General features: G+C 34.7%; 8 protein-coding genes, 1 long non-coding RNA gene and 2 pseudogenes across 14 annotated transcripts in view; 7 read left to right on the top strand and 4 right to left on the bottom strand.

Annotated features, from left to right (window-relative positions):
- The window catches only part of LOC128158748 (ataxin-7-like), an 11609-nt gene extending 2862 nt beyond the window's left edge, over window positions 1–8747 (top strand). Inside the window, exons 5-11 of the mRNA XM_052821707.1 lie at window positions 80–162; window positions 1255–1589; window positions 1881–2049; window positions 3473–3603; window positions 4052–4898; window positions 5242–5302; window positions 6102–8747. Coding sequence (XP_052677667.1) covers window positions 80–162; window positions 1255–1589; window positions 1881–2049; window positions 3473–3603; window positions 4052–4898; window positions 5242–5302; window positions 6102–6433 — 1958 coding nt within the window. The 3' untranslated portion in view covers window positions 6434–8747. The remainder of the gene's footprint in view (window positions 1–79; window positions 163–1254; window positions 1590–1880; window positions 2050–3472; window positions 3604–4051; window positions 4899–5241; window positions 5303–6101) is intronic.
- A 12384-nt stretch (window positions 8748–21131) lies between these two features.
- On the top strand, window positions 21132–43076 carry LOC128158747 (ubiquitin-like modifier-activating enzyme 1). Of its 6 annotated transcripts, none has more exons than XM_052821700.1 (27): window positions 21132–21351; window positions 21778–21879; window positions 23934–23969; window positions 28085–28155; window positions 28524–28692; window positions 29327–29461; window positions 29745–29851; window positions 30274–30364; window positions 30685–30817; window positions 31021–31118; window positions 31299–31445; window positions 31673–31843; window positions 32111–32218; window positions 33315–33395; window positions 33631–33786; window positions 36746–36911; window positions 37203–37399; window positions 38065–38178; window positions 38450–38596; window positions 39495–39569; window positions 39699–39888; window positions 40530–40711; window positions 41093–41179; window positions 41639–41743; window positions 41842–41925; window positions 42123–42223; window positions 42572–43076. In XM_052821700.1, exons 2-27 carry the CDS (start codon window positions 21778–21780, stop codon window positions 42711–42713), a joined length of 3195 nt encoding a protein of 1064 aa, XP_052677660.1. In that variant the 5' UTR covers window positions 21132–21351; the 3' UTR covers window positions 42714–43076. The 6 variants fall into 6 exon arrangements, with proteins under 6 accessions (XP_052677660.1, XP_052677662.1, XP_052677661.1 ...); XM_052821701.1 differs by lacking the exon at window positions 21132–21351 and adding an exon at window positions 21503–21653; XM_052821702.1 differs by lacking the exon at window positions 23934–23969.
- An 818-nt stretch (window positions 43077–43894) lies between these two features.
- LOC128158758 (uncharacterized) lies at window positions 43895–45857 on the bottom strand. The gene has a single exon (XM_052821717.1). It carries the CDS (start codon window positions 45850–45852, stop codon window positions 44188–44190), a length of 1665 nt encoding a protein of 554 aa, XP_052677677.1. The 5' UTR covers window positions 45853–45857; the 3' UTR covers window positions 43895–44187.
- An 8364-nt stretch (window positions 45858–54221) lies between these two features.
- LOC128158793 (uncharacterized) lies at window positions 54222–68368 on the top strand. Its single transcript, XR_008240043.1, has 3 exons — window positions 54222–54335; window positions 59247–59312; window positions 67935–68368. It is a non-coding gene; the product is annotated as an uncharacterized LOC128158793 (long non-coding RNA).
- Window positions 61062–64745, top strand: LOC128158780 (myb/SANT-like DNA-binding domain-containing protein 4). Its single transcript, XM_052821739.1, has 3 exons — window positions 61062–61584; window positions 63723–63967; window positions 64139–64745. Exons 1-3 carry the CDS (start codon window positions 61162–61164, stop codon window positions 64356–64358), a joined length of 888 nt encoding a protein of 295 aa, XP_052677699.1. The 5' UTR covers window positions 61062–61161; the 3' UTR covers window positions 64359–64745.
- LOC128158779 (putative nuclease HARBI1) lies at window positions 64498–67164 on the bottom strand. Its single transcript, XM_052821738.1, has 4 exons — window positions 66455–67164; window positions 65135–65702; window positions 64789–64988; window positions 64498–64633 (listed from the first exon to the last, which is right to left on the bottom strand). Exons 1-3 carry the CDS (start codon window positions 66719–66721, stop codon window positions 64789–64791), a joined length of 1035 nt encoding a protein of 344 aa, XP_052677698.1. The 5' UTR covers window positions 66722–67164; the 3' UTR covers window positions 64498–64633.
- Window positions 68369–68417: 49 nt separating the features above from the next.
- LOC128158789 (ubiquitin-like modifier-activating enzyme 1) lies at window positions 68418–81313 on the top strand (annotated as a pseudogene).
- A 1829-nt stretch (window positions 81314–83142) lies between these two features.
- LOC128158757 (uncharacterized) lies at window positions 83143–85502 on the bottom strand. The gene is made up of 2 exons (XM_052821716.1): window positions 85418–85502; window positions 83143–84966 (listed from the first exon to the last, which is right to left on the bottom strand). Exon 2 carries the CDS (start codon window positions 84953–84955, stop codon window positions 83291–83293), a length of 1665 nt encoding a protein of 554 aa, XP_052677676.1. The 5' UTR covers window positions 84956–84966; window positions 85418–85502; the 3' UTR covers window positions 83143–83290.
- A 9440-nt stretch (window positions 85503–94942) lies between these two features.
- LOC128158752 (ubiquitin-like modifier-activating enzyme 1) lies at window positions 94943–105830 on the top strand. The gene is made up of 19 exons (XM_052821710.1): window positions 94943–94958; window positions 95187–95284; window positions 95460–95606; window positions 95831–96001; window positions 96383–96490; window positions 98126–98206; window positions 98442–98597; window positions 99490–99655; window positions 99922–100118; window positions 100784–100897; window positions 101170–101316; window positions 102217–102291; window positions 102421–102610; window positions 103252–103433; window positions 103811–103897; window positions 104352–104456; window positions 104555–104638; window positions 104836–104936; window positions 105321–105830. Exons 3-19 carry the CDS (start codon window positions 95478–95480, stop codon window positions 105460–105462), a joined length of 2235 nt encoding a protein of 744 aa, XP_052677670.1. The 5' UTR covers window positions 94943–94958; window positions 95187–95284; window positions 95460–95477; the 3' UTR covers window positions 105463–105830.
- An 818-nt stretch (window positions 105831–106648) lies between these two features.
- Window positions 106649–126072, bottom strand: LOC128158786 (uncharacterized). The gene is made up of 4 exons (XM_052821745.1): window positions 125984–126072; window positions 117013–118647; window positions 109627–109631; window positions 106649–108617 (listed from the first exon to the last, which is right to left on the bottom strand). The coding sequence occupies exons 2-4, from the start codon at window positions 118632–118634 to the stop codon at window positions 106951–106953; spliced, it is 3294 nt and encodes a 1097-aa protein (XP_052677705.1). The 5' UTR covers window positions 118635–118647; window positions 125984–126072; the 3' UTR covers window positions 106649–106950.
- A 2166-nt stretch (window positions 126073–128238) lies between these two features.
- On the top strand, window positions 128239–134130 carry LOC128158783 (ubiquitin-like modifier-activating enzyme 1; annotated as a pseudogene).
- Window positions 134131–135247: the final 1117 nt, after the last annotated feature.

The following is a 135247-nucleotide window of genomic DNA, read 5'->3' as shown; positions in this document are numbered from 1 at the left end:
AAATATCTACAAATGTTAAACATTGATTATGTTGTAAATATCGTGCATCCAGCTGAATTTTTTTTTTTTTTTTTTTGAGATCGTGAATATGACTGTAACAAACATTGTGGGGTCATTGTTGAAGAGACAGGAAAAGCATGTACAAGGTCACTCACCTGCAAGGTATGTAACCTGTTAATTACTTAAAGGTGACAGCATTGATTAAACAGGGACTTCCAGAACATTGCTGATCATTGATTTCTTGAGATCGATGGCCGGAATCTGTGATCAGCAGAATCAGCGAGACAGTTCAGATCCCCTGCTGTAAAGCTACATCAGGCTAAGCAGTACTTAAACTTAGGGATGATTAAGAAATCTATTCTTTGTCAAACTCATAATATTTTAGAAGCCCAGATTATGTGTGTACTTTTGAACACTTCGTAAGGAAATAGAGAGATGAATGTGATGCTGACAGATGATGACTGTTGATCTCGCCTGTAACATGAATACTTAAGCTCTATAAGGTTGTTAGCCTTTCAATGTCTTTAAGCTCCATACATGTCAGCTTGCATGTTAGCATCTTACCTTCTATGTAGGTTGTTTTATTAAGCAATGTCAGGGCTATTTTTTTACAACTTGATAAAGGTACTGTTCCTTTGTCAAAAGAAATGTCAAAATTCCCTGTTTTGAAATATTAGATTCCGCTATCAAGAACATCAAATTTTATTTTGTTATATTTCCTCTCCAAAATATCTGGTTGGCATTGATAACAGATCTAAAAGTTCTAAAAAAAAAAAAAAAACGATATATGCCTCAGGACCCCCACCCCAAATATATTCCCTCTTACATGTCCTATGGTGTGCCCAATTCTGGCCTATGGCTCTCAGACTAACATGTAAAATTTGCCAGATGAATTCCACTGGAATACTTGTAATGCTATGACAACATAGGACACCAGGGACATATGTTATCTATATACACTCTTGAATTTCAATGCCATAGGTCATGTCAGGAATTTTTCCTAATGTTTTGCTTGATGTGAAACAGTTTTTCTTGAAGTTGCAAGCTGATACATAGATCTGATGTATTGTTTTGCTGTTACCATTTAAACGTGTAATAGGATACACTTTTTGCAAAGGATAGGTGTTATGTCTTTTTTTTCTGTCTTTGTTATCAGGTTATTTAGTGTACATTTTACATGAATTGTCTTCCAAACTCGAGACTTTAGATATTTGAAAAAAAAATTCAATTTTTTTGTTTATTTTTTCTTCTTAGACCCATGCCCTATCTCTGAGGAGGAAAGTCCCAGGTAGGCGTAAACCTTTTGATGATCTACTAAAAGACCACAGAGAGGCCAAAGAGATTCTCCTGAAACAAAAAGCTGAACAAAAGGCGGCCCTGCAAGCAGCTGCTGAAAAGAAGGCTCAGCAGAGCAAGAACCCCCCAGTTATCCCCCCTGGGAGCTCCCAACTGGCCGCCCATCTACTCCGCCCCACCCCACTTCAGTCCTATAACGATCAGCACCGAGATAAGGCATCGCACCCTCCTCAACTCTCTCCAAAGAAAACTGCCAAACCTCCTCAGAAACTCAACACTTCACTATCACACAGGTATGTGAACCGGTTTACTCCACTCTGTACAGTATTAAACACTTTTAAGTGCATGAAACGATAAGTCAAAGTGCTAACAATAACTTGGGATTTGTGAAATTTTACTTTAAAAAAAGAATTAATTTACCTGGAAATCAAAATTTTAGATTTGCAATTGTATTAATGAAGCGATAAAGTTACAATAATTTTAAAGAAGTTAATGCTGGGGAAATTGATTTCTACATTATTGAACAGGTTCAATGTCATTATTTTGTTTTATCAGTATATCACTTTTATCAAACTTTTTACTAGACCAAGTCTCACAAGCCTTCAGTCCCCGCTGCTGTCCCCCACTAAAGATGACCTCGGCAATGGCCCCTCACTGGACGGTCATGATCGTCTGAGTGATGGGGAGGGGGAGGAAGAAGAGGGGGACAAGTCGGACAGTTCATTTATACCCTACCAGCCACGCCCAGCTGCTGTATGTACACAGTCTTAATAACTTCAGAAATTAGTATTTAGAATTATCAGTATGGTATATTTACTTTCCAGTTTCCACTTATCTTTTTTGGTGTGGAAAGCTATTGTAGATATAACAGTATAATACAGACAGGGTACCCAACGGTTATACTCTGTCCCGAATTTTTGCTTCCACCACTTTTTGCTTGATATAAGGAATAAGGAGGTGATAATTTTGGTCGGGGCGTGATCAAATCCAATAAAGCCCGAAGGGCTTTATGATAGATTTGATCACACCCCGACCGAAATTATCATCTCATAATATTCAAAGAATGATTACTTATTACTTATATTTATATAATTTTAAGCCATCGTACGATTATATATTTAAATATTAATAAGCAAACCCTGCTGACGCCTCGATTTGGCGTCATTTGTATTATGGGTTATATAGTACAAAATCGATACGTAGTGTTATCACAGGCAAAGACAATGAAAAATGTAAATATATTTCAATAATAGTAAATACCTTTGTGCTCAAACTACGTTCATCCACTAATATGAAAAATGTCCAGATTATCTGTTTTGAAACGCCCCCTCTACCGCTTCAGGTTTCAATACACATCCCAAAATTGAAAGTCTACGGAGATTTTGCATTGCATCAGCCATTAATAAGCCTGAATGATAACGTTAAAAAATTGCGCGAGGTATCCCGAGTATTTCCGAATGGAGAAAAGATGTTAACATTTCCCATTATAAATCTCTGTAAGAAAATTGTTTTCGTTCCTATGAAATTTAAGGAGTGAAAAGGGATAATTGTTCAATGACAATATCTTGGATATGTTCCCTTTCATCGATTTCAATTGTATTTCTTTCACAGGTATGTGTATTTTTATTAAGAATTATCAAAAATTGATGGAAGCAATAACTTGGGACAGACTATAAATGATGTTTTAATGTGATGTCACAAATGTTAAGCGCTGTTAACGTGCAATATCATGAGCAAAGATCAAAGTTCATGCTTGTGGAAAGTGTGTGGAAAGCTACCGGTACTGCAGATATAACACAAACAGGGTACTCAAAGGTTAAATGAGGAGTTTAATTATGGTGTCACATTTTCAGACAAGGCAAGAAGTTCAAAAACTGTAAATATAAGCATTAAATCATTACCGGTATTTTCTATTAAAAGATGTAGTCTCATAATTGAAAGGGTAGGTGCAAACAAATTTTCATAATAAGCTAACGCACATCACTGACTTTGTATGCACACTCTGTTGCAGTTATGAGACAATATCTTTCAAATATAATGATTCAATGCTTAAATATTTGTGGAATGTTAATAATGTTGTATGCATAGCCAATACACATATGGTTAGTCAGCATTATACTTGTTTGTTTTATATGCTGTATATGTACACTGTATTTTTACAATTAACTCTTTGTAGATGTGTACATTCGGAGGTCGTCTGCACACAATTGGTGGCCGCCGAAGTTACGTGTTTGGGCGTAAAACAGACATTCTCAGGGCAGCATTCCTCAATGTGTTGGAAAAGCAGCTCAACCCCCCACCACCCAAGTAAGGGATCTCGTGTTTTGCAATCTTAGGAAATATTGTTGCATCATTCAGTGTTATATACGAGAGCAGATATCATAGATTATCAAAATTTTACAAGTTTTTAGAAAGAAAAGTTCTGCAGAATTATTTTTTTGTTTGGTTATTTTTTTTCTTTTGGTCATTGATGTAATTTTAGGACACTTTTGGGATGAAATGGTCCACTAATTCTGAAACTGACCACGACTCTTGTAATATCTAATGAATTTTCAGTATTTTCACCATGCCAAGTAATGTACATGTACATGAGAGGGCAGGCTCTCAAAATCAAATTAATCTTGGATACATGATTTTTTGTGTACCAGGAATGAGAGAAAAAATAAAATGCAAAATTATGGAGAAAATAAGGTAGGAAAGAAATGTCCATTGGTTTGTAATAATATAAATGCTGAATGATTTAACTTTTTTACAGAAAATTGTGTGTGGAATCCAACCTCCCAAAGGATCCCCAATTGCTAGGAGATTCTAAAGATCCATACGACTTCACTGCCATAGACCCCCGAACACAGCAGAGACAGAATCCAGTATTAAATTCCAGTCACAAGTCAGGATCCAAATCAAAGTCCAAATCATCATCAAATCTGAATCGCAGCAAATCAAAAGACAGTTTACCCGGGTCCAAGAGCCCGGCTCAAATAAACAGTGCTATCCCAGCAAGCAGTGCTGGTGTGCCGCCACTGAAGCGCAAGCGCAGTGGGGGTGCGCTGACCAATTCTAGTCCTTCATCCCTCCCTGCTGCTGCCGCGCCCGTTTTTACTACCGTCAGTATAAACAACACCTCGACCGGTCTGACTGCAATAGCCATTCCCAGTGTGAATCTCAGCAACGCTACACTCGGACATTTTAATGCCAACCTGTCGGCTGCCTCAGCTGGCGGCGGTGGGAAAAATGCCAAGAACAATGTGTACAAAGACCTCGGCTTCGTGGTGACCAATTTAGACTCGGCTCTCATGAACGGACAGTACATGATAACTAATGCTCACCAGACCCAGAGTCTGGACGAAAAGTCGCTGCAACAAGCGCATGTGATAAACAGTAAAAACAGTCCAAAGATTCTGAACCTGGAGACTCTACAGGGGCTCCAGAAGGGGCCGCACAATCTCATCAGCATGCCTCCCCTGTTACTGGACGGATCTATGCAGCCGGTTACTGCTGTTTTGACCCCTGTTTCCTTGACAACGACCCTCAGCAATCAGATTGTGTCGGTGGGAAGTTCTACCTCTTTAACAGCGTCCCATCAGAATAACAGCATTAGGGCAGTAAGTAGCTATGTGTGTCGTCTTGTGTAAGTTTAAGTGTTTGCACTTTATATATATATGAAAGAAGCACAGTTGGAAACTGACCAGATTTTTTTTATTTTTTCTTATTATATTCATTTGGAAGATTGTTAGAGTTCTGGGGGTGATAATCCATTATTAATATCTCCAACACCCCCACTTCCCAAAAAAAAAATTATCATTAGATATTAGAAATACTGTAAAGTTTTTAAACATAGGTTTACTACAAATTCAGTTTTAATTTTTACTTTATTATATCAAAGATTTTAGTCCCATGTTATCATTGTTATTGGAGATCAATTTTTCTTGCCCTGTTCTTTTACAGGGAGCAGCGAGTCCACAGGTTGTCACATCTCTCCACAACGGATTGATGCAGTCTTCCTCAGGTAACTAATTTGATGCACTCTCTCTCTCTCTTCTTTCTCCATCTCTTTCTTCATCTCTTCCTTTCTCAATTTTTCTTGGATGCACACCAACAGTTTCTATATTGGGCAGTCAGAGTGGTCTACCCTTTCATTTGTAAAAGCATAACCTGCAACTAACAGTGTATGACGTACTGTGGAATCATTTTTCATTCGTGGGGGGTCAATGTTCGTTGGTAGCCAAAATTCTCTTGGTTTGTGGGGACATAATTTCGTTGGTAGCAGGTTCTACTTCGTAAATAAATATTAAACATATTCTTGCATATACAATCGTGAGGATGTAAATTTGTGGGCAATGGTTACCCAAGAAAGTCATGAACGTTGGTCCCCCACGAACAATTATCATTCCACAGTAATTTGTTGTCTGAAAAAGTATTCTAAACATTGTATTTAATTACATTCTTGTGTACTTTGCATGTATTTTCTCGAAGCAAAATCAAGTAAGCTAAATAGATTTCTGTTCATTAGCACCTTGTTGTCTTTCGATATATTTCTTGGAGAACAACAGCTTATGCATAATGTTGAAAATGAATTAGATAATCATAAATCCAATATGTTTGACTTTATGCTATAGATGTGTTCTCCAGAAAAATATTTTTTCATATAATGAGCATCTTTAAAAAACGACCTTCATGTACACACAGGTGATTTATACATGTAAATGTTGTGCCAAAAATGGGCTATCAATTCAAGAGAAAAAAATTGGACAACCTCATTCTTTTTATTACACATACATTAAGAATCTGTATTTCACGTTCTGTAGATAAGCTGGTCAACAATCGACACAACTTGCTCCACCACAAGAAGCCTGTACATTCCCAGGCAGCTGCTGGCCATGGAGTGATTGGCAGCACCGTTATAGCCACAAGCACCAACCCCCAGGTCAGCCAGATCTATGCCACCCATCTCCTCAAACCTGGCAACCTCCTCATCGGCAAACCCTCCAATAAGTTTGCCGTGCCCCAGGGTTCTCTGACCTTGAACGTTGCCAGCCTGGGGATGTCGGGGGTGGGGCAGCAGCCCACCCTGTACATAGCCAGCAACGAGGACATGTCACAACAGCAAGTGGTCAGTTCTCCCAGTCACATGACGTAGCATTAACCATTGGTGGGAAAGTGTCTCGATATATTCCGCCCTGCTCTGTGGCATGTGACCAATGGCTACAGGTTTTCAGTGTTAGTGTCAACGCCTGATTGGACAGGCTGGTGCATCAATCATTCATTTAACCCGTCCCATGAATGGAGATTAACTCAAGTCACCCTCACTGCAATTCATCTCCTAGACTTATCTCTTTACAGTGAAGATATCCAGAATTGGCAACATCTTCTGACAACAACTGTTATACCAAAGGTTAATCGTATACGAATTTTCAGGGTTGTTTGGACTTTAGATTTTTTCTCGTTTTCTTACTGAAGATGTGTGAAAGTGAGAATTAGTCTTTAACAAATGGAATCATGGTTAGATGTTTACTTGAGTCTACGCATATATACAATAATATCCCCTGCTTCTTGCAGTTTCTCATGCACCATTCCTGTTTTCCTGTAGAAAATGTTAATACCTGTACCATGCTAAATTTGATTTAGATTATAAAGTCAGAAGTGTTTTTTTCTACTTAAAAATTCAGTCACTGTGGAAATTTCGGAGGTTTTTGGCCAATTGAAAGCAGAGTTGTTTTGTTGGGGTTTTTTTGTATTTTGCAATAGAGAGGTACATGTACAATATGCTTCAGTTTTATCTAAAATTCAAGAATGAAATATATCTATAATACTTTTTATGAGGTCTATTTTAAATCTTATATTTACAGAATCTGACATTTAGATCTTCAGAGGTAAATGTATTGACAATCACACAATGAAGATATACATTTTTGTTTTTTAGTCTGAGATGTTGCACAACTGTATAACTAGGTATTTTCTCGGCATGGTATTAACATTTTTGAAAAAGGTATAGATAATGCATGTATTAATGCAATGTGGCTAAATTCACCTATTTACCGTTATGATCCAAATTTTTGGGGTGGGGTGGTTCTTAACAAATAGGGGTATTTATTGTTAAATTATTCTTTAGCAGTTATTGTGTACTCAAAGAAATGAATTGACTTGTGAACTTTCTAATACAATTGACAGTGTTTAATACATATATTTGGTCTGGTCAGTAATACTGTACGAAGTTTTCTATGTGTTACTAAAAACTACAGCATTTTCAGCCATGAAGACATTTATATACACACTTTTGTAAAATTTTACATTGTGCGAGTGTTAAGGTATTTTGATTCTTTCATGATCGAGTGCTTTCATCTATTGAAGTTCTCATACAGATTTTTTTTTCCTGCCAATATTTTTATCATTTCATATCAAAAAAGCCAGGTACATGATTCATTTTTCTTCTCTCTATCATTTATTTCTCTCTATCATCCACTTCCCATCCACACCAAACAATTAAAAAGGAAAATTGTAAGATTTGCAAGCAATTTGGGGTGAGTTATTTTTTTCACAGCCTAGTTAGTAGGAAACTGAATTAAATTTGTTTTTTGGTCCAAACTCATTGATTTAACACTAAGTTTAATTTTCTTTAAAATAGAGTTTGGTGATTTTAAGTACTTAAAGTATTTTACCTATATGATGAATTACCATCAATGATGCATGTATGTGGTAATTTTGAGAACGTGTATATATAATGAATTGCCATCAATGATAATACATGATCATGTGATAACAGTTCACTTCAACCTATAAAAAGAATTAAGTTTCTTTTCAGGCGATAGTGCTATAGTGTTTAATGAATGCTGGTGTATCCATTTCAAGGGGGATGGGGTACTCTAATATCTGCTCCCCCCAACCCCCAACCCCCCAAAAACAAATGTCTGTGATATAAATTTTATTCCATGTCCCCGCTGATGTTAATATGAAATAATGAATGCAACAGTTTAGAAATGACAGGAATATGGACAGTGATATATCTAATGTACATACATGTAAAAAGCAATTTTATTTATGAAGCACAAGCATCCTAATGATATTACATGTATTAAGATTGTTAATATATAGTTATTAAAAATGTATGAATCGATTAAGACTAGTGGTGAAATTTTTTTCTCTCTTTTTTGGTTCCTCCGTTTTTCTCATGTTGATTCTATGCTGATCTTGGAAACTTTTGATAAAGGCTTGAAATGTGCAACGAGTTACTCCTTTGTGACGTAGTTTAAGGGATATATTTGTACAGATTAAAAGGAGACAAAACTGTAGTTTAATATTAAAAATAACTTTAGAATGTTATACATGTATATGCATCAAGAAACAAATAATGCAGAAGATATAGGGCATGTGAATTAATGGGGTCTTGCAATTCCTCACCATTTAACGGTATTGTTACAGTAGGTATGTTTTGGTTTTCTGCCTTTCTTGGGGGGAGGGGGGGGGGGGGGGGGTTGTATTATTTAATTAAAACAATGTGTCATTTGATAACATGTGTAAGTCCTCACTTTATGCATGTACCTCAGTTTTGGATATATATTAACTACAGTTTTCTCCAGTTTTTGCAATTGATGTCCTTGTTCACTCAAAATATAACTGCAGATCTCAGGAAATTTTTCATGACAAAATAATTTGCAGCATTAAAGGAAAAGATTATTGCCTTTCAGCTTGCTAACCAATGAATGAAAATTTTGAACATGCAAATTTTAATATTATTCCGAAAAATTAAATATTTCAGTCAATAGTCATAAAACATTTATGCAATCTAATGGTTTTCAATATCTTTTTCGTTTTTCATGGCTTCAAATCTTCAGGGGTTTTCTTTATTACTTTGCAAAAAAAGATATATTTTTTGTTCTAGAAACCAAGGATATTCAATTCACTGCATATTCAAGCTGCTGATTGTCTTAATTTTAGGGAACTAGAATTCAATTGAAATTTTTGTGCATACTATGCATGGTTTTAACGAAAGTTGTGTATGTAATGCTTTAATTAATTTATGATTTTCAGGTTCAACAGTCAAATCTCTAAATTTTGTTCGTAAACTGCCTTTAATTACCTTAATATCAAGCCAAGATTAATAGCTGCCCATTGCCCGATAAGGCTATGGAGAATGCATAAAAGGGGAGGGGTTGTTTTCCAAGCCCATGAAACCTTTTAAACCCCATATTGGAAGTTTAGAGACATATGGGTTTTCTCTTTTCTATACTTTTTTTAAACAAGAAAGGGTAATGTGTGTAAGATCAGCATGTTTCATCTTTGCTTTATAAAAAAAGAACTGGTTGTTTTGTAAAATCATAAATGTTATTTCCTGTATTTAAATTCTTTGGGTTTAGTTTTTATTTGGATCATTTAAAAATACAAACATAACCCAACACCCCAACCCTCACTCACTTTTATTTTTCCTAATAAAAAGTAAGTTAAACTTTCTTCTGATCTCGGATGCATAATTTTGAATGTTCTCACCCTAAGGCGGGTAATTGTGACCATTTTTAATATCATCTGCACATTGTTTCTGGAAATTGTATGACCAGATGAACTCCTATCGATATTATTGTAAAATCTGCATAATAAATTTTTCACAAACATTTATCGCATTCGGAATTGAATTTCATGTTGGGTTACCCAAACGGTATTGGATTTGTTTTGAACCTGTGGATAGGAAAGTGATATACCGGTACGTTTATTCCCCTTGATCTGGTTTTTTTTTTTTTTTTTTTTTAATGAACTTTGAATTTGACAAAATTTGGTTAACCTTAACATTGACAGTTTATGAATGCCTTTCATAATATGACTATTTATGAAATTCCTGTTGATAATTTAATTCACAGTCATTCAATGCAGAATTTTGAATCTAAAGAAATTAAACTGAATATGTTGTCCATTGTTTGATCTTGCCTTTTCTTCTTAAGGGTGAATTAAAAATTCTCTGAACAGCCTTACATATTAATTCATACAAATTAGTTCTGTAATTCATCCTAATTAAAACCAGCACCTCCTAGCTGTTTCTAATGTTTCAGATGACGTTCACAATCCAATGAATTCCTGAATTTTTTTTTGAAAATTGTATGTTTCCTGGTTAATTTTGTTTTAATACAGATGATTATCGTACTTGGCTTAAGGTTTTCTTTTCTTTTTTTGACCAGATATGAATTTGATGGGGGGAAAATTGGCTTGAATTTCGTGTTATTGCAGTATTTCAGGACAAACTAAAATTATGCATAGATGCGATTAATTGTTTTTTTCTGAACACAATTTACAACCAAACCTTGATATATATATGTATGTAATTTGATAATTGTACTAAAGTACTGTAACAGTAACTGTTATGGCATTAATAAAGTCATTTAATGCTTTGTTTCAGTCACATATCATCATCATCTCATTTTTCAAAGCAATTCAATATTAAGTCATTTCAGACAAAATAAAGCTTAATTATAGCATTTTATTAATAAATGAATTCATGCATCTTTTGCCATTCTAGAGCAAAGCTCTTGAATCAAGAGACAAAGGATGGCTCTTTTTTTACCATGTCATGTGGCAATTAATACCAATTGTTTCATTGTTGACTATTGTACGATATGTATTCCATTTTGTTGGACTTTTGATAATCCTTGTTACTTCTGTCGATAAATGTGTCATTTGTACATATAAATTATTTTTCATTTTTGATAACTGAATGTTTCTGTTACAGACTTGTTTTCTTTTTTCTTAACATAATAATATATGCTGAGAGGAATTTTGAAAGAGGCCAAATTGTGTGTGTTTGTTCGGATGTTTTACATGTGAAAGAGAACGAGATTGATATGAATTGGTATGAGAGCTGTTCTGTTCACTGTACATAATGTACATGCTATGGAGCAATAAAGGTGTATTACCAATATAAAATGAAGAAAGAAAAACTAAGCTCTTGTTTTCTATTGTTACTCTTAAGAAGGCTCGATCGTTGTTGCCATTTTTAGACTATATTAGTGTTCTTAAACATAGCTCTTGCTGAAAATATAGGAAAATATCAATTTTTTATGGATTTTTTCTTTTCTAAATAAAAGGTTATATCTTAAAATTTTAGGTAGATCTGATGGTTAATTTGTTGAGTCAGACCATCTAGTATTCTTAAGGAGACTGGTATCATCTCTAGCCAAGGGTCTATTATCCACTATTTTCCTCTCTAGTTTTGGAGGGGAGGGGATCTTAAACCCATGGCTAGTGAAGATTGGAGGCTGGGTAATCAATAAGTTGACCATCTGATCGCTTGATCCTCTTAATCATGACCTTTTGCCATACTTATTGTGATAACATTAAGTTAAATCCTACACATATGAACTTTTATCAAACTTTTTGTGGTACATGTACTGTGGTATCATTGAATACTCATTTTGATATTAATTTAAATTAAGGGTTTAGTGAAAATCACAGTTTCCAGAGGCGTGTTCAGCAGAGCAAGCGCTCGCCAAAATTTGTGTTGCTGGTATAGGGAATTTTGACGAGCGCTCGCTCTGCTGAACACGGCTCTGATATCTGTGTGCCGGATGATCCTACCAGTATGATATGTTATTATCTTTCATGGACCAACTAAATAACGAAATCCGCGAAAATTGGTTTGTCAACAAATTTTGATTAATCCACTGCAGTACCATAATTGTATGCTCTGTAATTGAATAGTATGAGAGCTGGTACAACAAAATTGCAATATAGATTTAATGTACATGTATTTGTAATTAAAGGACCACTGATTTCTTATAGCAATTTGTAAAGGACCATTAGATATATATTACCTAATGAGCACACTTTGAATGAAACAAAAATCGGAATGGACAAAATTGAAGAAACATACTCATAACAAAGATCTGACCTTTAATTTAAGTCTCTAAGTTGACCCAATGTTTTGGAACTTGCATAAGACAAGGATTTTGTACAGAGAGATATGGTTTTTGTCCTTGAACTCTGAACCAGAAAATTTGTTACCCGGTCAGCACAGGAAGTCTGTGGGTGAAGTATGGGCTAAAGAAAACCAATGGCAGCTGGGAGAATAAGCTGTGCAGTGAAGGATTTCCCCTTGCTCTCTGGACCATTAAATTCTTTACCAACAAGTATACGCTATGTATAATTGATTGACCATGTATTAGATCAAGGAATGCAAAAATAAAAGTGATAAATTAAAAAGGTAAACTTTGACTCTCTCGTTAACCCACGACAAGTATATTTGGGACCAAGTATATTTGGAGCCAAGAATAAGCCAGATAGGAGAGGAACAATGGAAGAGACAGGACAAAAATGTAAAAGGCAATGATAAACTATGACCTAGATCTCTGACCTCAAATTCTGGCATTAAATAACATTTAACTGAAAGAACACTATATGGGAATAGTACTGGTGTTGTATAGCGAGATTTCCTCCTTAGTGAGACTGGTTCTATAGTGAGATCCCCCAGTCTCCGAAAGGCTGGCTATATAGTGTGATCCCCCACCTCCGAAAGGCTGGCTATATATAATGGGATCCCCCCCCCCCACTCCCGGAAGGCTGGCTATATAGTGAGATCCCCCACTCCCGGAAGGATGGCTATATAGTGAGATCCCCCACCTACGGAAAGCTGGCTATATAGTGAGTCCAGGTGGTAATTAACAATTAATTTGTTGCGGACTAAAGACAATTTCTGACCCTCCATAACATAGTGGTATTATAGCAATACAGGTATTATCATTAATCGTTAATTCTTCTTTTTGAAGTATTAGTAATTATTTTGTAAAATTGTAGTGGAAAAGGCACTAATATAAGATGTAAAAGTTTTATTTGAAATATTTTATGACAACCATATTATGATATGCATGTAAAAATGTTAACATGTTACATCTTTTTTTCTTCATTTTTCCAATCCCGATGGCATTTTTTTTAGCTATGTAATTTACTACTTATTATCAGATAATTTCAACAATTCTAGTAGTTTTAAATGGAAATTACAATTTCGCCTTAAAAAATTTTTTTAAACCTGTATTTCACAGTAATAAGGCAAAATGGGAACATGCCGTCCTGCAATATAATTAGACTTTCCCCCGGGAAAGTCTCACTATAAAGCCATTCGACTTACTGTACATGCATATCCATGCATCCACCCTCCTCTTCATAGCGAGACATTTCCCCTTCAGATAGTTGGGGGGGGGGGGGGTGTTTGTATGATCGAAAATTTATCCGTCGTCTAAATTAATTAATTTGAATCACTTTTTAAAATATTTCAGGATAAAAAAAAATATGTTAGCCTTACATGATTTTAGAATTTTTGAAACATGTAAGCGATCGAGATCAATGAAAGAGAAAAATGACCGTACGATACATTAACAGTTTTGATGTAATTATTAATACTATTGAATTTTCCTTGTAAATAAGGTACACGTAAACTCCAAATGTAATGACCTCTTTTAATTGCCAAGTTCTTTTTAAAGGGGGGGGGGGGGGGGGGATCAACGCAGAATCCGTTTGGGAATTTCAATCTATACAATTGTTTGTTGCACGCAAATGAGTTTGAAAATGCGCGAGTTCACATTATATTTTATTATAGAATATGTAATTTCTTGGAAAACAGCCTTATTTGTTTTATTCGCCTCTATGTGTTATAACACGCGCCGTACGAATGCTCGCAAAAATGATTTAGACATCCGTCTGAATGAGCAAATTATTTCTCCAATTTGTATAAGATGGTATTTTTAATATACTTATACAGTTGCTAACGCACATAGTTATGCATCATCGAGTTTATAAAACTCAAACCGAACACAAGCTTACTAACTGTATACATCGTCCATGCAGTTACTCAGTAATTAAAACCCAAACAGAATTAACACCCTGGTCGGGGGGGGGGGGGGGGGGCAATGGTTGATCAAACATTTATTTGCAAAAAATCATCTATTTCTCTTTAATTTTTATTCAAATTTTGTTGCCGTGGTTTTGTTTTTTTTTGTGTTTTGGTTTTGGGGTTTTTTTTTGGTCTTGTTTTTGTTTCTTGCTATATGTTTTCTTATATTAAGGAAATGAATCAACGATTCTTTATACAATACATATAGCGAACTTCCTTCTTCAAATAAAAGGAACCACGGGAATAAGGAAGAAGATTTCAATGTCTGAAGATATTACCGCTGTATAAAGAGGTTATAACTTGAAGCTAGAGCTCGACACTTGGATCATAATGATAACCTATAATTAAACCCCCAACAACAATCTATCGAAATACTATGGAGGCGAGTTTTCAATATGACATGCAAAGGTAATAAGGTTATAAAACAGAGAGGGGTAGCTGAAAGTGATGATACCAAAGGTAATGTCATGAGATACAGAGCCGATTACAAAAAATGCAAGACGGAAGTAAAACCAACAGATTTTTTTTGTTTTGGTGGCGTGTAGAAAAAACGAAGATTTAATAAAATGTTGCATGATCAAGACACAGAACAGAAGTTATATTGAAATAATGGTGCCAAAAACTATCGCAATGAAGTGTTTTGAATTGTTTTAAGAATTTTGAAGCAAAACAGGTAAATATAAATTGCCTCACTAAGGCATGACGTACAGACAGAAGTCAAAAGCATGCAGATAATATTCAAATAAAATTGCACAAATACAGTATGTCAAATTTTGTTAATTCATGTAATATGTTGATGCAAGCAGAAAATGTGAAAATACATCAAATTCTATGCAACGTCACAATTAAGTTTGATATTATACAGATAACAGAGAGAATTTTTGTATAGGTAACACACAAAAACCTAGCTGTAAATGAAACACAACGACCTACTGTGTATAGGTTTACACAGTGATAAACTGTACAGGTGGCACAGTGATTAACTGTACAGGTGGCACAGTGATAAACTGTACAGGTGACACAGTGATAAACTGTACATGTGACATAGTGATAAACTGTACAGGTGGCACAGTGATTAACTGTACAGGTGGCACAGTGATAAAATGTACAGGTGACACAGTGATTAACTGTACAGGTGACACAGTGATGAATTTTACAGATAACAAATAATAAACTATTCAGGTGACACAGTGATAAACTGTACAGGTGGCACAGTGATAAAATGTACAGGTGACACAGTGATTAACTGTACAGGTGACACAGTGATGAATTGTACAGATAACAAATAATAAACTATTCAGGTGACAAAGTGATTAACTGTACAGGTGACACAGTGATGAATTGTACAGGTGACACGGTGATAAACTGTACAGGTGACACGGTGATAAACTGTACAGGTGACAAAGTGATAAACTGTACAGGTGACACAGTGATAAACTGTACAGGTGACACAGTGATAAACTGTACATGTGACATAGTGATAAACTGTACAGGTGGCACAGTGATTAACTGTACAGGTGGCACAGTGATAAAATGTACAGGTGACACAGTGATTAACTGTACAGGTGACACAGTGATGAATTTTACAGATAACAAATAATAAACTATTCAGGTGACACAGTGATAAACTGTACAGGTGGCACAGTGATAAAATGTACAGGTGACACAGTGATTAACTGTACAGGTGACACAGTGATGAATTTTACAGATAACAAATAATAAACTATTCAGGTGACACAGTGATAAACTGTACAGGTGACACAGTGATTAACTGTACAGGTGACACAGTGATAAACTGTACAGGTGACACAGTGATTAACTGTACAGATGACACAGTGATCAACTGTACAGGTGACACAGTGATTAACTGTACAGGTGACACAGTGATGAATTGTACAGATAACAAATAATAAACTATTCAGGTGACAAAGTGATTAACTGTACAGGTGACACAGTGATGAATTGTACAGGTGACACGGTGATAAACTGTACAGGTGACACGGTGATAAACTGTACAGGTGACACAGTGATAAACTGTACAGGTGACAAAGTGATAAACTGTACAGGTGACACAGTGATAAACTGTACAGGTGACACGGTGATAAACTGTACAGGTGACACAGTGATAAACTGTACATGTGACATAGTGATTAACTGTACAGGTGACATAGTGATAAACTGTACAGGTGACACAGTGATAAACTGTACAGGTGACACGGTGATAAACTGTACAGGTGACACAGTGATAAACTGTACATGTGACATAGTGATTAACTGTACAGGTGACATAGTGATAAACTGTACAGGTGACACGGTGATAAACTGTACAGGTGACACGGTGATAAACTGTACAGGTGACACAGTGATAAACTGTACAGGTGACACAGTGATAAACTGTACAGGTGACACGGTGATAAACTGTACAGGTGACAAAGTGATAAACTGTACAGGTGACACAGTGATAAACTGTTAAGATGACATAGTGATTAACTGTACAGGTGACACACTGATAAACTATAGAGGTGACACAGTGATTAACTGTTAAGATGACATAGTGATTAACTGTACAGGTGGCACAGTGATTAACTGTTCAGATAACACAGTGATTAACTGTAGAGATGACACAGTGATAAACTGTACAGGTGACACAGTGATAAACTGTACAGGTGACAAAGTGATAAACTGTACAGGTGAGAGATTGATTACCTGTACAGGTAACACAGTGATTAACTGTACAGGTGACACTGTGATAAACTGTACAGGTGACATAGTGATTAACTGTACAGGTGACATAATGATAAACTGTACAGGTGATACAGTTATATATTGTACAGGTGACACAGTGATTAACAGTTCAGGTGACACAGTGATACATTGTACAGGTGACACAGTGATAAATCATACAGGTGACACATGTGTCTTCATGTACAGGTGACAAAGTGATTAACTGTTGAGGTAACACAGTGATTATTTGTAAAGTTGACACAGTGATTAACTGTACAGGTGACACAGTGATTAACTGTACTGGTGATACAGTGATAAACTGTACAGGTGACAAAGTGATAAAAGGAACAGATGACACAGTGATAAATATTACAGGTGACACTGTGACACTGTACATATGACACCGTGTTTAACTGTACATGTGACACAGTGATAAAATGAAAAGATGACACAGTGATTAACTGTACAGATGAGACAGTGATAAACTGTACATGTGACACAGTGACTTAATGTTCAGGTGACACAGTGACCCACAGTACATGTGACACAGTAATTAACTGTAGATGTGACACAGTGATAAACTGTACAGGTGTCAGAGTGATAAAATGAACAGGTGACACAGTGATAAACTGTACAGGTGACACAGTGATCAACTGTACAGGTGACCCAGTGATTAACTGTACATGTGACACAGTGATAAATTGTACAGATAACACATGATTAACTATACAGGTGACACAGTGATAACTGTACAGGTGACACAGTGATTAACTTACAGATGACACAGTGATTAACTGTACAGATGACACAGTGATCAACTGTACAGGTGACTCAGTGATTAACTGTACAGGTGACACGGTGATTAACTGTACAGGTGACTCAGTGATTGACTGTACATGTGACACAGTGATAAACTGTAGAGGTGACACAGTGATTAACTGTACAGGTAACACAGGGATTAACTGAACATGTACGGGTGACTCAGTGATAAACTGTACTGGTGACACAGTGATAAACTGTACAGATAACACATGATTAACTATACAGGTGACAGAGTTGTCTTCATGTATATATGTTATAGTGATTAAATGATCAGGTAACACAATGATTAACTGTACGGGTGACACAGTGATTTACTGTACAGGTGACACAGTGTTAAATTGTGCAGATAACACATGCTAAACTATACAGGTGACACAGTTGTCTTCATGTAAAGGTGACATAGTGATTAACTGTTCAGGTAACACAGTGATTAACTGTACAGGTGACACAGTGAATAACTGTACAGGTGACACAGTGATTGACTGTACAAGTGACACGGTGATTAACCTTACAGATAAACTGTACAAGTGACACAGTGATTAACTGTACAGGTGACACAGTGATTAACTGTACAGGTGACACAGTGAAAAAATGTACAGGTGACACAGTTGCTAAATGTACAGGTGACACAGTGACCCACTGTATATGTTACACAGTTGCTATCTGTGCATGTGACGCAGTTATTAACTGCATATGTACATGTGATACATTGACCTAATGTACATATGACACAGTGACTAACTGTACAGGTGACAAATTGGCCTTATACATAGGTGACACAGTGATTAACTGCATAGGTGACATATTAACTTGCTGTACAGGTGACACAATAATTTATTGAACAGGTAACACAGTAACTTACTGTAAAGGTGAAACAGTGATTTACTATGTATGTGACACATATCTGACTAACTAGTTTACTGTGCAGATAACACAGTGACTTACTGTACAGGTAAAACAGTGATTTACTGTACAGGTGATACATCGATTAACTGAACGGGTGACACAGTGGCTTACTTTACAGGAAACATACTGATTACCTGTACAGGTGATACAGTGGGTTACAGTACAAGTGAAAAGGAGACTTACGTACAAGTAGTCCCGACCAATCGATAAAAGGGGCGTATATCCATCTAAGTACACGTTCGTTTCTATAGAGCTATGAATGAACAATATGTTTCCATCAGAAATAGATTGAATCATCCTCGATAGATGTAAATATGGTTTTGAGAAAAAGATGAATTTAATTAAAATTGAATAATCTAATAACGAAACAATTATGACGTACGATCGAGAAAAATATCATGCTGTCGTAACTACGAGATCTTTCCTCGTACTAGCGACAATTTGGTCTAAACAAAATGTTTCATTTCTGCAAATGTAAAACAAAGGTTATAAGACCAATTTATATCCGAAAATGGTCTTGTGAAATTTCTGACTCGTCAAAAGGGCAAATCAATATACAAGATTTTAAAGAAAAAATTTAGTTATGAAAATTACATTAATATATTATTGCCACATAAACTCAGAAATAAATTTAGAACCGTAAGCCACCATATCCCAATGGAGACTGGGAGATGGTACATTTATTATTATTATACTTTCATGTTTAATAATGAAATCTGATTGGTTTAGACGCAGTTGATAATCCGTTCTATTACCATCAGCGTTAGCAACACACTTAGCAACGGGTAACACAACGAATTGTTACATGCGCGTAAATCATGCGCGTATGGTTCGCCGTAGAAATCATGTCATTTCTATATAAAAGTAGTAAAAAATTCTCTAAAATTAAGACATTTAGTATAATAAAATAAATAGTGCCTGTTTGGGAGGATAACAGTTGAAATTGACACCCCTCCAAAACCATTGTCAACCTCCGCTTCGCGTCGGTTGACAATGGTTTCCTCGGGGTGCCAATTTCAACTGTTACCCTCCCAAACAGGCACTATTTATATAATATTCCTCTAAACCAAAGAGTATGTAAACTCTGTAATTCAGGTCAAATTGCTGACGAATTTCATTATATTCTTAAAAGTAAAAAGTTATTGACGTTTTAATAGACATAATTAAATATCTTGATGATAAATATAATTTAATTCTGGTTGTAAAGCGGTGTATTTGATTAGATTGAAAAAATTAGCTAAAGTTGTATAACCCGGTTTTGATCGTCACAAGACACCTTACAATTCACCAACGTCCAAAACGTATTAATCCGCTTGACGTTACGTTTGAATTTTCTTTTTTTAAAAGCCATTGAAATGTATAGTAAATTACAGAAAATTAAGAAGAGGGGGGAACAAGATAGCGCAAATGCCCATTTGGTTTCGTTGTGAAAAACAATTTCAAATTCAATTTTTTCCAACTAAATACACTTGATAATGTAATACACAATGAATTACAAGTTTACAAAAGCACACAGTCAAACTATATTAATATTTTAACCAACGATAAGAAAAAAAAATTAATTTTGAAGTTATAGTGGTATTGAACCCACAATCTAAAAACCCTATCTATTGATGTTACGTATTGTCTGGTTCTCTAACCACTGAGCAATTTCAGTACAAACCTTATTGTTAAATGCTATATATGCGACTTCAACCACGAATTTAGGCACTTGTAGTATTTTTCTAAAACGATACAAAATGACATCTTTAAAGTATAGTGGGTCATCTCTCCACGTTTTTATTGATTGAAATTGGTTTGATTTCCTTTAAACCTTATATAAACATGACAAAAATATGGACCCAAGAACCACACTGTAAAAGAAAAAGCATTGAAGTTCTAAAAATGACACTATTTGGAGGTTTTGACACGCATACGCCAGTTTAAATCAACCTAGTATTCCAAATATTTAACATATATAAATGTTATAAAACGATGTTATGGCAAATATAGTATTACATTGTTTTCAATAATTTAGGAAGAAATTATGAGATTTGTTAATATTTTAATTTAATAGCATCTAAGTATCTATCCTCAAATAGCTAGGCAGTTTACACGCCTTATTCACCCATCTTCTTGCATGTATAAGGAATGAACTCAATATCTACCCAAGTTATATTCGTATAACCTGGGTTGGAGCAATTTAGCTTCTTTATAATCTATTTTAATACGTGACACGTCTTTCGTACTTTCTCGTGCAAACCGAAAAAAGCTTACTATATATAATTAGATTAACACTGACCATTATATCTCAAACAAAGTTTGGGCAAAAAAAATGGTTGATCGACTTTCTTTTTTTATAGTGTACATGTATTTTAAGACATGCTTTGTTGTTGTTGTTAAAGTTCTGGTGAATTTTGTTGTGTTAAAACCTTGTGAACACGCGTACGTGTACAAAGAAAGAAATCGAACATTCTATAAATAGAATTCGTTCGCACATGACGTCATTGAATTTTACCCACAATCCCATCATTATAATGACATAGAAACAGGAAGTTCATTTATCAAAGATCAGAAAATAAGTTGGGAAACACCGTGTTAGTCAACGCTATAAACGAAACGTTTGTAGGAACAATTACTTACAGTGATCGCAACATTCTCACCACATTTTGTTCGAGAACATTCGTTCACCTTACTATATTAAAGTTAACCGTTGACATCAGGATACAACAACACTTTCATGTGTATTGGATTAATCTTTGGTAAGACAGGGCGTTCTAAATTTTATTAATTTCTTCTAATGATAATATTTAAATAATAACATTTATTACATATTTATCCTGATTTTAATTTGTGTTGAAAATGTTTGATCAAGGTGAATATTCGGTGCAAGAATATACAAGTCGGCGGAACGATTCTGTGTATTCCACGAATACACTCGTCATTGTTATTTTTGGATTCTCCCCCTTTCTCGCACGTGTAGTAGTCGTTCCTAGTAGCCGCCATATTTTTAGACCGATCGTACGCCTGTGATTTTTACTGGCGATTTAATAACTCATTTCAGGTTGTATTCCGAATCATTTGTAGAAATAACTTCGAGGTCTAAACGCTTGTTAATCTTACTGAGATTTTAATCGATGATTTGTCTCTTGAAGCGTGTAACACACTTTTCCTTTGTGCTTTTATAGATGTCCAATTGTACTGATTCTGAAAGTCCCCCAGCCAAGAAAGCGAGAACAGAAGCCAACGGTACACACTGTACTTCTAATTCAAGTGAAACTGAAAATTTGGTAAGTGAAGAGTAAATCTGCCGATGCATTCCAGAATTTGCAGTCTTTCACGCAGTTTTCATGAATGTTATTTTTGCCTATACCCCACTTGTCTGAAATATTTGGCAAAATGACAGGTTATCACTATAGAATCATTTGCCATTTTCACGTAAGGAAAGCAAGTGACAATTGTTACTGTGATAATTTATTCGATATTGTTGTTGCTCAAATAATGCTTACTGTACATGCAGATTTCTGACATGTGCATGCCAAATTTAATAGGGGTGCTCACAATAATGTCATGATTATTATATTTTCTTGATTTTTTGGGGGCAAAGATGCCCCTGCTATTTCAATATTTAGTAGGCCACTGTATGTGGCACAGAGTAAAATGAATGACCCTTTTAATCAAATCTGGAAGTCCAATATAAAGTATTTTAAAACTAACTCTGTGTATTAAAGTACTTTAAGTTAGTTTAAAATATGTTTCTTCATTACCCAAAATGATAAAATTTTACTAATGATAACAATAAAAGGAACTGAATTTCAGATAAACGATATCCCTCTTGCAGTTATGAATATATCAAAATTGGGATTTATTTGACAAGCAATTATGGAAAATGTTGTATATCTACCAGTATTATAAGAAGCGTTCCTTTGTTGGACCAGAATCAGGGGGAGTGTAACATTGTAATAACCCAGCATAAAATTGTCACAGCAAATTTGTTCCCCTCCCTCCAAAAAAAAAAAAATGAAAAATCCTCTCTTGAAGATTCTCCAGTAAAATAATACATCTTAATTTAGCATTTATTTATATTACTACATGCATATAAACTGTATAAATTTAGTGAAAAAAAATCCATCCATTTTAAATAAATTTTTCTAGCTCCATACAGAGCTGTTTAAAAATGTCTCAAGGAGTTTAATGTGACCATTCCGCCATATAGAGTCCAGTGGGACTTTGAATTTGTCATTGACCATGTTGACTATAAAATTTTAGTTGAAAGTCCAAGTGACCAACAAAAAAAATAAATCTTGTCCTGGAGAAACATGTATGATTTAAAAAATATTTAAAATCAAACATTTAGATTATTGTTACATTACTCGGTCTCAAGTTATCCTATTTTGCTTTCTTTTTCCCATATCCTTAAATTTTATACCTTTAGTTTTAAACATTCAGTACCATGAAAAAATCCCAATATCCCCCCCCCCCCCCCCCCTCCAGTTTGTTATGTTTCAATACACAACCGAAGAGTTTAAGACAATAAGTCTTTGGGGATTTTGCATCGCAGAGGTCTGAAACATGAAACATGTGAGAGTACCTGGATGATAACATCAAAAAATTGTGTGAGGTATATATTCCAAGTTACTTCTGAATGATTAGCAATGTAAGAAGGAAAAATGGAAACATCATAAATCTCTATTATTATGAAATCTGTTTTTGTTCTTGTGAATTTTTCCACGTGAAAAATGGTAACATGTCAATTAAAAATCTTGAATATTTTTCCCTTTCATCAATTTTGGTTGCACTTCTCTGACAGTCAGATATGTGTATTTTTGTCAAAAATTGTCAAAATGTATTTAAAAAATATTATTACTACATACCAACTATAGAAAATTGTTGTTAGTTTGAATATTTTATAGTATGTGTAATTCAGAAATAGATCTGCTTGAATTTTTTTTTTAACATCAAGTTTAAACCTGATCAACCAATTAAAACAACGGCAAATATGAACATCTGAGTGAATCATTTCTTCATTGCATGCATGGAGTCTTCCTGTGTAGGACTCGATGGAGACTGGAAATGGCAACTGGTGAATAAGAAATCAATACACTTAACATGATCAACTAACTTCTCAATGTATTAAATTCATTAAATTACTTATAGGAAGAGAGATGAGGTCTGATGTTTAATGGTCGTTAAATTCATCAGCAGTAGTTTATGGCCCAGCATCGACGACAGGCAATTTCATTTCAGTATCAACACTGAAATGAGGTGGCCTGGTTTTTGAAACTTGTGTGATATTGAATCAGGCGTTCTTCTTTTTTTATTTTCTTGTTGGATTTCAATTAAGATGGGAAACAAAGCTGACAAACCCGCCTCACAGAAGGTAATGAATTCCAGTCTGTGCTAAAAACATTGAAATTTACTCCCATCCACATTTGGATGAATTCGTTGAAAGCCATCGTCATATCTCATTGGCTGAGGATAGTAGAAGCATTTTAACAAGACCTTGGACTTTCGGTTGGACGTAGCTATCTATTTCCTGCACCAAAACAAGTAAAAAATGACGCAATTTCAAGCAAAATATACACTAATTGCATAGTCTTAACTCAAAAGCAAGACAAATCTTGTTGATTTCAAAGAGCCATGGCTGAGTGGCCAGCAATGAAATAGACAGGCCTTCGTCACATTGCTGTTTGACACAACTACCCAAAGTCCAAGCTCTTGTTAAAATGTTTCTAAAGTGACAGCAGATAAAAACATTACAATCGTAGAGTCATTATCATCAAATTTAAATATTTGATGACAACTACTGCATAGCAAGTTATCTTTGGCTGGGTATTTAAGTGCTGATTTTGGCAGGAAACATAAAGTTGCTAATAAAAGAAAAATTTGGTAAAGTACAGCTTCACATTACATGCATAAGCCTTAATTGGAGACTTATGAAGTAGAAATGATTGAAATTGTTGAAACAGCAAGTGTTCAAGTAATGATGTAACTCAATTAAAAAATAATTTACCAAATTTTAAACCCCACCAAAGTAACGAGCTATACCGTAAAATAAAATCTTTATGTGACTAAGAAATCTACAGGAACAATTTTTTTTTTTTTATATATTCCTAGAATTTAGAGGTATATATCATTTTAAGAGTTGATAAACATTTGATCAAATCTGTCACAGTTGATCAGAATCTGCTTGCTTTTTGGTACAGACTGAACTGTTTTCGGCTGTTTGGTATAATAATTATGTTTTATGTCCGAGTCTGCCGTTAAAATGTTGAAGTGTTAGCGAATCTTGGATGTCAGAACTAGCTGGACTGTCTGACCACATTCTGATTATATATATTGGAAGTAGAATTCTCCAGAGTGAGAGAACAAAGAACCAATTTAAGGAAGCTCTTCTGCCAAAGAAGATCAATATAGTCTATAAATGGCAACAACCATCCAGCCCCCTTAAAAGATATGTCCAGTATGGTCTGACAATGTGTATAGGTTTCGCTTTTATTACGATAACCTTCTTCTGTACATAACAAGCTTTTTTGGTGATTTGTCTTTTATATCTTTTATTGTACTTGGATTGCTTAAAATTTCTTTTTTACTGAACTAAAAAAAAAAAAATGAAAATTAGTGCATTAGATCGTGAAATTTTGAGTTTATACAAAATAAAAAAAAATGATACTTCCTCATTTTCCTGAAAGTAATTAAAACATGCTTTTAACATTTATTTGTATCAGTGATTAAGCATTGAGATATTTCATACGGATATTTATTCATATTCTTATGGATATTGAGATATTTCATATTGAATGGAAGCAATTGAATTTCTTGATATGCATTAAAAATCAACATGGTCGTCAAAATGATCTGTTTATTAATTTAAATTTCTTTTTTTTTGGGTGGTGGTTGCAATGAACTATGAGTCAAGTTTAACCAACCTGCACTCCTCCTTTTTGTCTTGATTACTGCATGAAGCTGTTTATCCAAGACATCATACTTTCACCGATGATCAGTGGTCGCCATTAATTTCAATAACAAAGTTGTTGCTTTGGGCACTGGGTTTGGTGTCATTCATTGATTCACCCGTGTCTGTGTTACACACCTGGTCTGCGTTTTACAAAAGATCTTACGACTTGCGACCAAATTAATGAGTGCTTATTAATCACAAACTTATCATTATTTAAATTTAATGACTGTATAAAATAATTATAGAAATTGAAATAAAGGTAAATAAATGGTTTGATATAAATTTTGTTACCCAAAGGGCATTCCATGAGACTAAAAATATTTACGACTTTGTCGTAAATTCTTTTGTAAAACGCAGCCCAGGTCTAGACAAGACACGGAGACGCACTTCTACAATTAACACACATCAGTAACAGGATCGGGGCTTGCCAATTTATCTTTATTGGCCTAATTGCAAGCATTCAGCAGTTGATCATCTTTCTTGTAGTGTTAATTAAGGGAATTTTTAAGGGTCATTTGAACTATCTCTGATTGAAATTGGATTCGTCATAAGATCAATATAAGATTTTTCTAATGTTAAGGAAATTAATAATTTTGCTGATGAGGGTTATAGGGACCCAAAGGGCAAGCATTATGCTTACTAGTTGAGGTGTGTATTAAAAAAATGAATGGAATTTGGATGTATATTGATGAGTTTTAATTAATGGTATAAATGATGTCACAACTCTCTCTCTCTATTAAACATAGATCAGTCAAATACTTTCCACTCTGCATTAAGCCAGTCATTGATCAAGATTATCTTTTAAGTTATAGGACACCAAGACTGATGAATGTGCTGAATATCTATCATGTTAACAATATTATGACATGTATAGATATGATATCACAGCTGATATTTTGTTGACATTTGATAATCTTTCTTTGAAATAGGGATGGTTTTAAACTTCCGAAAGTCCTATTTTCACTTTCACTTTGTTTCTGATTCTTGGAAATTAAAATAATTGTGGTAGTGGACTACAAGCATCACATTTCTCGGTAAAATATACACCTTCTTTGACAAACTTGCTTATTAAAAAAAAAAAAGTCTGATTATTTGGATGTTTATAGCAACTTTTTCAGTAAATTGATTTATTTTCTGTTTGCTCCTATAATATCTTTATTATATGTTTTCGTGTAATACTTTCTGTGGCGACAGCTAGAATTACATTGAAAAATGAACAGTATTTATTTTGCTCTGCATGTACACATATTCTTTTTGAAAAAAATCAATATTTCAAGTTCACTTTACCTTTCTTTAGTGTATGGCCACAAGCTTTGTTTGAGTCAACAAGCCTGTTTATTTAAAACACAATGCCATTCTTTTATTTTGGTCTCGCTTCCAACAAAATGTTGCATTGGATTTATTTTTAAGATATATCTATACCACACACGTTCATCTATTTATAGTTACATTTTGCTGTGAATATTTCTTAATATTCAGTCTTTTCTTGCTTAAATTAGTGTTTGGATTGACAAGCCTGTTTGATCAGATTTATTTTTAGATGTATTCAAGAGCATGCCTATATTTAGTTATGTTGAGTGGAGACATTTTAACATTTCCAAATATTGCTCTTATTAATCTTGTTTCCAGTTATGAATGACTGAAATCTAATCTGGTTGAGTGTTTTGATTTATAATCCTGATGTGAACATAGAATATAAAAAAAAAAAAACCCCTCAATTTAATGTATTTCAATCTTTAGAAACCAAAAATATTGTAATTACTTATTAATAATCTACATGCTCTAGCTTGTTAATGAACATTCAAGTAATCAGAAGTGTAAATGTCTTATTTTTCACTTCTAAGTATAGTTTTCCTTGCTGCATCAACATAATGCAATTATTTGATGGTATTTCACTGTGCAGTAAAATATTTTGATAGTATATATATATATATATCATTATAATCAATCATGTAATAAGATTATTTGATGATATTTATCCTTTATCAGTGCAATACAACCATTTGATGCTACATGTATCAACATATAAAACCATTTGATATGGCATAATTGATAATATTTGTATTAAGCTGGAAAGTGTTGGAGAAGGGGGGGGGGGGGGTCGATGATTATTAATAAGACCTTCTATTCTTCATGCATGTTTTGTGTTATTATGTTCTCATTTTAAATTTGTAAACCTGTCTACACATCTGCATTGGTGAAAAAAAGAATTAAATGAGGTGTAAGGAAATGAAACATGGGGTGTTCATGGTGTTGTTTCAAACTTGATGTGAAACCTAGCGTGACTGAATTATAAAAAAGAGAATTGAAAAAGTATGAAGTCATGCAGATCAAATGCCTCTGGCGTCCAAGTTATTGATGCAACACTGAAATAGGATATATACTGTAGGCATAGGATGTCAATGAGGAAGGAATTATATTTTTTCCCTCGTTGAGCTATCTCATGGTATTTAATATAGTTATATATATTTGTGTGCCACTTAACCATCATTCTCTTCTTGTTTGTATGCTGAAGTCAAATTTTTGAATTCTTTCAGATTAGTATGGCTCAAAATGGGACGCTGGACGGAAAAGGTGAAATTGACGAGAGTCTGTACTCCAGACAGCTGTAAGTATTTTTGTCATGGTAACGTTAGTACATAAATTATGTATTAATTAATAAATTAATGAAACTGTGGAATAATTCCTGAGTTCCCCAGTGTATTGTGTGCATCTGATTATGTGTGTGTCTGTGAAACAATCAATTTCATCATTCTGTGCATCTAGATCTAGTTATGTTATATGGATTATGTGTGTGTGAAACGATCAATTTCATCATTCTGTGAATTGCAATCTGTATTCCTGTTATGAAAAAACATTAAAGAAAAATATTAAATATTGAATTTATTTATTTACTTTAACATTGTGAATAAATAGAGTCTGAAATACTTTAAAAGAATTGCTTGATTTACATGATTTTTTTTTTTTTATATATAGATATGTGCTTGGACATGAAGCGATGCGAAGAATGGCCAACTCCAATGTCCTGATTGCCGGAATGAAAGGCCTGGGGGTGGAAGTGGCCAAAAATGTGGTGCTCGGAGGGGTCAAGTCGGTCACCATTCAGGACACTGAGAATGCTGGCTGGGGAGACCTTAGCTCACAGGTATGTGACGTACATGTACATTAGTTTTCCAATTTTTATACCAAGTTATGGCTTAGAAGGCTTGGAAGATTATAATAAGGTGTATTGGAAAGGACTCATTGCAAGAATTGTGTCAGTGAAATTTCCATAGATTCCTAATTAAATGAGAGGAATAAATATCTGCGTAAAATAGAGAGAAGCACCCCCTCATGGATTTTAAAATCCCACTTTTATGTTCTGAGAGTAAAGAATTTGAAGAGATAAGGATAAAAGTTCTGCATGTTCTTGTGATTTGATACAGAAAAGCGGGATCACATAACTATTACTCCTGTAAAATACAGTAAGCCTTTTGTTAGCTTAATATTGATTGGCAATTTTCTACCTACAGCATAAAAAAATTTGCTTGTACGACATAGAACAATGAGTTTGTGTAGAAGTAAGAGCTTGATATTCCATATAAGAAATGGTGTCTTAAAGAAATTTCATTCAAAAATGGCAAAGCGTGTCTTGAGAATTTGGCACCATTTACCATTAAATGAATAGGTTATTTCTGTAGTAATTACTCAATTTCCTTCTCTGAATCAATTTCCTGGATGTAAGCCCACATACTAGTCATTTTTCCTGGATGACAGCAAGCTATTTTTGGTACTTGCAGTTTTTTCTTCAAGAGAGCGACATAGGAAAGAATCGGGCAACTGTAACCGCCCCTAAACTTGGTGAGCTGAACACCTACGTACCTGTTAATGAGAGCACAGACCCCCTCAATGAGGCGTTCATCAAGGGATTTCAGGTAAGAAGTAGACACATGGCTTTCCATCCAATTATAGTATCTCCCAAGTAAAAGACCTAGAGAAAAAAAAAAGGTCTCTCGTCACAATCTACTGCATACATGTGTATAACATTGTAAATATTGGATTTTTTAAAATTTAAATGCTGTTTTAGAAACCATTTTCCGTAAAATGTCTTTGAATTTCTTAATTGTTTTTATTGAGATGTGAATTGAGGATATATTTTAATTACTCAGTTATTTTTAGCTTGAAATAATTTACTAGTCTTTATGATTTCATTTGTAGGTAGTTGTCCTGACTAACTCAAATTTGGAGGAGAAAATCCGAATTGGAGAGATCTGCCACAAGAACAACATTAAATTCATTTCTGTTGATTCCAGAGGACTGTTTGCGTAAGTTTCAATTTTGTTGGACTTTATAAGCTGATATTCGTTTATTGAATGAAATGGTTTGCCTTATTTATGTTAACCATATTTTCTGCAAGCTTTATCTCCAAGCGAATAGTTAAGATAAAAGTGCACTTAAACAATTCAAGTTCATTTTATGAAATTTACATTTCTATCAGTAAACTTCATTGAAAGAGCTCAGTTCTTTTCTTGAAAATTGTCAGGTTTTCCATAGTAAAAATTTCCATGATATTGAATTTAAAAAGGCATTCTGTATGTGATGAAAATTCAGGCAAATAATGAATACCATTGGTGTATGAAGCTCCTTGTTGGTTGTTCCTTATCAGTCATAGTCGCTATAGAAACTAGGACTGAGGCTCATTGTCTGGTTATAGTAATGTTAATGTGGGGGTTTTGATTTTTGGCAGGGAGCTGTTTTGCGACTTTGGAGATAATTTCGTGGTGAATGATGTGGATGGGGAGGAGCCCATCTCAAACATGGTGGCATCCATCACTAAGGTAAGGCAGACCCAGACAGATTAAAAAAAGACCCTATTCCTGGCTGCATGGTGGTGCAGCTGGGTTTGACATACAGTAAAAGACATTCTGATCAGGGTGAATGTTAAACACTAAATAAGTTAAAAATAATTTAAGTTAAAATTTATTGTTCCTTATTCAAACTTGACATTTTTTTTCTCATGGTGTCTGTGGAGAATGAAATAAAAATAAAAAAAAAATAAAAAAAATTCACAGCACTCTATTATGTAAAGATGAAAAAAACAACAACAAAACCGAAATTGTTCAAATGTTGCGGGCTGAACAATTTGATCTATTTTTAGGATAAAGAGGGCGTGGTCACTTGTTTGGACGAAGCCCGCCATGGATACGAGGACGGGGATCACGTCACTTTCACTGAGATACAGGGAATGACTGAGCTTAATGGGTGTAAACCAATCAAAATCAAAGTGCTAGGTAATTCTCCCTCGGTTTATTTCCTTTAAAACATTTGAATCAATTTACTTCAGAATATATGGATTTCCTACTTCACCTACACATGTATGTCGAAAAGAACAGTTTTTGATTTACTTTTGGGCTGTGCCCATTTAATATTTGGAGATACTGTAAAAAAGAAGATACATGTACGTATTAAAGAAAAAATGCTTTGTTAATTGCAGGACCGTACACGTTTAGCATTGGAGATACAAGCAAATTTTCCAACTATGAACGAGGGGGTGTTGTTTCCCAAGTCAAGACGCATAAAACAATTCACTTTGTAAGTTTATACAACTGGATAATGTGTCAGTTTATTTTCTTCCAGCTTTTTTCTATTGATTTTTTTTTTAATGTTGTTTCAAAAGTAGGGTTCATTGTTGTAACTAAGGAATTGAATTAAAAAAAAAAAATTGTCTTCCTTACAACTCATTACTGATTTTTTATTTCTTTGTGCTTTCAGAAATCCATCAAGGCTGCTATGGATGCCCCCGAGTTCCTCATGACAGACTTTGCTAAGTTTGACCGCCCCGGTCAGTTACACATTGGTTTCCAGGCTCTGTATGAATTCCAGAAACAGAAAGGACAGCTGCCTCGTAGTCGATGCAAGGTCAGTTTTAATTATATTCATAGAAACAATACTTTTATACTTCCAAATTCCAATTTTTTCTTTAAGAAACAATAACTTAAAACTTTCAAAGTCCCAATTTTTTGGGGGGTGAGTAATCAAAACTAAAAAAAATTTGCTTGTTGTTTATAGAACAGAAACCTTAGATGTTTAAGAAAGTGAATCAGTAAAATTTTGATTTTGAAGCTTTTTTCTCTCTTCTTTTTAAGGCTGATGCTGATGAATTCCTTAAAGTTGTGAAGGCCTTGAATGAGAAGTCACCAGCTAAAGCGGATGAACTGGACGAGAATGTAATGAGAGAGATGGCTTACACCTGCCGTGGAGACTTGTGTCCATTGGCAGCCATTATGGGAGGGGTGGCAGCTCAGGAGGTCATGAAGGTAAGGTCAAATGTCATATGATGATTAAAACTTTTTTTTTGTCTTGTTAATATGCATTTGATTGAAGCTATGTTCTACTATTAAAATTATTTTACATGAATCAAGAATTAGTTTAGTTTATTGAAAAAATAATACATTTAGCACATATTGGAAAAGATATTTATATAGATTCCCATTTTCTCTGCCATGTGACTGTTTAAATCCATATAAAAAATTATGATAATGAGGTGTACAGGTAATAAGATGAGTTGATGTTGTTGTTTTCAGGCCTGCTCGGGGAAGTTCCACCCAGTGTGTCAGTACATGTACTTTGATGCTTTGGAGTGTTTACCAGAAGACAAGGACACCTCTCTGACAGAGGAAAACTGTAAACCAGTAAGTAACAGTTAACTGTAGTAACCCTAAATCATTGAGTACTTGAAGTAACTAGTAAACCAGTAAGTTACTGTTGTAACCGTAAATCATTGAGTTTTTGTACAGTACCGATCAGACCCATCCTAACACCAGAGTAAATCCCAACTAAACCCTGGGTTTACTTTCAGGGCTTACTTTGGGTTTACTCTGAATTTGCTTTTTGGGTCAACTGTAGCACTGAAGTGTAAAGCAAACCCTTCATTTAACTTACAATCTTACTGTCTGTAATTCTTGCCTCTTGTATATTCCAAATACACATGTAACGTCTAATTTCAGAGTATGCTTCTGATCAGGGTTTACTATTTGTGTCCACTCTGGGTTTACCCTGGTTCCACTGTAGTAAACCCAGAGTAAACCCCGAAAGTAAACCCAGGGTTGAGTTAGGGTTTACAGTACCGATCAGACCCAACCTAACAGAAAGTAAACCCCAACTAAACCCTGGGTTTACTTTCTGGGTTTACTCTGGGTTTACTAGAGTGGACCCAGAGTAAACCCAGAGTGGACACAGAGAGTAAACCCCGATCAGAAGAATACCCTGAAAGCAGACGCTACATGTGTATTCGGAATTTACAAAGGGCAGGAATTACAGGCAGTAGGATGATAAGATAAAATACAAGTTTGTTTCACACTTCAGTGCGTATAGTTAACTCCAAAAGCAATTCTCGAGTAAACCCCGAGTACACCCAAAGTAAACCCCGAGTGGACCCAAATTTTCAAAAAGTAAACCCAGGGTTTAGTTGGGGTTTACTCTGGTGTTAGGTTGGGTCTGCTCGGTACTGTAGTAATGAGTAAACCAGTAACTGTCGTAACCATAGACCAAATATTACATGTAGTAACTAGTAAATTAGAGAGTAACTGTAAAACAGTAACTAGTAATGTAAACCACTGATTTCTAACAGTAAGTGTAAACCAGTAAGTTACTGTAAACCATTTAGCACGCCAATGGTTCAAAGAAGTTGAACATAGAATAAACAGCTCAAATTGATGCAAAATTGTCACTTTATAAGTATTTATCTATTGTCAGATTTAAAATCAAAACAATTTTTTTGACTTTCAGACCAATAGTCGATATGATGGACAGGTAGCTGTATTTGGGTCAGATTTCCAGGAGAAGATGGGAAACCTCAAATATTTCTTGGTAAGTGCTGTTGATTTCTTTTGAATAACAGATTACAGTAATTGGATGATATTATATAAGTTATTGATATAATGCATACAATGTAAATGTATATTTACAATTGTTACATCTTTGAGCAATGTGGAAACAGTTTATGATAAGACTGGTAACTTAGTTAAAGATTTTTACACATGAAGTATTCGAAGTGCTTGAATGAAGATATTTGAAGTGTAGTAATGTTAGAATTGTTTTGTAGGTGGGAGCTGGTGCCATTGGATGTGAAATGTTAAAGAACTGGGCCTTGATGGGTCTGTCTGCAGGAGAGAATGGACATATATATGTGACAGACATGGACATCATTGAGAAGTCCAACCTTAACAGACAGTTCCTGTTTAGGCCCTGGGACGTACAGGTCAGTATATATACATGCTCTGAGAGAGAGAGAGAGAGAGAGAGAGAGAGAGAGAGAGAGAGAGAGATTGTTTACAGTATGAATATAAGCTTAAAAATAAGATATCGTTGGAGTTTCATATAAGAGGCCCAGGGGCTGACAAATACATTTTTTAAGCACTTGCCCTCGGGCAAGTGGCAAGGCAAAATTTACTTGCCCTACCTCAATATCTACCAGCCCAACCAAATTCTTCATTGTGATTAAAAATAAACAATACACATACCGTACGATGGTTTTGCCCTTCACTTTAAATTTTTCCACTTTTAATACTCAGTACTCTTCATAAAATATATAGTTCTTCCTCTTGGTTTTCTCGAGAGTTTGTTAAAAAATGAACACATAACATGTTGATATTTTGTTGGATTTGTTTTAAAGGTAAAAAAACCAAACATTTTATTAACAGTTTTGGATGTTTTGATAATTTCTGTCACCTTAGGTGAATGTCCGAGATAATAGGTCACAAGCGCACACGTCTTCACGGCCATGATTTCACTTAGGCCTCTGAGGTGTTAAAAATAAAGGAAAAAAACCACGTCAAAATCCTATTGTGGTGTATAATTTTAACACCCTTAGATCATGAAGAATTTTCTAGAAAAAAGTGTGTATTATGTTCGGCAAAATACGGTACTTTCATTTTCAGTACATATGCGAAAGTTTAAAAAGTCACTTGCCCACGGGCAAGTCCCTACCGATTTTTAGCTCACCGAGACGAAGTCAAGGAGAGCTTATGCTATACCCTCGGCGTCGGCGTCAGCGTCCGGACCTGGTTAAAGTTTTTGTTGCAGGTCCTGTATCTAAGCTATTACTTGTCCTATCTTCACCAAACTTGCATGGATGATGCATCTGGACCTACTTATGGACTTGAAAGACTTGGATGCTGAATCTGGGTCCTAAATTTCAGATGCTGAAGGAGGTTAAGGTTGTTGGACCAGGTTAAAGTTTTTGTTGCAGGTGCCCTTTGATAGCAGTATCTTAGTTACTGCTGGTCTGTACTTCACCAAACTTGCATGGATGGTGTGCCTTATGATACTGATGCACCAGACAGGCTTGAGTGCTGAATCTGAGCTATAGGTTTCGGATGCTGGAGGAGGTTAAGGTTTTTGGAGCAGGTTAAAGTTTTTGTTGCAGGTGCCCATTGATAGCAATATCTAAGTTACTACTGGTCCTAACTTCACCAAACTTGTATGGATGGTGCGTCTTATGATACTGATGCACCTGACAAGCTTGAATGCTGAATCTGAGCAATAGGTTTCGGATGCTGGAGGAGGTTAAGGTTTTAAGAGCTGGTTAGATAAAGTTTTTGAAACAGGTGCCCTCTGATGATGATATCTTAGTTATTACTTGTCCTTACTTCACCAGACTTCCATGGATGGTGTGTCTTATGATACAAATGCACCTGATGGGCTTGAATGCTGAATCTGAGCCATAGGTTTCGGATGCTGGATGAGGTTTAGTTTTTTGGAACAGGTCACATGTTTTATAGATGATAGCTTGCATAGTTGATTTAACTTTATTATAAATTAAATGCAGAGGTTGCTTCAGAAGCAGAGCCTGATCTCCATTATCAAGGATGCTAAAGAAATCTCCTACCTCACTCAAACCAGCTCGATAGATAGATGTGTTTGTTGATAAATGATATAACATGATTCCTATGATAAAGTATTGTATGATATGAAACAATATTGTTTGATATGATACAATATGATATCATATGTTATATTATAAAAAGTTATACAATAGTATATAATATTGTATCAATTTTTTTGATATTTTATGATGTGCTTATGTATCATGATATTGTTATGTATAGTATTGTATATTATGATACAATATTGTATAATATTATATTGTATTCTTAATTTATTATTTTATCACATGATACAATTACATAAGATATTGCAAAATATTATATTGTATCCTATGATACAATATTGTATATTCTATAATATTGTATCATACAATATTGTATAATATGATATTGGTTTCAGTAATATAGAATTATATCACATGAAATTGTATTATATGATATTGTAATATTATATAATATTGTATCATACGATATTGTATGATATGATATTGGTTTATATGATATATTATCATATCACATGAAATTGTATTATATGATATTGTAATATATTTTATTGTGTCATATGATGTAATAATATGTATAATATAATAATGTATTTTATAATATTTTACCATATCACATAATATTGTATCATTTGATAAGATACAATGTTGGAATCAAATTATATTGTATTATATGATATAATATCATATAATGTATTAAATATGTTTCAGTGTCATTCAATACAATATCATTCTATATTATACAATATAATATCATGTTTCAGTGTTATGATGTATTATGTAATATCATATTGTAATATGATACTATATTGTATTATATTTTATGATATTGTATTATGTGATCAAATACAATAAGGTATAACACAATACAATGTCATATCATACGTTACAATATCAAATCTCATTATTGTTTATTGCGGTATTTTATTTATTATATGATATGTATTATATTAGAAATATGACATGATGCAATATTTAATTTTATATCATTGTATTGATTAACATATGAACATATGATTATCATAAAAATTTTTATCAGATAATATACGATATTTTGTCAAAACAGAATCCATGAATATCCAAGATCATAAAGTATGATTTTCATATAAAATAATAAAGGTGGTCTTATGAAGGTGATGTCTCATAAGGGTGATGCTCCGTCTCGGTGAGCTTAGTAATCTATGATTACCTATGTTTTACTTGCCCGATCGGAAAAACCACGGGTGTCGGGCAATCGGATTTTTCAGCCCCTGAGGCCCATACCAATAGGAGATGTATTACTATTAGATTGCTCATTATACTTTTATTTATCCACGAAATTTTGTTTTAGAAACCTAAATCCTCAACAGCAGCCTGTGCTGCCAAACACATGAATCCCTACATAAACATCACCTCCCAGGAAAACAGGGTGGGGCCCGATACAGAGAACATCTACACTGACGATTTCTTTGAGAAGCTGGATGGTGTGGCTAATGCCCTCGACAATGTGGATGCAAGTGAGTTTCTTGTTTTAAATTTTTATTTTAAACAAAATTGTTTACAAAGAACATAAATGGTACGATAATATTTCAGCAAACACCTGGTACTGTAATATTTCAGCAAACACCGTTGATTTAAGAATTTTAAAAAGAATTTAGATGATTTAATATTCATGCATCAACAGTACATGTGTATATGAAAAAAATATTAAAATGCTTATGAACATTTAATAAAAACTGCATAATGCATAATTTAGTACAGTATGTTGTATTGAATAATAATCAATATGGGCTTGTTTTATTGCCCAGGATTGTACATGGACAGGAGATGTGTGTATTACAACAAGCCCCTGCTGGAATCAGGGACCCTGGGCACCAAGGGCAACGTACAGGTGGTCATTCCCAAACTGACCGAGTCTTACTCCTCCTCACAGGACCCTCCCGAGAAATCCATTCCTATCTGTACCCTCAAGAACTTCCCCAACGCCATCGAACACACACTACAGGTAGGGAATTCCTTTAGAGATCCCCAGACCTGTCAAGTTTCTGTTGGAAGTCTAAGGATTGTGTGTAGAGTGCTTAGTTCAAGGTTGAGAGAACTTGATAAAAGGAAAAACCTATAAATATTAGATTTTTTAGAAGAAAAAAAATTTGTTGTGCTAAAATTATGAGAAAATGAGACTAAAAAGGTTATTTTTTATTTTGTAACTTGATGAAGCTCCTCAATGTCATTGAAACTACATTATTTTTGTAATAATTTTTTTTTTTAAAAGAGTGAATGTTCATGTGTGTATTTACCACAATGCATGTACAAATTTGATATTTTGAAGCATGAAGTTGTGAAAGATCAAAACCTTCTAAACATGCAAAAATCTACAAATTGTTCCGCTGCTAATGCAATGCTATTCAAACAAGGTCTTTCAATTAATTCTGTGAGTCAATTCACAATAACGGTAATTACATATTTTCAATGCAGTGTACATACAGTACTCGCAATGATGATGTCACTCAAGTTGGGAACCACATCAGGATAATATACACCAATATACCAAATTTGGCCAATCTATACTTTTTTCAAAAATTTCCATAGAATATGGCTTAATTGCTGCCCTATTAGTTAAACTCTTAGATATATTATCCCTTTAATACTGTATAATTTGTGTTTTTGCAGTGGGCCAGAGACCAGTTTGAGGGACTGTTCATCCAGCCAGTAGAGGGCGCCCTTCAATATGCCACAGATCCTAAATTCCTGGAGAGGACTGCCAAACTCCCAGGCACACAGCCAGTAAGTCAAAACCAGGGGCATTTGTGATTTTCGTCCATTGAACATTAAAATTATCTTCATGTGCACAAGCCAATGTTGCATGAATATGCAAATAATCTCAGTTTCTTCCAACAGAAAATGGGGATACATTGAAGAATTTGTGCCCTTTTTTCTTCCATAAAGGGTATCAATCGCCCTATTCATAATGAAATTTCTCCATGTTGTAATAAATATCCAATATAGTAGTATTTTTTTGTGTGATTAACGTTTGGTTTGCCTTGTGTACATATAGGTGGAGACACTACAAGGAATTAAGAAGGCCATCGTTGACGAGAGACCAACCAGTTTCCAGGACTGCGTGACTTTTGCCAGGAATCTGTTCCAGGAGAACTATAATAACAACATTCGTCAGCTTCTGTTCAACTTCCCTCCTGATCAGGTCTGTGTTGTTGATAGTGATTTATACACAGCTATTTCTTTTTATTGAATTGTCTTTATGCATGTACATGTACACTTATGAAAATCCATTGTCAGCTTATAATCTGATGGAAACTAAATTGCATAACAATCCTTCATAATAAAACTTAGGAAAAATTAGCATAATTGAAGAATGGGAGGGGGACAGAAAAGTTCCTGAAATTGTCATCTTAAGGTCAGACAACACGTTCCTCGAGAATCTTTTTTGTATCTCCTCGTAATAAAGAGTTCCAATAAAAAAATTTAATTTTATAATTACTTTAAAAACGATCAAAATTTATTAATAATTGGTTATATGTCCAGATGGTCGAGTGGTTAGAACCGTGGACGCTCACTGCCAGAAGCTGGTTCTAAAGGTCGTGAGTTCAAAGCCCCGCCCCGGCGGAGATATAGTTCTATTATAGTGAATTTTGCTGTGCTGTAGATGTATTTATTTTTATATCAGCAATTCAAGTGTATTTTCAAGAAGATTATATAGAAAAATGCATACTCTAGTATTTTGCAGAAATGCCTGGTAAGGTACCCTAATTTTTTGCAAGAAAGCTTGTCAAAGTAGTTGTAAACCATTAACAAATTCCTAGAAAAAGTTATCTAAAATTGAGCAACGTGTCGTCTGACCTTAAGGATATGTCATGTGGAAATGGCATTAGAGAGCGTTTGTGTAACCTTGATGTTAATAACAGGAAAGATTTGTGTGAATTTTAAGAGCTAAAATAAACAAATTAAGTATAGTACATAATGATGTATGGTTATTTTTTTATTATCAAATCCTCTACAAACTTAATAGAATAGTGTTAAGAGTTTTGTCATAAATAATAGAAAGGTAGAATAACTTGTGTTTGGTTGATTTTTTTGATCAGGTCACAAGTTCCGGAGCTCCATTTTGGTCTGGTCCAAAAAGATGTCCGCATCCACTGGAGTTTGATGTAAATAATGTAAGTTCAGTCTGTGATCTTCCTCTAACTATTATTTTGTATCTTAATTGAATTGTCAGTAATGTTTACCCTGCAATTCGATTCTCTGCAGGAAATAATCTTTGTCTTATTTTGTCCTCTTTATTGCAGACCACCCATTTCGACTATGTTATGTCTGTAGCTAATCTCAGGGCTCAAATGTATGGCATCAAACAAGTTCGGGATCCAAAGGCTATCTGTGATATGGTGTCAAAGGTCAAAGTGCCCGAGTTTAAACCTAGGTCAGGGATAAAGATTGAAGTGACTGATGCTGAAATGGAAAGAAACCAAGGAAACCTAGGTTTGTTGACAAAATCTGTTGTGTGTGTTGCAAACTCCTTGTGATAGATAAAGGATTTTTTAAAAATATTTTTTCCCCACGTTTACACGAACATGCCTGTATTTTTGGAATTTAAAGAAAAAAGATATTGCTTAAAATGATTTGATCTATTGTTTCTATGATGAAATAGATTTATTTCAGTCATTTTAACCCAAATACAGTAAAACACAGTTATAGCGAACACACTTATAATGAATTGAGACTTACAGCGAAGTGATTTTCACTCCCCGGGACTATATTACATGTTGTTAACTTGACGGATATGACGAATTACGCTTATAACGAAGCAAAATCGCCCGTCCCTGGTACTTCGTTATAACTGTGTTTTACTGTACATAATGGACAGCATCTTTTCACATTTATGCCCCCAGAGATGTAACAATAGGGTGTATTTTTTTAAACCTCCTCTTTGCATGCTTTTGAAAAAACCCAACAAACCAGGTCTTAAATTGAACATCAAGGTCAAAGATGAATGGTCGAATTTAAGATCATTCATCTAGTTAATGGTCAAATTTTTCACATTTGCTTACTATAGAAGGGATACTTTTTCATGAATTTTAAAGAGGCTTGGAGAAATTGTATAATTCATTTTCCAAATGCAGATGTTGATGCTGTGGAAAATCTACAAAAGGACTTGCCCCCTGTGGAGAAAGTAAAGGCCATGAAATTAGTTCCTATCGAGTTTGAGAAAGATGATGATACTAATTTCCACATGGACTTTATCGTGGCTGCTTCCAATTTGAGAGCCGAGAACTATGACATTCCACCAGCAGATCGACACAAGGTATACTGAGGGGAATTAATGAGTTAAAAGTAGATATGGTTGATTCATATGTATATATACACACAGTTAATGCAAAGTGTACATGTTAGTCAGTTCTTTAGATACTTGACATTAATGAAATGTCTGAAGCATATGTAAGCATCCAACTGTATGTGACAAATGTATTAAGTCTATATATACATGTACATATCATTAGGCTGTTTTGATTGGGTCTTGTTGCATGTGGATTTTGGGGTTGGACCGATCTTAAGATTTTTATATACCACTTACTAAAGAAAGATATATGCTGTTTATCAAATGATCAAGAATGATATGTACAACAGCCTAATTTCAAAAACAAAATTTAAAGAAAACTAATTTGTTTTCCATTCAATGTTTCAGAGTAAGTTGATTGCTGGAAAGATCATCCCAGCCATTGCTACCACCACAGCACTCATCACAGGCCTAGTGGCTGTAGAACTCATCAAGGTATGTCTGGTCGTGAAGGGATCATAGCCACTTGTGCTTTGAGTGCAGGTTATGTTTTATGGCATAAATTGTTCATGTACCTGTTCATTTTGATTTTGTTTGAGCTATGTTAGCTAGGGAAAGGTTTGTGTCATTTTCCAAGGGAACACAATTCCAAGGATATTCATGCTCAGATCTGGAGGGAGACTAAATATAAAAAATAAACATTTGATAATAAAAAGGAGGGGGCCCGGCTTTAACTTTTGAGCATTTTGATAAATGTAAAAATTTTATTTAGTAAAATTTTCTTTTGTTGGGGGGGGGGGGGGGGGGGGGGGAATAAGTAAATCCACCATCTCCCCTGGAAAAAATCCTGGATCCACACCTGATCAAAAATATTTCGGCATGCATATGTTGTAAAACTTGTCATTCGATGTATGGTTATTACCACTTTTACAATATTAAAGTTCTCTTTTACAGCTTGTACAAGGACATAATAAATTAGAAAGCTACAAGAATGGATTTGTAAATCTGGCCTTGCCCTTCTTTGCTTTCTCAGAACCAATAGCAGCACCCAAGAACAAGGTAATGAATTCAATCAGAACTTTAAAAATTGTGATATGCCTCTGTGTGCTCTTTCTCAAATGCATGTGTATGTATATGTTTGTACTTTATTATTTTAGTATTATGACACTTACTTCACATTATGGGACCGATTTGAAGTTCAAGGAGAGATGACCCTACAGGAATTTTTAGATTATTTCCAGGTAAACAAGTCTGTTATTATTAGATAAATATATGGACCCGTGATTGTCTGTCAAAGCTGGAATTAATTTCATATATCCAGAAATGAGCGTTCTTTAAACATTTTGTTGGCTGTCAATAGATAGTATTGGACTCTGTGACTCTGGGTCAGAAATTTTGATGTCACCTTGATAATAATGATGTGTGTATACCTTTGTAGAAAGAATACAAGCTGGAGATCACCATGTTATCACAGGGCGTGTCCATGTTGTACTCATTCTTCATGCCCCCTGCCAAACGACAGGAGCGACTGGGACTACCGTAAGTTAATCATGTTTTTGTGTTCTGAATTATTCACACAAATATTCTCAAGACAAAAATAATGAACTTATAGAGATTTCGGTGAAACTGGATGTTTATAGCTCAGAGTAGATGGGGGTATTCTTGTATCATGACTAGTTTTAAGAAATTTTGTTTAGTAAAATGAACTATTTTAACAAACATTCAATTCATTATACATTATACTACAGTTCTGGGCTTGTGTCAGAAGAATCAATTGACATGCAATAATATCTCAAGCAATGATAGTAAGATAAACTTTATTTTTACTTCATATATGAACATTTTTATGCATTCTTACTTTTATCAAAATGATGTTTTGAATTGCAGATTATCAGAAGTAGTTAAAAGAGTCTCCAAGAAGAAGATTCCTAGTCACGTGAAAGCTTTAGTGCTGGAGCTGTGCTGTAATGATACGGAGGGAGAGGATGTAGAAGTTCCGTACGTTAAATATAATCTACCACAGTCGTAATGTAAACACTGCCCTAGAGACCGCAATAGGTATCCCCACGAGTGGTGACCAGACACTGGACATTCTCATATTGAGAGACTTATCAACAAACAAACAGTCGGACAAACGGATGACTGATGCACAGTCAGTGAAGTGCAATGAACATAATTACAAAGATTTTTCTTCTTTTTGACTGTTGTATATTTGTATTTCTCAATGATGTAATATTAACTTGTGTAAAGGAAAACAAAGCAAACAATAATTTGATTGTCTTACTATAGTATTCTCTGTACACAGACAGGTTTGGTAGTGTGCATAATAATTTATTCTGTCTTTATGAAACTTTAAAAAAAATAAATGAATAGAATCATAAAAGTTTAACAAGTTGTTTATTCTTGAATAACTTTGTTTTTAACAAGTATTCTAATATGGACTGTGAATCTTACCATTAAGAAGGTGGATTGGGGTTTTTAGCTGACATTAACTTAAAGTTCAAATGAGAATTTCTGATCACCTATTATCCGTCCATCCATCCGTAAACTTTTCAAAGAGATGGTTAAATTATAATGCAGAGTTTGTAATATGATTGATCGGAACATTTCTACAATCTGATTAAAATTGGATCCTTGATCCGCTCCTCGTGTTGCGACAGTAGAAAAACAAGGAGTGGATCGAGGATCTGATTTTAATCAGGTTGAACATTTCTTATGGGTTTTTTTTCGAATGAGTTTATTATGATACCCACTTTTTAAACTGATTTTAAAAATTGATTTCATTATCATAATGGTACCTACTGCAATATTAAATGAAAATACAATAATACATGTATGCATACATACAAGAGTTGAAGTACAGCAAAGAATTTTCCTATGACCAGTTAACACAATAAAAGAAATGCCCCAAATTACATAACCTCTGCTCGAAACATACAAAGCAATGTTTTTCTTGTACTTTTAACAGCTATTAAAACAGTTATATATGTTTCAGAAGTGTTCTATCAATACTTATAAACGGTCCCTGTCAATTTAAGCCCTTAAAATATTTTTTATTTATAATTTATAAATAATTAATATATTATGATAATATATAACTTATACATATACATGTACATGTATGTACATGTAATACCAGCATATTGTTTGTATAGGACTGAGCAACATGCGAAATCTACTTCTATCTTGGTAATTGACATGACACTGATGATCATGACACTTGTCAATTTATTTGATAAGGTACAACAGGTGTATATAACATGCAAACAATGCTCAAATGCTACTTACTTCAACTAATGGAATTGGATTAGAGATTTTTTTTTTTTATTGAAAATAGAATTAATAATATAATGAACGAATAGAATTTATGAATCCATCAGTATATAAAGGAAAGCAAAATATAAAACTATTTCATAGAAAATGCTAACAATGAAATTCAATATACACGTCAGAAAAAGGCCACTTTTGTTTGATTTTCATCACATTTTTATAATTGATGATGTCTACTTTAGATATTTGACTTTCTTTACATTGCCTTTGAAGAACTCGCACATAAACAGATTGTCATTATTGTCCACACATAAACCATTAGGATTCTTCAGATCGCAGTTATCAATGAAACGGAGAAACTGTCCATTCTGATCCAGAATGTGGATACAAAGGTTGCTCCAGTCTGCTGTTAGGATACGACACTGACTGTCTGTTGTGATACCCCAGGGTGTAAATGGTTTGTTCCTGGTAACTGAGGGATGACCAGTGTACCTCCATCTGAGTTTCCCGTCCTGATTAACCACCACTACTGCACCAGCCTCATAGTCAGCTACACAGATGTCATGGTTTCTGTTCTCAGTGATGTATTTAATATTGTTATTCCCTGAGTACAAAGGTTTATCTTCATCATCAAATTGAATGGTTTGTTTCTCTGTAGATCCTGAGTAACGGACAACTTTGGATTGAGTTTCATCAACACTATGCATGGTAACCAGGAGATCACCAGTAGAGGTGAAACACAGGTTAACAGGCTTCCATCCCTGTAATCTGATCAACTCTTCTATCTGTCCATTCTTTACTATGTTTACTGTCCTTTTTGGCCCGTCAGCGTACAATAGATCCCCATTACTGTCTACAGCTATATCATTAGGCCAATTTCCTGATTTTGTTTTGATTGTTTGGAGGAGTGAACCTTTAATGTTGAAGCATTTGATATCATTGGTCTGTCCACTCGTCCAAATCCTGTCCTCATTAAGACAGGTAACACTGCGTAGTTTTTCATGCCCAGTCTGTATTGTGGCAACAAGCTCTGGTTCATCCATTAGTTCTCTGACTGAAGTTTTGGGTTGGTTTAGTGACAAAACATTTTCTTCTGTAGCAGTAGATAATGGGGTGATCTGTCCAAACAAACTATACAGCTTCTCACGGTCTATTGGTTTTGGAATGAATGTTGGCAGTGATACCTGAACCTTGGGTGGAAGCTTGCTGAACTCTCTAATCTTAGAGCAGTATTCAATGGTTGAAGATACTTCAGTGGATTTCTCGATTTTCCTGATGGTCTGTAATGTTTCTTTTATGAGAGACTGTATTTGTTTGATTTCATTTAAGTGTTTCTGTAAAATGTCTCTGTGTTTCTCTTTTATCTCGCTGATTTCAGTTTTCATTTTCTTGATGACGATGTCGATTTCTCTGTGCCATTGCTCTCCTTGTTTGGACATTGTTGTTGTAAGTTTCTCATATCCTCCATCCAGGTTGGCAAGCTGATTTTCCAAGTCGAGTGCAATTTCTTCATACTTAGGGGAAATATGATTCTCAAAGTCTTTTGTGTCTCTTTTAATAACTCCTTTCTTTGTCTTGTAAACTTCTGTAACTTCTACAAAGCTATGTCCCTTGTGCTGCTTAGATGCAGTACAGGAAGAACAAACAAAAATGTTTCCGCAATCCTCACACTGAAAATCACAATTCTTGTTTGGATGTATTTCACATGTTGGATAAATGAGGGTTGATCTTCGTTCCTTAAAAGGGACTATTTTATGTTTGTCGTATCCATCTGAGATGTGTTTGCCTATACATGGCGTGCAGAGGTTGAAATGACAAAAGTCACAGTAGCTGTGTACTATGGCGGTCTCACAAAGGTCACATCGGGGTACATCCTGGGCACTGGAATGAGGATCCATGGTTGTTAAATTTCTATAAAAAAAATATGTAATACTTATATTTTTTTTGTTCAGTTATAAAAAGAAAAGGATTTTAATGTTTTCTAAATTCTCAGACACTGTCACAGCGAAGAACTGATTTTGTATATGTAACATTATTTCAATTTAGATTTCTCTATAAAATTCACACATTTAAATGACTAAAATTACCCCCACCCCTTCTGAATATTTTTTCAGCTGGAAATTATTGGACAGTTTTCAAAACTTTTTAAATCATTTAAAAATAACTCAAACTGATATTGTTGCGTTTGATTATCTATACCTAATTTAGGGAGTTTGATAAAATTCAGAACATTTAGATTCAAAACGAAAGTAGCTTTATAGTTTTGATATTTCTATTCATAATTTCAGATCTAATTAAAATAATATGTTTTAATCACCGTAGCTTGCAATTTAATTGTTGTCAAGTGATAAGAATACAAACCTTGTTTACAAAAAGCTATATATTCTTTAACTGTCAGTGTCTGGTATGCGTGCCCGAAACATGGCTGATCTTCCTCCGAACGTGATCACCTGATTAGAATTTTATAAAAAGAACACAAGAGTTACTCCTCGTTCCTCGCTTTCAACGTTGCCTGGCTGAGGTGGCAGGGGATAGTTTGGAAGGAATTTTGAAATAAAGGGAGAACCTGGGGTTTGGCTGGTTATTTGAGGGGTATAAATTGCTAGAATATTTATTGCATTCATTTTGTGGATAGAGGAGCTCATGTCAATTTCATTGATATATGACACTTTAATACTGGTAGCACTTTTCATCCGATATGGAATGAAAATGCGGGGACGTACTAAAGACCTGAAATACTAATGACCTGAAAGACCTGAAAGACCTGAAATTTTATATAAATGATACTTTTCTAAGATTTTTATCAAATAAAATTACTTGTGGGGGTTTAAATCATATTTGCAGGTATAATTTTGTTTAAAAAATATCATAATGACCAGTTATTCATGCAGAAATATGAAAGACCTGAGAATTTGAATTGACCTGAAATTTTCAAATGACCTGAAATTTTAAATGATTGATACATTTCTATGTTCTGTGTCAATATTAATGTCTATTTGTAAGTTTTTATCATATTTCCAGGTATATAAGTGTTAAAATATATCATATTGATCAATTATTTATGCAGGAGTACGAAAGACCTTAAAATTTGAATTAACCTGAAAATTTGAGCTGACCTGAAATTGTATATAATTAATACATTTCTATGTTCTGTGTCAATATTAATGTCTATATGTAAGTTTTTATCATATTTCCAGGTATATAAGTGTTAAAATATATCATATTGATCAATTATTTATGCAGGAGTACGAAAGACTTGAAAATTTGAATTGACCTGAAAATTTCAAATGACCTGAAATTTTATATAATTGATACATTTCTATGTTCTGTGTCAATATTAATGTCTACTTGTAAGTTTTTATCATATTTCCAGGTATATAAGTGTTAAAATATATCATACTGATCAATTATTTATGCAGGAGTACGAAAGACTTTAAAATTTGAATTGACCTGAAAATTTGAGCTGACCTGAAATTATATATAATTGAAACATTTCTAAGTTCTGTGTCAGTTTTAATGTCTATTTGTGAGTTTTTATTATATTTCCAGGTATATAAGTGTTAAAATATATTATTTACACAGGAATATGAAAAACCTGAATATTTGAATTGACCTGAAAATTTGGGCTGACCTGAAATTTTGTGATGGTGTAGTTGTGTAGGTCATCTAAAATTTCAGGTCTTTCAGGTCATTAGTATTTCAGGTCTTTAGTATGTTCCGAAAATGCGAAACTGTGGCCAAAATTTTCACTTTCGGTTTTGTGCTTGAAAAGTAGGGTGGGTTCAGAACACGAAATGTCACTCGAAAAGAAGGTGATTGACCCCCCATCAATTGGTGATTATTTGCATGGGTATACATTAAGCTACAAATCCTATGGTAGTTTATGGCAGTTGCTCGGGACTGGAGCGTGGTTCTGGACCCGTGAAAATGTGAAAAAGGGCAATTTTTCAGAAAATTTTGAGACCGTCCCTGGCTGTTCTTTATTGTGCTATATGTAAGTTGTACTTGTTTTATTCTAAAATGTTTAAAAATTCTCAAGAGTCAGGACCATGTGTCCCCTGCATGCAAACCAATTTTAGTAAATTTAAAAATCCACTGAAAAATTAAATCTCATATATGAGCACTATCTGCCTCACATTTCCTCGACCAAAAAAACTATCCCCTGCCACCTGAAGTCTAAATATTTTTTGTCCTTGAAAGTATAAGTATATATTTTTTTCTTCTTCTAAAATTAAACTTTATTTTATTAAAAAAAAAATGAACTATTTTGGTGAATTAATATTTTAAAAGCTCGGTATGTCATATATATAATGCACTAAGTATTATTAACGTTACTTTATATGTATAAAAACAACTAGCTGTACTCCTCTAAGGCGGGCTATGTTCTTTTTATGTAATGCTCTATTAACTGTTGGCATAAAAGGTCACTTTTTTAAAGTTCATCAGCTATATAATAATAAATAACACAAGACAATCTTAATACAGTACATGTACATACATATATTATATATCCAGGCACGTAGCTTCGTTTTTGAAAGGGGGTGGGTGGGTGGGGGAGGAATCATCCAAAAGATCTTGACAAGCAAAAAAAAAAAAAATAGGGGGGGGGGGGGGTTATTTTGCAAATTCCTGAAAATCCTATTCCGTGGGGGAATGTAAATTTAAGACAAATCTTTGATCCGCACCAATGGGGGGGGGGGGGGGGGGCAGCGTATAGAATTCACGCAGTGTAAAGCAGCTAGCGTAATAACTTTCAATAACAGTTTCAAAATTACACGCGACGTCAGCCTGTTCTAGAATTAATTATTTCACATACCTTTTCAAGGACCGCTATACTCTATAAGACACTCGATGCAAAAAAGAAACAGGATTATCACATGAAGAAAAATAATCTTAGCAGCAAAATTATTCTTTCTTTTTTCTTTTTTTGCATCAAACTGTGAATTAAATTAATTGAAATTGCGTATTTCATTTGTACATGTACTGATATATGCATGATCGATAGTGGGGTAATTACGTAATTTTGACTCCAGGTGTTACTATGACATTGTTACACTATTATATTAAATCATAAAATCATGAAATTATATAGTAAAAAATCAAAAAATTCAAATGATTTTTATAGTTTTAATAAGTACCTGTAACAAAAGGTTTACAACAGCACTTTACAAAATAATTGAAACAATTGAGGACATGCCCGGATCCAGAAGCTCTCCGCCACTGGACACAATAGAAAAGCCTCAGACACCCGTCGGAAACCAAATAAACACCTTGGACAACCCCCATCCCGACAAAATTTTCCGGATCTGCGCATGGTCAGATGTCAGGCACGTATAGTATCGGAGGAGGGGGGGGGGCAGGGGTAGAATATTTCGTCTTAAATTTACGTATGGAAAATTTAATTTTGGAGGAGTGCTCCACTTCCATGGTTCGAAGTTATAAGAAACTTAACAAAATTGACTCTAAAATTTAAGGTAGTTATCGCTCATTGCTACCCCCTCCTTTTCCACGGATTAACATTTTGAAGATTTTGGTAAAAAGTTTCTTGATTTTTTTTTTGCTTGTCAAGATTTCGGATAAGTTTACCCCCTTCCCCGCTATCTACAAACAATGTTACGTGCCATGGTGTGTTCTTTTACATCTGTAGAATGTCCAGATACACTATTCCCTATACAAGCATTTCACATATATTTTTTGTAAGAGATAGTTCTCTTCACGAATAACAATAATTAATTTAGAGTGGAATAGAAGTCTTAAATCAGCTGACAAGGACATCAGTTGATTTTGATTGACACCTGTTCCCCCCAGATCTTGCTCTGTACTTTTTTACGGTCTGTTCCATTCCTTGAAACAACAAAGATCCTCTTGTACATGACGTGCGTAGACACTAGCTGTGCGTATGGAACGCCATAGCTGCCTTATGTTAGATGATTTTATTATATGCTGTGGGTCTATTATTATATGCTGTGGTTCTATAATTATATGCTGTGGGTCTATAATTATATGCTGTGGGTCTATTATTATATGCTGTGGGTCTATTATTATATGCTGTGGTTCTATAATTATATGCTGTGGGTCTATTATTATATGCTGTGGTTTTATAATTATATGCTGTGGTTCTATAATTATATGCTGTGGTTCTATTATTATATGCTGTGGTTCTATAATTATATGCTGTGGGTCTATTATTATATGCTGTGGATCTATTATTATATGCTGTGGGTTCAATTATATGCTGTGGGTTCATAATTATATGCTGTGGGTCTATTATTATATGTTGTGGGTCTATTATTATATGCTGTGGGTTCATAATTATATGCTGTGTTTTCATTATTATATGCTGTGGGTTCATTATTATATGCTGTGGTTTCATTATTATATGCTGTGGTTTCATTATTATATGCTGTGGGTTCATAATTATATGCTGTGGTTTCATTATTATATGCTGTGGTTTCATTATTATATGCTGTGGGTTCATAATTATATGCTGTGGGTTCATTATTATATGCTGTGGGTTCATAATTATATGCTGTGGGTTCATAATTATATATGCTGTCGTTTATTCGAAACTAGCTATTCGAATTCGGATTTCTCGTTTTGGAGTTTACATTTACAAGCACTTTCAGCTGACACCAAGGACAATGGTCGTGTGACCTTGACTGAGACCCATATGCTAAAAATTGCTTTTCAGAACTTTGTTGTCGCCGGGCGCATAGTGTTTTACAAACACATCTTGTTTCAATTTATCAATATTATACTTTCTGACAAAGCAGAAAATGTGTTTGTGTTTTAAATCTTTTATACAATAAAAAATGATTAAAATACTGAGTATGCAAAATTGATTTCTTGTTTTATTTACTATTATCAACTATAATAATTTAAGCTTTACTATTAATCGTTGATGTTTTAAAAGATTCTTTAAAGGGAGTGTGCTATTAAAAATCAAGTACAAGCTTGAGAATCTATACTGTCATTTGAGAGTACGTTACTGAAAGTCCAAGTAGCTCAAAAAATTCTATGTCTCGGCATCTCTCTTAGCGCAGCCGTACGTGTTTGCTCACGAATTCTATCAGGACACATTTTTATGCGTCCGAATCGTATATTGTTTTTGTCCTGTTTGTCTGTCTGTTGTCAACTTTAACCTTCGCCATAACTTTTGAACCATAGGAGAAAGAGACTTCGTATTTAGTATGCATACTTCACTAATTAGGTGCTTTTAAATGACACATAGGATAATGAGTTTGTGACCTTAACTGTGACCTATATGCTAAAAAATTGCTTTTTCGAAATTTGTTGCCGCCGGGCGCATAGTGTTTCACAAACGCATCTGATTTTAATTTGATAATTTGTTTGCCCCCCAAATGCACCGTTACTGTATTTCTTTTATGGATCCGCCATCATAAATTTATTAAGAGAGTGAGAAAATTCTGATCTTAAATTCATGTCATTTAATGAATTATGAGTAGTTTTTCAAAGGGAAAAAAGCCAAGTTAACCAAAATAAATACAAGATGTGTTTGTGAAAAACTATGTACCCCCAAATCTTCGATGACAGTGGCATAAAATACCGCAAAATTGAATCTGTGTTGGATTTCCGGACATTGGGCGAGGCTGAATGCACATCTCTACTTCAGTTCCTCAGACAAATAAAAGATAGTGTTTTCAACATTGCGTACATGTATAGAAAAGGTAACGCACTATAAAAATGTGTCCTGATAGAATTCGTGAGCAAACACGTACGGCTGCGCTAAGAGAGATGCCGAGACATAGAATTTTTTGAGCTACTTGGACTTTCAGTAACGTACTCTCAAATGACAGTATAGATTCTCAAGCTTGTACTTGATTTTTAATAGCACACTCCCTTTAAAGAATCTTTTAAAACATCAACGATTAATAGTAAAGCTTAAATTATTATAGTTGATAATAGTAAATAAAACAAGAAATCAATTTTGCATACTCAGTATTTTAATCATTTTTTATTGTATAAAAGATTTAAAACACAAACACATTTTCTGCTTTGTCTGAAAGTATAATATTGATAAATTGAAACAAGATGTGTTTGTGAAACACTATGCGCCCGGCGACAACAAAGTTCTGAAAAGCAATTTTTAGCATATGGGTCTCAGTCAAGGTCACACGACCATTGTCCTTGGTGTCAGCTGAAAGTGCTTGTAAATGTAAACTCCAAAACGAGAAATCCGAATTCGAATAGCTAGTTTCGAATAAACGACAGCATATATAATTATGAACCCACAGCATATAATTATGAACCCACAGCATATAATAATGAAACCACAGCATATAATAATGAACCCACAGCATATAATTATGAACACACAGCATATAATAATGAACCCACAGCATATAATAATGAAACCACAGCATATAATTATGAACCCACAGCATATAATAATGAAACCACAGCATATAATAATGAACCCACAGCATATAATAATGAACCCACAGCATATAATTATGAAACCACAGCATATAATAATGAAACCACAGCATATAATTATGAACCCACAGCATATAATAATAGACCCACAGCATATAATTATGAACCCACAGCATATAATTGAACCCACAGCATATAATAATAGACCCACAGCATATAATTATAGAACCACAGCATATAATAATAGAACCACAGCATATAATTATAGAACACAGCATATAATTATAAAACCACAGCATATAATAATAGACCCACAGCATATAATTATAGAACCACAGCATATAATAATAGACCCACAGCATATAATAATAGACCCACAGCATATAATTATAGACCCACAGCATATAATTATAGAACCACAGCATATAATAATAGACCCACAGCATATAATAAAATCATCTAACATAAGGCAGCCATGGCGTTCCATATGTGCGCAATGTTTATCTGTTTGGGATCTGAACATTTATACACAGTACGCTGTAAACAAGAATAGAAATTGGTTACCCCGTATCCAAGATACGACTTTGAAATTACTTGAATTTTCACTCTGTTCATGTGGCAGGGGATAGTTTTTTGGGTCGAGGAAATGTGAGGCAGATAGTGCTCATATATGTGATTTAATTTTTCAGAGGATTTTTAAATTATCTAAAATTGGTTTGCATGCAGGGGACACATGGTCCCGACTCTTGAGAATTTTTAAACATTTCAGAATAAAACAAGTACAACTTACATATACCACTATAAAGAATAGCCAGGGACAGTCTCAAAATTTTCTGAAAAATGGCCCTTTTTTCACATTTTCACGGGTCCAGAACCACGCTCCAGTCCCGAGCAACTGCCATAAACTACCATAGGATTGGTAGCTTAATGTATACCCATGCAAATAATCACCAATTGATGGGGGGTCAATCACCTTCTTTTCGAGTGACATTTCGTGTTCTGAACCCACCCTACTTTTCAAGCACAAAACCGAAAATGAAAATTTTGGCCACAGTTTCGCATTTTCATTCCATATCGGATGAAAAGTGCTACCAATAATAAAGTGTCATATATCAATGAAATTGACATGAGCTCCTCTATCCACAAAATGAATGCAATAAATATTCTACCAATTTATACCCCTCAAATAACCAGCCAAACCCCAGGTTCTCCCTGGGTCTTTCCTTCGAAACTATCCCCTGCCACCTCAACTGATTTTAAAGTTATAAACACTGAAATTGTAAATAAATCACTGTATACTGGCACTGTACCAGTTATCGGGTGTAATTTTACGTTTTCTTTTCGTGTTTCCTTATTTCTTGATATATTTGAATAAAACTTGACATACTTTAGATGGTAAACTCCTTATTTATCAATCTGTTAGATTACGATTTACTGTACCCGTTATCGGCTTCGTGATAATAACACAGTAAAATCCTTGTACATGTTGGTTTATGCAAAGTATGTCCCTTGCGGGGTCAGCCTATATGTCGTGGGGGTTATGATAAACGTGCATTTTTCTTTTGTAAATCTTCTCATTTACGTGAAAAAACTAAATTTCCAACAAGTTCAACAAGTTTAATCATTTTAATAACACATCTTCTAGGAAAATATCCATCACAACACCCCCCCCCCTTCCGGGATTTAAAAAAAAAAAAAAATTAAAGAAATAGTGATTTAAACTTGAATGTAAATTATTTTGAGTTTTTACATTAAACAATGAAAATACATGTGTGTTTCTAATTATACATGTATATGAATTTAGAAGACATTTTTATAAATTTTGAGACCAAATTTCATTTCGGGTTTTTACTGCGATCATTTCAATCGAGCAAAAGTGAAAGTAGAGAAGTAGAAAGTTTCCGGTGAGGAAAAATACTTCATTCTAGCAGTTTCCAGCTATCTAAGATTAGTTTGCATCGTAAGGGAATTGTATAAGTGTCCGGTAAGTTCCAATTCTATATTTATGATGATAGATTTGCATTAAATTTGAGTAAATTAATTTGTCATGCATGTGACATAACTATATACCGAAGATGTAGGTATGCACTCTTTAACAAAAGTTCTTAAAAGTTAGAATTCCCTTTCCGGTAACGAGTTATTCCCCTTTTGCAATTTTTTAGGGCCTTTGGTTTCCAGACAAAGGCTCCGAGACTATGATAGCAGGGAATGGGAATCCAACGAATGTGAATAGCAGAGACATTGTAGTGGTGCACATTGGTTTTTGTTTTTAGATTACGTTTTTTATTTAGGAAAAGGTAGGGGGTCAAAAAACAGGATTCAAAAAAGTGCAAAAATTTAGACATATTTTCCTTTATATCTTTTTAACGAAAAATATTTTGTTAAGACATGTAGAATAAAAGTTGTGCAGAATATCAAGGGCTTTCATTTAACACCAATAAAAAAGAGCTGGCCCCTTAAATTAAGGGCCAATAGCCCCTAAAAGTTTTTGCTTAATAACTCAAAAACGGTTAGGATTTTGATATGGCTGTTGCTGGAAAAGTTGTTTGTTGGGATCTCATAAAGGTCGTAACAATGTTATTTTGTAAGTGATTTGTGTAGTATGAGTGTAAAAAGCTTTACATGTTGACATGTACTTGTTTTCATTTGACAAGTTAATGAAAGTCTTTGTGCGTACAACTGGCATAAAGTTGCCGCAGAAAGTATGCTGGTTTATACAGGAGGCATTAATTCATAAGAATTTTTTTTGTTGTTAGAGTATAAGCTTTTCCTTTAGGAGTTAAAGTCATTGTTGTTAAGTTCTTATAGTGCACAATCATTAAAAACGGCAACTGGAAAACAAAACATTCTTTTTCTTTTCTAGTAAACCACAAAATATGGAATTAAAAAACTCTATGCATTACATTATAGTTATTAACTCCATGCATTTAAAATCTACCTTGAATCAGAGCTGCATGTGTGTGTGTGTACCATTACGTAAGCTCTCCCTTGCCTGCGGCCGAGAAAATCGGTTACCATGCTCGCGGCTGGACTACCTAGCGGTCAGCGGTTATCTAATACACGAGAGTTCCGTCTCTCATATATGAGTTTATTTAGCCGCGAACTCAAGAATTGTTTTAGTTTTGATTACACAAAATCTTTTGTGGATTAAACGATTGGATGTCAAGTAAGAAATAGTTCATTTAATTAATAAAAGCAATGTCATTCTCTAAAGCAATAATAGACATAGATCAATTGTGGGGTTTAAGTTTAAAATATATAACTTCTATCTGATAGAGTAAGGTCATTATACTGCAAACTTTTCAAATCTTCCTTGGTTCTGAGCTGTGCGATCCTGTGCTTTGTACCTTTACGTAATCTATTCTTCGCCCACGGCCGAGGAGATCAGCCACGGCTGCATTACCTAGCGGTAAGCGGTTATTTAATATACACAAGATTCGCACACCGCGACTCTCACTTACATGCATATGAACGTGTTTGAGTTAATATAGCCGTATATAAAAGAACTGTTTTAATTTTATGTTATAAAAGTTTGTCCTACTTGTATATATATTTAATTAAATATTTGAGTGTAAATGAATATTAATGAACGATATTACTCCAAATCGGAAAAATCGTTAGACATAAACTAATGGTTCGTTTGTTTAGGTAAAGTACTTTAAAAACTGTAAAATTAATGTTTTAAATCAACACCCCCCTCCAATATTAAACCTTTAAATGATGATCATCCCTCGCACATGGCTGAGGAGATCCAGCGCGAGTGGATAAGTGATCCGCTGTCGGTTCGTGTTCTTCTACATGTACCTTATGACGCGTTTATATTTCATATTTTGCACGGACACAACTATATTTTATTATCTTTTCAACTATTATATTGGTTTAAGATGAAAAGATAAATTTATTTTACTTGTACAGTTGATTAAGCAATTTGATTTATACGATAGCGTACAAGGTAGTTTAAACATGAAATCAAATCATAATCAAAGTTCCATGTTTGCGGTAGGTGCTAGCACGATAAAGGAATGCTCTGAATTGAGGCATTCGATGATTATTTTAAAAAATATTCACATGAGTTTAAACAACTTTAGATAAGATTCTATCGGTCACATATTAATCACTTCTGTAGTTTCATTGTGGAAGCGAACTCATTGCTCCCCCCCCCCCCCACCCCACTCCTCCCGCCCCGCTGACAGATGCTCGCGCTGGATTTTTTTTTTAATTGGAGAAAAGATAGCAAGATCTGCCAAAAATCATTTTTGGTGGTTTCTTCTTATGTGTAACATTTTGTTTCACTTTCCCACCCCTTTTTTTATTCGGCCCGTTAATTCAATTGCCGCATGCGACCGAGAATCTTGTGTCGCTTCAGCGCACACATCTCAGAACATTTATAGCCCCAGGTCATCAATTGTTATGTAATTGAGTAACAGTTGGAAGGGTGACTTTACTACATAAAATCATAATATAATCTATTTGAATTGAGTACCATGCGTATAGATTCCCATAATAATTAATTTTTTATTTCCTTTCTATGTTAACATTTAATTTTGTTCAAATAATTAATAAATTTTCTATCATTTAAATTGTGTGCTTCATCAAATACTGATTCCGATTACCTTGAAGTCATTAATTTTCCATTGGCTTATGACAAAAGAGAGACGCCTGACCATCCAATGAAAACAAATACACAGTTTGATTGACAGGTTCAGCCAGGTGCAGGTCTCACCCGATGTCCGAGGTTATGTGTGCTGTTTGTACACAGCCGAATGGTCTCAGTAAGAGTTATCAGTAGGAGTTATCGATGTAAATAAATAATAAAAATACATGCCTATCAAAACATGATCGTGCAAGTTAAAGTTGATTTAGGTTTGTTCCATTAGAAATCATGTTTCACTAACCGTATTTAATATTTTTTATGTATAGCGAATATTAATATTGTTCCAGTACTGAAACATCGCATGAAAACGTTAAATATACATTTACTCTGTAACTAGTCGTCTTTTAAAAGCGAGCGAAGCGAGCTCTAAGAACCAGTGTGCGCGGGAAGAAGAACGAGCAAAACCTACTGTTCATCAAACAAAATTTTTTGTCTACGTCCCATAATGCTCTCTAATGTTTTCAACCGTGGTGCTATGCCAAAAATGTCCGACTTTTAACTCGTAATTTACGGTGACTTAAAGTTTGAAGACACGTTTTGAGTACCGCATATGCTTTGGCGAGACTCAAAAGATTTGTTACACACTTCTATACTTTCGTATTGAGTCGAGAAACAAAGTCATGGATGACGTCACAATGCACTCGCGCTATATTTCCCGCGATAAATTTAGAGGTGGATCAAACATCTGTAATGAAAGTACTGGCTATTGCAGTATAAACTGCGATACCTGCCTCATTGACATATGATTTGTTTTTAATCTTTTTTTGATATAGAGATTTTATATATATAAACCAGCAAGAGCCATACTTTACTGTCATATCGATCTATTTTTAAGCTAATTGTGCATGCATGTACAGTAGGCAGGTAAGTATATGAGAAGGGAGGAAATAAACAATAGAACATTTTGAACTAAATAAAAAGGAATAAAATGAAAAAATAAACAGGTAAAAATATTATTTAGATATTGCATATAGTCAGACTATTGAATTTAAAAGTGGGAAATTACACTACTACAAAGAGCTCTCTCTCTCTCTCTCTCTCTCTCTCTCTCTGGGAAGGGGGTTGCGCTGTATGTATCATAACCATTTAAATGAGTACCTTTGGCATACTTATTGTAGAGCAATACTCTCTTAAAAATTCTTTGACATTCGTTGATACCTAAATAAAAATATAAGTTGACAATGATGCAAGGTATGTGTAATTCTTGCTGCGCTCGCCAGAACGGTAGCACCGTAAAACATATTACATATACTTTTCTTTTGTTTGTTAAAAATTCGTTCAATTTTGTTAAAGTAATGTAAAACACGGGCGCCATTTTGAAACAATTAACTTGTCAGAGAGTTCCGAATGAAATCTGATGAACGTTTCACACGGTTCTCGCACGCTTTGCCCGAAACGCTAAACGGTTTACATGAAACTCTAAAAGGTTTACACGAAACGTTTCTCGCACGTAGGCCGCACGCTTTTTTGGTGTAGTAGTACGTTTTAGGGTCTGTAAATTTTGTCAGCACGCATTTCTAAACTTGCACATAGTCTTCAAAAAATTTAGAAATATTTTAATATAGAAATTAACTTTGAGAAAAGTTTACGTGTTTTGTAGGCGGGTTTAGTTTAAAAAAGAAATACACTTCCTGACATGAATCACGAGTACATACTGTTTATAACAATGCTTGCTACCCTTTGAAAATTTAACTCGCCATTAAACATCTCATTTTTGAATGTTTGAAACGATCACATAAACTCTGCTCGACAAATACTTTTTCTAAAATATTTTCTTCCTTTCTTTTTTCAAAACACGTTTTATATACAGGCTTTCAATCACAACATGTTTTTATAACAAAAGCAGAACTGAAAGTATAGTCATTATAATCGTTTGACACCATATAACATATATTTTCAACTCGCAGCAACAACGGAAGACCTACTCGGGGCTTTGCCACGAGCTCTGCTCTAGTTTATTAATACTATTGAAAAAATAGATCAATATGTTGGGGTGGGGGTTGATATTGAATGACAATGAATGTTGGGGGGGGGGGGGGTGTTGGTCTTTAGGCTGTACAGATGTGTTGTGCATGAAGATGCATTATTGTTGCCTATCTGCTCTCTCTCTCTCTCTCTCTCTCTCTCTCTCTCTCTCTCTCTCTCAGTTTTAAACATATGGCTGCTTTTGACATGGAATTGCAAATGTTGGGGATAGTGTTTGATACATGTAGAATTAAATTTCAAAACATTTCATTCTAGATAACATGTAACTTGAAATGGAACTAATCTTCAAAGAATAAAACACAACAATGAGCCACACTTGATGTAAGTAAAATTCATTTTTGTAACTACATTGTTCAAGTTTAAAGGAAGGAACCTGTAAAAACTTATACCTTGGCCAGTATTTTACATGCAGATAATTTAGAGTATTAGATACTGAGAAACTTCATATTCATTTTACATATTTCACAGACTTAGTGGGTATTTTTTGTTCTTCTGGATTTTGAACTCTCTTCCGCAGGATATGTCTTTTATTAAATTTTGTTAAATTTGTTACCATGGTAACAATATACAAGAGTAAAAAGAAAAACTCCTTATAAGCAAGTTTCTTTTCCCTATGACACATATTTAATGAGTTAAGTCATTGTGTATTTGTTCCGAAATTAGGCTTAAATAAAAGTTCAGCAAATATTACACTTATGTGAGTAAAAACAACTCATCACTATGATGTCATATACATGTAGGTGAGGTAATCTCAAGCTAGCATCAAAATGGAGCAAAAACTGAATTGAGGGCCTCACATTATAGAGTCTTATACCTTTATTTTTTATAAACCAATACCTACATGTAATACCTTGATGGATAGGGAAATTCCTATACTTTTCTATTTTACCTTTTTTGTGGTATTTGAAAACAATTCTTTTTTGTAATTAAAGAAAAACTTGTGATTTTTATGACAAAAATTTTATGAAATTAGACATATAATTGAGCTTTTTCATAAGTATATGAACAAAATAAATTTGGTAAAATATTGAATGTTTATGTTTTATTGTATTTTAATCCTTGAGATTAAAGTTTTCTGAATTTATGCTATTTGAAGAGCACCGATTGCAAATGAGCTATATGTTGTTGAGGTAAATTATGACTGGACTGTTTCTTCAGATTTCATGCATGTGTATCAATGCTGCAAAATCCATAATTATGCATTTAATTTTTCCAAATTTGGAATCATGGTACTGTAGAGTGTCTAGAGTGAATATATCAGCTAAGAATTGTAAATAAGCACAATGCCTGTTTTATATGATTTATGATTTCTGTTACTTTCTGTAAACTGCAGTAAAAATTACAATATTGTAAAAACTATCTCATAAATAATAAAAAAAAATATACTGAAAAACTTTAATCTATAAGGGGGTCATTATTTTGGCGTTCTATAAATGTGTGTAGATTAGAAATGGCTGGCACCTCTCTTATTTTGCTATCAATGGCACATACAAAATTAGCCCAGGGACCTTATTCACAAAGCCTCCGTAAATTCCGCACCCGCGCTGAGTTTACGGGAGGCTTGCGGAAACTTTACGGAAAGATTACGGGTGGTTTACGGCTTATTCACAAAGCTCCCGCAAACAAAGCGAAATTTACGGAAATTTTGCGGAAGTTTTGCGCACTCGACGGGCACCTGCATTGAAGAATTGTGAAAAGCCTTCGAGCATTTTTTTTTATCTGAATTGCTGAGTATGTTGGGTTATTCATGAAAACATTCCCGTTTATATGTGACCCATGAGAAATAAAGTAGTGAATGTATCGATACTAGGAATATTAAATGGTTAGTGCCTTTTCACATAAATTATATGACAAATTTATGTAATATTTTGTCAAAGTTTTATAAATGATTACACGATTTGTTTTACTAGATATTATACGGGGCGGGGGGGGGGATTTATTAAAGAATATGAAAACATATTGTCATAATTTTATGTCATATTGAATACTTTGTTGTTGTTATATTATAATCAACTGATTCAAACTCCTATTTTTTTTAAACTCGAGTTTAACATACTATGATTCAAAGTTTAACAAAAGTATAAATATCATAAAATATAAAGTAATGCTTTTTTAAATAAAACCTCGGTATTTTGCGTGAGGGTTCAAATTGTGACGTCATGACGTAAAAATGACGTCACTAAAACGACAACGCTGCGAGATCATGGAGGATAGAAAGAAGAAGCCGCGATTCAGCGAGAAAGAAATTGAACTGCTTGTTCAGGGTGTTAAGGAAAGATCGGACATCATAAATTCAAAATTCAGTGATGTAATCAATAACTCGAAGAAGAAGCAAGCGTGGTTCGAAGTGATGGAGGCCGTCAACGCGGTATCTTTCTCGACAAGAACCGTTGACGAATTAAAAAAGAAATGGGACGATGTGAAGAGGGGGACCAAGAAGAGGGCATCTGCCGTACACAAAGAGCGGTGTAAGACGGGGAGCGGGAAGCTAGATATTTTGCCGCTTAGCAGTATGGAAGAGGACATTGTGTCAGTAATGGGAGAGGAGCGAATCTTCGGATTCAGCTCTTATGTCGACACAATGATTCCCCTTGTAAGTTAACAACGTTCAGTTACCTCGTTTGTGTTACTTATAATTCCATGCCTTTGGCGATGCAGTGAGATAATGAAACTTATTCTCGGCTAGAATCTGGTCACTTTCTCAACTCTCACATGTAAAAGCTTAAACAGTTTTGCAGATTTATCGTTGCTTAGAGTGTAAATGTACACATCGGGTCTAAATAGTGTTCCTTATAAAAAAAATTAATGTCGTAATGATTGAATTTCCTGTATTTGCTACTAGGCTACATGTACTTTTTAAGTTTTCATATTATCGAATATTTGTATCATGAAGTTTATTATGAAACTCATTTGAGTATTTTATATTAATTTGTTTATTGCCATTGTATGTCTTATTAGGGGTATATTTATACAGAATTGTTCTGAGGTACTCTATAAATATTATACAAAGATGACACAAGATGGCTCGAACTTTTGATCTCTCGAAGTTTAATCATGATTCCATGAGATTCGAATTATCAAGATTCACCGGGCGCCTGTAAAGTGCGAAACGAAACGAAACGAAACCAAACGAAACCAAAAATCGAAACGAAACGAAATATCAATCTTGACTACATAAAAGTGAAAATATATTCATTGAAATAAATTTTTGAACCATAAGATATAACTACAAGTATGTTTCAGATTGCGCTGTAAGTTTTTAAGCCGAATATCCGAAATTTGCAAAATTTATATAATTATGTAAATAACTGATGTACATTCCTATACCTTTTAATGTTTCTAATTTGTTTCATTGAATGATATTCAGACGTTTAGAGAGAGAGAGAGAGAGAGAGAGAGAATGAGAGGGGAACTAAAAACTTATCAGCGACATCACATAGCAAAGTATATATGCAAGTTTGGGAGAGAGAGAGAGAGAGAGAGAAAGAAAGAAAGAGAGATAGAGATATGATGATGATGATACTGAAGGGGACATTCTAACAACGATTTTCTCTCTATCGATTTGAAATATTGTAAAAATGAAACGATCGAATACAATGTGATTTAGAGCATACTGGTTGGTTGCCAGTTTCTAACATAAGAATAAGAATTGTTTTAATATGTATAGCATGAATTTGGACGTCGTAATTTGACAAAATTAACTTGCAATATAAAGATGATTATACTGTAAACGTATTAAAAAACTGTCATTAGTCCTTTGGCTGTGTATTATATTTTGCGTTTTTGGCGGCAAACGGCGTCCGCAAAATCAAGTACATTGCCAAATGATAAATATATAAGTAGATAAAAAGGTAAATTCAGAAATGCGCTAAATCAAATCCATGCTAACTTGTTGAAAAATTATATTCCGCCAAATACCGTGCACCCTATAGTATAGTACGTTTACAGTATATATGGAGGCATTCCAACCACACGATTTTTTTTTAATATTGATATGAAATATTGTAAAAATGAATCAAAAACAATGTGCGTGCGTTTGAAAGGGAGAGTAAGAGGGGATTATGTTTGATTTAAGGTAATACACAGGTAAAAAACATCTTTATAATTGCAAATTAATATTGTTTATTGAAATTACGACGTCCAAATTCATGCTATACATATTAAAACAATTCTTTTTACATGTTAGAAACTGGTAACCAAACCAGTATGCTCTAAATCACATTGTATTCGATCGTTTCATTTTTAAAATATTTCAAATCGATAGAAAGATAATTGCTCTCTCTCTCTCTCTCATTCTCTCTCTCACACACTCTCTCTCTCTCTCTCTCTCCGTCTGAATATCATTTAATAAAACAAATTAGAAACATTAAAAGGTATAGGAATGTAAATCATTTATGGAATTTCGGATAATCGGCTTGAAAATTTACAGCGGTAATCTGAAACATACATGTACTTATCTTTTATGGTTCAAAAATATATTGATATTAGTTTTGTATAAATTCCGTTTCGTTTCGTTTCGATTTTTGGTTTCGTTTCGTTTTGTTTCGTTTCGTTTCGATTGGTTTCGTTTCGTTTCGTTCGATTTCGTTTCGATTTCGTTTCGCACTTTACATGCGCCCAGATTCACCTGTACAGGGAAAAAGTCACGTTTAATTTTTGCCAACTTTGTGACCCTGAAACATTGTTGGCAGTGTGCGAACATTACTTTTTTCAATAAAAAATTCTATTCAGACACCCAGCAAAGCCTTCTCTGGAGAGATTTCCTCACAGGATGGACAAGGCGTTCCGGTAGCATTTCACACACCCAGCAAAGCCATCTCTGGAGAGAGTCCCTCACAAGATGGACAGGGTAGTCAAGGGGTTACATTAAACACACCCAAAGGAGGGAGTTTCACTGAGTGCACATCGTCAGATCCCCTAACGGTTACAAAGAAAATAAAAAGACAACGCCCATTTCAAAATGAGGAACATGAGAGGTGAATTTGAACCGCGATATATTCTATTATCTAGAAAATAACGGACACTAGGCTTATGTTTTAAAAACTTTTTCTGATTCTTTAAATATGAGTTTAGGATGAATTTAAATGATTCGCTTTTATTAACATTATAATTCCACCAAATACGTCTAATAAAGTTTTTTCCTATAGCCTGTTGCTGCAAAGAGAACTAATTAAAATTCAAAGAGAGTGGTTGGATGTCGAGAAAGAGAGACTTGGTATAGAGCGGGAGAGGTTATACATCGAGCGCCGGCGGTTGGAGATGGAGGAGCGGACGAGGGGTGTCTGTACCGCATACAAACAACCAGAGGAACGTCGTACCCTACAAATGGACCATGAGCTCTTCCACGGAGCATTTATGCAAATTTAAGGGATATTTTCCATAGAATATTAAGTTATATCTTCTTCAAATTGTTTTAACGCTTCACTTTTGTTACCTGTATTGAATATATTAAGTTTCATTCTTGAGTCTAATGGAAAAAGATCACATATCTTTGAAATTGAATGTTATTATTTATTAGAACAAAAAAGCATAAAAGACGTACATGGTAAATGAAATACACTTCGAAAGATCTTCACTGTGTAATTGTTGTTATTTAAACTAAAACTGTTTCCATTGCATTCGATTTTAATCTTCTTAAAAATCTACAAAAGAAAGGGTAAAGGATTTTTAAATAATGAAAAAAGTATAACAAAAATATCAAATCGAGAGAGAGAGAGAGAGGGGGGGGGCAGTGAATAACTAGTACGAATACAGTTATACATGCCAACATGAGAGATATTTCTTAGAATTGTTTTACCTAAAACCTATCTCTGATGATCATGGCTCTGATTTGCTGCCCACTTTGATCCTGCACGACGTTGTCCACCCTGTCATCAATATCATCGCCCTCCTGTAGAACTTCAACCGGGACTCCCTGCTCCTCACATATGTTGTGGAGTACTGCAGTTGAGGTAATCACGTCCACAGCTGTGGGAAGTGCTACAGTCAATGGACCGCCTACAAAGTTGTTAAGGATGTGTATTAGGAGAGAGAGAGAGAGGGGGGGGGGTTACATTAAGATCGACCTTGTAATAGAAATAAAGTTATATAATAAAATTTCATGTACATTTGCATCATTGCAACTTAATGTTTGAAAAATTTACCATATTTGTGTATGCACATCCATCTGCTCTTCCACCGCCCAAATGTGTCCTCAATCCTCTGTCGGGCCTTTTTATGGGCAGCATTGAAGGCACGGTCAGCCTGCGTGTGGGGATTCCTTAGCGGTGTCATCAGGTATTGCTTTAAAGGGTACGCCTGATCCCCCAGGAGATGCCCAATGTAAGGTTGGCCTTCCAACCATTCTCTCAACCTGCTATTACCCCAAATGTAGGCATCGTGTGTGCTGCCTGGCCATTGAACAATAATGTTGGTAAGTATTTTCCGGTTGTCGCACACACCCTGGACGTTGATGGCATGGTATCCCTTTCTGCACACGTATGCATCTTCTCTCTCTGTTGGCGGCTTTATTGCAATTAAAGTCCCATCCACGCATCCTAAAGTGTTGGGCATGTTAAACTCTGAGGAGAAGCCTTGTTTAACCGCTAATTGGGCTGCGGGGGTGGTGGGAAACTTTATGCAATCATTGGCTCGTTGAGATAAAATTTTTGAAGTTTTCTGAATAATTCTTGAAACGGATGGTTGACTCAATCCAGAGATATCTCCGATAACCTGTTAAAGCACAATCAAAGTTTTAATTTCTTGTTATGTTACAGGACAAACAAATTAATTTGAAATAGTTGGGAAAGCTGAATAGTATTCAGTATTATCATAACATTGGAAGTCCTTTTCCCAGCAGATTATGAAGATTTACTGATTGTTTTTAGTCCATTTCTTACGGAAACTTTAGTTAATTCATAGCTCTAGAGAAACTGCAGAACTTAAAAAAAATCACGGACCGCACGAAATATATATATATATATATATATATATATATATATATATATATATATATATATATATATATATATATATATACACACACGTAGGTGGCCTTAATTCCTTTTTTTTTGCAGCTGACTGGAAATTAACAGCAAACTTTTTTTTCAAACAAGTGAGGAGATATTTAGTGGGACGTACATCTGAATTGTGTTCTATGAGCCGAATTTTACTTGAATTTTTATCCCTGTCGCAAATAAGAATTTTAGAGAGAGGACAAAATTAGGCCATCTCTCTCTCTCTCTCTCTCTCTCTCTCTCTCTCTCTCTCTCTCTCTCTCTCTTAAGATGTCCTAACTTGATATTTGGATGTTCCTAACTTTTTTTCAAAGTCAAAGCTTAGGAACACACTTACTTCACATCTTAGAAAAGTTTCGTGAACATGCCTGTGGGTATTTTTTTAGTCCATTGGCAAAATGTTATTAGTACATGCAAGTATCTAGAAACATTACGATAAGTATTGTTCATATATATAATTATACATACCTGCTGAAATGAGCCTGTCGCATAGTAGCGGAGCGCTGCAAATATCTGTAGTGATGCAGGGATGCTGTAAGATCTCATCGTTGGAGGCTCTAAGTCAGTTGATAGGGTATCTATTAAATCGAGTATGCAGTGTCTTGGCATTCGGTACCGTCGAATCAATTCAGCGTCATCGTAGATATCTAACGGATGTGACCGATCTCGAAATACCCTATCTTTTCTAATGGATACTCTGTTATTTGAAGGCTGGAACATTATCTGAAACGCCATTGCATTGAAAATGACGTCACAAATAACGTAACAGTAATAAATGACGTTATATTAGCGAATTTTGAAAAATGAAGACATACAAATCCCATATTATCGTGAAGGAAACTCTAGACTTGTGAAATTTGAAAACTCAATGTTTTCTATATTGTTCATTAATATGTCATTTAAACGGTAAGGATTGTTTAAAGATGAGGCAGCTGGCTGTTTTTAAAATACGTCCAAATATATTAAACATTACAGTATGTTTTTTTTTATATCACATCAAAAATGCGATTGACAAAATAAAAATAAATAAATAAATAAAATACTATCAAAACAAGTGCCCCACTTCCGGAAGGTTTACGGATAGTCATAACCTTCCGTAAAATAGACGCAAGTTTTACGGAGTTTTTCCGCAACGTTAACGGGTGCGGAATTTACGGTAGTTTCGTGAATACCAAATTTAACATTCCGCAACGTTTCCGCAACGTTTACGGGTGCGGTAACGTTACGGAGGCTTTGTGAATAAGGTCCCTGATTTCCTCTGAAATTTCGTAGAACATCAAACAGCGACCCGATTATAGTGCATCGGACCGTCCAAACTGCCCCAAAAATATATAGCAGCTTATCCAGAAAGTTGGTTTTATCATCGTAAACCAAAAAAGCTTCTATGTAATACGAATTTTGTGTAAAATGAGTTATTTAGATGCTTGTATGGTATACAGAATCTATAAAATTATGCCCCTAAAACGCCAATATTAAAGTGAAATATGAATTTAGCTATGATTCAGCACCCGCATTAGTTTTATTAGAACCTGACAATGCTAATTTATATGAAAATGCACGCCAATTCTTTAAAATTGAATAATATAACGGCAGTTTTTCAACCCCTCCCCAAAAAGGCAGGGTTCCCTAAACTTGTACATGTATATATTCTCGGGTGGTCATGATATAAACAAGTTTGCTATGTCTTGTGAATAGACTTGTATATTTGCACAAATTAGAACCAAGAAAATCATTCAAAATTAACACGCCGTGAAATTGCACACAGTATAACTTTAAACATATTTTCATAAATCAGAGGCCACCGCGAGCACCATGGTTTTAATAATCGCTCATAACTTTTTGATGTAGCTACAGAATTCAGTAAAACTTTCCACATGTGTTCCACAATAAATGTTTTTTTGTTTTCAAATTTTATTTTTGCGAGTGTAAAATAATAGATTACTTGTAGGCTATGCCTGTCCACTTCCCAAAAGAGAATACTTGACATGTGGATTTCGTTTGATTCCAGTCATGGTTGTTAACAGAAGGATGCAACTGTCCTCATGCATCAACAGTTAACTTAAATTTAAATGGAATTAAAGGACAGAAATTGGTTTGTTTACTCCTATTAGCATTAACAGTTTTCAAAAATAGAGCAGTTGTTATTTATAGAAAATGGACAGTGAAATAGATTCATCCAATATTTTCTATAATAGCAAAAATACACGCGTTATGATTTTTTTTCTTAGCAGGGGGTATCAATTGTGAGCTTGCTCACAGTACCTCTAGTATTTATTTAAATGCTGTTTTAGAAACCATTTTCCGTAAAATTTCTTTGAATTTCTTAATTGTTTTTATTAAGATGTGAATTGAATATATATTTTACTTACTCAATTATTTTTAGCTTGAAATAATTTACTAGTCTTTATGATTTCATTTGTAGGTAGTTGTCCTGACTAACTCAAATTTGGAGGAGAAAATCCGAATTGGAGAGATCTGCCACAAGAACAACATTAAATTCATTTCTGTTGATTCCAGAGGACTGTTTGTGTAAGTTTTAATTTTGTTGGACTTAAGCTGATATTCGTTTATTGAATGAAATAGTTTGCCTTATTTATGAGGGTTAACCTTATTTTCTGCAAGCTTCCAAGCGAATTGTCAGGTTTTCCATAGTAAAAATTTCCATGATTTTAAAAAGGCATTCTGTATGTGATGAAAATTCAGGCAAATAATGAATACCATTGGTGTATGAAGCTCCTTGTTGGTTGTTCCTTATCAGTCATAGTGACCTGTCGCTATAGAAACTAGAACTGAGGCTCATGGACAATGTCTGATTATAGTAATGTTAATGTGGGGGTTTTGGTTTTTGGCAGGAAGCTGTTTGGCGACTTTGGAGATAATTTCGTGGTGAATGATGTGGATGGGGAGGAGCCCATCACAAACATGGTGGCATCCATCACTAAGGTAAGGCAGACCCAGACAGATTAAAAAAAATAACTGAATCCTGACTGGTGGTGCAGGGTTTAACATACTGTACAGTAAAAGACATTCTGGTCAGGGTGATTGTGAAACACTAAATAAGTTAAAAATGATTTAAGTTAAAATTGATTGTTCCTTATTCAAACTTGATTTTTTTTTCTCATGGTGTCGGGAGAGAAAGAAATAAAAAAATTTAAATTCACAGCCTCTGTTATGTTAAGATGAAAAAAATAAATAAACAAAAGTGTTCAAATGATGCGGGCTAAACAATTTGATCTATTTTTAGGATAAAGAGGGCGTGGTCACTTGTTTGTACGAAGCCCGCCATGGATACGAAGACGGGGATCACGTCACTTTCGCTGAAGTACAGGGAATGACTGAGCTCAATGGGTGTAAACCAATCAAAATCAAAGTGCTAGGTAATTCTCCCTCAGTCTATTTCCTTTGGAACATTTGAATCAATTTACTTTAGAATATATGGATTTCCTACTTCACCTATATGTACACTTGTATGTTAAAAAGAACAGTTTTTGATTTACTTTTGGGCTGTACCAATTTGATATTTGGAGATACTGTAAAAAAAGAAGATACATGTACGTATTAAAGAAAAGTTTTGTTGTGTTTTTGTTGTTGTTGTTATCTGATAAATGCTTTGTTAATTGCAGGACCGTACACGTTTAGCATTGGAGATACAACCAAATTTTCCAACTATGAATGAGGGGGAGTACTTTCCCAAGTCAAGACGCATAAAACGATTCACTTTGTAAGTTTATACAACTGTATACAGCTGAACTTCAATATCTCGAACATCGATATCTCAAATACAATGGATATGTTGAAGTGATTTTTAAGTTCTAGCCTCTTATTTTTTAAGTGTTTTGCCCTTGATATTTCGAATACTCAGATATCTCAATGTTTTCAAATAGTCCCATCTAGTTCGAGATAACGAAGTTTGACTGTATTGTGTCAGTTTATTTTCTTCCAGCTTTTTCCTATTGATTTTTTTTTAATGGTGTTTCAAAAGTAGGGTTCATTGTTGTAACTATGGAATTGAATAAAAACAAATTCCCTACCTTACAACTCATTACTGATTTTAATTTCTTTGTGCTTTCAGAAATCCATCAAGGTTGCTATGGATGCCCCCGAGTTCCTCATGACAGACTTTGCTAACTTTGACCGCCCCGGTCAGTTACACATTGGTCTCCAGGCTCTGTATGAATTCCAGTAACAGAAAGGACAGCTGCCTTGTAGTCGATGCAAGGTCAGTTTTAATTATATTCATAGAAACAATACTTTTATACTTCCAAATTCCAATTTTTTCTTTAAGAAACAATAACTTAAAACTTTCAAAGTCCCAATGTTTTTGGGGGTGAGTTATCAAACCTAAAAAAATTTGCTTGTTGTTTATAGAACAGAAACCTTAGATGTTTAAGAAAGTGATCAAATCAGTAAAATTTTGATTTTGAAGCTTTTTTCTCTCTTCTTTTTAAGGCTGATGCTGATGAATTCCTTAAAGTTGTGAAGGCCTTGAATAAGAAGTCACCAGCTAAAGCGGATGAGCTGGACAAGAATGTAATGAGAGAGATGGCTTACACCTGCCGTGGAGACTTGTGTCCATTGGCAGCCATTATGGGAGGGGTGGCAGCTCAGGAGGTCATGAAGGTAAGGTCAAATGTCATATGATGATTAAACCTTTTTTTTCTTCTTGTTAATATGCATTTGATTGGAGCTATGTTCTATTAAAATTATTTTACATGTATCAAGAATTAGTTTAGTTTATTGAAAAAATAATAAATTGAACGTATAATGAAGGAGATATAAATATGTGGACCCGCCCCCCCCCCCCCCCCCCCCCCCCCCGGCATGGCATGCCTACATGCAGCTATTAAATATTTCAGTACAATCTGCAGAAATTGTCATCTCTTCTACAGAAAAACCTTTAAGGCTCTTTAAGCGTTGGAATGTGATATTCCATTTGCTTTGTCATGTGACTGTTTAAACCCATATGAAAATATCTTATGATGATGATAATGAGATGTAATAAGATGAGTTGATCTTGCTGTTTTCAGGCCTGCTCAGGGAAGTTCCATCCAGTGTGTCAGTACATGTACTTTGATGCTCTGGAGTGTTTGCCAGAAGACAAGGACACCTCTCTGACAGAGGAAAACTGTAAACCAGTAAGTAACTGTTGTAACAGTAAATCATTGAGTACTTGTAACTAGTAAACCAGTAAGTAACTGTTGTAACCGTAAATCATTAAGTACTTGTAGTAACTAGTAAACCAGTAAATAACTGTTGTAACCGTAAATCATTGAGTACTTGTACAGTACAGATCAGACCCATCCTAACACCAAAGTAAATCCCAACTAAACCCTAGGTTTACTTTCAGGGTTTACCTTGGGTTTGCTTTGGGTTTACTCTGAATTTGCTTTTTGGGTCAACTGTAGCACTGACTTGTGAAGCAGACCCTTCATTTAACTTACCATCTTACTGTCTGTAATTCTTGCCTCTTGTATATTCCAAATACACATGTAACGTCTAATTTCAGAGTATGCTTCTGATCAGGGTTTACTATTTGTGTCCACTCTGGGTTTACTCTGGGTCCACTGTAGTAAACCCAGAGTAAACCCTGAAAGTAAACCCAGGGTTGAGTTAGGGTTTACAGTACTGATCAGACCCAACCTAACAGAAAGTAAATCTCAACTAAACCCTGGGTTTACTTTCTGGGTTTACTCTGGGTTTACTAGAGTGGACCCAGAGTAAACCCCAAGTAAACCCAGAGTGGACACAGAGAGTAAACCCCGATCAGAAGAATACCCTGAAAGCAGACGCTACATGTGTATTCAGAATTTACAAAGGGCAGGAATTACAGGCAGTAGGATGATAAGATAAAATACAAGTTTGTTTCACACTTCAGTGCGTATAGTTGACTCCAAAAGCAATTCTCGAGTAAACCCCGAGTAAACCTAAAGTAAACCCCGAGTGGACCCAAATTTTCAAAAAGTAAACCCAGGGTTTAGTTGGGGTTTACTCTGGTGTTAGGTTGGGTCTGATCGGTACTGTAGTAATTAGTAAACCAGTATGTAACTGTCGTAACCATAGACCAAATATTACATGTAGTAACTAGTAAATTAGAGAGTAACTGTAAAACAGTAACTAGTAATGTAAACCAGTGATTTCTAACAGTTAGTGTAAACCAGTAAGTTACTGTAAACCATTTAGCACGCCAACGGTTCAAAGAAGCTGAACATGGAATAAACAGCTCAAATTGATGCAAAATTGTCACTTTATAAGTATTTATCTATTGTCAGATTTAAAATCAAAACATTTTTTTGACTTTCAGACCAATAGTCGATATGATGGACAGGTAGCTGTATTTGGGTCAGATTTCCAGGAGAAGATGGGAAACCTCAAATATTTCTTGGTAAGTGCTGTTGATTTCTTTTGAATAACAGATTACAGTAATTGGATGATATGATAAAAGTTATTGATATAATGCATACGATGAAAATGTATATTTACAATTGTTACATCTTTGAGCAATGTGGAAGCAGTTTATGATAAGACTGGTAACTTTATTAAAGATTTTTAGACATGAAGTATTCGAAGTGCTTGAATGAAGATATTTGAAGTGTAGTAATGTTAGAATTGTTTTGTAGGTGGGAGCTGGTGCCATTGGATGTGAAATGTTAAAGAACTGGGCCTTGATGGGTCTGTCTGCAGGAGAGAATGGACATATATATGTGACAGACATGGACATCATTGAGAAATCCAACCTTAACAGACAGTTCCTGTTTAGGCCCTGGGACGTACAGGTCAGTATATATATACGTGTTCAGAGAGAGAGAGAGAGAGAGAGAGAGAGAGAGAGAGAGAGAGAGAGAGAGAGAGTTTGTTTTCAGTATGAATATAGGCTTAAAAATAAGATATCGTTGGAGTTTCATTTAAGAGGCCCGGGGGCTGACAAATACATTTTTTTAGCACTTGCCCTCGGGCAAGTGGCAAGGCAAAATTTACTTGCCCTACCTCAATATCTACTAGCCCAACCAAATTCTTTATTGTGATTAAAAATAAACAATACACATACCGTACGATGTTTTTGCCCTTCACTTTAAATTTTTCCACTTTTAATACTCTTCATAAAATATATAGTTTTGATTCAACATCTCTTCCTCTTGGTTTTCTCAAGAGTGTGTTAAAAAATCAACACATAACATGTTGATATTTAGTTGGATTTGTTTTAAAGGTAAAAAACAAACATTTTATTAACAGTTTTGGGTGTTTTGATAATTTCTGTCACCTTAGGTTAATGTCCGAGATAACAGGTCACAAGTGCACACACACTTTTATACATATCCACTAAATTTTGTTTTAGAAACCTAAACCCCCAACAGCAGCCTGTGCTGCCAAACACATGAATCCCTACATAAACATCACCTCCCAGGAAAACAGGGTGGGGCCCGATACAGAGAACATCTACACTGACGATTTCTTTGAGAAGCTGGATGGTGTGGCTAATGCCCTGGACAATGTAGATGCAAGTGAGTTTCTTTTTTAAAATTTAAAAAAAAAAACAAAATTGTATACAAAGAACTGAAATGGTACTATGATATTTCAGCAAACACCGTTGATGTAAGAATTTTAAAAAAATTCAGATGATTTAATATTCATGCATCAACAGTACATGTGTATATGAAAAAAATATTAAAATGCTTATTAAAATGCTTATAAACATGTACTAATAACTGCATAATTTAGTATAGTATGTTCTATTGAATAATAATCAATATGGGCTTGTTTTATTGCCCAGGATTGTACATGGACAGGAGATGTGTGTATTACAACAAGCCCCTGCTGGAATCAGGGACCCTGGGCACCAAGGGCAACGTACAGGTGGTCATTCCCAAACTGACCGAGTCTTACTCCTCCTTGCAGGACCCTCCCGAGAAATCCATTCCTATCTGTACCCTCAAGAACTTCCCCAACGCAATCCAACACACACTACAGGTAGGGAATTCCTGTAGAGATCCCCAGACCTGTCAAGTTTCTGTTGGAAGTTTAAGGATTGTGTGTAGAGAGCTAAGTTCAAGGTTGAGAGAACTTGATTAAAGGAAAAACCTATAAATATTAGATGAGAATAAAAAGGTTATTTTTTATTTTGTAACTTAATGAAGCTCCTCAATGTCATTGAAACTACATTATTTTTGTAATAATTTTTTTTTAAGAGTGAATGTTCATGTGTGTATTTACCACAATGCATGTACAAATTTGATATTTTGAAGCATGAAGTTGTGAAAGATCAAAACCTTCTAAACATGCAAAAATCTACAAATTGTTCCGCTGCTAATGCAATGCTATTCAAACAAGGTCTTTCAATTAATTCTGTGAGTCAATTCACAATAACAGTAATTACATATTTTCAATGCAGTGTACATACAGTACTCGCAATGATGATGTCACTCAAGTTGGGAACCACATCAGGATAACATACACCAATATACCAAATTTGGCCAATCTATACTTTTTTCAAAAATTTCCATAGAATATGGCTTAATTGCTGCCCTATTAGTTAAACTCTTAAATATATTATCCCTTTAATATGGTATAATTTGTGTTTTTGCAGTGGGCCAGAGACCAGTTTGAGGGACTGTTCATCCAGCCAGTAGAGGGCGCCCTTCAATATGCCACAGATCCTAAATTCCTGGAGAGAACTGCCAAACTCCCAGGCACACAGCCAGTAAGTCAAAACCAGGGGCATTTGTGATTTTCGTCCATTGAACATTAAAATTATCTTCATGTGCACAAGCCAATGTTGCATGAATATGCAAATAATCTCAGTTTCTTCCAACAGAAAATGGGGATACATTGAAGAATTTGTGCCCTTTTTTCTTCCATAAAGGGTATCAATCGCCCTATTCATAATGAAATTTCTCCATGTTATAATAAATATCAAATATAGTAGTATTTTTTTGTGTGATTAACGTTTGGTTTGCCTTGTGTACATATAGGTGGAGACACTACATGGAATTAAGAAGGCCATCGTTGACGAGAGACCAACCAGTTTCCAGGACTGCGTGGCTTTTGCCAGGAATCTGTTCCAGGAGAACTATAATAACAACATTCGTCAGCTTCTGTTCAACTTCCCTCCTGATCAGGTCTGTGTTGTTGATAGTGATTTATACACAGCTATTTCTTTTTATTGAATTGTGTTTATGCATGTACATGTACACTTATGAAAATCCATTGTCAGCTTATAATATGATGGAAACCAAATTGCATAACAATCCTTCATAATAAAACTTAGGAAAAATTAGCATAATTGAAGAATGGGAGGGGGACAGAAAAGTTCCTGAAATTGTCATCTTAAGGTCAGACGACACGTTCCTCGAGAATCTTTTTTGTATCTCCTCGTAATAAAGAGTTCCAATAAAAAAATTTAATTTTATAATTACTTTAAAAACGATCAAAATTTATTAATAATTGGTTATATGTCCAGATGGTCGAGTGGTTAGAACCGTGGACGCTCACTGCCAGAAGCTGGTTCTAAAGGTCGTGAGTTCAAAGCCCCGCCCCGGCGGAGATATAGTTCTATTATAGTGAATTTTGCTGTGCTGTAGATGTATTTATTTTTATATCAGCAATTCAAGTGTATTTTCAAGAAGATTATATAGAAAAATGCATACTCTAGTATTTTGCAGAAATGCCTGGTAAGGTACCCTAATTTTTTGCAAGAAAGCTTGTCAAAGTGGTTGTAAACCATTAACAAATTCCTAGAAAAAGTTATCTAAAATTGAGCAACGTGTCGTCTGACCTTAAGGATATGTCATGTGGAAATGGCATTAGAGAGCGTTTGTGTAACCTTGATGTTAATAACAGGAAAGCTTTGTGTGAATTTTAAGAGCTAAAATAAACAAATTAAGTATAGTACATAATGATGTATGGTTATTAAGGTCTTCCGTTTCCAACGGAAGACCTTATAGTGATTGTAAGGTTTTTTATTATTATTATTTTTTTCCCAGTTTTTGTCCACAAGATTTCTCAGAGATGACTGGATAGATTTATGTGAAATTTTCTGGAATGGAAAAAAATGACAATATCTCGGGGCGTTTTTTTCATTTTGTCAAAAATCGTTTCCGGTCGTCCGTTTCCTGTCCCGCGTTGAAAAAGCTTGTACCAACGAGATCTCAGAAACGGTAAACACTTGAACATCCAAACTTTGTGGGATGATAGACCTATAGTTGTAGATGTGTTTAAACATTTTTGTTTTGTTCGGCGTAACTTCCGGTCGTCACAGGAAGCACTTCAAAATTTTTTGTTTTTACATATTTAATTTATCTCCCATAAAATAAAGATATTAGTATAGATCCTTTCATATGTGATCTATACAATTTTAAGTAAACAAAAAAAATCTACTTCCGGTGAGATATCTCGATTATCTCAGGAAGCTTTTTAAAACATATTTTGTACCCGCAAGTTCTCAGGTACTGTACGTGATTAAGACACGAAACTTTCACTAATTATAGACATTTGATTGAAGATGTGTTTAAACAGTTTCATTTTGTCTTCCGTCACTTCCGGTCCACAGCGGAAGAGTTCAAACAAATCAAACTGTTTATCCATAAAACTGTTTTTATTTGATAGTTTTAGCTACTTCGATGAATAATAATGTAAAATAGGAAAGTAACAAGATATAAAAAATTAAAATTTCATTAAGCACTTCCGTTTGTCCGTTTCCTGTCCCGAGACAAAAAACCTTATATCGACGAGATCTCAAAAACGGTAACGACCTCAACAACCAAACTTTGTAGGATTATAGACCTGTGTATGGACACGTGTTAACACTATTTTGTTTCATCCGGCGTAACTTCCGGTCGTCACAGAAAGTACACCAAATTCTGATTTTTTAAAAATATGTTGGTTATTTGGCATGGAAGTTACATTTTAGTTATAAAAATACAGGAGGTCATCCACAGATGGTGAAAAAAACCAAAAAAGTTCTACTTCCGTTGAGACATCTCAAATATCTCAGGTAGCCTTCTTTTAAAAAAACAAACTACCCCCAAGATCTCAGAAACTTTGAGAGATCAAGACACTAAACTTTTATGGATAATGGACATTTGAACGAACATGTGTTTAACGGGTTCCATTTGGTCGTACGTCACTTCCGGTTTTCACTCGAAGTGATAAAATAAAAGCAATAAAAGGTTGTTTTTTTTTAAATTAATTTTTTTTTTAGCATATTACTCAATGTGATGAACAATACACTTATCATAGGTAAATGTACTAAAATACGTATTTTCAATTTCTTAATCACTTCCGTTCGTTCCTTTCCGGTCCCGAGACAAAAACCATTTCTCAACGAGATATTATAACTAACAAAAACTTGAACATCCAAAATTTGAGGAAATACAAGGCAATGTATGAAGATATGTTTACTATGTTTTGTATGATCCGGCGTAACTTCCGGTCGTCACAGAAAGTACTCAAAAATGAAGTTTTGTCTTTTTGTTTGTTTATTTCTTGGGAATTCCTTTTTAGTATAAATAATATCCATTTTCTGTTTACAAGAGAAATGGATCTTTTGTTCAGATTTATACATGAGAAACGGAAGACCTTTTTGTTGCTATAGCAACAAGAGTCTAGTTTTATTTATTATCAAATCCTCTACAAACTTAATAGAATAGTGTTAAGAGTTTTGTCATAGATAATAGAAAGGTAGAATAACTTGTGTTTGGTTGATTTTTTGATCAGGTCACAAGTTCCGGAGCTCCATTTTGGTCTGGTCCAAAAAGATGTCCGCATCCACTGGAGTTTGATGTAAATAATGTAAGTTCAGTCTGTGATCTTCCTCTAACTATTATTTTGTATCTTAATTGAATTGTCAGTAATGTTTACCCTGCAATTCGATTCTCTGCAGGAAATAATCTTTGTCTTATTTTGTCCTCTTTATTGCAGACCACCCATTTCGACTATGTTATGTCTGTAGCTAATCTCAGGGCTCAAATGTATGGCATCAAACAAGTTCGGGATCCAAAGGCTATCTGTGATATGGTGTCAAAGGTCAAAGTGCCCGAGTTTAAACCTAGGTCAGGGATAAAGATTGAAGTGACTGATGCTGAAATGGAAAGAAACCAAGGAAACCTAGGTTTGTTGACAAAATCTGTTGTGTGTGTTGCAAACTCCTTGTGATAGATAAGGGATTTTTTTAAATATTTTTTCCCTTGTAAAGGTGTTACATGAACATGCTTGTATTTTGGGAATTTAAAGAAAAAAAGATATTGCTTAAAATGATTTGATCTATTGTTTCTAGGATAAAATAGATTTATTTCAGTCATTTTAACCCAAATACAGTAAAACACAGTTATAGCGAACACACTTATAATGAATTGACACAGCGAAGTGATTTTCACTCCCCGCGACTATATTACATGTTGTTAACTTGACGGATATGACGAATTACGCTTATAACTAAGCAAATTCGCCCGTCCCTGGTACTTCGTTATAACTGTGTTTTACTGTACATAATGGACAGCATCTTTTCACATTTATGCCCCCAGAGATGTAACAATAGGGTGTATTTTTTAAAATTTTTCTCTTTGCATGCTTTTGAAAAAATCCAACAAACCAGGTCTTAAATTGAACATCAAGGTCAAAGATGAATGGTCGAATTTAAGATCATTCATCTAGTTAATGGTCAAATTTTTCACATTTGCTTACTATAGAAGGGATACTTTTTCATGAATTTTAAAGAGGCTTGGAGAAATTGTATAATTAATTTTCCAAATGCAGATGTTGATGCTGTGGAAAATCTACAAAAGGACTTGCCCCCTGTGGAGAAAGTAAAGGCCATGAAATTAGTTCCTATTGAGTTTGAGAAAGATGATGATACTAATTTCCACATGGACTTTATCGTGGCTGCTTCCAATTTGAGAGCCGAGAACTATGACATTCCACCAGCAGATCGACACAAGGTATACTGAGGGGAATTAATGAATTAAAAGTAGATATGGTTGATTCATATGTATATATACACAGAGTTAATGCAAGGTGTACATGTAAGTCAGTTCTTTAGATACTTGACATTTATGAAATGTCTGAAGCATATGTAAGAATCCAACTGTATGTGACAAATGTATTAAGTCTATATATACATGTACATATCATTAGGCTGTTTTGATTGGGTCTTGTTGCATGTGGATTTTGGGGTTGGACCGATCTTAAGATTTTTATATACCACTTACTAAAGAAAGATATATGCTGTTTATCAAATGATCAAGAATGATATGTACAACAGCCTAATTTCGAAAACAAAATTTAAAGAAAACTAATTTGTTTTTCATTCAATGTTTCAGAGTAAGTTGATTGCTGGAAAGATCATCCCAGCCATTTCTACCACCACAGCACTCATCACAGGCCTAGTGGCTGTAGAACTCATCAAGGTATGTCTGATCGTGAAGGGATCATAGCCACTTGTGCTTTGAGTGCAGGTTATGTTTTATGGCAAAAATTGTGCATTTACATGTTCATTTTGATTTTGTTTGACCTACGTTAGCTAGGGAAAGGTTTGTGTCCTTTTCTAAAGGAAAACTATACGTTCCAAGGATATTCATGATCAGATCTGGAGGGAGACTAAATATAAAAAATAAACATTGGATCCCCCATCCCTTGTATAATAAAAAGGGGGGCTTTAACTTTTGAGCATTTTGTTGAATATGAAAATTATATTCAGTAAAATTTTCTGTCATTGGAGGGGGAAAAAGTAGATCCACCCTCTCCCCTGGAAAAAATTCTGGATCCACACCTGATCTAAAATATTTCGGCATGCATTTGTTGTAAAATGTTTTCGATGTATGGTTATTACCACTTTTACAATATTAAAGTTCTCTTTTACAGCTTGTACAAGGACATAATAAATTAGAAAGCTACAAGAATGGATTTGTAAATCTGGCCTTGCCCTTCTTTGCTTTCTCAGAACCAATAGCAGCACCCAAGAACAAGGTAATGAATTCAATCAGAACTTTAAAAACTGTGATATGCCTCTATGTGCTCTTTCTCAAATACATGTGTATGTATATGTTTGTACTTTATGATTTTAGTATTATGACACTTACTTCACATTATGGGACCGATTTGAAGTTCAAGGAGAGATGACCCTACAGGAATTTTTAGATTATTTTCAGGTAAACTAGTCTGTTATTATTAGATAAATGTATGGATTCATGATTGTCTGTCAAAGCTGGAATTGATTTCATATATCCAGAAATGAGCGTTCTTTAAACATTTTGTTGGCTGTCAATAGATAGTATTGGACTCTGTGACTCTGGGTCAGAAATTTTGATGTCACCTTGATAATAATGATGTGTGTATACCTTTGTAGAAAGAATACAAGCTGGAGATCACCATGTTATCACAGGGCGTGTCCATGTTGTACTCATTCTTCATGCCCCCTGCCAAACGACAGGAGCGACTGGGACTACCGTAAGTTAATCATGTTTTTGTGTTCTGAATTATTCAGGTCTTGGAAGAGTAAAAACATTCATGGTAGAATGTCAACTAGACACAAATATTCTCAAGACAAAAATAATGAACTCGTAGAGATTTCGGTGAAACTGGATGTTTATAGCTCAGAGTAGATGGGGGTATTCTTGTATCAAGACTAGTTTAAGAAATTTTGTTTAGAAAACTGAACTATTTTAACAAGCATTCAATTCATTATACTACAGTTCTCGGCTTGTGTCAGAAGAATCAATTGACATGCATTAATATCTCAAGCAATGGTAGAAAAATCGACTTTATTTTTTACTTCATATATGAACATTTCTATGCAATCTTATTTTTATCAATATGATGTATTGAATTGCAGATTATCAGAAGTAGTTAAAAGAGTCTCCAAGAAGAAGATTCCTAGTCACGTAAAAGCTTTAGTGCTGGAGCTGTGCTGTAACGATACGGAGGGAGAGGATGTAGAAGTTCCGTACGTTAAATACAATCTACCACAGTCGTAATGTAAACACTGCACTAGAGACCGCAATAGGTACCCCCACGAGTGGTGACCAGACACTGGACATTCTCATATTGAGAGACTTATCAACAAACAAACAGTCGGACACACGGATGACTGATGCACAGTCAGTGAAGTGCAATGAACATAATTACAAAGATTTTTCTTCTTTTTGACTGTTGTATATTTGTATTTCTGAATGATGTAATATTAACTTGTGGACTTGTGTAAAGGAAAACAAACAATAATTTGATTGTTTTACTATAGTATTCTCTGTACACAGACAGGTTTGGTAGTGTGCATAATAATTTATTCTGTCTTTATGAAACTTTAAAAAAATAATGAATAGAATCATAAAAGTTTAACAAGTTGTTGTTTATTTTTTTAAAAGACTTCGTTTTCAACGAGTATTCTAATTTGGACTGTGAATCTTACCATTAATTAAAGGGTGGATTGGGGTTTTTAGCTGACATTAACTTTAAAGTTCCAATGATAATTTCTGCATGTATGATCACCTATTATCCGCCCATCCATCCATAAACTTTTCACATTTTCAACATCTTCTTTAGAACCACTGGGCCAATTTTAACTAAACTTAGTACAAAGCATCTTTATGGGAAGGGAACTCTAAATTTTTTAAATAAAGCATGGAACGATTTTTAAAAGGGAGATAATTACAAAACAGTGAAATAAGGAGTGTGTCTTAAAAATGTTTAAATTTGTTCTCAACAACTTCAATGCTCAATAACTATGACTCTGGACCAAGACTGCAGCCTGAAGAGGGTTCAAAATTCAATATGGAAAAACATAAGGAAGGTGTTCAAAATTCTTCTCAAGAACTACAATGCTAAAATGTGTAAGATTACTATGCATGCATCCTAAGACAGTGTAGATTCTAGATTGTTAAAATTGTGACCCCCGGACCAATACTGGACCTCCTGTGTTTTTTTTTTTTGGGGGGGGGGGGGGTGGGGGGGGGGGATTTGTAATATGATTGATCGGAACATTTCTAATGTTTTTTTTTTTTCCAAGTGAGTTTACTTTGATAACCACCTATGATCACCTATTATCCGCCCATCCATCCATAAACTTTTCACATTTTCAACATCTTCTTTAGAACCACTGGGCCAATTTTAACTAAACTTAGTACAAAGCATCTTTATGGGAAGGGAACTCTAAATTTTTTAAATAAAGCATGGAACGATTTTTAAAAGGGAGATAATTACAAAACAGTGAAATAAGGAGTGTGTCTTAAAAATGTTTAAATTTGTTCTCAACAACTTCAATGCTCAATAACTATGACTCTGGACCAAGACTGCAGCCTGAAGAGGGTTCAAAATTCAATATGGAAAAACATAAGGAAGGTGTTCAAAATTCTTCTCAAGAACTACAATGCTAAAATGTGTAAGATTACTATGCATGCATCCTAAGACAGTGTAGATTCTAGATTGTTAAAATTGTGACCCCCGGACCAATACTGGACCTCCTGTGTTTTTTTTTTTTGGGGGGGGGGGGGGGTGGGGGGGGGATTTGTAATATGATTGATCGGAACATTTCTAATGTTTTTTTTTTTTCCAAGTGAGTTTACTTTGATAACCACTTAAAAAATTTTGATTTTATTATCATAATGATACCTACTGCAATATTAAATAAATATACAATCATATATATACATACAAAAGTTGAAGTACAGCAAAGAATTTTCCTATGACCAGTTGACACAATAAAACAAGTGCCCCAAATTACATAACCTCTGCTCGAAACATACAAAGCAATGTTTTTCTTGTAATTTTAACAGCTATTAAAAACAGTTATATATGTTTCAGAAGTGTTCTATCAATACTTATAAATGGTCCCTGTCAATTTAAGCCATTAAAATACTTTTTATTTATAATTTATAAATAATTAATATATTATGATAATATATAACTTTTACATATACATGTATGTACATGTAATACCAGTATATTGTTTGTATAGGACTGAGCAACATGCGAAATCTACTTCTATCTTGGTAATTGACAAGACACTGATGATCATGACACTTGTCAATTTATTTGATAAGGAACGACAGCTGTATATAACATGCAAACAATGCTCAAATGCCACTTTCTTAAAACAATGGAATTAGATTAGAGATATATTTTTTTTTATTGAAAATAGAATTAATAATATTATATATAATAATGACAGAATAGAATTTATGAATCAATCAGTATAAGGAAAGCAAAGTTTAAATCTATTTCATAGAAAATGCCAACAATGAAATTCAGTATATATCATATACATGTCAGAAAAAGGCCACTTTTGTTTGATTTTCATCACATTTTTATAATTGATTATGTCTACTTTAGATATTTAATTTTCTTCACATTGCCTTTGTATACCTCACACACAAACAGATTGTCATTATTGTCCACACATAAACCAAAAGGATCCACCAGATCACAGTTATCAATGTAACGGAGAAACTGTCCATTCTGATCCAGAATGTGGATACAATGGTTGTCAGTGTCTGCTGTCAGGATACGACTCTGACTGTCTGTTGTGATACCCCGGGGTTTGAATGGTTTGTTCTTGGTAAATGAGGGATGGCCGGTGTATCTCCACCTGAGTTTCCCGTCCTGATTGACCACCACTACTGCACCGGCCTCACTGTCAGCTACACAGATGTCATGGTTTCTGTTCTCTGTGATGTATTTATCATAATCATTCCCTGAGTACAGAGGTTTACCATCATCATCAAACTGAATTGTTTGTTTCTCTGTAGATCCCGAGTAACGGACAACTTTGGATTGAGTATCATCATCACTGACCATGGTAACCAGGAGATCACCAGTAGAGGTGACACACAGATTAATAGGTGTCCACTCTGGTAATGTGATCAACTCTTCTATCTGTCCATTCTTTACTATGTGCACTGTCCCATCTGTCCCATCACAGTACAGTAGATTACCATCACTGTTTACAGCTACATCATTAGGCATTTCCTCTGATTTTGTTTTAAATGTTCGTACGAGTGAACCTTTAATGTTGAAGCATTTGATATCATTGGTTTCTCCCCACGTCCAAATCCTGTCCTCATTCGGACAGGTAACACTGTGTAGTTCTTTATACCCAGTGTGTATTGTGGTAACAAGCTCCGGTTCATTCAGTAGTTCTCTAACTGAACTTTTGGGTTGGTTCAGTGACAAAACATTTTCTTCTGTAGCAGTAGATAATGGAGTGATCTGTCCAAACAAACTATACAGCTTCTCACGGTCTATTGGTTTTGGAATGAATGTTGGCAATGTAACCTTAACCTTTGGTGGAAGCTTGCTGAACTCTCTGATCTTAGAGCTGTATTCAATGGTTGAAGATACTTCAGTGGATTTTTCGATTTTTCCTATGGTCTGTAATGTTTCTTTTATGAGGGACTGTATCTGTTTGATTTCATTCAAGTGTTTCTGTAAAATGTCTCTGTGTTTCTCTTTTATCTCGCTGAGTTCAGTTTTCATTTTGTTGATAACGATGTCGATTTCTCTGTGCCATTGCTCTCCTTGTTTGGACATTGTTGTTGTAAGTTTCTCATATCCTCTGTCCAGGTTGGCAAGCTGATTTTCCAAGTCGCGTGCAATTTCTTCATACTTAGGGGATATTTGATTCTTCAAGTCTTTTGTGTCTCTTTTAATAACTTCTTTCTTTGTCTTGTAAACTTCTGTAACTTCTACAAAGTTATGTCCCTTGTGCTGTTTAGATGCAGTACAGGAAGAACAAACAAAAATGTTTCCGCAATCCTCACACTGAAATTCACAATTTTTTTGTGGATGTGTTTCACATGTTGGATAAATGAGGGTTGATCTTCGTTCCTTGAAGGGGACTATGATATGTTTTTGATATCCATCTGATATGTGATCTCCAATGCAGGGCTTGCAGAGGTTGAAATGACAAAAGTCACAGTAGCTGTGTACTATGGCGGTCTCACAAAGGTCACATCGGGGTACATCCTGGGCACTGGAATGAGGATCCATGGTTGTTAAATCTCTAAAAACAAATATGTAATACTTATATTTTTTTTTTGTTCAGTTATAAAAAGAAAAGGATTTTAATATTGTTTTCTAAATTCTCAGACACTGTCACAGCGAAGAACTGATTTTGTATATGTAACATTATTTCAATTTAGATTTCTCTATAAAATTCACACATTTAAATGACTAAAATTACCCCCCACCCCTTCTGAATATTTTTTCATCTGGAAATTATTGGACAGTTTTCAAAACTTTTTAAATCACTTAAAGATAACTCAAACTGATATTGTTGATTATCTTTTACCTAATTTAGGGAGTTTGATACATACAGAACATTTAGATTCAAAACGAAAGTAGCTTTATAGTTTATATCTTTCTATTCATAATTTCAGATCTAATTAAAATAATATGTTTTAATCACCGTAGCGTGCAATTTAATTGTTGTCAAGTGATAAGAATACAAACCTTGTTTACAAAAAGTTATATATTCTTTAACTGCCAGTGTCTGGTATGCGTGCCCAAAACATGGCTGATCTTCCTCCGAACGTGATCACCTCAAGAGTTACTCCTCGTTCATCGCTTTCGACGTTGCCTGGCTGAAGTCTAAATATATATTTTTTTCTTCTTCTAAAATTAAACTTAAGTTTATTAAAAAAAAATGAACATGTAAAGATTTAGACACAAGTTGAATTACTATTTTGGTGAACTAATATTTTAAAAGTTCGGTATGTCATATATATAATGCACTAAGTATTATTAACGTTACTTTATATGTATAAAAACAACTAGCTGTACTCCTCTAAGGCGGGCTATGTTCTTTTTATGTAATGCTCTATTAACTGTTGGCATAAAAGGTCACTTTTTAAAAGTTCATCAACTATATGATAATAAATAACACAAGACAATCTTAACACAGTACATGTACATACATATATTATATATCAAGGCACGTAGCTTCGTTTTTGAAAGGGGGGTGGGTGGGGGAGGAATCATCCAAAAGATCTTGACAAGCAAAAAAAAAAATAGGGGGGGGGGGTTATTTTGCAAATTCCTGAAAATCCTATTCCGTGGGGGAATGTAAATTTAAGACAAATCTTTCATCCGCACCAATTAGGGGGGGGGGGGGGGGCAGCGTATAGAATTCACGCAGTGTAAAGCAGCTAGCGTAATAACTTTCAATAACAGTTTCAAAATTACACGCGACGTCAGCCTGTTCTAGAATTAATTGTTTCACATACCTTTTCAATTGGACCGCTATACTCTATAAGACACTCGATGCAAAAAAGAAACAGGATTATCACATGAAGAAAAATAATCTTAGCAGCAAAATCATTCTTTCTTTTTTCTTTTTTTGCATCAAACTGTGAATTAAATTAATTGAAATTGCGTATTTCATTTGTACATGTACTGATATATGAACGATAGTGGGGTAATTTCGTAATTTTGATTCCAGGAGTTACTATAACATTGTTACACTATTATATTAAATCATAAAATCATGAAATTATATAGTAAAAAATCAAAAAATTCAAATGATTTTTATAGTTTTAAGAAGTACCTGTAACAAAAGGTTTACAGCAGCACTTTACAAAATAATTGAAACAATTGAGGACATGCCCGGATCCAGAAGCTCTCCGCCACTGGACACAATAGAAAAGCCTCAGACACCCGTCGGAAACCAAATCAACACCTTGGACAACCCCCATCCCCGACAAAATTTTCCGGATCTGCGCATGGTCAGATGTCAGGCACCTATAGTATCGGAGGAGGGGGGGGGGGGGCAGGGGTAGAATATTTTGTCTTAAATTTACGTATGGAAAATTTAATTTTGGAGGAGTGCTCCACCTCCATGGTTCGAAGTTATATGAAACTTAACAAAATTGACTCTAAAATTTAATGTAGTTATCGCTCATTGCTACCCCCTCCTCGTCCAAAGATTAAGATTTTTTTTGAGGGGGGGGGGGATTTGATTTTTTTTTGTTTGTCAATATTTTGGATGAGTTTACCCCCTTCCCCGCTATCTACAAACAATGTCACATGCCATGGTGTGTTCTTTTACATCTGTAGAATCTCCAGATACACTATTCCCTATACAAGCATTTCACATATATTTTTTGTAAGAGATAGTTCTCTTCACGAATAACAATAATTAATTTAGATTGGAATAGGAGTCTTAAATCAGCTGACAAGGACATCAGTTGATTTTGATTGACACCTGTCCCCTCCACATCTTGCTCTGTACTTTTTTACGGTCTGTTCCATTCCTTGAAACAACAAAGACCCTCTTGTACAGGACGTGCGTAGACATTGTGCACAATGTTTATCTGTCTGGGATCTGAACATTTATACACGGTACAGTTTACACACTGTACACTATCAAAACCTAAATATACGATACAAAAGGAATAATATTTTTGTTTTCATTTATCAAATGTAAAATATTGTTGACGGATTATAAATTTTGTGTTATTTCTAAAAACGAATATCAAGGGAAAAATTAAAGAGTGGGAATTACTGGAAGAAATAAAAATATTTCCGATGAGGAATTTAATCCCGAAACCGAGCCCCGTGTTACGGAGTTCCTTGCCTCTATTACCTACATGTAGTTCCGGTAGTTTCCCAAGCTTTACGTTTCTATATATGGGATGGATTACACAATCTTTGAAATAGTGTCGTTACCGAAGAAATGATAAAATATAAACTTTATCTACGATGATTTTTAGTTCAACAATGCATTTGCATGGCGTGTGCCCCCCCCCCCCCCTCCCCGGCCGGTGTAATGAAGAATAATGACCCCCGTAGAATAATGACCGGGGGTCATTTTTTGACGTAGAATAATGACTCCCCTTGCTGAGGAATAATTGTATTTTTCTGAAGAAAACTGACCCAGGGGTTATTTTTCTTCATGTTAAACACGAAGAAAAATGACTCCCGTAAAAAATGACCCCCGCTGTAAGCAAGAATAGAAATTGGTTACCCCGTATCCAAGATACGACTTTCAAGTTACTTGAATTTTCACTCTGTTCAACTGATTTTAAATTTAAAAACACCGAAAATGTAAACTAGGTATATGATATAGGTATATGAAAATGTAAATAAATCACTGTATACTGGCACTGTACCAGTTATCGGCTATAATTTTACGTTTTCTTTTCGTGTTTCCTTATTTCTTGATATATTTGAATAAAACTTGACATACTTTAGATGGTGAACTCCTTATTTATCAATCTGTTAGATTACGATTTACTGTACCCGTTATCGGCTTCGTGATAATAACACAGTAAAATCCCTGTACATGTTGGTTTTATATTCTGCAAAGTATGTCCCCTGCAGCGTGTTCAGCCTATAGGTCGTGGGGGTTATGATAAACGTGCATTTTTCTTTTGTAAATCTTCTCATTTATGTGAAAAAACTAAATTTCCAACAAGTTCAACAAGTTTAATCATTTTAATAACACATCTTCTAGGAAAAATATCCATCACACACCCCCCCCCCCCTCCGGGATTTTCCCAAAAAAAATTTAAATTAAAGAAATAGTGATTTTAACTTGAATGTAAATTATTTTGAGTTTTTACATGTACATTAAAACAATGAAAATGCATGTGTGTTTCTAATTATATATGAATTTAGAAGACATTTTTGTAAATTTTGAGACCAAATATCACTTCGGGTTTTTAGTGCGATCATTTCAAACGAGCAAAAGTGAAAGTAGAGAAGTAGAAAGTTTCCGGTGAGGAAAAATACTTCATTCTAGCAGTTTCCAGCTATCTAAGATTAGTTTGCATCGTAAGGGAATTGTATAAGTGTCCGGTAGGTTCCAATTCTATATTTATGATGATAGATTTGCATTTAATTTGAGTAAATTAATTTGTCATGCATGTGACATGACTATATACCGAAGATGTAGGTATGCACTCTTTAACATGTAGAAGCCTACCATGTTGGTTAATACTTAATCCACAAAACCTTTCTTTGTTTATCATAATCAAAATTGAATGAAATTATCAGTAATCATTTTAAGTAGATATTTACTATAGTATAATATTGATTTATTATTAATACTTAGTCTATTGAAAAAATAGATCAATATGTTGGGGTGGGGTTGATATTGAATGTCGGTGGGGTGGGGGTGGGGGTTGGGGTTGTCTTTAGGCTGTACAGATGTGTTGTGCATGAAGATGTAGTTATTGTTGCCTATCTGTTCTCTCTCTCTCTCTCTCTCTCTCTCTCTCTCTCTCTCTCTGAGTTTTAAACATACATGTATGGCTGCTTTTGACATGGAATTGCAAATGTTGGGGATAGTTACTATTGTAGAATTAAATTCAAAACATTTCATTTTAGATATCATGTAAATTGAGATGGAACAAATCTTCAAAGAATAAAACACAACAATGAGTCACACAAGATGATGTAAGTAAAATTCATTTTTGTAACTACATTGTCCAAGTTTAAAGGAAGGAACCTGTAAAAACTTATACCCTGGCCAGTATTTTACATGCAGATAATTTAGAGTATAAGATACTGTGAAACTTTATATTGATTTTACATATTTCACAGACTTAGTGGGTATTTCTTGTTCTTCAATCTGGATTTTAAACTCTCTTCCACAGGATATGTCTTTTGATAAATTTTGTTAAATTTGTTACCATGGTAACAATATACAACAGTAAAAAGAAAAACTCCTTATAAGCAAGTTTCTTTTCCCTATGACACATATTTAATGAGTTAGGTCATTGTGTATTTGTTCCGAAATTAGGCTTAAATAAAAGTTCAGCAAATATTAAACTTACATGAGTAAAACAACTCATCACTAAGACGTCGTTATGACATCATAGGTGAAGTAATCTCAAGCTAGCATCAAAATGGAGCAAAAACTGGACTGAGGGCCTCACATTATAGAGTGACTGTCATATAACTTTATTTTTTATTAACCAATACCTACATGTAATACCTTGATGGATAGGAAAATTCCTGTACTTTTCTATTTTACCTTTTTTTGTGGTATTTGAAAACAATTCTTTTTTGTAATCAAAGAATTTTTTTTATAAAAGAATATGAACAAAATAAATTTGGAAAAATATTGAATGTTTATGTTTTACATGTATTTTAATCCTTGAGATTAAAGTTTCTTCAATTTATGCAATTTGAAGAACATCGTGTACCAATGAGCTATATGTTGTTTAGGTAAATTATGACTGGACTGTTTCTTCAGATTTCATGCATCACGGTGTATCAATGCTGCAAAATCCATAATAATGCATTAAATTTTTCCAAAAATTTGGGAATTCTGTAAACTGCAGTAAAAATTACAATATTGTAAAAACTATCTCATAAATAATAAAAAAAAATATACTGAAAAACTTTAATCTATAAGGGCGTCATTATTCTACATATTCTTCAGACAAAAGGCTTATTTTTTCTACGTAGAATAATGACCGGGGGGTCATTTTTCTGCGTAGAATAATGACCCCCCCCTCCTGTCATTATTCTAAACTGCTCTATTTTACTTATTAATTAATTTATTTATTCATTTATGTATATTTTCATTCATTTTTTTTTCATTTATTGACTTTATTTTTGACATTCACTTAATATACCGGTATGTTATTATGTATTTGTATATTATTAAGAGTAAAAATCAGCAAGCATCGAGTATTTTGTGAAAAATATGGAAAGTGACATAAAAACAATAATGATTAAAACACATATAAAGATAATCAGAATGAAGATTGTATTAAAAATATTTGGGTATTTAAAAAACTGTTCTATTTTACCTTAAATATTGTTGTTACAAACCATAAAGTTTTCAAATCTCTGTAAAGAGGAAATAATGTTTGAATGAATGAATGAACAGACGGGGGAATTTGGTTTCTGTTGGAGATGGTTTGTAATGCAAAAGGTTTAATATCTATCTTAAATTCTACCTTTGAACAAAGCCTATCAAAATATTTAAGATTTTTTTCATGGGCAGGCCGGTCCTATCTGATTAAAATCAGCTGTTCGGATACCCTACTGCTCTCAGAGCGGTAGCGTATCAGAACAGATGATTTTAATCAGATTGGCTTGCGAAGAGAAGTGGATGAAGGAAAATTGTTATGATGTGTTTTAAGTCATAAAGTGGAGTTTTTAGCTGACCTGAGCTGAAAGCTCAAGTGAGCTATTCTGATCACATTTTGTCTGTCGTCCGTCTGTTTGTCTGTCTGTCTGTCTGTCCGTCTGTCCGTAAACTTTTCACATTTTCAACATCTTCTCAAGAACTACTGGGCCAATTTCAACCAAACTTGGCACAAATCATCCTTAGGCAAAGGTAATTCAAAGTTGTGAAAATTAAGGGCCACACCCGTTTTCAAGGGGAGATAATTAGAAATTAATGAAAAATTTCGAGAAATTTTCAAAAATCTTCTTCTCCAGAACCAAAAAACGACGAAAGGTGAAACTTGTGTGGAAGCATCCTCAGGTAGTGTAGATTCAAAGTTTTGAAAATCATGACCCCTGGATGTAGGGTGGGGCCACAATGGGGGGGGGGTCAAAGTTTTACATATGAATATATAGAGTAAATCTTTAAAAATCTTCTTCTCAGAAACTAATCAGCAAGGAAAGCTGAAACTTGTGTGGAAGCATCCTCAGGTAATGTAGATTCAAAGTTGTAAAAATCATGACCCCCGGGGGTAGGGTGGGGCCACAATGGGGGGGTCGAATTTTTACATAGGAATATATAGAGTAAATCTTTAAAAATCTTCTTCTCAGAAACTAATCAGCCAGGAAAGCTGAAACTTTTGGCAGCATCCTCAGGTAGTGTAGATTCAAAGTTGTGAAAATAATGATCCCTGGGGGTAGGGTGAGGCCACAATGGGGGGGGGGATGTTGTGTTAAAGTTTTACATATGAATATATAGAGTAAATCTTTAAAAATCTTCTTCTCAGAAACTAATCAGCCAGATGATTCTTTATAATTGTTAAGACTTTGGCGTCAGGACAATTCTTCGGCCTCACAAGAGGGTTCAGAGTTTGATGTAACTTTATATCCCATATATAAACAATTGTTCAGGATCTTTTTGAGAACTGCAATACTCAACGTGTGATATGACTATAAAATCATCCTGTTAGAAAAGGGACTAATGATTATAAACATAAGAATATCCAGGGGGAAAAATGGATTTTATTTATACAGGATCTATATGTATTACTGTACATTGTCCAGATTGTTTGTATTATGACTCCATTAAGCTGATTTTATCATACCTATTGTTCCTCAGGTGAGCGATGTGGCCCATGGGCCTCTTGTTTTGGCGTTCTATCGATGTGTGTAGATTAGAAATCACCAACAATGAGCCATCATTGCTCACTCGTTGTTTATCTATGACGTCAGCTAAATTACCCAATTCCCGCAAATTTGCAAACAAATGAAGATATTCTCATTTTTGCTCTATATTTTGCATTCGGAAGTATAGAGCGCAGGTCTGCTCAAGTGCGATTTTAACATATGTTTTTCTTCATATAGTTATACATATCATACTAAAAAATGGTACTTGAGCAAGCCTGCGCTTGTTGTTTCCCAGTCAAAAAATCATCGGAAAACACCCGTATTTTGCCACAAAACATCAATTTATCAAAATAATGCTATATTCATGACGTCATTTCTACATTATGACGTCACTGTGGTGATAACTATTTACACCTTTATTTCCAATATGATTTTAACTATCTTTCACCTTATTTCAAAGCTCTTTCTAGAACTTTGATTTTGGAGGGCAAAAATTGCAGAAAACCGCACTTAGTCCTTTCGTAGAACATCAAACAGCGACCCGATTATAGTGCATCAAACCGTCCAAACTGCCCCAAAAATATACAGCAGCTTATCCAGAAAGTTGGTTTTATCGTCGTAAACCAAAAAAGCTTCTATGTACCGGGTAATACGAATTTTGTGTAAAATGAGTTATTTAGACGCTTGTATGGTATACAGAATCTATAAAATTATGCCCCTAAAATGCCAATATTAAAGTGAAATATGAATTTAGCTATGATTCAGCACCCGCATTAGTTTTATTAGAACCTGACAATGCTAATTTATATGAAAATGCACGCCAATTCTTTAAAATTGAATAATATAACAGCAGTTTTTCAACCCCTCCCCCAAAAGGCAGGGTTCACTAAACTTGTACATGTATATATTTTCGGGTCATCATAATATAATCAAGTTTGCATTGTCTTGTGAATAGACATGCATATTTGCACAAATTAGAACCAAGAAAATCATTCAAAATTAACATGCCGTGAAATTGCATACAGTATAATTATAACTTTTAACATATTTTCATAAATCAGAGGCCACCGCGAGCACCATGGTTTTAATAATCGCTCATAACTTTTTGATATAGCTACAGAATTCAGTAAAACTTTCCACATGTGTTCCACAATAAATGTTTTTTTGTTTTCAGATTTTATTTTTGCGAGTGTAAAATAATAGATTACTTGCAGGCTATGCCTGTCCACTTCTCAAAAGAGAATACTTGACATGTGGATTTCGTTTGATTCGAGTCATGATTGTTAACGGAAGGATGCAACTGTCCTCATGCATCAACAGTTAACTTAAATTAAAATGGAATTAAAGGACAGAAATGGGTTTGTTTACTCCTATTAGCATTAACAGTTTTAAAAAATAGAGCAGTTGTTATTTATAGAAAATGGACAGTGAAATAAATTCATCCAATATTTTCTATAATAGCAAAATTACACGCGTTATGATTTTTTTTCTTAGCGGGGGTATCAATTGTGAGCTTGCTCACAGTACGTCTAGTTTTTATTTAAATTCTGTTTTAAAAACCATTTTCCGTAAAATTACTTTGAATTTCTTAATTGTTTTTATTAAGATGTGAATTGAGGATATATTTTACTTACTCAATTATTTTTAGCTTGAAATAATTTACTAGTCTTTATGATTTCATTTGTAGGTAGTTGTCCTGACTAACTCAGATTTGGAGGAGAAAATCCGAATTGGAGAGATCTGCCACAAGAACAACATCAAATTCATTTCTGTTGATTCCAGAGGACTGTTTGCGTAAGTTTTAATTTTGTTGGACTTAAGCTGATATTCGTTTATTGTATGAAATGGTTTGCCTTATTTATGATAACCTTATTTTCTGCAAGCTTTATCTCCAAGCGAATAGTTAAGATAAAAGTGCACTTATACAATACAAGTTCATTTTATAAAATTTACATTTCTATCAGTAAACTTCATTGAAAGAGCTCAGCTCTTTTCTTGAAAATTGTCAGGTTTTTCATAGTAAAAATTTTCATGATATTAAAAAAGTATTCTGTATGTGATGAAAATTCAGGCAAATAATGAATACCATTGGTGTATGAAGCTCTCCTTGTTGGTTGTTCCTTGTCAGTCATAGTCGCTATAGTAACTAGGACTAAGGCTCATTGTCGGGTTATAGTAATGTTAATGTGGGGGTTTTGATGTTTGGCAGGGAGCTGTTTTGCGACTTTGGAGATAATTTCGTGGTGAATGATGTGGATGGAGAGGAGCCCATCTCAAACATGGTGGCATCCATCACTAAGGTAAGGCAGACCCAGACAGTTTAAAAAAGACCCTATTCCTGGCTGCATGGTGGTGCAGGGTTTGACATACAGTAAAAGACATTCTGATCAGGGTGAATGTGAAACACTAAATAAGTTAAAAATAATTTAAGTTAAAATTGATTGTACCTTATTCAAACTTGACATTTTTTTTTCATGGTGTCTGTGGAGAATGAAATTTAAAAAAAAATAAAAATAAAAAGTTCACAGCACTCTATTATGTAAATATGAAAAAATTCAAAATATACAAGTGTTAAAATGGTGCGGGCTGAACAATTTGATCTATTTTTAGGATAAAGAGGGCGTGGTCACTTGTTTGGATGAAGCCCGCCATGGATATGAGGACGGGGATCACGTCACTTTCACTGAAGTACAGGGAATGACTGAGCTTAATGGGTGTAAACCAATCAAAATCAAAGTACTAGGTAATTCTCCCTCGGTTTATTTCCTTTGGAACATTTGAATCAATTTACTTCAGAATATATGAATTTCCTACTTCACCTATATGTACACATGTATGTTGAAAAGAACAGTTTTTGATTTACTTTTGGACTGTACCAATTTAATATTTGAAGATACATGTACGTATTAAAGAAAAGTTTTGTTGTGTTTTTGTTGTTGTTGTTATCTGATAAATGCTTTGTTAATTGCAGGACCGTACACGTTTAGCATTTGAGATACAAGCAAATTTTCCAACTATGAACGAGGGGGAGTTGTTTCCCAAGTCAAGACGCATAAAACAATTCACTTTGTAAGTTTATACAACTGTATAATGTGTCATTTTATTTTCTTCCAGCTTTTTCCTATTGATTTTTTTTTAATGTTGTTTCAAAAGTAGGGTTCAATTTTGTAACTAAGGAATTGAATAAAAAAAATATTGTCTACCTTACAACTCATTACTGATTTTTATTTCTTTGTGCATTCAGAAATCCATCAAGGTTGCTATGGATGCCCCCGAGTTCCTCATGACAGACTTTGCTAAGTTTGACCGCCCCGGTCAGTTACACATTGGTTTCCAGGCTCTGTATGAATTCCAGAAACAGAAAGGACAGCTGCCTCGTAGTCGATGCAAGGTCAGTTTTAATTATATTCATAGAAACAATACTTTAATACTTCCAAATTCCAATTTTTTCTTCAAGAAACAATAACTTAAAACTTTCAAAGTCCAATTTTTTGGGGGTGAGTAATTAAAACTAAAATATTTTGCTTGTTGTTTATAGAACAGAAACCTTAGAGGTTTAAGAAAGTGAATCAGTAAAATTTTGATTTTGAAGCTTTTTTCTCTCTTCTTATTAAGGCTGATGCTGATGAATTCCTTAAAGTTGTGAAGGCCTTGAATGAGAAGTCACCAGCTAAAGTGGATGAGCTGGACGAGAATGTAATGAGAGAGATGGCTTACACCTGCCGTGGAGACTTGTGTCCATTGGCAGCCATTATGGGAGGGGTGGCAGCTCAGGAGGTCATGAAGGTAAGGTCAAATATCATTTAAAACTTTTTTTCGTCTTGTAAATATGCACTTGATTGAAGCTTTGTTCTATTAAAATTATTTTACATGTATCAAGAATTAGTTTAGTTTATTGAAAAATAATAAATTGAGCGCATAATGGAGGAGATATAAATATATTGACCCCCCCCCCCCCCATGGCATGGCATGTCTACATGCAGCTAAATATTTCAGTACAATCTGCAGAAATTGTCATCTCTTCTACAGAAAAACCTTTAAGGCTCTTTAAGCATTGGAATGTGATATTCCATTTGCTTTGTCATGTGACTGTTTAAACCCATATGAAAATGTCTTATGATTATGATAATGAGGTGTAATAAGATGAGTTGATCTTGCTGTTTTCAGGCCTGCTCGGGGAAGTTCCACCCAGTGTGTCAGTACATGTACTTTGATGCTCTGGAGTGTTTACCAGAAGACAAGGACACCTCTCTGACAGAGGAAAACTGTAAACCAGTAAGTAAATATTGTAACCGTAAATCATTGAGTACTTGTAGTAACTGTAAACCAGTAAGTATCTGCTGTAACCGTAAATCATTGAGTACTTGTAGTAACTAGTAAACCAGTAAGTAACGGTAAATCATTGAGTAGTTGTAACTAGTAAACCAGTAAGTAACTGTAGTAACCGTAAATCATTGAGTACCTGTAGTGACTAGTAAACCAGTAAGTAACTGCTGTAACCGTAAATCATTGAGTACCTGTAGTAACTAGTAAACCAGTAAGTAACTGTTGTAATTGTAAATCATTGAGTACCTGTAGTAATTACTAAACCAGTAAGTAACTGTTGTAACCGTAAATCATTGAGTACTTGTGGTAACTAGTAAACCAGTAAATAACTGTTGTAACCGTAAATCATTGAGTAATTGTAGTAACTAGTAAACCAGTAAGTAACTGTTGTAACCGTAAATCATTGAGTACTTGTAGTAACTAGTAAACCAGTAAGTAACTGTTGTAACCGTAAATCATTGAGTACTTGTAGTAACTAGTAAACCAGTAAGTAACTGTTGTAACCGTAAATCATTGAGTACTTGTAGTAACTAGTAAACCAGTAAGTTACTGTTGTAACCGTAAATCATTGAGTACTTGTACAGTACCGATCAGACCCAACCTAACACCAGAGTAAATCCCAACTAAACCCTGGGTTTACTTTCAGGGCTTACTTTGGGTTTACTCTGAATTTGCTTTTTGGGTCAACTGTAGCACTGAAGTGTAAAGCAAACCCTTCATTTAACTTACCATCTTACTGTCTGTAATTTTTGCCTCTTGTATATTCCAAATACACATGTAACGTCTAATTTCAGAGTATGCTTCTGATCAGGGTTTACTATTTGTGTCCACTCTGGGTTTACCCTGGTTCCACTGTAGTAAACCCAGAGTAAACCCCGAAAGTAAACCCAGGGTTAAGTTAAGGTTTACAGTACCGATCAGACCCAACCTAACAGAAAGTAAACCCCAACTAAACCCTGGGTTTACTTTCTGGGTTTACTCTGGGTTTACTAGAGTGGACCCAGAGTAAACCCAGAGTGGACACAGAGAGTAAACCCCGATCAGAAGAATACCCTGAAAGCAGACGCTACATGTGTATTCGGAATTTACAAAGGGCAGGAATTACAGGCAGTAGGATGATAAGATAAAATACAAGTTTGATTCACACTTCAGTGCGTATAGTTAACTCCAAAAGCAATTCTTGAGTAAACCCCGAGTACACCCAAAGTAAACCCCGAGTGGACCCAAATTTTCAAAAAGTAAACCCAGGGTTTAGATGGGGTGTACTCTGGTGTTAGGTTGGGTCTGATCGGTACTGTAGTAATTAGTAAACCAGTATGTAACTGTCATAACCATAGACCAAATATTACATGTAGTAACTAGTAAATTAGAGAGTAACTGTAAAACAGTAACTAGTAATGTAAACCAGTGATTTCTAACAGTAAGTGTAAACCAGTAAGTTACTGTAAACCATTTAACACACCAATGGTTCAAAGAAGTTGAACATAGAATAAACAGCTCAAATTGATGCAAAATTGTCACTTTATTATAAGTATTTATCTATTGTCAGATTTAAAATCAAAACATTTTTTTTTTGACTTTCAGACCAATAGTCGATATGATGGACAGGTAGCTGTATTTGGGTCAGATTTCCAGGAGAAGATGGGAAACCTCAAATATTTCTTGGTAAGTGCTGTTGATTTCTTTTGAACAACAGATTACAGTAATTGGATGATATGATATAAGTTATTGATATAATGCATACAATGTAAATGTATATTTACAATTGTTACATCTTTGAGCAATGTGGAAACAGTTTATGATAAGACTGGTAACTTTGTTAAAGATTTTTAGACATGAAGTATTCGAAGTGCTTGAATGAAGATATTTGAAGTGTAGTAATGTTAGAATTGTTTTGTAGGTGGGAGCTGGTGCCATTGGATGTGAAATGTTAAAGAACTGGGCCTTGATGGGTCTGTCTGCAGGAGAGAATGGACATATATATGTGACAGACATGGACATCATTGAGAAGTCCAACCTTAACAGACAGTTCCTGTTTAGGCCCTGGGACGTACAGGTCAGTATATATACATGCTCCGAGAGAGAGAGAGAGAGAGAGAGAGAGAGAGAGAGAGAGAGAGAGAGAGAGAGAGAGAGAGAGAGAGAGATTGTTTACAGTATGAATATAAGCTTAAAAATAAGATATCATTGGAGTTTCATTTAAGAGGCCCAGGGGCTGACAAATACATTTTTTAAGCACTTGCCCTCGGGCAAGTGGCAAGGCAAAATTTACTTGCCCTACCTCAATATCTACTAGCCCAACCAAATTCTTTATTGTGATTAAAAATAAACAATACACATACCGTACGATGGTTTTGCCCTTCACTTTAAATTTTTCCACTTTTAATACTCAGTACTCTTCATAAAATATATAGTTCTTCCTCTTGGTTTTCTCGAGAGTTTGTTAAAAAATGAACACATAACATGTTGATATTTAGTTGGATTTGTTTTAAAGGTAAAAAAACAAACATTTTATTAACAGTTTTGGATGTTTTGATAATTTCTGTCACCTTAGGTGAATGTCCGAGATAATAGGTTACAAGCGCACACGTCTTCACGGCCATGATTTCACTAAGGCCGCAGAGGTGTTAAAAATAAAGGAAAAACACCATGTCAAAATCCTATTGTGGTGTATAATTTTAACACCCTTAGATCATGAAGAATTTTTTAGAAAAAAGTGTGTATTATGTTCGGCAAAATACGGTACTTTCATTTTCAGTACATATGCGAAAGTTTAAAAAGTCACTTGCCCACGGGCAAGTCCCTACCGATTTTTTACTTGCCCGATCGGAAAAACCACGGGTGTCGGGCAATCGGATTTTTCAGCCCCTGAGGCCCATACCAATAGGAGATGTATTACTATTAGATTGCTCATTATACTTTTATTTATCCACGAAATTTTGTTTTAGAAACCTAAATCCTCAACAGCAGCCTGTGCTGCCAAACACATGAATCCCTACATAAACATCACCTCCCAGGAAAACAGGGTGGGGCCCGATACAGAGAACATCTACACTGACGATTTCTTTGAGAAGCTGGATGGTGTGGCTAATGCCCTGGACAATGTAGATGCAAGTGAGTTTCTTTTTTAAAATTTAAAAAAAAAAAAATTGTATACAAAGAACTGAAATGGTACTATGATATTTCTGCAAACACCGTTGATATAAGAATTTTAAAAAAATTCAGATGATTTAATATTCATGCATCAACAGTACATGTGTATATGAAAAAAATATTAAAATGCTTATTAAAATGCTTATAAACATGTACTAAAAACTGCATAATTTAGTATAGTATATTGTATTGAATAATAATCAATATGGGCTTGTTTTATTGCCCAGGATTGTACATGGACAGGAGATGTGTGTATTACAACAAGCCCCTGCTGGAATCAGGGACCCTGGGCACCAAGGGCAACGTACAGGTGGTCATTCCCAAACTGACCGAGTCTTACTCCTCCTCGCAGGACCCTCCCGAGAAATCCATTCCTATCTGTACCCTCAAGAACTTCCCCAACGCCATCCAACACACACTACAGGTAGGGAATTCCTGTAGAGATCCCCAGACCTGTCAAGTTTCTGTTGGAAGTTTAAGGATTGTGTGTAGAGAGCTAAGTTCAAGGTTTAGAGAACTTGATTAAAGGAAAAACCTATAAATATTAGATTTTTTAGAAGAAAAAAATTTGTTGTGCTAAAATTAGGAGAAAATGAGACTAAAAAGGTTATTTTTTATTTTGTAACTTGATGAAGCTCCTCAATGTCATTGAAACTACATTATTTTTGTAATAATTTTTTTTTTTTTAAAGAGTGAATGTTCATGTGTGTATTTACCACAATGCATGTACAAATTTGATATTTTGAAGCATGAAGTTGTGAAAGATCAAAACCTTCAAAACATGCAAAAATCTACAAATTGTTCCGCTGCTAATGCAATGCTATTCAAACAAGGTCTTTCAATTAATTCTGTGAGTCAATTCACAATAACGGTAATTACATATTTTCAATGCAGTGTACATACAATACTCGCAATGATGATGTCACTCAAGTTGGGAACCACATCAGGATAATATACACCAATATACCAAATTTGGCCAATCTATACTTTTTTCAAAAATTTCCATAGAATATGGCTTAATTGCTGCCCTATTAGTTAAACTCTTAGATATATCATCCCTTCAATATGGTATAATTTGTGTTTTTGCAGTGGGCCAGAGACCAGTTTGAGGGACTGTTCATCCAGCCAGTAGAGGGCGCCCTTCAATATGCCACAGATCCTAAATTCCTGGAGAGGACTGCCAAACTCCCAGGCACACAGCCAGTAAGTCAAAACCAGGGGCATTTGTGATTTTCGTCCATTGAACATTCAAATTATCTTCATGTGCACAAGCCAATGTTGCATGAATATGCAAATAATCTCAGTTTCTTCCAACAGAAAATGAGGATACATTGAAGAATTTGTGCCCTTTTTTCTTCCATAAAGGGTATCAATCACCCTATTCATAATGACATTTCTCCATGTTGTAATAAATATCAAATATAGTAGTATTTTTTTTGTGTGATTAACGTTTGGTTTGCCTTGTGTACATATAGGTGGAGACACTACAAGGAATTAAGAAGGCCATCGTTGACGAGAGACCAACCAGTTTCCAGGACTGCGTGACTTTTGCCAGGAATCTGTTCCAGGAGAACTATAATAACAACATTCGTCAGCTTCTGTTCAACTTCCCTCCTGATCAGGTCTGTGTTGTTGATAGTGATTTATACACAGCTATTTCTTTTTATTGAATTGTCTTTATGCATGTACATGTACACTTATGAAAATCCATTGTCAGCTTATAATCTGATGGAAACCAAATTGCATAACAATCCTTCATAATAAAACTTAGGAAAAATTAGCGTAATTGAAGAATGGGAGGGGGACAAGAAAAGTTCCTGAAATTGTCATCTTAAGGTCAGACGACACGTTCCTCGAGAATCTTTTTTGTATCTCCTCGTAATAAAGAGTTCCAATAAAAAAAATTAATTTTATAATTACTTTAAAAACGATCAAAATTTATTAATAATTGGTTATATGTCCAGATGGTCGAGTGGTTAGAACCGTGGACGCTCACTGCCAGAAGCTGGTTCTAAAGGTCGTGAGTTCAAAGCCCCGCCCCGGCGGAGATATAGTTCTATTATAGTGAATTTTGCTGTGCTGTAGATGTATTTATTTTTATATCAGCAATTCAAGTGTATTTTCAAGAAGATTATATAGAAAAATGCATACTCTAGTATTTTGCAGAAATGCCTGGTAAGGTACCCTAATTTTTTGCAAGAAAGCTTGTCAAAGTAGTTGTAAACCATTAACAAATTCCTAGAAAAAGTTATCTAAAATTGAGCAACGTGTCGTCTGACCTTAAGGATATGTCATGTGGAAATGGCATTAGAGAGCGTTTGTGTAACCTTGATGTTAATAACAGGAAAGCTTTGTGTGAATTTTAAGAGCTAAAATAAACAAATTAAGTATAGTACATAATGATGTATGGTTATTTTATTTATTATCAAATCCTCTACAAACTTAATAGAATAGTGTTAAGAGTTTTGTCATAAATAATAGAAAGGTAGAATAACTTGTGTTTGGTTGATTTTTTTGATCAGGTCACAAGTTCCGGAGCTCCATTTTGGTCTGGTCCAAAAAGATGTCGGCATCCACTGGAGTTTGATGTAAATAATGTAAGTTCAGTCTGTGATCTTCCTCTAACTATTATTTTGTATCTTAATTGAATTGTCAGTAATGTTTACCCTGCAATTCGATTCTCTGCAGGAAATAATCTTTGTCTTATTTTGTCCTCTTTATTGCAGACCACCCATTTCGACTATGTTATGTCTGTAGCTAATCTCAGGGCTCAAATGTATGGCATCAAACAAGTTCGGGATCCAAAGGCTATCTGTGATATGGTGTCAAAGGTCAAAGTGCCCGAGTTTAAACCTAGGTCAGGGATAAAGATTGAAGTGACTGATGCTGAAATGGAAAGAAACCAAGGAAACCTAGGTTTGTTGACAAAATCTGTTGTGTGTGTTGCAAACTCCTTGTGATAGATAAGGGATTTTTTTTTATATTTTTTCCCCACGTTTACACGAACATGCCTGTATTTTGGGAATTTAAAGAAAAAAGATATTGCTTAAAATGATTTGATCTATTGTTTCTATGATGAAATAGATTTATTTCAGTCATTTTAACCCAAATACAGTAAAACACAGTTATAGCGAACACACTTATAATGAATTGAGACTTACAACGAAGTGATTTTCACTCCCCGCGACTCTATTACATGTTGTTAACTTGTCGGATATGTCGAATTACGCTTATAACGAAGCAAAATTGCCCGTCCCTGGTGCTTCGTTATAACTGTGTTTTACTGTACATAATGGACAACATCTTTTCACATTTATGCCCCCAGAGATGAAAGAAAAGGGTGTATTTTTTTTAAATCTCCTCTTTGCATGCTTTTGAAAAAAAACAACAAACCAGGTCTTAAATTGAACATCAAGTTCAAAGATGAATGGTCGAATTTAAGATCATTCATCTAGTTAATGGTCAAATTTTTCACATTTGCTTACTATAGAAGGGATACTTTTTCATGAATTTTAAAGAGGCTTGGAGAAATTGTATAATTATTTTTCCAAATGCAGATGTTGATGCTGTGGAAAATCTACAAAAGGACTTGCCCCCTGTGGAGAAAGTAAAGGCCATGAAATTAGTTCCTATCGAGTTTGAGAAAGATGATGATACTAATTTCCACATGGACTTTATCGTGGCTGCTTCCAATTTGAGAGCCGAGAACTATGACATTCCACCAGCAGATCGACACAAGGTATACTGAGGGGAATTAATGAATTAAAAGTAGATATGGTTGATTCATATGTATATATACACACAGTTAATGCAAAGTGTACATGTAAGTCAGTTCTTTAGATACTTGACATTAATGAAATGTCTGAAGCATATGTAAGAATCCAACTGTATGTGACAAATGTTTTAAGTCTGTATATACATGTACATATCATTAGGCTGTTTTGATTGGGTCTTGGTGTGGATTTTGGGGTTGGACCGATCTTAATATTTTTATATACCACGTACTAAAGAAAGATATATGCTGTTTATCAAATGATCAAGAATGATATGTGCAACGGCCTAATTTCTAAAAGAAAATGTTGAGAAAACTAATTTGTTTTTCATTCAATGTTTCAGAGTAAGTTGATTGCTGGAAAGATCATCCCAGCCATTGCTACCACCACAGCACTCATCACAGGCCTAGTGGCTGTAGAACTCATCAAGGTATGTCATGTCGTGAAGGGATTATAGCCACTTGTGCTTTGAGTGCAGGTTATGTTTTATGGCAAAAATTGTGCATTTACATGTTCATTTTGATTTTGTTTGACCTACGTTAGCTAGGGAAAGGTTTGTGTCCTTTTCTAAAGGAAAACTATACGTTCCAAGGATATTCATGATCAGATCTGGAGGGAGACTAAATATAAAAAATAAACATTGGATCCCCCATCCCTTGTATAATAAAAAGGGGGGCTTTAACTTTTGAGCATTTTGTTGAATATGAAAATTATATTCAGTAAAATTTTCTGTCATTGGAGAGGGAAAAAGTAGATCCACCCTCTCCCCTGGAAAAAATTCTGGATCCACACCTGATCTAAAATATTTCGGCATGCATTTGTTGTAAAATGTTTTCGATGTATGGTTATTACCACTTTTACAATATTAAAGTTCTCTTTTACAGCTTGTACAAGGACCTAATAAATTAGAAAGCTACAAGAATGGATTTGTAAATCTGGCCTTGCCCTTCTTTGCTTTCTCAGAACCAATAGCAGCACCCAAGAACAAGGTAACAAATTCAATCTGAACATTAAAAACTGTGATACGCCTCTGTGTGCTCTTTCTCAAATACATGTGAATGTATATGTTTGTACTTTATTATTTTAGTATTATGACACTTACTTCACATTATGGGACCGATTTGAAGTTCAAGGAGAGATGACGCTACAGGAATTTTTAGATTATTTCCAGGTAAACTAGTCTGTTATTATTAGATAAATGTATGGACCCATGATTGTCTGTCAAAGCTGGAATTGATTTCATATATCCAGAAATGAGCGTTCTTTAAACATTTTGTTGGCTGTCAATAGATAGTATTGGACTCTGTGACTCTGGGTCAGAAATTTTGATGTCACCTTGATAATAATGATGTGTGTATACCTTTGTAGAAAGAATACAAGCTGGAGATCACCATGTTATCACAGGGCGTGTCCATGTTGTATTCATTCTTCATGCCCCCTGCCAAACGACAGGAGCGACTGGGACTACCGTAAGTTAATCATGTTTTTGTGTTCTGAATTATTCAGGTCTTGGAAGAGTAAAAACATTCATTGCAGAATGTCAACTAGACACAAATATTCTCAAGACAAAAATAATGAACTTGTAGAGATTTCGGTGAAACTGGATGTTTATAGCTCAGAGTAGATGGGGGTATTCTTGTATCAAGACTAGTTTAAGAAATTTTGTTTAGAAAACTGAACTATTTTAACAAGCATTCAATTCATTATACTACAGTTCACGGTTTGTGTCAGAGTAAGCAATTGACATGCAATAATATCTCAAGCAATGGTAGAAAAATCGACTTACTTTTTACTTCATTTATGAACATTTCTATGCGTTCTTTTTCTTATCAAAATGATGTATTGAATTGCAGATTATCAGAAGTAGTGAAAAGAGTCTCCAAGAAGAAGATTCCTAGTCACGTAAAAGCTTTAGTGCTGGAGCTGTGCTGTAACGATACGGAGGGAGAGGATGTAGAAGTTCCGTACGTTAAATACAATCTACCACAGTCGTAATGTAAACACTGCCCTAGAGACCGCAATAGGTATCCCCACGAGTGGTGACCAGACACTAGACATTCTCATATTGAGAGACTTATCAACAAACAGTCGGACAAACGGATGACTGATGCACAGTCAGTGAAGTGCAATGAACATAATTACAAAGATTTTTCTTCTTTTTGACTGTTGTATATTTGTATTTCTCAATGATGTAATATTAACTTGTGGACTTGTGTAAAGGAAAACAAAGCAAACAATAATTTGATTGTCTTACTATAGTATTCTCTGTACACAGACAGGTTTGGTAGTGTGCATAATAATTTATTCTGTCTTTATGAAACTTTAAAAAAAAATAAATGAATAGAATCATAAAAGATTAACAAGTTGTTGTTTATTTTTCTAGAATGACTTCGTTTTTAACAAGTATTCTAATTTAGACTGTGAATCTTACCATTAAGAAGGTGGGTTGGGGTTTTTAGGTGACCTGAACTTAAAATTCAAATTAGAATTTCTGATCACCTATTATCCGTCCATCCATCCGTAAACTTTTCAAAGAGATGGTTAAATTATAATGCAGAATTTGTAATATGATTGATCGGAACATTTCTACAATCTGATTCAAATCGGATCCTCGATCCGCTCCTCGTGTTGCGACAGTAGAAAAACAAGGAGTGGATCGAGGATCTGATTTTAATCAGGTTGAACATTTCTTATGGATTTTTTTTTCGAATGAGTTTATTATGATACCCACTTTTTAAACTGATTTTAAAAATTGATTTCATTATCAGAATGGTACCTACTGCAATATTAAATGAAAATACAATAATACATGTATGCATACATACAAGAGTTGAAGTACAGCAAAGAATTTTCCTATGACCAGTTAACACAATAAAAGAAATGCCCCAAATTACATAACCTCTGCTCGAAACATACAAAGCAATGTTTTTCTTGTACTTTTAACAGCTATTAAAACAGTTATATATGTTTCAGAAGTGTTCTATCAATACTTATAATAAACGGTCCCTGTCAATTTAAGCCCTTAAAATATTTTATTTATTTATAATTTATAAATAATTAATATATTATGATAATATATAACTTATACATATACATGTACATGTATGTATATGCAATTCCAGCATATTGTTTGTATAGGACTGAGCATCATGCGAAATCTACATCTATCTAGGTAATTGACATGACACTGATGATCATGACACTTGTCAATTTATTTGATAAGGTACAACAGTTGTATATAACATGCAAACAATGCTAAAATGCTACTTACTTCAACTAATGGAATTGGATTAGAGATTTTTTTTTATTGAAAATAGAATTAATAATATAATGAACGAATAGAATTTATGAATTCATCAGTATATAAAGGAAAGCAAAATTTAAAACTATTTCATAGAAAATGCTAACAATGAAATTCAATATACACATCAGAAAAAGGCCACTTTTGTTTGATTTTCATCACATTTTTATAATTGATGATGTCTACTTTAGATATTTAATTTTCTTCACATTGCCTTTGCTGTACTCACACACAAACAGATTTTCATTATTGTACATACATAAACCAAAAGGAGCCTCCAGATCACAGTTGTCAATGTAACGGAGAAACTGCCCATTCTGATCCAGAATGTGGATACAATGGTTCCTATAATCTGATGTCAGTACATGACTCTGACTGTCTGTTGTGATACCAGTAGGTTCAAATGGTTGGTTCTTGGTAACTGAGGGATGACCGGTGTATCTCCATCTGAGTTTCCCGTCCTGATTAACCACCACTACTGCACCAGCCTCCCAGTCAGCTACACAGATGTCATGGTTTCTGTTCTCTGTGATGTATCTAGTATGATTATTCCCTGAGTACAGAGGTTTACCTTCATCATCAAATTGAATTGTTTGCTTCTCTGTAGATCCCGAGTAACGGACAACTTTGGACTGAGTTTTATCATCACTGAACATGGTAACCAGGAGATCACCAGTGGAGGTGACACAAAGATTAAAGGGCACCCATCCCTGTAATCTGATCAACTCTTCTGTTTGTCCATTCTTTACTTTATACACTGTCCTAATTGCTCCATCAGAGACAATTAGATCCCCATCACTGTCTACTGCTATATCACTGGGGAAATTACCTGATTTAGTTTTAATTGTCTGGAGGAGAGAACTTTGAATGTTGAAGCATTTGATATCATTGGTCTCTCCACTTGTCCATATCCTCTCTTCATTCAGACAGGTAACACTGCGTAGATTTCCATACCCAGTCTGTATTGTGGCAACAAGCTCTGGTTCATCCAGTAGTTCTCTGACAAAAGTGTTTGATTGGTTCAGTAACAAAACATTTTCTTCTGTAGCTGTAGATAATGGGGTGATCTGTCCAAACAAACTATACAGCTTCTCACGGTCTATTGGTTTTGGAATGAATGTTGGCAGTGATACCTGAACCTTGGGTGAAAGCTTGCTGAACTCTCTGATCTTAGAGTTGTATTCAATGGTTGAAGATACTTCAGTGGATTTCTCGATTTTCCTTATGGTCTGTAATGTTTCTTTTATGAGAAACTGTATCTGTCTGATTTCATTCAAGTGTTTCTGTAAAATGTCTCTGTGTTTTACTTTTATCTCGCTGATTTCAGTTTTCATTTTGTTGATAACGATGTCGATTTCTTTGTGCCATTGTTCTCCTTGTTTGGACATTGTTGTTGTAAGTTTCTCATATCCTCCATCTAGTTTGGCAAGCTGATTTTCCAAGTCGAGTGCAATTTCTTCATATTTAGGGGAAATGTGATTCTCCAAGTCTTTTGTGTCCTTTTTAATAACTTCTTTCTTTGTCTTGTAAACTTCTGTAACTTCTACAAAGTTATGTCCCTTGTGCTGCTTAGATGCAGTACAGGAAGAACAAACAAAAATGTTTCCGCAATCCTCACACTGAAATTCACAATTTTTTTGTGGATGTGTTTCACATTTTGGATAAATGAGGGTTGATCTTCGTTCCTTGAAAGGGACTATGATATGTTTATGATATCCATCCGAGATGTGATCTCCAATGCAGGGCTTGCAGAGGTTGACATGACAAAAGTCACAGTAGCTGTGTACTATGACGGTCTCACAAAGGTCACATCGGGGTATATCCTGGGCACTAGAATGAGGATCCATGGCTGTTCACTCTATAAATAAATAATAAATTAAAATAAAAAATGTAATGTTCAAATCACTGATAAAAATAAAAGGTTATTACTGTTTTGTAGCATTTTTGTTTGATGTATTCCTGTTTTATAAATAACTACTGTTTAATACTTTGTTTTATAATTTAGTCCTTATACTGGTGCTTGCTGCCCTAACAGGTGCCCTAGTGGTGTAGCAGGCCCTAATACTGGAGCCTGATGCCCTAATGGTGTAGCAGGCCTCAGTACCGGAGCCTGCTTCCCTAATGCCCTAACATCGTGAGGTGTCTGGGCAGATTATATAAGGAGAGAGAGAGAGAGAGAATGTGAAAAAAGAGCCAGGGGAAAGAGAGCTAGGAGAAAGAGCCATTTGATGTACATTTACAACTTGTTCATTTAATTCGATTCAAAAGAAACTTGTGTTCGTCTTCAATAGATTTATTAGGATCTACTGGTTCTTAAAGTACAACACAGAACCCACAAACGTTTGTGACGCTGGAGAAAGGATATCCTTTAGCATTGACTATGGGAGCCTTAAGAGAAAAAACGTCGCAGTTTTCCTAATCCTTATACATAGTTAGCGAAGAATTGATTTTGTATGTAACATTATTTGACTTTAAATTTCTTAAAATAAACCCCACATAGATTACTAAACTTCCCCCCCCCCCCCCCCCGTTTTAAAATTATTTTTCAGTCGGACATTGATACAAATCATGGGACAGTTTTCAATAATTTAGAAATCATTTCTAAATAACTCAAGCTGATATCGTGAAGTTTGTATATCTAGATACATGTATTTTCTTGAATTAAATATACAGAACATAAGATTCAAAACGAAAGTAGCTTAATAAACTTCATTCATAATATAGAAGGATCCATTATAATATATTAGAATTGTATGTTTTAATAGCCATATCTATCAACTTAATGTTAGTTTTAACTAAGTGAATGTGCACTAATAAAGATTAGGAAAATACAAACCTTTTTTTAGAAGAAATTTCACAATTTCTAACTATCTGGTAGGCGTGCCCCCAAATTCCTGCTCTGAATGTGAACACCTGATCAAAGTGGAAAAAAAATACAAGAGTTACTTCCCGTTCATCGCTATCGACGTAGTCTGGTTCAAGTCTCTGGATGTTGTTTCACTGGGTAAATATCATGCTTCAGACAGTGTATTAAAAATCTATAGACTATGTACAGAATAAGACACAAATAAAATTAGTATTTTAGCGATTTAATTTTTTAGTTGGGGAACTTCCTTATCTGCTTAATTCGCTCTAATTATACAAAAAAGTATACCTCTTACGCTGGTTATGTTTTTATCAATGCTATAACTGTTGGTATAAAAATATTTTTTAGTTCGTCAACTGAATATGAATAACACAAAACCACTCTTTTCCAAAATCTAATACAGTTCTTATTCATGATTGGAGATGTACTTAAACATGTTAAAGCTTAATAAGTTCGTGCTATCCCGTTTGGGCGTATATCGATACCAATTTGCTTCAAGCAGGTATCGAGAAATGTAAGTGTTGTTTACTTTTGTACTTAAATTTGAGCAAGAGGTTCATGCATCAAATGTGTCCCAGACATAAAAACTGAATAAGTTTGTAACAGGTCAAGAGCTTGGTTTGGCAAGTAGTTGATCCCTAGTCTTTAGTAGTATTAATATTTTTTTTCTTTCTTTCTTATTAAAGGACGTACATAGAACCGAGAGGACAATGCATTGCTCGTCAAAAGGAAGGGAAAACGCTCCCTCTGCAATCCTCACATCCCTTAGCCCGCCCCCACCCACCCCCCCCCCCCCCCCAAAAAAAATAACCAAACACACATAGACATCACATTCCGCAGACGGACTTGTTTGGATATTTAGGTCATAATTCAATCATCTAGATATATTAAATTATCACAGTTTAAGATGAAATAATATAACTGTATCATATAAATACTAGTATTGAACTCGAATACTTAGTAGTACATTGTATCCGCATACGGCAGCGTTTAGAGAGAATTCACTTATTGAAAAAGCTGGCTAAAATGAATCTCAATGACAAGTTTCAATTAAATGTTTCACGTTCCTTTTAAAGGACTGATATAATACAAGATGACATGCAAAATAGAAACGAGATTTTTAAATGAAGGAAAGAAATCTTGGCAGCAAATACATTTTTTGTGTATCAAACTGTCAACTAAATATCAGGCACGTACAGAATGGGGGGGGGGGAGGAGAATATTCTGAAATTTATTTAAAATGTACATACAGAAAATTCAGTTTAGAAGGCTTAGGGAGCCCCATGATTGGAAATTACATGAAAACTAACGCAATTATCTTAAGCGATTACGTAGTTATCGCTCTTCACTACCCCTTTCCTCTAACACAAATTAAGATTTTGAAGATTTTCTGGAAAAGGTATAATTTATTGTTTTTAATTTTTTTTTGCCCTTCAAAGTTTCAAATAAGTCCCCCCTCTCCCATCACCACTATAAAACAACGTTACGTGCCTGGGTGCTTTCTTTTATGTTCTGCAGACAATGGCACCTGGCGTTACATATTTTTCTCGTAATATAAAGAATATACTGCTTACCTAGTATTTAGGTTGGGTATAATGTTTACTATGAGAAAAATATGTAATGTCAGGAGCCTAGCTGTATTTGTAGAATCTATAAACACCACCCCTGCGAATGTGTTCGGAATGTTTTCTTTATCGTTGCTAAGTATGTAATAAATCCAGAGGTGCTCGAATGAAAGTTCACGAGACTTCACCGAGATTTGTTCAGTTCCTGTGAAATTTCGAGCGGAGGTATAAGTGTTCGGATAATATTCTCAAAATACGTAAGTACTGGTCAATTTTCATATCATATCCTACTTTGATTTATGTTAAAACATCAAAATCTTTTAAAATTTATGTCTTATTTCACCATCTAGCGGTTATTTAAATTTAACGATGATATTCAGAACAGAGTTATCGTTCGCGTTCAGCCACGTGTTGAGTAGTTGAAAATATAAACAATGGGTTGCTAAATAAAATCATAGCCATGTTTGATGCTTGTGGTGTGCAATATTATGTTTTAAAAAAAATAATGGGTAAATGTTTTGCATAAAAACTTAGTATATCGAGCTATTTTCAAGGAACATTCTGCATAAAATAGTATAGTCTCTTTCACAATTGATGTTATTACTAAGTCAGGCGCGGATCGAAAATAATTCGTAGGGGGGATCTCTACTACTCATGTTAATTGTTGCAACAGCAGAAAAAAACTATTTTTGTATTGTCACATTTATTTCTAGAACACATTTTACCCAACAATTAATGAAAATAAAGTTTAAAATCAATATACGTCTAGAATTTATATTTGACAACAAGTACCTAGATGACTATAAACACGAGGCACGATTTTTACTGCGAAACTGAAAGGGTCAAATAAAACCACGTGGTCTAAATTTAAATAACAATAACATTTGAAGGGGTGACATACAATATTTTTTTTTACAACTTGAAGCATTTCACATATACTATGCCGTGGTGGCTGTGCTATGCCGTTCTTTACTGTACTGTACTAATTTTTATAAGAATTTTCATCAATAACAATAATACCAATAGAGGTTTACAGACCGCTGACAAAGATAGCAGCTGATTTTGATTAATTTTTGAATTGTGTGCTGTAGAAATGGTTCCAATACATAGCAAATGAACTTATCAGTTTATCCACAATACATGACCTTCCATTAGAGCAAAATGTGTATGAGTGACATGAAAACCGGGACATACAATGTACTCTTGCAAACGGACATGCCCTAGCTGTCGGGATTAATTCCGAATGAACGTTTTCATTGCAGGAATTACAGAATGTTGATGACGATCAAGATACAAGGAATTTAACTTATCAAATATTTCTCAATATTAATACTAGCATTAGAATCCAAAGTTATCAATTTTAAGTTACAGTCATTTTTGGCTCTTTCGAATCGCCCCGCGTTTCGTGTTTTTGGAAGTTTGAAATAATGTTATACAACGTACAAAACACCAACAAACGAAAATACCTAGCAGTCATAATTACAATTTATTTTATCTATATACAAAATTTCAAGAGGAAACATTAACGAAATAACGTAATTTAGTTAATATTTACGCATTCCTCCTTTGAAGGAAGTTTGCATATAATTAATACGTCGGTCAATGTTTCTTAATTCAACAAACTGTATATTGATAGCTCGACAATTGTAAACACTTTTTATATAACAATTGAAAAAGTTTTTATCTTTATTTTTACTGAACCTATAAAATGTAGAACCATTACCTGCAGTTTAACCTCATATAGTTGGTGGTATTTTGAATCATGTGTTTACTATCTACACTTCAAAGACTCGTGTAGGCGTCTAGTATTTCTCAATCTTTAAATGTTTTTTTAAAACCCACTCAACGAAGTTCCGAGGGGCACACTGTTTTGATCTGTCCGTCAGTCCGTTAGTCCTGTTTTTTTGTAAGCAAAAAAAAAAAAGCAAAAAGATCGCTGTATATATTTTGGTAGAAATCTGTAGGTATTTAGTACACATTGTGTAGAAATGCATATTACCAGGAAAGCCTGATTCCCTAATTTGTTATATGACGTTTGGTTCTTTTGAACTTACAATTTTTACCATCTATTGACTATAGTTTAAGTAGTTTTTAAGCGCAAATCCTCTGTAACCGCTGCAAGGAATTTCGTGAAACTTTGTAGGTATTCAGGACATAATGTGCGGATGTGCATATTACCAGGACATTCCGATTCCATTTTTTTTCCTAAAAATTTGGAAATTTGTAATTCCTGAAGGAATAGACATGCATATTTGCAGGAAGATTTTTTTGCTTGTCAACATAGTTATGTTGCATGTTGGCACTATCTTTCATGTCAACGTTATGAACTTGCATGTCAACATATTTGATAGAAAAATGACTTGCAAACAAGAGGCAGAAGAATGCTACATGTACCATAGTATAGTGTTAAAAATATCTTATGTTTGCAAAAGCGTTGTATGGTGGGCTCGTATGCAAAATCGTATACTAAGTGCACTACTTTCTTCAAATTTAACCTTTGTGTTTCTACAGATAAGGGCGATGCGTATAGTGGGTGTTGTAAATTTACAATGTAAAATGCATAGACTAAAGTAATGATTTCTTTACTTTTATCAATATGAAGAAGAATATAATTGGATCTTATTTGTTATGAAATTCTTTTTTCTGTTTGACTGTTATTTGCCCTTTTAGCTCCAAAATACCCAGAAGTGACCAACAATACCAGTACCAGCAAATTAAAGCAAAATGTGGCTTCATTTTCAAGCTTTATATGCAGTGAGCATTTGTGTATTAAAACCGGCTTGTTTTTTTGTTTTGTTTTTGTTTTGGTTTGGTTTCGTGTGTTTTACTTTTTATTTGGAGAATGGGATTGATGGGTTCTTTTGTTTTTATTCTTATGTCGGATCTTTTGTGGTTTTTTTTTATCCTTTTATAACAGACACATACATGTGAATTGGAAGCATGTGAAATTTAAACAAGACGCCAAGGTGCCACGTCGCTCCCCAGAGAAAAAGAAAGCCAACGAAGTGTCGTCTGTTGACTATCAAATAAAAAATATATAGACAGCTTAGTACAGAGTATCTTGATTTTCAAAGATTTTCAATTTATCGTAACATATTCTCCGGTTAAACAATGAGCTTCTTTTGTTGTGTCACGTTTTTGGAATAAGATTTTAAAAACATTTTCTCTATTTACAGTGGGGCCTCAGATATCCGGACGCCAGATAACTGGACGTTTCAGTTTACGGACGATTTTATATGGGAACAGATTTTATTATATGTTATTTTGTCTCATTTATCCGGAATTCGGCGTTCCGCATCCGGACGGTCTGTTTTTACCACAACATACTGATTTACTACTAATCTTGCTTCATTGAATGATGAATGATTTGATGATACCCTACTTAGAACAAAAGATTACCCCTGTCAATTTAGTTTCACACCTTTTTTACGTGCTAGAATCTCATGAGTAGCTTATATATACACACTGAGTTCCTAAATCACTTTCAAAAATTGGAAAATTGCGAAGAACAGTGTATCACACACATATCACATTTGGACACAAAGAATTTAGCTAGGTTCGGTTATCATTATTGTCCGGTTAATATTTCATAATAAAATAAAGCAGAGTTCTTTATATCTAAAACCGTTCATAACAACAGAAAACTCTAGTATGTGTTGCTATATGATATGAAAGGCAAAATAACCTACTATCAACAATGGGAGCCAAATAATTATATTGTCTACAAATACATTATCATTCATGACAACAATAGACATATTTCAGATATCCGGACGCTTCACCTATCCGGACGATTGGACTTGGGAACGAAAGCGTCCGGATAACTGAGGCTCCACTGTATTCAAATGTAAAAATTCTACCACCGAGGCCCGAGTATACAACCCTGTTGCTCATGAATAAGACAAACTTGAATCTATACTTAACAAAACAGAAAAGTGTTCATCCAGAAAAATAGAATAATTTCTAAATCTTAAAAATTGGTTTGAGGTTTTTAACATTACGTTCGCAAACTGCACAATCATATAAAATGAAACAAAATTGATTTAAATCAATTATTTGCGACGCAACTTTAAAACAAGAGCTTCCTATTGATGGAACATATTTTTGGATTGAAATAGGTATTCAGTTTTATAGTGTCAAATAAAAAAAACCCCAAACAACATAAATTATAAAGAACGACCATTGTGGTAGGAGTGAGACCCGTTGGAATGTTGGTGTTTGAATTGTTCGGTTGACCAGTTTCACTCACTTTAAATTCTGTTCATTTCGTTTTCGATATGGTAATTCGTAAAAAACGTCGCTTTATCGTTCTTCCACTTGAAAGTTATAGATGAAAATCAGTCATACAAACGGCAATACTAACAAATGTGTTCATTTCATACAAAAATACATTACATTAGGTGTCCATCTCTTTCAACTTTCAAATTAGTTCAGTGTAATACCTGATTTTTCATTTCCGTGTGATATCTCGACGGTGTGTTGACTGACAGCATGGCGGCGTGTTGGTTTTTCGCAACGCGTTCTTGATCTTTTGCAAACGACCTTACCATGACACAATACTTTCATGGAAGATTATCAACATAAGTTTATTAATTCAGACACTCCAAAACAACCTGCAGAGAATCAAACTTGACATTGTTTAAAAAACATGTTGTCTAAATGATAGAACTATTAAAAGAAGGTTTACAAGACACAAATATTTCAATGGCAAAAAATCATACACTTGTGCAGATGTTCATAAGGAAGAACTTATCAAAAAGTTTACCAGACATAGATATTTTAATGGCAAAAAGCATGAACTTGTAGAGATGTTCAAAATTTTAGTTGAACTGTATGTTTATACTCAGAGTATATGGTGTTTTTCTTGTACAACACCAGATAGAAATTTTATTCAATAAACTGAACTATTTTAACAAACTAAATTCATTATTCAAACATTTTTCAGAGGAAACACGTAACATGTATTAATATCTTAAGTAATGGGAAAGAAATAAAAAGGCAGACAGATTTAACTTTCATTTTGATGTGTGAGCAATTGATTCATTTTTATTTCTATACAAGATTGTATCATGATGATACCTACTGCAATATCAAATAAAAATACAGTCATATATATTTATATACAAGGGTTGAAGTACAGCAAAGAATTTTTGTTTGACCAGTTGACACAATAAAACAGGTGCCCCAAATTACATAACCTCTGCTCGAAGCATACAAAGCAATGTTTTTCTTGTACATTAAAGAGCTGTTAAAGACAGTTGTATATGTTTCAGAAATATTCTATTAATACCAATAAATGGTCCCTGTCAATTAAAGCCTTTATTTTTCATTTATAATATATAAATCATTAATATATTAATATATAACTTTTACATATACATGTATGTACATGTAATACCAGTATATTGTATGTATAGGACTCTGCAACATGCGAAATCTACTTCTATCTTGATAATTGACATGACAATGATGATCATGCCACTTTTCAATTTATTTGATAAGGTACAACAGCTGTATAATACATGCAAACGATGCTCAAATGCTACTTACTTGAAATAATGGAAACAGATTAGAGATATTTTTTATTGAAAATAAAATTAATAATATAATAAGGAAATAAAGTGAAAGAATAGAATTGCATGATGAATCCATACGTATAAGGAAAGCAAAGTTTAAATCTATTTCATAGAGAATGCTAACAATGAAATTCAATATACATGTCAGAAAAAGGCCACTTTTGTTTGATTCATCACATTTTTATAATTGATGTCTACTTTAGATATTTGATTTTCTTTACATTCCCTTTGAAAAACTCACACACAAACAGATTGTCATTATTGTCCACACATGCACCCATAAGATCCACCAGATCACAGTTATCAATGTAACGGAGAAACTGTCCATTCTGATCCAGAATGTGGATACAATGGTTGTCACTGTCTGCTGTCAGGATACGACTCTGACTGTCTGTTGTGATACCATAGGGTTTGAATGCTTCCTTCTTGGTAACTGAGGGGTGATCGGTGTATCTCCATCTGAGTTTCCCGTCCTGATTGACCACCACTACTGCGCCAGCCTTAAAGTCAGCTACACAGATGTCATGGTTTCTGTTCTCTGTGATGTATTTATTATAACAATTTCCTGAGTACAGAGGTTTACCTTCACCATCAAATTGAACTGTTTGTTTCTCTGTAGATCCCGAGTAACGAACAACTTTGGATTGAGGTTCAACATCACTGTACATGGTAACCAGGAGATCACCAGTAGAGGTGACACACAGCTGTTTGGGCTTCCATCCCTGTAATCTGATCAACTCTACCGTCTGTCCATTTTTCACTTTATCTACTGTCCTTGTTGTCCCGTCAGCGTAAAATAGATCCCCGTTAATGTCTACAGCTATATCGTCAGGCCCATTTCCTGATTTTGTTTTGATTGTTTGGAAGAGTGAACCTTTAATGTTGAAGCATTTGATATCATTGGTCTGTCCACTCGTCCAAATCCTGTCCTCAGTCAGACAGGTAACACTGCGTAGATATTTATACTTAGTCTGTATTGTGACAACAAGCTCTGGTTCATCCAGTAGTTCTCTGGCTGAAGTGTTGGGTTGGTTTAGTGACAAAACATTTTCTTCTGTAGCAGTAGATAATGGGGTGATCTGTCCAAACAAACTATACAGCTTCTCACGGTCTATTGGTTTTGGAATGAATGTTGGCAGTGATACCTGAACCTTGGGTGGAAGCTTGCTGATCTCTCTGATCTTAGAGCTGTATTCAATGGTCGAAGATACTTCAGTGGATTTCTCGATTTTCCTTATGGTCTGTAATGTTTCTTTTATGAGAGACTGTATCTGTTTGATTTCATTCAAGTGTTTCTGTAAAATGTCTCTGTGTTTCTCTTTTATATCACTGAGTTCAGTTTTCATTTTGTTGATAACGACGTCGATTTCTCTGTGCCATTGCTCTCCTTGTTTTGAAATTGTTGTTGTAAGTTTCTCATATCCTCCATCCAGGTTGGCAAGCTGATTTTCCAAGTCGAGTGCAATTCCTTCATACTTAGGGGAAATATGATCCTCCAAGTCTTTTGTGTCTTTTTTAATAACTTCTTTCTTTGTGTTGTAAACTTCTGTAACTTCTACAAAGTTATGTCCCTTGTGCTGTTTAGATGCAGTACAGGAAGAACAAACAAAAATGTTTCCGCAATCCTCACACCGAAAATCACAATTCTTGTGTGGATGTATTTCACATGTTGGATAAATGAGGGTTGATCTTCGTTCCTTAAAAGGGACTATTTTATGTTTGTCGTATCCATCTGAGATGTGTTTGCCTATACATGGCGTGCAGAGGTTGAAATGACAAAAGTCACAGTAGCTGTGTACTATGGTGGTCTCACAAAGGTCACATCGAGGTACATCCTGGGCACTGGAATGAGGATCCATAGTTGTTCAATCTCTAAAAAAATATGTAATACTTATATTTTTTATTTTCAGTTGTAAAATGAAAAGGATGTTTATGTTTTTTTAAATTCTCAGAGACTGTCACAATGAAAAACTGATATTGTATGTAACATTATTAATATTATGTAACATATAAGTCGGGATCGGGATCGAACACAGCTGAAGCGCCTCCGATTTACTCAAACGAAAACAGACAAAACCCTGTGAAATTGACTTCCAGCTTGTCCTGAAACTATGATAAAGAATTCGTAGCATATTTGGACACGGATGATGTGAAAATTTTGGCATATTTCACCTCCCTCCATCAAAAACAACATATTTGAATTGAAAACATTCAACTTCCGGTTTTCTCCGATGCATTTCGAATTTACTCTGATTACTTTGTATTTGCTCATACTTAGCTCAACGATCACCAAGAAGACCAGCAATGAACTTGAGTACAACCTTAAATTATCACCTACTCTACTTAAATACCACCCCCTAACTTTCATAGAGAATATATCAATCCAACACCCTACAATTATCTACAACTGGCTGACTCATGTAAGGGTTAGGAAACAGTCATCAACAGTGATGTCCTATCGCCTTCTACTCATCTTGCTAATGATAGGGGGCATTGAAACAAACCCAGGACCAGTTAAGTATCCATGTGGTTTTTGTGAGAAACCATGTAAGTCAAACCAGAAAGCTGTGGCTTGTGATGAATGCAACCAATGGTTCCATGCAAAGTGCATGGGGATATCAGATGAATCATACCACCAATTAGGAAACAGTTCAACCTCCTGGTTCTGTACTAACTGCAATAGTTGTAACCACTCAACAACCTTATATGATGTGCCATTAAGTAACAACTCGTTTTCTTTGTTATCAGACTGTAGTAGCCATTCATTGGACAATACCACATCATCGTCAATCTGGAGTCCACTACTAACATCTTCACCGAAAACTAGTAATTCAAGAGTTATACCTAACCATCAGCGTAAAGGACTCCGCACTATCATCACCAACTTCCAGTCAATCAAAAATAAAGCGGCCGAGCTTGAAGTATTGATAGAAACCACAGCACCCGATGTCATAATCGGCACCGAAACGTGGACAAACAAAGACATACTGTCATCAGAACTTTTCCCTGATACCTACACAGTGTACAGGAGGGATCGAGGTACAGACAACTATGGGGGAGTACTTATAGCAGTCCACACCTCACTCACATCATCAGAGATATTCTCCAGCAAAGCAGTTGAACTGATTGCTGTAAAGATTGACCTACCTAATGGGAAACAACTGATAGTATCATCTTTCTATCAACCACCAGGCTCTGGTGAAAGTTACCTTGACAGTTTCAAGGAAGTCATTACATCACTCAAACAGCAGCACAAGAAGGCAATCTTCCACATTGGTGGGGACTTTAATGCACCCGACATAGATTGGAAATCACATAATGTACTCAGTGGGAACAACATCTACCCAAAGTATATCAGTGAGTCCATAGTGAATACCAGCGAAGAACTAGGCTTAGAACAAGTAATAACCTGCAAGACAAGAGGGGATAATATCCTAGATCTACTATTTACTTCCCACCCAACCCTGATAGAAAAGATTAGGAGTTTACCACCCATTGGCAAAGCTGATCACGATGTTATCTTATGTGATGCAGCAGTGGAACCAGTAAGATCGAAACACCAAAGAAGAGAGATCTTTCTGTGGAAAAGGGCCAATATGGATGCCATCAGAGAAGAAATAAAGAACAACTATAAGGAATGTGACAACATCAGGGACATCAATCTAATATGGGCCAAGTTCAAGGGTATGATCAATGACTTGATGAGGAAACATATACCAACTAAGTTTACTAGATCAAGGCCATCACATCCCATGGATTGATACCCACCTAAACAGGCTCACAAGAAGAAAAAATAGAGCACATCAAATAGCAACAAGAACCAAAAACAACAGAGACAGAAATCGATACAACAAACTGAAAACATCATGCCAGCGAGAGATACGACTGGCAAGGGAAAAATACCTACAGGAAGTGATAAGTGAGGATTCAAAGAGATTCTGGTCCTACATTAAACATCAAAAACAGGACTCCAGCGGCGTGTCTCCACTTAAGGGTCCAGATGGACTGCTCCATAGTGACACAGTGTCCAAGGCAGAAATCCTAAACAACCAATTTCATTCGGTTTACACAAAGGAAGACCAAGCAGACATGCCATCAAAAGGAGATAGCCCACATCCTTCTATGAACAACATCCGCATAGGAAGAAGTGGTGTATGCAAGCTCCTGAAGGGCCTAAATGTACACAAAGCAACCGGACCAGACACAATTCCAGCGAGATTCCTCCAGGACTTTGCACCAGAACTAACCCCAATCATGACAAAACTGTTCCAACTCTCACTTGATACTGGAAAAGTGCCAGATGACTGGAGGGAAGCATCTATTGTCCCCATATTTAAGAAAGGAGAGAGACACTTAGCCTCAAACTACCGCCCAGTCTCCTTAACTTCCATATCATGTAAGTTGTTGGAACATATCGTACATAGCCAAATCATGGATCACTACGACAGTAACCATATTCTGGCAGACCAGCAACACGGTTTTAGAGCAAGACGATCATGCGAGTCGCAGTTGTTGATTACAGTGGACGAGGTGGCCAAGTCACTGGCCCATGGAGAGCAAGTAGACATAGTGTTGTTGGACTTCTCCAAGGCCTTTGACAAAGTGCCACACCAGTGCCTCCTACACAAATTGCACTTCTATGGTATCAGAGGTAACACATGGAACTGGATCAAGGATTTCCTTGCGAAACGGACACAGCAAGTCAACTTAGAGGGTCAATCCTCTACCAGAGCTGATGTCATCTCAGGGGTTCCCCAGGGTACTGTGATGGGACCATTACTATTTCTCACCTATATCAATGACTTGCCGGAGCATACATCATCAGACGCAAGATTATTTGCTGACGATTGTCTGCTTTATCGGAAAATAAACTCCAGAGCCGATGCTGAGCAGCTCCAAACACTACTGGCTCTAAAAACCCCTGTCCGTATGAAAATCCCCTGTCTTCCCCTGTCATCCCCTGTGTTTTCACTGTCATCCCCTGTACATCCCCTGTGTTCCACTGTACAGAGCCCCTGTATACCCTGTCATCCCCTGTGCGCCACTGTACACAACCCCTGTGTGCCACTGTAAGCCCCTGTCACCCCCTGTACGCCCCTGTCATCCCCTGTAAGCCACTGTATACCCCTGTGCATGCCCCTGACATCCCCTGTACTGTCTTTTACTGCTCGCTAATAAAATAAATAGCTTTTAATTAATTCGGATTTTTAAAAATGTATATTTAGCATTCATGTTTTAGACGGTGCTTGTTTTTCTTTGCATTTCATAGAGGGCAATATTACAAACGTAAATAATTTTGTCTCAACATTGACACAAATCAAGATATACTTGTATACCGATAAACCGCTTATTTTATTACATGCATTAAGTTTATACAAATGACCGTGTTCTGTAATTTGTATAAAAAAAAAGAAAGAAAGAAAAAAAAGTGGAGGAGTGCGTGAAATCTGCAATGTTCTGTGCCCTGTATAATAACACAACATGATCAGCACGTGCAGATAACCACACACCGATCGAAATGATGAAATGATATATTTTGAATGTTTTGACCAGTGTAATGATGCATAGAATTAAACAGCCTTAATGAAGTTCATGTAAATCGCTGATAATTGCTGTCAGTATTTTTTTTTATAAATCATGAGAGAGAGAGAAAGAGAGAGAGAGAGAGTTGATTTTTTTTCGGAAAGGGGGATTAGACCGGTCCATTGACACTTTTAACTTCTATCAGCTAGTGTGCATTTTCCAGTTGAGTTATCTATATGCATTATTCTATAGAATTGTCCTCATGCATATACACTGTAGAGCAATGATACCGTTAATGGATGATTTAATGCGTGACTGTATGCAAATGCCGGTAACGGGGTACCATTTAATTATACACACATGTGTTATCTTAAACAATGGTCCGGGTTTCGGATCAGAAAAATATCAGGCATTTATTTAAATTTTATTTCATTTGAAAAATGAAAAATATAAAAGAGCAATATACAGTTTTAATTCATATCACTGTGCCATATAATGTTCTGAATTTAAAGCTCTTCAATCATTTCATGTTTGAAATTCTCAGAACTGAAAAATTGAAATTTTCAATCTATTGTCTCTTTACTTGACAGACTGGGAAAAAAGGTCATAAGGTGTGTTTGAACAACATATTGCATTATTGTGTAGCATTATCGAGCATCCAGACCTGAGAACGTGTGTGTATATACAAGTACACGTGTGTCTGTCACCTCATTGTTATTAATCTCGCTACCGTGCACTGCAAATTGTCAAGAAGGGCTGTATACAGTATATAGCTATTATATAATCACTGACCGACCATTCAGATCTGAGGAACTGTGTGTATATATACGTGTACACGTGTGTCTATCATCTCTTGCTACCGTGAACTGCAAATTGTCAAGAAGGGCTGTGTACAGTAGCTATTATATAATCACTGACCGAGTGAAATAATGTCAACATCTTCTCCTTTGAAAACTGTAGCTTCAATCAGCTAGTTGTTGTTAAGCATGTGTCTTCAAGTATTTTGATCAATTGATCTGGTCTAGTATAAAACATTGATGTATTAAAAATCAATATGACAGCTCTAAGTTAATCTAAATAATTATAGAAAATTGGTTATGAAAATTAATTAGGATTGCATGTTTACATATTAGGAAATAAATTCCCGATTAAACTATTAGTAACTTTTCTCTCTCTCTCTCTCTCTCTCTCTCTCTCTCTCTCTCTGTATAAACTCCTTAGGCTACATGTAAAGAACACACTAGTTCCACATTTACATGTATGTTGTGTATGTTCTGACCAGGGCTGCGGAATGATAAAGAATAGGTAAAAATTAATTAAATTAATTAAATTTAATAAATCAAATAAAAAATTAATAAGTAATAGGTAAAAATTAGGATTGCATTTTTACTAGGAAATTTATTCCAGGGTAAACTATATAATTAATTTTAATTCAAAATCAATGCAAACTCTCTCTTTCTCTCTCTCTCTCTCTCTCTCTCTTTCTTTCTCTCTCTCTCCAATTAGCCGGTCAGAAACGTATTGAACAAACATAATGAAATAATTTCTTAGGCAAATTTATATAAGCTATTGAAGCTTTATTTTGCTATGCACGGGAAATTAATAAAGGTATAACAAAGAACTTTGTTAGAAAAAAGAAGAAAGGTGTACTCTATCGTTACATAGCTGATTATAAATTCTATATTCTGACTGATTTATTGGTTTTAGTTCGCTCCTATATGTTTAGATATATACAAAATTAAAAACCATGTGCCGCGCTTGATCTTAGTCTCTAGTGTGTTGTTTATTACCAAGAATCATATGATTCAAAGGCTTAAGATATTCATAAGTAAAGTGTGCATATATCTGTAGACAATTCAAAAAAATGAATAATTCACTCTAGTTTGTATTCTTATGTCTTTTTTTTCAAACATTAGGGAGTAGCGATGTTCCCGAGCTCCAAAGGACAACATGCACTGAGGCTTGAACACCTAATATAAAAAATAATTCCCGCCTTCACCTGAGGTTTACCACCCGGTGAATCTCAAATCTTTTTTTGTTAGCATGATTATTAAAGTATCAATAAATTATCAACTAAAACATATGATTTCTAAAATTACGATAACAGTGTGTCTTGTGATTCGGCGCTGTTGAGTGCAAATATAGCTCAAAATATAACACATGTGATTTCAATAGCTGAATTAAGAAAATGATATTAAAAAAAAAAGTCAAAAGCCGTACAGGGGATGTCAGGGGCATGCACATGGGTATACAGTGGCTTACAGGGGATGACAGGGGCGTACAGGGGGTGACAAGGGCTTACAGTGGCACACAGGGGGATGTGTACAGGGGCGCACAGGGGATGACAGGGTACACAGGGGTTCTGTACAGTGGCACACAGGGGATGTACAGGGGATGACAGTGAAAACACAGGGGGTGACAGGGGAAGACAGAGGATTTTCATACGGACAGGGGTTTTTAGAGCCAGTAGTGAAAAAGATCTGAAGTCACTAGAGAAATGGGAACGAGAATGGCAAATGGAATTCCACCCCCAGAAATGCACAGTCATCCATGTATCCAGGAAACAACGTCCCATAACCAACAACTACCTCCTCCATGGCCACACCCTCGAATCAGTCAGCAGTGGAAAGTACCTAGGTGTAACCATAAACAACAGGCTGAACTGGACGGAACACATCAACAATGTCCGAGCCAAATCAAGCAAGACCCTAGGTTTTCTCCGTCGCAACATACAGGGATGTAGAGCCGACATTAAATCAGCTGCTTACAGTACAATCGTCAGGCCCACCCTGGAGTATGCAGCGACTGTCTGGGACCCATATCAGCAAGCCCAAATACAACTGTTGGAGGGTGTCCAGAGGAGAGCTGCAAGGTTTGTCAAGGGCAACTATTATGTAAGAACACCAGGCTGTGTAACATCTATGATGGAGGACCTACAATGGGAGCCCCTCGTAACACGCCGACTAAGATCACGGCCCATCATGATGTATAAGATCAGGAACGACCTCATCGACATCCCAGCAACATCATATCTAACACCAGGGGATACTCGCACAAGGGGCAGCAAATACCGTCAGCCACCAACATACAAAGACGTGTATAAGTTCTCCTTCTTCCCAAGAACCATCAGGGACTGGAACAGCCTGTCAGATGACGTTAAAGAAGCCAGTACCATCGATGGCTTCAAGAAGCAGCTAAACAACACCTTAGCTGTGTCCTATGACCCTTAAGTGACATGCAGACCATTGTTTTTACCCGATTTTAACTGTAAATAGGAGGCTTTTAGCTGTGTTCGATGCGTGCTATAACACTCGGAAACCGAGGCCAGCACATTATAGGAAGAAGAAGAAGAAGATTATTTGAACGTAGATTTCTCTATAGAATCCACACATGTATGTAAATGACTAAAATTACCCCACCCCTACCCCCATCCCCTTCTGAATATTTTTTTTCAGCTGGAAATTATTAGACAGTTTTCAAAACGTTTTAAATCATTTAAAAATAAGTCAAACTGATATTGTTTTATTATCTTTACCTAATTTAGGGAGTTGAATATACAGAACATTTAGATTCAAAACGAAAGTACTTTAATATTTCTATTCATAATTTCAAATCTAATTAGAATAACATGTTTTAATCACCATGGCTTGCAATTTAATTTTAGTCAAGTGATAAGAATACAAACCTTGTTTACAAAAAAATACATATTCTTTAACTGTTTGGTATGCGTGCCCCAAACATGGCTGATCTTGCTCTGAACGTGACCAGCCTGATTAGAAGACAAGAGTTACTCCCCGTTCATCGCCTGGCTTGCCTGGCTGAAGTCTGCATATTTTTTTTCATTGAGAGTATAAATATATATATTTTTTTCTTCTTCTAAAATTAAACTTTAGTTTAATTAAAAAAAAATAAGGAACATGTACAGAATAAGACACAAGTAGAATTACTATTTTGGTGAATTAATATTTTTGTTCGGTGTGTCATATAATGCACGAAGTATTATGACAATCATATTAAAGTAACGTTATATAATAAAAACCAAACAGGCTGTACCCCTCTAAAGCGGGCTATGTTATTTTTATCCATTTTCTTTATTTAATTAACTGTTGGTGATTTCTTCTTTTTAGTTCATAAACTATTCAATTATAAATAACACAAGACAATCTTTCAAAGTACATGTACATACATATATTATATTTTCAGGAACGTAGCATCGTTTTTGAAAGGGGTGGGTGGGGCAGACTTATCCAAAAAATCTTGACAAGCAAATAAAAGGGGGAGACGTTACTTTGCAAAAATCCTGAAAATCGTATTCCGTTGGGGAATGTAAATTTAAGAAAAATCTTTGATGATACCCCCCCCCCCCCCCCCGCCATCTTAGTGCCTGATATATATAATATATGTAAGCTCTACTTAACGCTAAATAAGTCGATCCATGTTTGCACTGTAGGCGTGAATCGATACAATTGGGTTGGTTTATATGGCAATATTTTAAAGCAGTTGATCATTATTCTTTAATATATATTTCTGTTCCAGTAAAATAGACACATCTCTAATTATAGACACATGTTTCAATTTAAAAGATTTGAGACGTTTAAAGTTTTAAAATGATTTTGGTTTTAACGTGTAAAAAGTAATTAAATCGATCCTATGGCAATTCACATTTTATTTATAATGGTTGTGAAAGAAGCGAGAGGGCAATGTATTGCCGTCCAAATTAAGGGAAAACGCCCCCTCCTTCATTCTTCCATCCCTTCATCCCCCCCCCCTTACACACACCACATTCACCTTCACCATTACTATATTTTGCAAACTGAATTTTTGCATTTATATTATAAAGTAATTTGAAATTATATAATTGTATCATAATATTGACCAAACTCGAATCTATTTTGTCTATTTTCTTATCTATCCGAATACGGCAGCGTTTAGAAGGAATTCACGCAGTGTAAAGCAGCTAGCCTAATGAATTTCAATGACAGTTTCAAAATTGCACGTGAAGTCCACCTGTTCTAGAAATAATTGTTTCACATACCTTTTCAAGGACCGCTACTCTATAAGACACTCGATGCAAAAAAGTAACAAGATTTTCACATGATGAAAAATAATCTTGGTAGCAAAATCATTCTTTCTCTCTCTTTTTTTGGGCATCAAACTGTGAATTAGATTAATTAAAATTGCTTATTTTATTTGTACATGTACTAATATATGATCGATAGTGGGGTAATTTCGTTATTTTGACTCCATGAGTTATTACAACATTGTTACACAATATATGTTTTTTTTTTAATCATGAAATCATGAAATTAGTAAAAAATCAAAAAATTCAAATTATTTTTATAGTTTATAAAATAACTGTAACAAAGTTTACAGCAGCACTTTACAAAATAATTGAAACAATTGAGTCCATGAGCTCTCCTTACTCCGGTCCGCCACTGAACATAAAAGAAAAGTCTCAGACACTCGTTGGAAAGCAAATAAATACCTTAGACAACGCCCCTCCCCGACAAAATTTTCCGGATCTGCGCATGGTCAGATGTCAGGCACGTATAGTATTTACCTTTAATATTGTTATTACTAACCATAAAGTTTTCAAATCTCTGTAAAGAGGAAATAAAGTTTGAATGACTGAATGAACGGACATGGAATTTGGTTTCTGTTGGAGAATTTGAAAATCTTTAATACACTGTCAGGATCTATTTCAATTTTTCACTGTTTTCAATATTTTGGATATGACTTCACAACTGATTTTAAAATGTCTATTGTTGCTCAGGTGAGCGATGTTATCCATAAGCCTCTTGTTTTTAATCTCTCCTTTGCATGCTTTAAAAAAAAACAACAACAAACAAACCAAGTCTTAAATTGAACATCAAGGTCAATGATTAGTGGTAGAATCTAATTGATGGTAAAAATTTTCCCATTCAGAAGGGATTCTTTTTCATGAATTTTAAAGAAATTTATAAGCATGTGCACAAAAATTGATATAAAATTCGCATTGAAAAAAAAGGTTAAAAAAAAAACATTCTTTGGTAAAATATCATAACTTCTAAAACAATATATATTTTAATATAACTTTTTTTTCAAAATGCAGATGTTGATGCTTTGGAAAATCTACAAAAGGACTTGCCCCCTGTGGAGAAAGTAAAGGCCATAAAATTAGTCGAGGTAACGAGTTCGTTCAAGAAAGACGATGATACTAATTTCCACATGGACTTTATCGTGGTTGCGTCCAATTTGAGAGCTGAAAACTATGACATTCCGTTAGCAGATCGGAGCAAGGTATACTGAGGATGATTAATGAATTAAAAATTAATTGAGGGTGGTTTAGATATGGTTGAGTTAGTTATGTAAAATGTAAAATGTACATGTTAGTCAGTTCTTTAGATACTTGACATTAATGAAATGTCCGAAGCATATGTAAGCATCCAACTGTATGTTACAAATGTATTAAGTATATATAAACATGTACATGAATAGGAACACATCATTAGGCTGTTTTGATTGGGTCTTTATGTGAATGTTTTGATTGGACCGATCTTAGGATTTTTAAATATCACTGATGAAAGATATATGCTGTTTATCAAATAATCAAGAATGATATGCACTACAGCCTAATTTCTAAAATAAAATGTAAAGAATTAAATGATTCAGAGTAAGTTGAAAGATCATCCCAGTTATTGCTACTGTCTCAACCGAAATCACTTGTCTCAACCGAATTGTGTGGGTTTAGACTGTTTTAACCGTTCTGTGTGTTTTAGTTGAAATTCTCTGTGTGTCTCAATTAACGGCTTGGGTAGATATATAAATCTTTGCCTTATCCTTTCTGAGACAATATTTACTTCGTTGGACGATCCTAAATAGGTTGTATCCCAGAAGCTTGAAAAAGAGGCAGAGAGTGGGCAGTAAGTAAAGGTGTTTATTCAAAGAGCGCAATCGAGTAAGTCATCAAAATAATTATAATAAAACAACCCGGTCTCGTTTAACAATATGAATAAAAACCTGATCAGTAAAATGAGGAGACCGTGGTTAATTACAAAATGAACAGTACTATAAACAAATAAAATGATACTGCAATAAATTAATTCATAAAAGTTTTTGACTTAAAAATATACCATCAGGTGTCAGTGAAAACGAAAGTGAAAGTACAATTGTTTACATTAGTGACTAACGTCAGTCCTAATAAATCTATGATTGCACGATCTTAAACTATATGATATAAATATGTATTTTAAAAAAATCATAACGGAAATATTAGTTAACTCAAGTTAAACAAATTAAAACACTTACACAGTATTAAGAAAAGGATTTTTGCGCGTCATCTTTGCTTCATGAACGATTTGCAAACGAATAACAAAAAGCCTATCTCCCTACATAAAAGAGTTCTAATTGTTCTAAACGCGCTCGGCAAACCTCGGCTGATTCCGTTACGTACATCGAGCGCCGAGATGTGCCGAGTTCTCTTAAGTTAAAAAGTTTATTTAAATATGTAATTACAGTATAAGAAATAAAATTTTGAAAGTATAAATGGTTCGAAAATGCGTGCGACCATAAAAAGCTTAAGAACAGTATCGCTACCTATAAACGCATACAAATTAATGAACATAATATAATGAACAGAATACATAATTCCTAAAACTATTGAATTGCCTGATAATAACACTTAGATTAAAATACTGACAATAAAATAAAATAGTTTACGCAATATAAAAACGTACAATACATAAGTTTACATACCTTGAAAAAGAGGCAGAGAGTGGGCAGTAAGTAAAGGTGTTTATTCAAAGAGCGCAATCGAGTAAGTGATGCGCGTAGCCCAACTCTCGCCTGTCGTAAAAAAATTAGTTCTTGAAAAACTGCACATATGAAATTAGTGACTGTTGCGTATGTTTAGAAAAATGTAAGTAAAAAGACAATTAACGCGTATTGATAATTAACACTGAGTAGGAACTACATTTTTGCTAAAGGGGCTCAACTTGAGTAAATAAGAGTCCCATGTATGACACCTGGTGTTTAGACAGTAAATTGCTTCTCACATATCGGATAACAAAGAATTTAGTGACATCAAAGAAAAATGAGTATAAGAAGACACAAAATGACTTATCCTAAATAAACATGCCAAATGTTACAATAAAAGAATTAGCTTAGTACATGGGTCTTGGCCATTAAAGTAGTTAAGGAATTTCACACTTTTAAAACCATTGCTTTTAGAAATAAACAGAATGATTGAAAAACATAACATATTCTTATATTCCACAATTTTTCACAGATTTATAAATTTTAGAAAATTAAGGGTTTTAAAATTCTCTTTCTGTTCATTTGAATTATTAAAATAAAACGCTTTATATGAAACTGAATGAAAATATGTAAAAACATGTAAACAGTGAAAATATGAGTGTGACATACCCCCATGGCCCCAGTAGCTTTGGACCCCAAAGCTTTATATGAGACTGAATGATAGTGTTAGACAAAATGAAATTGTAAGTAAAAAAAATAAATATATATATATATACACATAGTACACATTTCAGGAGCTAGAAAACAAAGTCACATTAAGTATCAAAAACACAAGATATCATTATGCAATATAGAAAGAAAATTTTGAAATGTAAGTCTTGCCTTTCTAAATAGAATGATTGTCCAGCCAGAGAGCATAATAATTGGAAAGAAAAAAAAATGTAATATTGTATTGTTAACATGAGTTGACTGAAGTAAGTAAATATGAATATACAGTATTGACCTGTGGTCTGACCTTACGGCCTACAGCGCGCCTACACCTTATACCTTATACCCTTTACGCCAACATTCCCTCACCCGGTTCGTACTGCACACGACCGATGCAGATCCAGAAGAATTTCTCTAGCACCGTACAATCTACGCGGTCACAATTGGGTAACAACAACGCCGGGGGCTGCTGCATATATTTTGCAGTAGTCAGATCCTGGACCTCTTCAGCCAGCGAGTTCCCCCATTGAACATCAACTCAGTCTCAACGTAACAACGATGGACAACAAAAGTTCCAGCCGCCATAAACTATGCAGACAGTTTTCTCTGTTCATCACCAGGAAACAACCGTTAACTGTAGAAACTTCAGCTGTCCTCAAATGTCCGTCACCGGTGTAAGAAAATCAAAGAACAGAGGAAGAAATGTGATATTCCATTTAAAACACGAGGACGTGTTTTCTCCGGAGCGGTGGGAAACTATCACCGTACAAATTTCACTGTTGAATTATAACTTTATTTTGGACTTTACTTTTAAAATTCAACTTCTGTTTCGTAATATTTTCTCACAATTTATTTCTTACAAAGTTACAAGTTTATTTAGTGATTGACACTTTTCGGACTCTATTTGTGATTTCAAAGAGACAGAGTGCCACGTCTCAAGGACTGTTAATCTCTTAAAACAACAATGTGCAATTATCGGTTTTTCATTTTTTGGACATCAAAGACTCATTGAGTTTATTTAATTATTTTTTATCTGTGAACCTTTCACTCAGCTTACTTATGTCATCACCTGTCAATTTATACTCATTGTTCAGATCCTATAAATAATTATGTACAATTGTCAATCGGCAGTCTGGAATACGGCGGCTAGCCTCGGCCACGTCCGACTCACCCAGAGTCTTGAGTCCGGAGGCCACTACTGGCCATATCCGACTTGTTTGTAATATGTCTGCCTGTTAAACTATCGTAATGTTGCCATCGTTGAGTCTCAACCAATAAAAACGGAATCCTGCATCAATTGCCTGTTTATTTCTCTGGAACTGTATACTGGTGGACCTTCGGGAATACGGCAAACCTACCCTTCGTTTTTACCTTACGGCCTACAGCGCGCCTATACCTTATACCTTATACCCTTTACGCCAACATTCCCTCACCCTGTTCGTACTGCACACGACCGATGCAGATCCAGAAGAATTTCGTAAAATCTACGCGGTCACACTACCACCACCGCACTTATCACAAGCCTACTGGCCGTAGAACTCAAGGTATGTCTGGTCGTGAAGAGATCATAGCCACTCGTGCTTTGAGTGCAGGTTATGTTTTATGGCCTAAATTGTTCATGTACATGTTCATTTTGATTTTGTTTGAGCTACGTTAGCTAGGGAAAGGTTTGTGTCTTCTTCCAAGGGAAAACTTGGAAAACTTTAACTTCTAAGGATTTTGTTAAATGTAAAAATTTATTCAGTAAAATTTTCTTTTATGGGGGAAAAACGTAGATTCACCCTCTCTCCTGGAAACAATCCTGGATCAACTCCTGATCAAAAAATTTCGGAATGCATTTATTGTTAAACTTGTCTTTCGATGTATGGTAATTGCCACTTTTACAATATTAAAGTTCTCTTTTACAGCTTGTACAAGGACATAATAAATTAGAAAGCTACAAGAATGGATTTATAAATCTGGCCTTGTCCTTCTTTGCTTTCTCAGAACCAATCGCAGCACCCAAGAACAAGGTAACAAATTCAATCTTCAGGAACATTTAAATCTGTGAGATACGCTTCTGTGTGCTCTTCATCAAATACATGTACATGTTCATACTTTATGATTTTAGTATTATGACACTTACTTCACGTTATGGGACCGATTTGAAGTTCAAGGAGAGATGACGCTACAGGAGTTTTTAGATTATTTCCAGGTAAACTAATCTGTTATTAGACACATGTATGGTCCCATAATTGTCTGTCAAAGCTGGAATTAATTCCATATATCCAGAAACGAGTGTTCTTTAAACATTTTTTTAGCTGTCAATAAATATTATTGGACTCTGTGACTCTGTCGGATACTTTGATGTCACCTTGATAATTAAATGTAAGATGTGTGTATACCTTTGTAGAAAGAATACAAGCTGGAGATCACCATGTTATCACAGGGCGTGTCCATGTTGTATTCATTCTTCATGCCCCCCGCCAAACGACAGGAGCGACTGGGACTACCGTAAGTTAAATGTGTTTTAATGTTCTGAATTAATTATTATTCAGGTCTTGGAATAGTTAAAAAATTCATGGCAGAATGTTAATTAGACACAAATATTCTCAAGACAAAAATAATGAACTTGTAGAGATTTTGGTGGAACTGGATGTTTATAGCTCAGAGTAGATGAAGGTATTCTTGTGTCAAGACTAGTATAAGAAATTTTGTTTCGAAAACTGAACTATTTTAACAAACATTCAATTCATTATACTACAGTTCTGGGCTTGTATCAGAAGAATCAATTGACATGCATTAATATCTCAAGCAATGGTAGAAAAATCGACTTTATTTTTACTTCATATATGAACATTTCTATGCATTCTTATTTTTATCAAAATGATGTATTGAATTGCAGATTATCAGAAGTAGTTAAAAGAGTCTCCAAGAAGAAGATTCCTAGTCACGTAAAAGCTTTAGTGCTAGAGATTTGCTGTAACGATACGGAGGGAGAGGATGTAGAAGTTCCGTACGTTAAATACAATCTACCACAGTCGTAATGTACACACTGCCCTAGAGACCGCAATAGGTATCCCCACGAGTGGTGACCAGACACTAGACATTCTCATATTGAGAGACTTATCAACAAACAGTCGGACAAACGGATGACTGATGCACAGTCAGTGAAGTGCAATGAACATAATTACAAAGATTTTTCTTCTTTTTGACTGTTGTATATTTGTATTTCTTAATGATGTAATATTAACTTGTGGACTTGTGTAAAGGAAAACAAAGCAAACAATAATTTGATTGTCTTACTATAGTATTCTCTGTACACAGACAGGTTTGGTAGTGTGCATAATAATTTATTCTGTCTTTATGAAACTTTAAAAAAAAATGAATAGAATCATAAAAGTTTAACAAGTTGTTGTTTATTTTCTTAAAAGACTTCGTTTTCAACGAGTATTCTAATTTGGACTGTGAATCTTACCATTAAAGGGTGGATTGGGGTTTAGCTGACATTAACTTAAATTTCAAATGAGAATTTCTGATCACATATCATCCGTCCATCCATACATAAACTTTTCACATTTTCGACGTCTTCTTTAGAACCACTGGGCCAATTTTAACTAAATTTAGTACAAAGCATCTTTATGGGAAGGGAATTCTAAATTTTTGAAATAAAGCACGGAACGATTTTTAAAAGGGAGATAATTACAAAACAGTGAAATAAGGAGTGTGTCTTAAACATGTTTAAATTTGTTCTCAATAACTTCAATGCTCAATAACTTTGACTCTGGACCAATACTGTAGCCTGAAGAGGGTTCAAAATTCAATATGGAAAAACATAAGGAAGGTGTTCAAAATTCTTCTCAAGAACTACAATTTGTAAGATCACTATGCATGCTTCCTAAAATAGTGTAGATTCTAGATTGTTAAAATTGTGACCCCCGGACCAATACTGCCCCCCCCCCAGGGATTCAAAGTTTAAAATAGAAATATAAAGGGAAAATCTTGTTCTCAAAAAATACAATGCTACGTTTTGTTATTTTACAAGAATAAACATCTTCATATCCTCATATTAAAGTCACGGTGACCTTCTCTCACTTTTTATAATCATTTATAGTTCAGTTTACAAATTTGTTATCTTTAATATGTTGAGGCCTATGATAAGATTGCTCAGTTGATTCATCTTAGATCTTAAGATATGATGTTAAAAAAAAGCTTCTTTTTAAGTTTTGTTTAAAATGTTTTCAAATCTAGCAATATAAGAGAGTCTAACAATATTACTCATATTTAAACATTTCGGAATAGGATGAAACAAGAAATATTGTTCAAGTGAGAGATGTAGCTTATGGGCCTCTTTTTTTTTGGGGGGGGGGGGGGTCAAAAGTAAACTTTCAGAGAGACAGTAAAATTAGAAAGCAGAATTTATAATATGATTGATCGGAACATTTCTAATGATTTTATTATGATACCCACTTTTTTAAAACTGATTTAAAAAAAATAATTTCATTATCATAATGATACCTACTGCAAT

Source organism: Crassostrea angulata, chromosome 8 (assembly GCF_025612915.1).
Source record: "Crassostrea angulata isolate pt1a10 chromosome 8, ASM2561291v2, whole genome shotgun sequence".
Classification (NCBI taxonomy): Eukaryota; Metazoa; Mollusca; class Bivalvia; order Ostreida; family Ostreidae; genus Magallana; species Magallana angulata.
This window is presented reverse-complemented; position numbering and strand designations above follow the sequence as displayed.

Coding starts and splice junctions, on each gene's coding strand:
- LOC128158747 (XM_052821700.1), top strand. CDS start 21,778: ATGTCCAATTGTACTGATTCTGAAAGTCCCCCAGCCAAGAAAGCGAGA. Junction 29,462..29,744: donor CGTTCATCAAGGGATTTCAG/GTAAGAAGTAGA, acceptor TTTCATTTGTAG/GTAGTTGTCCTGACTAACTC. Junction 31,446..31,672: donor TGCCTCGTAGTCGATGCAAG/GTCAGTTTTAAT, acceptor CTTCTTTTTAAG/GCTGATGCTGATGAATTCCT.
- LOC128158758 (XM_052821717.1), bottom strand. CDS start 45,852: ATGGATCCTCATTCCAGTGCCCAGGATGTACCCCGATGTGACCTTTGT.
- LOC128158780 (XM_052821739.1), top strand. CDS start 61,162: ATGACGTCACTAAAACGACAACGCTGCGAGATCATGGAGGATAGAAAG. Junction 61,585..63,722: donor TCGACACAATGATTCCCCTT/GTAAGTTAACAA, acceptor AATTCTATTCAG/ACACCCAGCAAAGCCTTCTC. Junction 63,968..64,138: donor CAAAATGAGGAACATGAGAG/GTGAATTTGAAC, acceptor TTTTTCCTATAG/CCTGTTGCTGCAAAGAGAAC.
- LOC128158779 (XM_052821738.1), bottom strand. CDS start 66,721: ATGGCGTTTCAGATAATGTTCCAGCCTTCAAATAACAGAGTATCCATT. Junction 65,703..66,454: donor CGACAGGCTCATTTCAGCAG/GTATGTATAATT, acceptor GTGCTTTAACAG/GTTATCGGAGATATCTCTGG. Junction 64,989..65,134: donor GATGTGCATACACAAATATG/GTAAATTTTTCA, acceptor ACAACTTTGTAG/GCGGTCCATTGACTGTAGCA.
- LOC128158757 (XM_052821716.1), bottom strand. CDS start 84,955: ATGGATCCTCATTCCAGTGCCCAGGATGTACCCCGATGTGACCTTTGT.
- LOC128158752 (XM_052821710.1), top strand. CDS start 95,478: ATGGATGCCCCCGAGTTCCTCATGACAGACTTTGCTAAGTTTGACCGC. Junction 98,598..99,489: donor TTAGGCCCTGGGACGTACAG/GTCAGTATATAT, acceptor ATTTTGTTTTAG/AAACCTAAATCCTCAACAGC. Junction 102,611..103,251: donor AAGAAACCAAGGAAACCTAG/GTTTGTTGACAA, acceptor TTCCAAATGCAG/ATGTTGATGCTGTGGAAAAT.
- LOC128158786 (XM_052821745.1), bottom strand. CDS start 118,634: ATGGATCCTCATTCCAGTGCCCAGGATGTACCTCGATGTGACCTTTGT.